The 130341-nt window shown below is 36.2% G+C and overlaps 11 protein-coding genes across 11 annotated transcripts; 6 read left to right on the top strand and 5 right to left on the bottom strand.

Annotated features, from left to right (window-relative positions):
- The first annotated feature begins 4555 nt into the window (after positions 1–4555).
- Positions 4556–8021, top strand: LOC104888670 (protein LPA2). Its single transcript, XM_010673695.4, has 2 exons — positions 4556–5121; positions 7530–8021. The coding sequence occupies exons 1-2, from the start codon at positions 4665–4667 to the stop codon at positions 7673–7675; spliced, it is 603 nt and encodes a 200-aa protein (XP_010671997.2). The 5' UTR covers positions 4556–4664; the 3' UTR covers positions 7676–8021.
- A 410-nt stretch (positions 8022–8431) lies between these two features.
- On the top strand, positions 8432–9853 carry LOC104888668 (probable carboxylesterase 1). The gene has a single exon (XM_048640223.2). The coding sequence runs from the start codon at positions 8626–8628 to the stop codon at positions 9562–9564; it is 939 nt and encodes a 312-aa protein (XP_048496180.1). The 5' UTR covers positions 8432–8625; the 3' UTR covers positions 9565–9853.
- Positions 9854–14755: 4902 nt separating this feature from the next.
- Positions 14756–15879, top strand: LOC125495820 (probable carboxylesterase 1). Its single transcript, XM_048640649.2, has one exon. It carries the CDS (start codon positions 14837–14839, stop codon positions 15773–15775), a length of 939 nt encoding a protein of 312 aa, XP_048496606.1. The 5' UTR covers positions 14756–14836; the 3' UTR covers positions 15776–15879.
- A 30566-nt stretch (positions 15880–46445) lies between these two features.
- LOC104888666 (probable carboxylesterase 5) lies at positions 46446–47688 on the top strand. The gene has a single exon (XM_010673692.4). It carries the CDS (start codon positions 46591–46593, stop codon positions 47527–47529), a length of 939 nt encoding a protein of 312 aa, XP_010671994.2. The 5' UTR covers positions 46446–46590; the 3' UTR covers positions 47530–47688.
- Positions 47689–50316: 2628 nt separating this feature from the next.
- Positions 50317–52257, top strand: LOC125495488 (probable carboxylesterase 2). The gene is made up of 2 exons (XM_048640222.1): positions 50317–50787; positions 51850–52257. The coding sequence occupies exons 1-2, from the start codon at positions 50317–50319 to the stop codon at positions 52255–52257; spliced, it is 879 nt and encodes a 292-aa protein (XP_048496179.1).
- A 22938-nt stretch (positions 52258–75195) lies between these two features.
- Positions 75196–76044, top strand: LOC125495487 (uncharacterized). The gene has a single exon (XM_048640221.1). The coding sequence runs from the start codon at positions 75196–75198 to the stop codon at positions 76042–76044; it is 849 nt and encodes a 282-aa protein (XP_048496178.1).
- A 4177-nt stretch (positions 76045–80221) lies between these two features.
- LOC104888665 (protein EXORDIUM-like 3) lies at positions 80222–81539 on the bottom strand. Its single transcript, XM_010673691.3, has one exon. It carries the CDS (start codon positions 81478–81480, stop codon positions 80452–80454), a length of 1029 nt encoding a protein of 342 aa, XP_010671993.2. The 5' UTR covers positions 81481–81539; the 3' UTR covers positions 80222–80451.
- Positions 81540–98016: 16477 nt separating this feature from the next.
- LOC104888664 (disease resistance protein RGA2) lies at positions 98017–102537 on the bottom strand. The gene is made up of 3 exons (XM_010673690.4): positions 98823–102537; positions 98649–98725; positions 98017–98537 (listed from the first exon to the last, which is right to left on the bottom strand). Exons 1-2 carry the CDS (start codon positions 101900–101902, stop codon positions 98704–98706), a joined length of 3102 nt encoding a protein of 1033 aa, XP_010671992.2. The 5' UTR covers positions 101903–102537; the 3' UTR covers positions 98017–98537; positions 98649–98703.
- A 3212-nt stretch (positions 102538–105749) lies between these two features.
- On the bottom strand, positions 105750–109622 carry LOC104888695 (putative disease resistance protein RGA3). Its single transcript, XM_010673729.4, has 3 exons — positions 106464–109622; positions 106290–106366; positions 105750–106177 (listed from the first exon to the last, which is right to left on the bottom strand). The coding sequence occupies exons 1-2, from the start codon at positions 109334–109336 to the stop codon at positions 106345–106347; spliced, it is 2895 nt and encodes a 964-aa protein (XP_010672031.2). The 5' UTR covers positions 109337–109622; the 3' UTR covers positions 105750–106177; positions 106290–106344.
- An 8356-nt stretch (positions 109623–117978) lies between these two features.
- LOC104888662 (transketolase, chloroplastic) lies at positions 117979–122230 on the bottom strand. Its single transcript, XM_010673689.4, has 7 exons — positions 121700–122230; positions 120373–120463; positions 120130–120235; positions 119759–120041; positions 119521–119669; positions 119290–119443; positions 117979–119212 (listed from the first exon to the last, which is right to left on the bottom strand). Exons 1-7 carry the CDS (start codon positions 122174–122176, stop codon positions 118253–118255), a joined length of 2220 nt encoding a protein of 739 aa, XP_010671991.2. The 5' UTR covers positions 122177–122230; the 3' UTR covers positions 117979–118252.
- A 2032-nt stretch (positions 122231–124262) lies between these two features.
- Positions 124263–126692, bottom strand: LOC104888661 (40S ribosomal protein S20-2). Its single transcript, XM_010673688.4, has 4 exons — positions 126533–126692; positions 126306–126429; positions 125214–125327; positions 124263–124635 (listed from the first exon to the last, which is right to left on the bottom strand). Exons 2-4 carry the CDS (start codon positions 126412–126414, stop codon positions 124493–124495), a joined length of 366 nt encoding a protein of 121 aa, XP_010671990.2. The 5' UTR covers positions 126415–126429; positions 126533–126692; the 3' UTR covers positions 124263–124492.
- Positions 126693–130341: the final 3649 nt, after the last annotated feature.

Here is a 130341-nt window from a genome sequence, read left to right as displayed (position 1 = left end):
GTATTAGTGTGTTTTTTTATTGCCCCCCTTTTCACCAACCTGTGCAATGTAGACCTGTGTATTCCTAGGGCTGCTGCTGTTGCTCTTATAGTAGTCCTCTTTCTTAGAGGAATTGCCATTAACCTTTGAGGATCCAATTGAATTCTTTTTCTTCCTACCCTCCCTGTTTTTCTGTGATTCACATCTATTCTTGCATTTTCTTGAAGTTGTTGTCTTACATTCTTTCATATTCTTCCAATTGTCCACCTTGAAGTATTCAATTCAATTGCAATTCTTTTTATAGCCCCCTGAGGTATAGTGAATCTGCCATTAACTTTGCTGTAAGCTACTTGTTGCAGCCTGTTTGCAACATGACATCTTGAATGGTTGTGCAAAAAATGGGTCTTGTTGACCACTTGTTCTGGCTGTTGTTGTTCTTCATGTTCTTCATCTGATTCACTATCTGTCCAATCATATTCTGAGACGTGAACATCTGAGTCATCATACTCAGCAACAACTTATCTTCACCATTTCCATGTTCCATTGCTGTGAAGAAATTTTCTTCTTCTTCACTTGATGTTGCTGGTGCTCTGTTAAGGTCAAAGGCCTCTTGTTGTGGTTGAACTTGTAATTGTGGTAATGGTTGTGGTACTGGTTCTGGCAGTGGGTCATTGAGATCAAAAGTTGGGTAATTTGGTGATGAATTAAGAGCTGATGGGGATAGTGTTGAAGTGTTATCAGTAGAACTGTCTAGGGGGGCCATATCTAAGCTATGGATGCCAGACATGTTCAAGCTGAGAAAGCTTCCACACTCTCCTCAAGTGAAGCTATGGAATCAGAAATGGCTTCTAAAAAACTCTATGATGATTTATCTGAGAGTTAATCTACCCAACCCCCCCCCCCCAAGGAAATGGCTATTGTTTGGTGTTTTTGATGGTGGTTTAGGCTGCTGGTTGGTGTCTTTGATGGTGATGGTGGCTGGCTGCTGGTTGGTGTCTTTGGTTTGGTTGATGGAAGTGGTGAAAAAATTTAATGCAAGTGCAAAAGTGGTTGTGTATATATAGTCCCCTGTTTGTTAGGATTTTTTTTCAAGTTTTTTGGGGAAAAATTCAATTCCCCCTTAATTTCGAATTTTCGGGGAAAATTTCAAACCCCTGTTATGTAATTTAGCTTAAAAATTTTGGAGGGAAAATTTTAGTTCCCTTTGGTTGTATAATTGTAACTGAAAATTTTAGTTCTCTTTGGTTGTATACAAATTTGGGAGGGAAATGAAATCCCTCCTTCAATATATGTGGCGCCTACTTTTAAAAGTATGTGGGCCAAGTGTTTTTTTTGGAACTTAATCTGCTTTATCACAAGATAATTAAGCACCATTACTTTTCTTTAATTCACCAACTGCACAGCCTCTGCACAGTGATCCCCACCCTTTTCCTTGGTCTTTGTGAAAAAGTGCTTGTAGCAAATAAAAAAAGACGGAGGGAGTAATAACTAATAACTAATAACTAATAACTACGAATTCCGGAGTAGATTATAAGAGAAAACTCTTGTCAATATTGATAGTAACGAAGATTATGTATGCAAAATATGTAATTTTTATAAAAATTTGCATTACCATGAACATAAGAAGTAGAACTGATTGTGTTGAAACTCATTGAAAACCCACTTATGAGTGTCCCACACTGGAAAAAAAGGAGAGAATAAACCACTTTATAAGATTAGGTATTACTCCTATCACCATTTGGTTTTAGGATGGAATCTCCTCGCTTGTAAGTGGGCTAAACTCTCCTCCTTCTTATTGGTGTGTAGGGAATTATCCTTAGGAGCGAACTCATTCCAACTCGTTACTCTAGCTAGATAAGGTTTCTTTATTATTAGAACAATCAAATCACTAAAATTTGAAGGGGATAATGAGTCATTATGTTAAATAGTTAATACTTCATCCATTTCGACCTAAATGCAACAAATCCACTTTCTTTATTATTCACACTTTTCACTTGACTAAGATTTGTGATTTATATACAATGAAAAATATAGTAAGGTAGGATGTTGTTAGATTCGTCTAGTGACGTACTTTCATAAAATGATTTGTAATAATTTTCATTTATATGTAATTAGAGATATTTGTGGTCAAAATAATGTCTCAAAATTCGGTAAAATGGTTTTGTTACATTCGATTTGAAATGGAAGAAGTGTAACATCAAGTCTAACTAGTAATAGTGTATGGATACTACTTTTTTAGGTTGAATTTTGTCCCTGTTAATCTTTAATTAAACATTCGTGAAAATTAGATAAAACTGATAGTGCAAAACAATATTGTCACATAATTAATGAAAATACTAATATGAAGTTCACGACAAGCGTACATTTAAGACACATTTAATATTAGGGATACCAATTCAGTCTTTTTTAATTTAAAGCACAACTGAAGAATTCCCTACGTCGTCATAGAATTAGCCCTTACTAATGTAACACAAAGCTACTAGTATCATGTGAAGTATAGGATTGTCTAAATGTATTTACAGAATATCCAAATTTATCGTTTTTACTAACATGTGCAAAATAATATTCCTATTATCTGAAAGTTGTTACAAAAAATATGCTTAATGGTGCAAAATACTAAAGAAATTGCAGTTAACAGATTATTTTGATAATATAGAATAGGAATACTTTTTTAAAAAAGATTTTTTGAAATATCATAAATTTTAAAATGCTTTGATATTTATGATCCTCTCTTAAGTAGTTTATATTTTAAAGTTTGCGAGCATAATATGCTTAAGATATTATGTTGTCAATAACCCCACATTATTTTTCCACGATTATATGTAAAGTTTACATAATTTGTAGCAAATAGTTCAATTTTTATTATAAAATATTACATATCAATTAAAAGTTATAGTTCATTTTTTTTAGCGATTTTTTTAGAATAAGACACATAAATAATGTAAAAAGTGAAGGTCAACGATTAAAGAATGAAATAAGTGACGATAATAATCCTAAGTATTTGACCCAACCCTTTTTAAAACAGTCCCAAACTCCCAAAAAAATGTACTAACTTGTTAAAAGGGTTAATTTTAAAAAATTTGCTTTTATTTTTCTTTTTTTTTTCTATTACAAAATTTAATTTTGTGTTTACAATAATTAATTTAATATTTTTTTAATCGAAAAAAAGTAATTTTCCCCCCTTTTTGGGTTATGCCTTTGATGCTTCTCAAGGCACATTTTTTGAGACGATCGTAATGACATGGTAAAACTTTTTACCTTCGAAACGATTTTTTTAACACTATGGTATATGACGTTAATTTTGAGAAGTCGAATAAAATAAGTACCAATATGTTAGTTGTAGAACATGTTTTTCAAGGCTTCTTGAACAACACTTTTCATTTTTGAAAATAACTTTTTTAAATAAAAGGGACGCTACCAAGCCCCTATTATCAGATCTGAATTTCGAGAAGCCGGTCAAAATGAGCATCAATATAGGTTTATTTTTTTGGCACGAGTCCCGAGTGATCTCAAACGATAATTTTGAACTTCAAGAAGACATTTTTTGGAGAAATGGACGCCCAAGCATTCTTAAAGGGCACTAATTTGAAGAAGTCGATCGAAATGAGTATCAAATGCCAATTTTTTGGCACACTTTTCAGGTTCTTTTGATTAAATATAAACAGTTTGGTACAATTATATTGCGACATCTGACATGTGATATTTTTAAAAAATTAAAGCGAGACTATTTTGAAAAGGATTGGATAATAGTTGGAATCATGCTCAGATTAATGAAATTTAAGATTATTTTGTAAAAAATGTTCAACAATTGAGATTATTTCTATTAATTTTTCCCAAAAAAAAAGAGGGAGAAATATGATTTCCTAATCCATTATCCTGTGTTTGGATCATCTAGAGTTGTAGAATAACTCTACAGGGTAGAGATTGAGCAATATCAAGTATTAAATAAAAATCAATGACTTATTTATTCTCTTTCCAAAATCTCCCCTATTTTATCTCATCAAAATCTACCCCTAAATCTTTCCTGACCATTTTTTTTGAAGAAGAACGGGTAACGATGTTATATTAAATCAATGCCCGCCAAAGCTGAAATGCTTTGGGGGAAAGAGTCAAACCATACAGTTTCTGAATCCGTCTCAATCTCCCATCTAGCAACTAGATGGGCAACCGTGTTTCCCGCTCTCTTAACATGAGAAATAGAAAAAGCATTAAAATTGTTTCTAGCTTCTCTAACAGCATCATATAGCAAGAAAATCGGAGCATATCCATGGATCCCCTGTTCAATACACCGCACCGCATTCGCAGCATCGCTTTCCATTATCACTCGTCGGAAGCCCAATCGCCCAGCCACCAACACCCCAAACTTTAGCGCACCCGCCTCGGCCATAGCTGCATCCCACCGTTGACTACTTCTACACACCGCACCGCATTCGCAACATCCTGACCCTTAATCCTTGATTTTAAAATATATTAGTAATATGACTGAAATACAACTCTACTTTATAAAGTTTCACTAAAATTCTAGAAGATCTGGACTCTCCCCCTCCATTCCTTCTAACATTGCCTTAGACCGGAAATCGACGGAAATATCAGATTAGTCTGCCATATCCCGTAGGCCATATGGACCAAAAAAGCCCGAAGAGAATGAGAGAAATGCTTAGAGAGCAAAACAAGTAGCTAAAAAAATGGCACTCCTTACCTTTCAATCCTCTTCTCACTTCACCAACAACCCAAATTTCCTTCTTTATAAAACTCTTCCCTATCTTCCCACCAAAACCAGATTCATCACACTCTCTCAAAATTCATCATCATCATCATCATCACAATCCTCAAAACCCACCATTAATAATAACCTTGACTCAATTGAGCAACCTTCCAATAATGATTCAGATAAAAAGCCCATTTCTTCAACTGGGCAAGGGTTCGGGTCTCCTCAATCACCAAAACCATCATCAACAACTGGTAATAAGAAGGGAAAGAGAGAGAGAGCATCTATCATACGCCGTAATCCTGTTGAAAAGCCTGCTTTACTAGATAAGAAAATTGTGGAAGAAGAAAGTGTCAATGAAAAGGCTTTTTTGCTTACTTGGTTAGGCCTTGGTGGTGTTATTTTTGTTCAGGGCATTGCTCTTGCTTCTTCAGGTATTTCTTATCTAATTCATTTACTGCATTTTATTTTCATCTGGGTTAATCCAATTTTAAATCTTTTGCTTAAGTAGTTATGTAAATTAGTAATTTTTGATAACTTGTATGTGGACTGTGGAGAACAGGAGAAGTGTTTCTTTAAGTAAATTATGATCAAGTTTGTAGTATTAGGGTTGATTTCTTACTCAATTGTTAAATCAATGATTTTGAGACTGCATAATTTTTGACGCCATACCCTGCATACTATTAGGAGGAGAAAGGCTTGGTAACCAACTGTTTGAGTCCAAAAAAGACTCAAACACCCAAAAAAATACAATGGTACCATTATAACTTGACATTGGTATCAAATTATTATCAAGACTGGTACCAAGGTATCAATATTTTCGGAGAATGGTACCATTATAACCTAGCATTGGTACCAAGCAAATCCTTGCCACACGCACGTGAAATCTTCCAACGCATAAAATGACCAAATTACCCCCGTTTGAGTCCCCTAAGAGACTCAAACGGTTGGACGCCTAGACAAGCTCCTATTAGGAGGTATCCTTGTCAGAGGAATATGATCAACAGTGTTTTCTGAATTGGGGGTTTTGGGTGTGTTTGCTTCACCTGAATTTCATTTATCAGTAGCAAGGTAACGAACTGGCTTTCGAAACGAAAATGCATCCGAAAGTGGGGACTCCATAGACCATACCCTGCATACTATGAGGAGGTATCCTTGTCAGAGGAATATGATCAACAGTGTTTTCTGAATTGGGGGTTTAGGGTGTGTTTGCTTCACCTGAATTTCATTTATCAGTAGCAAGGTAACGAACTGGCTTTCGGGGACGAAAATGTATCCGAAATTGGGGACTCCTCAGTCCTCAGGTTTCATCCACAAGTTGCATTAGCATAAGTATGGTTGGGATTTGCCCTTTGAGGAATGGAAACATCTCGGTGAGGGGAAACATCATGTCCCGTTTATTTCTATGCTTCAGAGTTTGAATTTGTTAGTCTTTATGAGGACTTAGCTAACTTCATTGGACTTTATTAGAACTTATTCAGCCATTATAGGTATATTTATTTTTAGTAATAGTAATCATACATGTAATGAATTGAATGTGGTAGTCAAGTGTTATAAAAGTTCGGTTGTATGGCTTTCGTATCTTTGTCACCGAGTCAAGAACTTCCTAATAATTAAGTTGAAGATGGAGCCGTTTGCAGGGCCTCGAGGCCTTTATAAGCTTCAGGGGTCGCTCTCTCCACCTGGACTTCAGTGAACCGAACTTATTACATTTGATTGGACTTAAGTAGACTCGAAACCTCCTTATATGTAAACTTTGCTTTTGATTATTCCTGAAACTCAGCAAAGAAAATGCTAAGTACTAGCATATATAATTCCGTTGAATGTTGCCAACTCTATCTCTGTAAATGTTACTTGAAGATAGATTCTTTTAGTTGATCAATGTCATTGTAAATGCAATCATATATGTATATAGTATATCTACAGAGTGGAGAGAGGCACAGAGCACTAGTGCCCTTATTGCAAAGTATAACAACTGATTGAAGGGGGCAAGGGGCTGCATTCTTGAAATCATGATATGCCCCCTGCAAAATTCTGCATATTAAACCAAATCTTATAATTTGTTAATGGACTAAAATACTAATGTATATATGCTGATAATACAGAACGAATCCCAAATGTGTGTACATGCTGATAATACTATCATTGTTAATGGGATTGGTGCTTCAATGCGGAGGCTTCCTCTGCCAATGGATTGTTAGTTATTGTGTTTGCTTCAGGATGACAAGAACTAGTCTTCTTTGAGGTAGAGGAGGGTGGGGGGGGGGGGGGGGGGAGATAAAGATGAATTAAAGCATTATAGCATTGCTCAGAGATCTGAAAGCCACGAGGTTAAAATTCTATGATTCTTCATTATGTGTGATACTTTTGAGTATATTGCTTGATGGTACTATCTTAATAAGTATCCACTGTTCTTAGTGAAAATAGTCTCCATGTCAATATGCATGGTAATGCAGTAATGCTCTTCTCAAATTTTTTTTTTGAAAGATTTGCATGGCAATGCTTGTTCATTCCCAAGTACCTATTCAATTACCACCCCACTTTAGAGGTGGTATTGAGTGGTAATGGAATTTATGCAGAAAAAAAAATACATGTTTGATCGTGAAGTTCCATTAAAATATCATTGACATTGCACTTTATAAATTTTACATATAATTTGATTACCATTAGTCCATTACCAATATTTGCTATCGTTTACCAAATGGGTCGTTAGTGTTATTGCTGGATTTCAAAAATAATCTGAGTCCTCACATAGAACAAGAAGTTCATCCATAATAGTTCTCTTTGGCTGAAAAGTTATTGCTTGTTCAGTTGGTGACTTTTTGTTCTTTTTTCTCAACAGGCTTCCTGCCAGAAGAATGGGATAAGTTCTTTGTAAAGTTTCTGTACCCATCTTTTACACCCACGGTGTTCTTATTTGTTTTTGGAACAGTTATATATGGCGTTCTCAAGTACTTCCAGAATGAAGATGTAACAAACCAAAAATGATGGTTTTCTTTAGCAGAGGCATTTGTGCAATTGATCTTGGCCTCGGCCACTTCTTAGACTCTCACTTTCACCCATACTGGTTTGAATACTTATTAATGTCATCGAATCCAGTTAAGGAGGATCTGGGACTCAAAGCTTGCACTTTTTTGGGTGTAGGATAGATACTTTTGTTATTTGTGCTTCTGCTGTTCAGTGTATGTAATGCTGTTCTGATGTAAATTGAGATGGTGAATTAGATGTACGGTGTGATCTACTTATTAAGTTATTACAAAAAACTTCAGATCTAACATTTCTGATACACAACAACAGCAACAAAATGAAAAAAAAAATGCTCTGTTGCATGAAATTCTTGGATTACGTGCCTTGCCATATTTGCGTTTCGTGAATCGAAGCCGCAAAATTCTTGGTCAATGCCCAAAAAATGGGTTAAGGTCATTCCTCGCAAACAAAATAATTTTAAGGTCTTATTTTGCCAGATTTTTCTAAAAAGATTGTTTCTCGCAAATTTTTTGTTTTTCATATTTTTTTTGGGGGCATATTAGTTGAAATCTTATATCATATCTTAACAATATTTTATCATATCAGTTAGCTATTAAATCATATCAGCCTATCAGGACTATATTTAATCATATCAATTAAATAGTATGGGTGTTATTGGCCCATATCGAATATGGGCAAATACTTTCTCTCCTCCACACAAGCCTTAAAATAAGGTGAAAAACTTTGCTATAAGTCAAGACTCAAGACATTTACTTATCTATCTAGAAATTTCAGTAATCACGTGAAATCAACTGCCAAAATCAGACCCTTATCATTGCCAATATTTAACCACAAAACCAGTAATCTCACCGCCTCATTTACAAAGCCAAATTTTCTTTCCATTTCCAAATCTTTCATTCACTCTCACAGTCTCACTACAAATCTAGATCACAGAATAGCAAACCAAAACCATGTCTTCCACCACAACCAACACATCTGATTCTGAATTCAACTACTCAGAATCAGACATCGCCCAAAAATTCCTCTTCTTCAACGTCCTCAAAGATGGTCGTATCCATGTCTTATCACCTCCTACCACAAATGTCCCTCCTTCCTGCAACTCCACCGCCAACGTCTTAACCAAAGACGTTAACATCTCCGAATCCGTCTCTGCCCGTATCTTCCTCCCTTCCTCCGCATCCACAGCTGACAAACTCCCTGTTCTGCTGTACATCCACGGGGGTGGCTTCTGCATGATGTCCGCCTTCAACGAGGATTACACACGCTTTGTCTCCCACGTTGCGGCTGAAGCCAACGTCATTGGCGTATCAGTTGAGTACGGCCTCTTCCCCACGCGGCCACTCCCCGCATGTTACGACGACTCATGGGCTGCGCTCCAATGGGTAGCGGCTCACAGTAAGGGAGAAGGACCTGATTCTTGGATCAATGATTACGCTGATCTTGGCAGAATCTATGTTGGTGGAGATTCTGCAGGTGCGAATATATCTCATACTTTGTTAGCTAAGGTGGGGTCTATTGGACTTGGTTATGAGGGTGCAAAGGTTGAAGGGATGATCTTAATTCATCCTTATTTTGGGGAGGATGATAAGATGTGGATGTATATGTGTCCTACAAATGAAGGACCTAAGGATCCTAAGATGAAGCCTGCTGTAGAGGATTTGGCTAGGATTGGGTGTGATAGGGTGTTGGTTTTGTTGGCTGAGAATGATGGATTGTATGGTGTAGGGAAGATGTATACTGAAGAATTGATCAAAAGTGGGTGGAAAGGGAAGTTGCAGATTATGGAGAATAAAGGAAAGGATCATTGTTTTCATTATTCTAATTATTTGGATCTTGAAGCTATTGCTATTAGGAAACGGATTGCTTCATTTATCCATAATCAGGGTTAATTGACCAAGACGAGATTGAGGTGTTGTAAAGTGTGAACTATAGGTTACAGGTTCGACCCTCTTCCTTTCTTTGTACTGCCTTCGTGGCTCATATGGATAAAAGAAAAAATTTAAAAAAATAATCAGGGTTAATTAGTATGGATCTGGATGTATGTATGATGATGGTTGTCTAATGATTTCAATTGGCTATATTCAGTGGGCATTGTTTTTTGTTCTTGTTGTGTAATAGAATCAGCTTGGTTCCTGTACCTATGTGGAATGTGGCTATGTAGATGAATATTTTCGTTTAGTTATATTCTTATTATGGTCTACTAGTTTAGCCTTCTCAAAATAAACTTACGTTGTGCTTAAAAGTTCAAATCATAACTCATGTTTAGGATCGCTTGTCTCATCTCATAACCTTATCACGAGCTGAAGTTTTAAATGGTTTAATTGTTCTTAATTTTGTTTTTGCTTTTTTTTTTCTTTAACCTTTTTATCATCTATGCTTTATAGTGAAAAATTTAAACTACATATTTGAAGTTAATTTTTTATATTAAAAGGAATTTTATTATTATTATTATATTTATGAACTCTTTTAGTCAAACATATTTCAAGTTGAATTTGACTAATTTCATGAGACATCCTGATGTTATTACTGTCAAGCTTATGCATATAGGATGCTCATAGACTTGTTCATGGTGAACCTAAAATTTTTGAGAGTTGAGATGTGAACTTGATCTTTCATTCTTTCTACTTGCTTAACAAAGTGAGGGTGTCTACGAAAATATTGTGAGAACAACTAGAGGAGACTCTATATGGCCCAGCCCAAAATGATTGGTCTATGTGAAGTTGTGAACTTGATCTTTCTACTTGGGTAACTAAATGAGGGAGTCAACAAAAACATTGTGAGAACAGTTAGAGGACACTTTCTATGGTCCAGCCCAATGTGATTGGTCGAACCATTTTATTGGACTTGGCAATATTGAATTTGCCCTTTGGATTGACTTCCAATAGCTTTGGGAGGATCTTTCTATTTTTCTAAGTCCATGTTGTGGCCCATGCGGAAGGGGGCAGTTTTTTTTGCGCGCAACATTGCTCAAAATCCATCATACACGACTACACGAGGGTATCATATGAGTATAGTATATTTTTTGGTTTTTTCATCAAGTATCGCCGAATTTTCAGAAAAGTTACCAGGTACCCCTATATTTTCAAAATTCACCAGATACTCTCGAGTTGTCTGATAATACCTAAAAATACCCTTAATGGCGTTAATTACACTTAGTCATTTAGCCTAATTTTTTTTTAAAAAAATACCCTAATTAACCCACCCCACCCCAGGAGCCCCTCTCCCCCTCCCCCACCCCTGTCGCGAGCCTAGAACCCCACCCCACCGCCCCGTCGAATCCCCCTCCCCTCACCCCCGTCGAATCAACACATTATCAACAACACCCAACACCAACCTCAGCCAGGCGGCGGTACCAATCGCACCTCTACACCGAAGATGTAGCAACCAAAAACACTAGCAGCAAAATCACAAGGGGGGGAAGGAAACACGAGCAACAACAACAACGTCCCATTACTATGGTGGCACAACCACCACGAATTGAATTGAGGATGATGCAGCAACACTGCTAAAATAACAACCGCGACAACACACAGAGCCAAGAGAGAGAGGGAACAAGAGCTTGGGAAGAGCGTGCGAGAAAAACCGAATTCAAAGGGGGTAGGGGTGGGGTGGGGAATTCGACGGGTGGTGGGGGAGGGGGTGGGGAATTCGACAACTCAAAATGTGTATAGCGGCAGGGACGAAGAGTGTATCTCTAAAAACGGACTCACAACTTGTGAGTGGCCAGCTCCGAGGGGAATTCGAAGTCAGAGAAGCGAACATACAGAAGTACGTTGAGAAAGTTAAGGAAGTAATTGCTCAGTTAGAACAATTTGATATATAAGCCATTCCAAGGGTTGAGAACATAAAAGCAGACACATTATCAAAACTAGCTAGCTCAGATTCGTTCAACATTGATAGAACTGTCACGATCGACATCTTAAAAGAAAAAAGCATCACAGATAAAATAGTGACCATCAACAACATAAACCAACAAGGGGAATAATTCAGTGAGCTGGTGGAGTACAAGCTAACAGGAACACTTCCTAGGGATCAGATCTCCGCAAAGAAGTTGAAGCGGCAAGCAAGCTGGTACATAATATATCAAGGAGATTTGTACAAAAAGTCATTCAACTTACCGTTGTTAAAATGGGCAACAACAATAGAACTGTGAAAATTATGGAGGAAATACACGAGGGTGTCTGTAGCAATCATATAGGAGGAAAAGCTCTGGCATTGAAGGCACTGAGGGTAGGTTTCTATTGGCCAAGTATGCTGGCGGATGCTCACAGTTACGTAAAAAGTATGACAAGTGCCAGAGGTTCGCTCCTGTGATAAACAGACCCGCTAATGACTTGCAACCTATTATGTGTCCGACACTGTTTTCCCAGTGGGGGATGGACATTTTGAGACCATTCACAACCGCGACTAGAGGCAGGCGATTTCTTATTGTAGGAATTGACTATTTCACAAAGTGGATAAAGGTTGAGACGACAGTAAAAATCAAAGCAAACAGATTCGAAAGTTCATCTAGCAGAACATTCTGACCAGATTTAGAATACCTATGGCGATAGTCTTTGATCACGGCGTCCAATTTGATTGTCGGCCAATACAGGCCTCCCTAACGGGCTTCAGGGTAAAATTTGCCTACTTGGCAGTTTGTCACCCTTAGAGCATTGGGCAAGTTGAGGCAGCTAGCCAACCAGCAAATATTAAACGCTCTGACGAAAAAGCTGGATGAATTCAAGGGCAGATAGGTTGAGATGGTACTGGCAGTGCTATAGGCAAATAGGACAACTGAGAAGGAAGCAACGAGAGAAAATCCTTTCAGATTGGCCTTTGGAGTAGAGCCAGTGTTGCCAGTGGAGGTAGGGTTACCCTCTTATCGGATAAAGCACAAGCATCTGGAGCAAAACGATCACGCACTTAGGGAAAATCTAGACTTCCTCCCAAAAGTAAGGCTGGTGGCAGAATTGAAAGCGACAACATATAGAAATAGGATTAGTAAAGCCTATAATAAAAAGGTGCTAGAAAGGCCGTTAGAAGTGGGCGATTTAGTCCTGCAAAGAATGGCTGCCACGGGAAAAGCGCATTCAGAAGGAAAACTTATGGCTAATTGGGAAGGACCCTATATCATAGCCAAGAAGCTCACTCCAGACTCCTTTATTTTGAAAGGAATGGATGATAAAGAGCTCAAAAATTGCTGGAATGCTAGCATCCTAAAAAAGTATTATGTTTGAAATATAAAATGTAATCGGCCGGGAGCCATGTTTGTCATATAAATAATACGAATGGTCTCAAGTGTTCTATCCATCTTATTTCTTATTTATATGTAAAAATTTATAATGTTGTTAAGTTAGACATCGGCCATATAACAGGCCTAGGCTCAAAGCACATTAACGGCCATATAACAGGCTCAGTGCAAATAATAAGCCACATGACACGCTCAAAGTACGCTAACGACCATATAACAAGTCTAGTACAGGCAATAAGCCAAGTATAATAACGTCCATATGACAGGCCTAACACAAGTAACAACCACATAACAGGCTAAATGCAAAATCTAGTATGTTGCAAGAATTAGAGGTTTTTGACGGCCTAGAATTGCAATGACTACTCACGACCTTACATCTCATCTTGGATAACTTAGTCGCGATAAAAAAAGACAAATATAAAAAGCAACATTGTAATACGAATTACCGGCGTGGTGGCCAACTACAGGCAAAAACGCAGGCAACCATCAAAAAAGACACTTAAAAAATTCGTAAAAAAAGATTGCAATTATAAAGTATCAAGTGACATACCATAATGGGCTGAATTCAAAGAGTATTACAATTAAAACTACAAAATTAAAGACTGTTAGAAGCCACAGAGGAGCCTGGAGATGACCGCCAAAATTTTCAAGAAGGTGCGCGCTTCTTCATTTGCAGTGGCCGGTAGGAGGTTGACAATCACGTCCTCAGAGAATATGAAAGGCCCACCGTTAAGAGGACGAATATGAGTGCCTTCAGCAAAGACGACCTCCATTTGCTCCCAGTCCAGGGTTGGATGGGTGTGGTAGACACACCTGTTCGTGGCCACCCATCCTCCATCATACCTCTCCCCTAAAAGCCCAACAAACTCTTCAGACTTCTTGAAGTCCGCTACGGCAAGGCGACCGACATCAAACTTTGCCTTCTCAATAACAACAGTCGCCTCCTCCTTAGCAGCCTTCAAGGCCAGCTCTAGCTCATCTTTTTTATTCTCGGCGTTCAAGCGCGGATCCACCAAATCTGTGTCAGCTTTGGCTTTGGCCGTCTTCTCACCAGTCAAGTCCGACTGCAGCTTATCAACACGAGCCTCAGCAGCAAGCTTAGACTGGTAGTCGTTGCCGACCTTCTCAAAGCTCTCAGCCACGCGCTGATACTCAATATATTGCTCTATCAGCTCCACAACAGAGTTGTTCGCCTATAAAAAATAAAGAGAAAAAGAAGTGATTAAAAAAAAAGACGACAAGAAACTTACCTTAACCAAGTCATGAACCGCACCTCGTATGCTTCAACTCTGTTTTTCTCCATTTTTCAACATTGACGAAATATTTTTCGACATTGAATTCATCAGTATATGAAGGGTAATGGGGTTGCAAGTTGAAATGTAAGAAATGTGGATTACGTGCCTTGCCATGTTTGATTTTCGTAAATCGAAGCTGCAAAATACTAGGTCAATGTCCAAAAAATGGGTTAAGGTTGTTCCTCCCAAAAAAAAATAATTTTAAAGTCGTATTTTACCAGATTTCTTTTAAAAGGTTGTCTCTCGCAAAAACTTGTATCTAAAAGATTATTTCTTACAAATTTTTTTTTATATTATATAACTTGATTAATATCCTTAAATTTTTTAGTTAAGCTGTCGTGCTCTACCCAATCCTTAAAATTATGTGAACAACTTTGCTACAAGTTAAGACATTTAGTCATTTACTAATCCTGGTCAAAAAAAAAAACCATTTACTAATCTATCTAGCAATAATAGAAACCATGTGAAGTCAACTACCAAGATCAGACCCTCATCATTGCCAAGCTATAAATATTCTACCGCAAAACCAGTAATCTCACCGCCTCATATACATCGCCAAATTCTCTTTCCATTTCCAAATCTCTCATTCACTCTTACTAAAGATCTGGATCACAAAAATAGCAAACCAAAACCATGTCTTTTACAACCATCAACACATCTGATTCTGAAGTCAACTACTCAGAATCAGACATCGCCCAAAAATTCATCTTCTTCAACGTCCTCAAAGATGGTCGTGTTCATGTCTTATTACCTCCAACCACAAATGTCCCTCCTTCCTGCAACTCCACCGCCAACGTCTTAACCAAAGACGTTAACATCTCCGCCTCTGTCTCTGCCCGTATCTTCCTCCCTTCCTCCGCATCCACAGCTCAAAAACTCCCTGTTCTGCTGTACATCCACGGGGGCGGCTTCTGCATGCTGTCTGCCTTCTCCGAGGATTACACACGCTTTGTCTCCCACGTTGCGGCTGAAGCCAACGTCATTGGCGTATCAGTTGAGTACGGCCTCTTCCCCACGCGGCCAATTCCCGCATGTTACGACGACTCATGGGCCGCTCTCCAATGGGTTGCGGCTCACACTAAGGGAGAAGGACCTGATTCTTGGATCAATGATTACGCTGATCTTGGCAGAATCTTTGTTGCTGGAGATTCTACAGGTGGGAATATTTCTCATACCTTGTTAGCTAAGGTGGGGTCCATTGGACTTGGTTATGAGGGTGCAAAGGTTGAAGGGATGATCTTAGTTCATCCTTATTTTGGAGAGGATGATAAGATGTGGATGTATATGTGTCCTACAAATGAAGGACCTAAAGATCCTAGGATGAAGCCTGCTGTAGAGGATTTGGCTAGGATTGGGTGTGATAGGGTGTTAGTTTTTTTGGCTGAGAATGATAGATTGTATGGTGCAGGGAAGATGTATACTGAAGAGTTTATCAAAAGTGGGTGGAAAGGGAAGTTGGAGATTATGGAGAATAAAGGAAAGGATCATTGTTTTCATGTTTTTAATTATTTGGATCTTGAAGCTGTTGCTGTTAGGAAACGGATTGCTTCATTTATCCATAATCAGGGTTAATTAGTATGGATCTTGATGTATGTATGATGATGATTGTCTAATGATTTCAATTGGCTAAATTCTGTTATGTAATAAGATCAGCTTGGTTCATGTACCTATGTGGCTAGTGAACTAAGTAAAGACATTTTTTTTTATCTTAGATTCTCATTATTATTATTTTTTTAAATTGGTAAGAAGAATTCTTCTGGGCTGTTCTCGTATAGGACCCCTATCCAAAGGCTCATTACAAGTCAGACATCTCCAACCCCCTCCCCCTTAAATCTCAAGCAAATACTTGAGGTACAAATTGAACTTTAGATCTTGTGAGGGAAGATGGAAAAACTCAGCACTTGAACCAATCTCAATTTCTTCTTAGATTCTCATTATGTTCTACTGGTTTGGCCTTTTTAATATACTAGCGGACTATGTCCGTGCATACTGTACGGGTTCGTTATGGGTAGTGTATTTGGGAGCATAATGTTGTAAGTGTTTGGAAATGGAAAATATTGAAAAGTAGAGTTATGGGTAGACGAAGGAACATATAGAAGTTTAAATGTATTCATGTTATATACATGTCAAAAATATGTTAGCAAGATAGCGTTTTCTCGCTAATGTTTGCATCTTCAAAGCTAGTTGCACTTGCATTTATTTGTCCAAAACGGAGTTTGTATACTTCATTTTTTTTGGTCGAACTCAATCAACCATAAAATTATTCTAATTGATAATATTAATTTGATTCATGTTTGAAAATTGTATTTTTTTTTTACGTGAAAATGAGTGCGTAGAAGTTTCGATTTGTTTTTTTTTTCATGTGATACGTATCTCTCCGTTTTTTCTTAGTTGTTCTTTATTCTCCACAGGCCATAAAACGTATAGGTGTGACTTATATATTTTTTTTTTCATGTTTTAAGTTAATTGTAATGTTTTATATTGTGTAAGATAACTTAAATATACTACTAAACACAATAATATATAAACATGCAAAGTAAGATTAGTTGTATAAGTGAACATGCAAAGTAAGATGAACTATCACGATATCAACATTTCGAACGAAAACCAAAAAATAGATGTAAGTATCATGAGAACACACCTTTGTTGATAGCCGGACAAATTATGACTTGCAAGTGTAAGCCTTTGTAGTCTCTTTATGTTTTTAAAAATACATATAACAAAAGATGGTGTGGATCACAATATAATTGGAATGTAACAATTTGAACTACTAAAATTTGAAGATCGCATATTTAGTAGAATATGTTTTGATAAATTCATTCAGTTTAAAACTTCATTTTGATAATTAACTAATAAGTTACAAAGTCAAGCTTTGATGTGAGCTAATATCCACTTATACATTCATTGTCAAGTTATTAGGCCAATTCCACGCAAGATATACATTTTTTTTTAAATAGAAGTATCATATTTGTGGTATAAGTACTAAAAGGGAGTATTTTTCTTAGTACTTGATTATGGAGAGAGTTTTAACTATTAACTGGAGATCAATAACTATTAGTACTCCTATCCCTGTCAATTAAGAATGCTAGTAAGTACTAAAAGAGAGTACTAATAGTTTGGCCCTGTCAATTAATAGAGTGCATGTATGTATTGCAAGTGTATGTATTGAGTTGATCACTTGTAGTCCACTATCTCTCTAAAATGGAGAGCCTCTCACTCTAGAAACTAGAGCCTCCCCCCCTTCTTTTTTCTTCACAACACACCTTTCCTCAACTCTCACCTTTCCTCAACTCTCTCAAACCTACTGAACCTTAAACTAGCCACAAATCCAAAAACCAACCACAAAATCCCACCCCTAAACACTTTCCCTATATTTACCCTCACCATCCACCATGCATAACAATTTCGTTGAGTTCAATGAATGCTACTCCTCCGGTATTCTAAAAATGGGGCCGATAGTCCCCTCAGAGATAGGAGATATGCAACCACCAGATGTGGTGTACCCTATGGCTGTAGTTGGACAATTTAAGGACTACAGAAATTTTACAGCCTCCCAAATCCAAATCTGGGTAAACACTTGCTGGATCACAAATGAAGAAATAAAAGTGGAAAAAGCAAATAAAATTTTCTTCTTCTACTGTACGGATATTGATGATCGAGACAACCTCATCTCTAGGAAGAATGCATGCTATCAAGGGGCTCTTCTGGTTTTCCAATGCTGGTTCCCTAGCGCTGCCCTGAGAAGTTTTAACTTCTCCATCTGCTCCATGTGGGTCCGAGTAGAAGGAATCCCTCTAACATCAAATAGAGTGCATGTGGCAGAAAGAGCACTAAAGAAAATAGGAAGAGTCATCTGTTTTGATGAAGCCTCCCATAGAGATGGACCGAAAGAATTCCTACGTGCAAGAGTCCAGATTGATCTTGATAAACCTCTGGTGCCAGGGTACTTTTATGAGTACTTACAAGATCACTTCAAATGGATAGACTTCCGATATGAAGGGGTCTTCGTGTTCTGTAAAAAATGTGGATTGATAGGACACAAAGGCGCCCGCTGCAATATACCAATAGAGGAAGCTCTCAGAAGATTTGGAAAACGAATGGCGGAAGTCTGCATATCTCGCCAGAATTTACTGGTAGGACAACCCCCATCCCCATGCTTCACAAATAAAATAATAGGGCTGCGAAGGATAGATATCCTTAGAACAACTCGTATTGATCTTATCTCTCCGCCGTCGGATGAGATACCTTTTGAAGCCAGCTTTCTCAGTTCGCCATCAAAATCAAGTTCTTCTAATGTACCAGACAGACCAGATGAGGAAGGATGCTCGGGCACCAGAAAGCGGAAAAATCATGAAAGTTCTGACTCCTCAAGTGATGATGGTAATCCACCACACAAGAGGCCACTATGGGCAAGAAGGAACCTCAATCCACTTCCTCCCATCAAAATCACCCCCATCGCAAACAGCCAGGGAAAACAGGCTCCAGCTAATGGGGAAAAACAGGCTCCAGCTAATGGGGAAAAATCCAAGAACCATGATCGTAGTCGGAAAAGGGGAATTTCCGGCAAAAAACGGAAAATTCAGCTTTGTCCATTAAATGTTCCGAAAGGCAAGAAACGCAGGCTCAGTCAATGGGTGGAGAATGATGAAGCCAGCTTGCAGTCCTCGTTCAAAGGTCAGTCTTTAGAACCTGAGGTCTATAACCTGCATTCTGCAGAGGTGAGGGAAAGAAAAATTGACTCTCTTTTTTGTGAACCCTTAAATGCTAAGGAAGGAAATGAACCAAAATTAAGAGAGGATAGCTGTAAACCATGGAATCAATCTCCCCAAACCCACGTGTCAAGACCCTCACAATTTCAAAGTAGGATTAATAATATCCTAGTGGAAAGTAGTAGGATAGTAGAGTTATTGACCTTGAAGAAAGACTACTCCCCCCCCTCAATAATTCCTCCCCAACTACCTGTAGCAATTATGGAACTGCAGTTTTTGGCGGCTGTGAGTTCCATGCAGACCAGAAGTTCACTTAAGTCCCAGTCATTCAATTTCCCACCACAACCCTTCAGCTCCCTCCCATGCAATGAAAGTACAACGTCTCTCCCTCCCCTTTTAAGGAATATTTATGATCTCCTACCCTACTGTCCATTGGCACATCCCTTTCTCCCTTTAAATATTCCTTCCACCATCCCTATCTTCAAATTAGTCAATTCCCTCCTTTTGTCAAAAGTGGAACCTACATATGATGAACTGGCACACCAAAATCTAGCAACTCTTGGGCCAGTTGGTATCATCCCAGGAAGATTCTATTTCCCTTCAAATCCTCTTAACGACCCTTTCATACCTGCTAGAGAAGTCTTTGAACCGAATATGCCTCTTGTAAGCCTACAAGAACTTTTGCAAAGCCCACAATATCCTAGCCCACAAACTTCGGTAACTGAATCAAGTGAAAATTCGGATGATTCTGAGGATTCCTTCACCTTTTCTACTACCACTAAGCCCACTGTCCAACCTACAAGCCCTAAAACCCCCTCTGGACCACTGAATTTTTTAGGTTCCTCCAGCACCCAAAGCCCAGAAACACTAATAAACCATGTTCCCCCATCTGAACCTTCAAAACATAAAAAGGAAAATAAGGGACCAGTTATCAGGTGGTATTCCAAAGCTGAAGCCCAATTCTGTGGGGCAGTTACTTTTAAAGCGCCTTTAATCATATAGGATATGGACTCAGAAAACTCTAAGGGGCCAGGAATGATTATGGAAGAAACAAAAAGCAAAGATCTGCTAGGAAAAGGGAAAGGGATTGCAGGACTGGATGAATCCTTCTATAGTGCGGACTCTGACCTGAGTCCTGTAGAAGGGGAGTGCATGGATATTGATAAGCCAGACGGGCCTGCAGGGTTGGGCCAAACAAGTAAGGAACAACAAACAAGCATCCTGCGAAGTGGGAAGTCAAGACTTAAAAAGTCGACCCAAAAAATTCTATGTGAACGTGCAAAAAGATCAAGAATTCGGGCGAAGAAGCACATAGACTGGGTTGGGAAATTTTGGGCGAAACTGAAAATCACAGATGGAACAAGAAAGAACACTGTTATTCCAAAGGTAGGAGGAAAACTGGAAACTATTGAGGAAGATTCTGAAGACTGGGTTCCAGTGAAGAAAAGATGCAAGTTTCAAAAAATCTACCATGGGAAAGAAAAGCTGAAATTTGGACTGAGTGAGAATGATGATCTCTCTTCAAGCTCTGAGGATTCCAACAAACTGGTGGGTGTGGTGGCTGGCCCAATACAGCCCCCCACAGCAATATGAGAGCAGGAGCTTGGAACTGCCGGGGGCTTAAGTCTACTGACACCCCGACGGTTCCTTTCCTTAGATGGTTTGTCAGTAGCAATGCTTTAAGTCTTTTATTTTTATCTGAAACTAAGAGCTCAGTGAAGGATGTAGAGCCACTCTTTTCTAGTTTAGGTCTTAGTAGTTGGGCTGGGTACGATTCTAAAGACCTCTCTGGGGGTCTAATTTTGGGCTGGGATAAATCTCTAGATGTATCCATCCTTTTCATTTCTGCAAATTATGTATGTTGTGAAATCAAAGATGAATGTAATGTTGCTTACTACGTCGTTTGTGTATATGGTGCTCCATGCTTTGAAAAACGTAAAGAAGTATGGGAAACGATAAAGGCTTTCCTCTGGTCACACCCGGGGAAACATCTCCTTCTAGGAGATTTTAACCAAGTCGAATATGGAAACCAAAAGCTGGGTGGTAACACCCAAATAAAGGGAGCCATTGATTTCTCAATTTGGAAAATGGAATGTAGACTCATGGACCTGGATTTCCATGGAGTTAAGTTTACTTGGACTAACAATAGACAAGGAGACAAAGAAATCCTTGAAAGATTGGATAGAGCCTACTGTAATGATGCATGGAAAACCCAATATCCAAATGCCATAACCATCAATTTTCCCATCTTTATATCTGATCATAGCCCAATCATAGTGGATTGTCAACCCATGCTGGAAAAGAAAAATCGTCCATACAAAATTGAAGCGTGGTGTCTGGAATTTGACGAAATGGATAAAATAATACAAGATGCATGGAAGGAAACAAGAACAGGTTCTGCCATGTTCCAAGTCCAAAGAAAGCTCCAATCAGTCTCAAAAAAATGCAAGAAGTGGTGCTTGGATTTCAAAGTCGAACATAAGATACAATGGGACAAAATGAATAAGGAGCTAACGAAAGAGCAGGAAGATCTTTCCTCTTTGGAAAATCGTGCACAAGGAAGATCAAGCAGGGATAAAATGAGAGCCTCAACAGACATCAAGCTGGAATACTGGAAACAACGAGCAAGAACAAAGTGGGATAAGTTGGGAGACCAGCAGACGAGTTTTTTCTATAAAAGCACAAAGACTCGACAAGGAAGGAATGATATTCGTGCCATCAAAGATGGAGATGGAAATTGGGTCCAAAACCAAGATCAAATAAAAGAAGAATTTGTAAAATTCTTCTCAAAGCTGTTCAAGCCCGATAGTCAGAGGACCACATTTGAGGAATATGAGGATTGGTTCAACAACCTCAATCAACTCTCTGAAACCCAATATGCATACTTGGACAAACCATTCTCACAGGAGGAGATTAGGGATGCTATGTTCAGTATGGCTCCTCTTAAATCCCCAGGACCTGATGGGGTTCCTCCTGTGTTCTTCCAAAAGAAATGGGAACTGGTCAACGATGATCTGAGCAACGCCACAAAGAATTTCCTCGACGGAGGATTCATGCTAAAAGAAACCAATAGCACCTACATCGCGCTGATTCCAAAAACTCATAGACCGGAGCAGGTAAGCCAATTCAGACCTATTAGTCTTTGCAATACCTCCTACAAAATCATTGCCAAATGCCTTGTTAACAGATTACAACCGTTAATGGATTCCCTTATTGGCCAAAGCCAAAATGCTTTTGTAAAGGGGAGATCCATAAACGACAACTGCCTGATAGCACACGAGATGCTCTCTTATGTTAAAAAAGCTAGGAAAGGGGCTAACTATAGTGTAATCCTAAACCTTGACCTGAATAAAGCTTATGATAGAGTGAGTTGGCCTTTTATCAAAGAAGCCCTAGCAGCCTTTGGGTTCCCACCACGTTGGATTCAACTTATTATGGAATGTGTGACAACCGTCACGTATTCGGTGCTTGTAAATGGTGAACCAACGGGTGTAATCAAACCTACTGCTGGCCTTAGGCAGGGAGACCCCCTCTCCCCTTACCTATTCATACTTTGTATGGAAGTGTCTCAAAGAAAATCTCCCAACAACAAAGCCTTGGATTGATCAAAGGGTTGAGAGTCAATCGAAAGGCCCCAGAAATTTCTCACCTTTTCTTTGCAGATGATGCATTATTCTTCTTGAAAGGAAACATTGATAACATCTGGAACTTAAGGAAACTCTTGAATACATTTTGTGATCTATCAGGGGAAATGATAAATGTGGAGAAATCCTACACTGTCTTTAGCAAGAATACACCTAGGAAGTTTATCCGGATCTTAAGCAAAGGACTGAAAGTGGGGAATAAAGAAACTGGGAAAGTACTTGGGGTGCCCTATGGATGTTACAGGCCATTCTCTTCACACATTCAAAGACCTACCAGAGAAGGTCGCTTCCACCATCTCCTCATGGAAATTCTCAACCCTTAACCAAGTAGGGAAAATGCTACTCATTAATAGCATTCTTATTGCGTTTGCTTCCCATATAATGGCTACTTACCTGCTCCCGAAAAAGATACTCAATAAAACTACTTCAATTTTCCTAAAATTCTGGTGGAGCTCAAGTCATGGAAAAAAACCTATCTATTGGAGGAAGCGTAGCCTACTGGAAAAACACAAGTATGAAGGGGGTCTAGGAATGAGAAATCTAATTGCACAAAATAAAGCAATCCTTTTCAAGCAAGCTTGGAGAATCCAAAACAACCCTAACCTCCTAGTTAGCAAACTCTTCAGAGCAAAGTACTCAGAGAACTGGTTTGAAAATAGCTTGCGTGGGAAGATACCTAGGACTAGCTCTTGGGGAGGTAGAAGCATCATGAAAAGTGTGGAAGCCATGGCGTCAGGAGTGGGAAAAATCGTGGGAAATGGAAAGAACACAAAGATCTTAGACTCAATTTGGGTTGGGGAGAAACAGATATTGTTTAAAAGCTGTGATAATACCATGCAAGAAGATCAACCAATTTGGGTGAGTGATCTGATAACGGGAAATAATCACTGGGATGAAGACATTCTGAATAAATGGTTTGAACCACAAACTATAAAAATGATCAAAACCATCCACATCCCAGAGGAAAATTTGGAAGATGAACTCAGATGGACAGGTACAAAACATGGGAATTACATAACCAAGTCGGGGTACTGGTTTGATATTACGAAAAACGTTGTAGAAACCAAAACTGCAATATTCTGGAAGAGATTCTGGAATCAAAAATTCTGGCCAAAATGGAAACTTTTCTATTGGAAGCTAGCAAATGGTGCATTAGCCACCGGAGTAAACCTTAGGAGAAGGAAAATCCTAAGCGAGAGTCCTTGCCCCTTTTGTGGGCGCGAAGAGGAATCGGATACTCATCTTTTTAGAGACTGCGAGATAACGAAAAGGATTTGGCGTTGCTCGAACTTAGGGATCAATGTCTCGCAAGCTAACAACCTATCAATAGCAATATGGACTAGGAACTGGTTGTGGTATTTCATGAAGGAAAATTCAAAGGATGATGAAAGAGCGGCTGAATTCATGGGCATCCTTTGGAGCATATGGTTGATTAGGAACAAAAAAACTTTCAACCCTAATAGCCAGTTCATTCCGGAGGAAGCGCTGAATATTGTGGAAAAATGGAAAGAGAGAGCATGGAAAATTGCGTGGGAGACTAGAAAGATAGGGTCTGAGGCAAGAGTGAAAACCACTGAAGATAGATTAGAACAAATCTGTTGGAGCCCGCACTGGACCAGCCAGATGGATCATGCCACTCTAATTGTAGATGGAGCATGGAAGGCAAATGAAAAGTTGAAGGATGACCCAGGAACTGCAGCTTTTGGATGGGTGATACAGGAAAGAAGTGATGAGATGGCGCGAGGAGGAGAAATCATAAATGCAAGCTCCGCTGCTCAAGCTGAAGCCCTAGGAATGCTACTCAGTATAAAAGAAGGCATGAAAAAGGAAATTAGGAATCTGGAAGTTTGGACGGATTCCAAAATGCTGGTAGAAGGTTTATGTAAAACAAAAGATGCGCTCTCAACGACAAAAACAATCCTAATGGATATCAAAAAACTAGCAAAAAACTTTAATTCCTTTAGAATACTAAATGTTAATAGAGACAAAGTAAAAAAAAGCCCACCTTCTTGCCGTCAAGGCAAGAAAGGAGGGTTCTAGGATGTAATTTTGTTTTTATCTCTATATTATTTTGCTGTTGTCAAAAAAAAAAAAAAAAAAAAAAAAAAAAAAAGAGATAGTTGTAGTTTGTTTTAAAAAATCCCACAATTAAAGGCTCACCGAATACTAACCGGCAAACGTAATACCGCACTCCTGCTCTCCTCCCTCAAAGTGTGGGTTTTTATTTCCCTTTCTTGATCTCTACTCTTTTCAACTTCCTTTTATCAGTTTATTTCTATATTGGATTATCTCATAATCCCATGAAACCACACTCCTGTTGTCCTTTCGTTTTAAAAATTTGTTAATTATTTTATGCAAGTTTTTTTTGTTGATTTTTGTTAATTACTCTATGCTTTAATATGTTTTATTTTTTGTGATGGAAATTATATCCATACTTGCTTTGCTCGAACCACACCCTGTTCTCCTTTCCTTTCAAAATTTAGTTAATTTTTTTATTCAGATACAACCAATTTTAGTTCGATATCATTATTCCTTTTTTTTAAGAATCTTTGTAATTCGGTCAATTGAATTAGACTATGAAGTTTTTGTCCCATCCAAAAAAATGAAGTTATTTGTTGATTACTCTCGGCTTTAACATGTTGATGTTAATTTTATTTTATTTTTTGTGAAAAGAGCCACAACCCAATTTGTTTAATATCTTGAACTCTCAGTTTTGTTAGGAAACGAAAAATGAATCGAAGAAGAATCGAAATGGACATGGGTGAAGCAAATTAGAGGAAACTGGAGAAATAGAGGGAAAATAACTCACCTTCAATATTGTTCTTTCACTCTGAACTTCTCAGTTATTGGATTGGATGAAACCTTAAAATCTGGAGAAATTTTGAAGGTTGTTGATTTATAAGATACATGACAAACACAAATGGAAGGAGGAAGTGATAAGTCTGAACAAATAAGTGGGCCAGTTTATTTAGGTGTCGAAAAACTAAGGGCCTGTTCTCCCCAGCTTATTTTCAGTTCAGTTCAGTTCAGCTCTCTTCAGTTCAGTTCAGCTTTCTTCAGTTCAGTTCAGTTCAGCTCCACTCAGTTCAGTTCAGTTCAGATCAGTTCAGTTCAGCTCCATTCTTTTATAACCATTTTGTTAAATATTATTATTATGTTGGTATAATTTATTTTACTAATTACTCTTACGATTATTATTATTATTATTTAAATATATATCATTACTATTAAGTATTATTATTATTATTATTATTATTATTATTATTATTATTATTATTATTATTATTATTATTATTATTGTTGTTGTTGTTGTTGTTGTTTCTATATATTATTTTGTTAATTATAGCTTTACTCATTATTATTATTAGGAGGAATATGGTTTAGGTCAAAGCACAAATAAACCCACTTTTTTTAGCCCATAAACCAATCAAATCGCGTTAAGACGGTTTATGATGTAATTTTTGCGGTCCAACCCAATCATTATTTTTATATTATTAAATCTAATTATTAAAATAGTAATATTAATTTACTTCTTATATATTATTGTTATTATATATCATCATCAAGTATTAATATATTAATACAAATAATATAAAATAATAATTATTAATTATCATTATTATCATTAATTATTATTATTATTAATTTATGATTATTAATATTATTTATTTATAACTATCATTTAAAATATCCAAAATACTATTATTATTATTCATTATTATTACTTATCATTATAATTATTATTCAATATTCATATTATTATTGTTTAAAATATTATTAATATATTTATTACATTCACTTTATTTCAATTTAATTCAATTCAATTCAATTCAATTCAATTCAGTTCAGTTCAGTTCAGTTCAGTTCAGTTCAGTTCAGATCAGTTCAGTTCAGCTCTGATAAGTTCATTTCAGTTCAGATCAGTTCAGCTCCAATAAGTTCAGTTCAGTTCAGTTCAGCTGTTTTATGCCGAAGAGAACAGGCCCTAAGAAAGCCATGTTGATGGCTTTTGGTTTGGGACCACAGCTATAAAAAATGGAAGTAGTTGGGCCTAATCAAACAGCCTCTATCACAAAGCATAGTTTTGTTTGGTTAGGAACATTCTCTCTTTTTATGATGTTAAGGAAACTTATGTAGTTATGTGTTACTTTTGGAAGTATCAATCATAACTCGTATTTCGGGCAATCGTCTTGTCTCATCTCATAACCCTTGCATGAGCTCGAATTTTTTCGAACTTGCATTCTAAAGTTATAACTGGTCTAAATGTTCTTATTGATGTTTTTACCATGTCTCCATCGTGTTTATCGCAAGCGCAAGTCGGGGAGTTCTATCCTTGTGATGCGTCCCCCCTCTTTAAGAAACTTAGTACTAATGTGGTGTTTGGGAAAGTTCAACGTAGGTGTAGCAGATCGACCCATGTAATGACGAGTTGTCACTCGTCTGAATTCATGGGTTAAATTGTTTGTTATTTGTCCTTTTGTTTATCTGTTGCCAAAAAAAATTATGTTTTTACTTTTTTATAGAAATCTCTACTACTGATTTCAAGTTAAATTTTTACATATAAAATCAAATATTTGATTAATGAGCCTGTTCTGAACTTATTTCAAGTTGAACTTGACCACTTCATGATAGAGCTGTCAGTTTGGTTAATGAACTGCTGGTTGAACTGAAACAACTGAAATTTGAACTGAATTAAACTGAACTGAGAGTAACTGTAACTGAAATCAACTGAAAAATGATGAACTGAAACTGAAATAAACTGTAAATGAAAAACCAAAACTGAACTGCAACTGAACTGAAATAAACTGTAACTGAAAATAACTGTGAATAACTGAAAAGTTGATCGATCAACTGAACTGAATTGAACTGAATATTTAACTGAATTAACTGAACTGATTCAAACTGAAACTGAAACTGAACTGAAACCGATATATACTGAAACTGTTGTAAACTTATTTTTCTATGATCTATCTGGATTTCAAATACAATTCATATTAACTAGATAAAATAAGATCGCCTTTTTTGATCCAATTTTTCAAACCAAAAGATTTGGACGACTAAACACCATAAAATAATTAAATTTCAATTATTGTAAATTATTTGTACTAAAACTACATGAACAAAAATTAAGTTGAAGTTGACAAATTTTAATTAAAAACCGAGCTTAACTCAACCAAAATTGTTTTGTAACCAAACTAATTTATTATTATCTAGATTAAATTATACTCAAATTCACAAGTCAAATATTTTTACTTTGATTTTTTTTATCAAACTTATTATTGTAGGGTATATAATAACTTTAAAATGCAAGTATTTTACTAAATTTAGAATGAACTTAACATTATGATTAAATTTACAACTTGATATAACCAACTAACTACAAGTCTACAACTTACAAAAAACGAAAAAAACAAAAATCTACAAATTACAAAATATGAAAAAAAAAAAAAAACGAATATCTACAAATTACAAAAAAATGCTAAAAATTGTCCTAGCGGTGATGGTAGATTATTAGGACTATCCAAAAACATAAATTGGGGAAAATAAATTACACAGAATATGTTTAGAGTTATATTTCATCGAGTAATTATCACATCAACTGTTATGTTTTTGTAGGGTGAATGAATTGTTCCTTCACAACGCCCTAAATTACAAATAAATTAAATTACAAAAAACGAAACTGAAAAGATATAAATAGACTAAATTACAAGAAAACAAAAAAGAATTGCAAAAAACAAAAATATTCATGAAATCCTCTGTAGAACATCACTAACATCATCCAACAGTTCTTCCATTGAAAACCCAGCATTCGCTCCCCTTACAATGTCTGAAATCCTCTATACAACACTAACATAATCATCATTTCTAGTTAAATCACCCATTTGTATATCTCTTACAACAACCACCTCTTCATTCTTACTCTCAATCTTCTCCTGGTTTTCAGCAAAATCAAAAGACACCGAATCAGATTCAAAATACCCAGATGTAATTTTACTTAGGAAAAGAGAGAGTTAGTTTGTGAAAATTCAGGAAATGAACAAATGGTGGTTTGCGATTTAGAAATAGATCTAAAAAAGAACAAATGAAGAAAATGAAGTAAATATTTCTTTTGGTAAGAAAACAGAGAGAAAAAGAAAGAAAAATGAATCATAGTGGCGGATGAGAGAGATGGAAGATGGGTTAGTTTAGGGTTTAGAAAAGGGAGTAAGATTTATATATGGGGAAAGGGGATTGTTGATTTGAGTTTGCATCCAGTGGCTTAGAATGTTGATCCGTGTGTGGTGTGTTAGTGAGGTTTTAGCCATAGATTTGATCTGATCAATGGTTAGGAAAGAGTGATTTCTTTTTTGTTGGATTTCACATGTCTATTAATTTGATCTATAGATGAGATGAGAGATTATGCTAAAATTCCCTAAAAAAAAAAAAAGATTATGTTAAAATCTATCATTTTTACTTTTTATGTTTGTTATCAAAATTTCATGGAGATTTCTATTTGTATATTCAATAATAATAAATTTAAAAATGATAATTGATAATTAATATCGTTACTATTATAATCTTTATTGTTATTATTATCAATATTATTGCTACTATTTCATAACAACTTGTTCTGATTCAAGTAGATGTTTTGTGTTTCAAAATGAATATATAGTTTAATGACGATTAACTTAAATGGAGTATTGTTTTCTTGAACAAGCTTGCTGGCCTACATTGATACATTAATCTCTTTCGATAAAAATGTCTTTCCGTCCAATGAGATGTTTGAGTTTCAGAACGACATTAACATAAAGACGGTTAACTTCAAATTATTTTAGGAAACTTAGTAACCAGATTTTACTTTTTAATAAGTTATGGTTAGCTTTTATAGGGGAGAATGATTTGGGGCTATGTTGTTTATGTTTTATTATTATTGTGCAACATATGAACCCTCGTTATAATCATTTAGGTATCATATGAATCGTCGTTGTAAACATTTGAATGTATGATTGTCATTTGTTATAATATTATAACATATCAAGAGTCATTATACTAATTTATATCAATATAGTATTAGAGTGGTTTTACAATTATTTTGATATCAATATACTATTAAAATGATTAAACATATTGATAAGATAGTTTATTTATACTTTATCATATATAATCACAATATAATACATATATACTGCGTTTGTTATTGTTATTGCTATTATTACCATTGTTTCTACTATTATCATTAGTATTTGTATATATTGTTATTGTTATTGTTATTGTTATTGTTAGTATTCTTGTTATTATTTGTAGTACTATTGCTATTGTTAGCATTGTTACTATTAATGTTATTATTTGTATTATTATTATTATTATTATTATTATTATTATTATTATTATTATTATTATTATTATCATCATCATTGCTCTATGTTTATTATTATTACTATTCTTATTATCATCATATTTTACAAACTTGTATCATAGCTATTTGACATGTTAATTGAGTTTAACTTTGGTCAATAATATATATGTATTAGCCAATTATATAAGTTAAGTCTTAGTTTAATTTAGTTACTTTTAGCATTTGTAATATAAGTTTGACATGTTAATTGTTATAACTTACGATTTTGTAACTTAATAAGTAATCTAAGTACTTACGTAGAATACTATTATTATTTTGAAATAAACTTAGGGTACTATTTAAATAGATGTTTTGAGTTTCAATATGAATTTAACGTATATACAATTAACTTAAATGGAGTATTGTTATATTAACCAATCTACTGAGTTACATCATTCTACATTTGTTGCAACTGAATTATATGCTTTCGGTTCCGAAACGAATTCAACTTAAAGATGATTAACTTAAGTAGAGTACTGTTATTATCTTGAATTAGCTTATCGACTTACATTGATATACTCATTCCAATAACAACATGTTTCAATTTAAGTAATGTTTTAAGTTCCAATTACTTTATCGACTTACTTTGATACATTCATCTAAACTAATATCAATTGCAATTTCTTTTAGTTTGGCTAAGATAAATGAGTTTCAAATTGAATATAAATTATTAACGATTAACTTAAATGGAGTATTGTTATCTTGATTTCACTTATCGATTCACTTAGATACCTTGAGCTAATCAGTTATCAACTTATTTCACGTCGATTATAGGCTTTCAATTTTCAAATGCATAGAGCTTAATAACTAGTATAGTTATATAAATCCATTGAACTAATACACTAATAGTAAGACATTAATATAATCAGCTTTTTAAAAATGTCTAACTCGTCTTTTGAGGAAGTTTATAATAGTTTACATTGATATGAGACGGTCTTTTTAGACAAAATATGATATGATTTGCATACAACTAAAAGTTTGAATATCGGCTTATATAAATTTGTCTTATTCCAAATCATATACTCCCTCCGTCATCTATTAGTTTACCTGTATTCCTTTTAAGGGTGTCCCTTATTAGTTTACCCCATTTTTTTTTGCTATATTTGGAATGGGACCACAAACTTTTCATCACACATACATTCAACTTTAATATAAAATAATAGTTTATATTTTTTTTTATGACCCACAACATTATTTCTCCTAAAACTCTGTGCAAAAGAAAGGGGTAAACTAATAGAGGACGGAAGGAGTATATCAGTAATAAAATACACTTTTACCGATGTCTCTTTAATTCACGTTTTTATGAAGTACAACTGTTTTTTTCGAGGCGATTGCGGAAGTGACGACAACACTTATTTGTTGCATTAATTTTTAACCGGACCCGAAAAAACACATGGCCAAAACCGACATGAAGCACAATTTTTCCCGAACAAATACAAGAGCGTGACTAGCTTTTACCCGAACCGATGCGATTATCGTCGAAGTTATGTGGTTTTCGTCAATAACTGAAATAAACCGAAACGAAACTGAAAATAACCGTAACAAATTTTAACTGATATGGATTCAACCGTTGGTTGGTTTAACTGTTTGGTTAAAACTGATTTAAACTGCAACTGAACTGAACTGAAAATGGAAATAACTGAATTAAACTGGACTGAAAAGTTTGTTAACTGAACTGAACTGAACTGTTAATTATTTCAACTGATACAAACTGAACTGATATCAACTGAACTGTTTGGTTATATCCATAACTGAACTGTTGAACTGAATTGACACCTCTACTTCATGAGATACCCTTGTGTTGTCATAGTCGATCCTGGAATGTCCTTGTGTAGTTGTACATGTGGAACCTGAAAATTGCGAAATTTGAGATGTGAACTTGAGAGTTGAGATGTGTGAACTTGATCTTCCTACTTGTCTAACAAAATGAGCTTAATTACTTGAGTCAACGAACATATTGTGAGAGCAACTAGAGGAGACCTATGGCCCGGCCCACAATGATTGGTCTGACCATTGTATTGGATTTACCTGGCCAATATCTAATTTATCTTTAGGGCTGACTTCCAATGACTTTGGTAGAATTTTTCTAAGTCCATATTGTGGCCCAGCCGGAAGGGGCCAGTTTTTTGAGCTCAGCCTTGCTGATAATCATACCGAAATTAAAATCCATCATTATTCCCTAGATTGTATCGCCCTTACATATCTTTATCAAAGAAACTATCTTCTTGCAAACCTCACTTAACTGCTAAATTACCACTCCACATTTTAATTGAGTCTAAGTGGAATTACACGGAAGCAGACATTGCTCAAAAGTTCCTTTTCTTCAACGTCCTCAAAGATGGCCGAGTCCACATATTCACCTCAAGAGATGGCCAACAGTGCGGGTCAATCCAGCCCAGCCCATCCCCTAGGCCGTATGGGTCGGGCCCGTAAAAAGCCCGGTCCAGCCCAACTCGAACCGTAAAATTGATAGATGGGTCATGGGCCAGATTTCTTGGACCCAACCCACAGCCCGCGACTAAAACCGCCCAGCCCGGACCACGAAAACGGTCCAGCCCGGCCCATGAAGCCGACCAGCCCAGTCCAAGTAAATATTAAACCAAATTGTGTATTTTCTCTGTTTCTTAATAAGTGCAACATAGAGAAAGTAGGGGAATACCAAGAAATGTAGAGAGAGAAAGTTGGGACCACAATAAAGTAGAGTAATTCAAGTGATGAGACAAAAAATTGTGGTCCTCTCTTGCTTTTTGGTGGCATATTTGTAATAATATTGAACTTTTTTTACCATTTTGAGCTTGGTTGTACTTATTGTGACTATTCCAAATAAGGGAAATGTTGCACCTATTAAGAAACGAAAGTAGTATATTTTAATCAAATTGTATATATTTTAATCAAATTGCATAATAATTTAATCAAATTTTAAAATAATGAAATTATTCATTAATATTAATAATAGTATATATTTTAATTCATTTTAAAGATTTTATGTAACAATAATAAATAATTTCAATGATTAAGTAATTTTGAATAAATAATTCTTATGCGAGCCCGCCAGCCTAGTCTAGCCCACTAGACCCACGAACCGCTTACCGTGAAAACCGGTAACAGACTGGTGTGAGCCAAGATTTTCTAGCCCGCGGACCAGCCCGCCCTATTCATGAATTTCACGGTCTGGTCCTGGGCCGTGAAATCTCAGCCCAGCCCGCTATGGCCCACGGTCCAGCCCGTCCAGCCCGCACCGGTGGCCATCACTATAATCACCTCATTATTCGAAAAATCTCCTCCCTCCAACAACCCCATCTCCATCCCCAACCATATCTCCACCAATGTCTCCGCCAGACTCTTCCGAGCAACCATTGACGACGATGTATCCATAGCAAAAAAAAAACAAACTTCCACTCTTTTTCTACGTCCATGGCGGTGGCTTTTGCATGTATTCCTCCTTCTCCACGGAGTGTTAAGAAACGGGGGGTTGTAGTTTGATTTAATGCGGAACAAAATCAATGGAATAATAAAGATGAGAAAACAATAAAGATGAGCAAACAAAGAACACAAGGATTTACATGTACGCCCACAGATGGTGGATTAGAGCTTCTTCACTATAATAGAGAAAAGCAAGACAGAATAATACAAGGAGTCCTAAAATAATAGAGACTAACAGTGTTTCTAAAGTTGTGTGTTTAATAATGAACACCAGGAAGCCTTTTATAACATAAGGAACCTGTACAAAACCCTAAAAGATAACTCAAAAACGAAAATTTGAAAACCGCGTAGCCGCTAAGTCGGGCAGTCGATTTTGCCCAAAATGCTAACGTCTCGGGCCTGATCGGGCGACGTCCGCCAACCATAGTTCGCGATGGATGCCCGATCGGGCGTCTGCAAAAAGAACATCTGACGAATTTGCAAGGCACAAAAGTTAACATGGAGTACTCTCGCTTCATTTTGCTCGTGGCAGCTGAAGCAAACATCATGGCTATCTCTGTCGAGTATAACCTCTTCCCTAAATGACACATCCTTGCATGTTACGACTACTTCTGGGCTGCGCTTCAGTGGGTGGCGTCGCATTGTAAAGTAATGGGCCTGAATCTTGGATCAATAATTATGTTGATTTAACGAGAATCTTCATAGGAGGATATTCTGCAGGAGGTAATATTTCTCATAAGTTGTTGACTAAGGTAGGGTACTTGTGACCTTCTGAGGGTGCAAAGATAGAAGGGATGATGTTAATTCATTCTTTTTTTGGGAAGGTGAGAAGATGTGGATGTACATGTTTCCTATAAATGAAGGGCCAAGAGATCGTAGGTGGATACCTGATGTAGAGGATTTGGCTAGGATTGGGTGTGGTAGAGTGTTGGTTTTGGTTGCTGAGAAGGATGTTTTGTACTATGCAAGGAAAAAATACGTTGATGAGTTGATTAAGAGTGGGTGGAAAGGGATGTTGGAGATTATGGAACAAAGATAAGGAACATTTTTTCCATCTTTATGATTATTTGGATCCTGAGGCTTTTGCTATTAATCGAGGAATGTCTTCCTTCAGTAACCATCAAGATCATAATACTGGTCATTACAACAATTAGATCCTACACCAGGTGTTGGATAATTTAGAGTATTTGGTTGATTGAATTCATGTAACGTATAACTTGAACTACTTGGTTATGGTGTCGTTGTTCAAGTTGCGTTAAGTATGCACGTAAATTGTTTATGGTATAGTAAACAATAAGAGTTGAAAGGAGTGATATCTCGCTCGCGACTCGAAGAAAACAAACGAACACACAAAGCTGGACAGAGACGTCATCGCGACTCGCGATCTCTGCAGTAGCTCGCGACAGGCTCAAAGAAGCACGAGGCTGACAGACTCATGGTCGTGACTCGTGACCACTGTTGCGACTCGCGACAGGCTCCATCGCGACTCGCGAGCTCTGTCGCGGCTCGCGACAGCCTTCTGTTGTTGCTCGGTTTTGTGCGTGATGAGTGGTTGTTTGACGGTTTGTTTGTGTGCGTGTAGAAAATGGTGTTTACCACAGATGAAAGGAAATTTTTCTGATTTGAATTTTTCTCAAAAGCACTCTCTCTAAAGTATATCTTTTCATTGTTCATCAAAGACAAAATCATAAAAAACTTATTCTCATTTTAACAAGATTCATACGAGCGTGACTCTTGTTGTTCTTCTTTGTATCTCGAAATTGAATTCCGTGCAACCCGTGCTTCGTATAGGGTCGGAATATCACTTTTGGGAAAGTGTCTACACACGCCTAGAAGATTCGTCATTCATAGTATTCATCTTCTTCACCCTTTCTCTAGTTCTAACAATCCAAAAGTGATATATCTTGAAGATGGCTACGGTACGTGAAATGACTTCGAATTTTCAGAAACTTGACAAGTTTGAGGGTGTGGGATTCCGTAGATGGCAAAAGAAGATGCATTTTCTTCTCACTTCTCTTTCGGTGGCATATGTTTTGAGTACTCCAAAACCCGAGTTTGTGGAAGATGAAACTTTGGAGGCCTCAAGGAGAAGGAACAAGTGGGAGAATGACGATTATATATGTCGTGGTCACATTTTAAACGGTATGTCTGAACTTTATTTGATGTTTATCAATTTATGAATCCGCTAAAATGCTTTGGGATGACCTTGAGTCAAAATACATGGCCGAAGATGCATCTAGTAAGAAGTTCTTAGTTAGTAATTTAATAACTTTAAGATGAATGAAACAAGGCCTGTGATGGAACAATTCCATGAAATTCAAAGGATTTTAGGAAGTTTTAAACAACACAATATTAGTATGGATGAAACTTTTATTGTATCTTCAATAATTGACAAATTACCACCAAGTTGGAAGGATGTTAGAAATACTCTTAAACATAGGAAAGATGATATAAATGTGGAACAATTGGGTGCTCATCTTCGGATTGAAGAGGGCATTCGGGTTCAAGATGGACAAAAGGAGGTAAATCCTAATTCTTCTACCATTAACATGGTGGAGGATGGAAAGTTCAAAGACTCAAATCCTAAGAAGAGGGCTAATAATTTCACCAAAGGCAACAACTTTAAGAAGCCTAAGAATGGTGGAGGTGTTCAACAACGTGGTTGTTGGGAGTGTGGCAAGCCCGGACACTTCAAAAAGGATTGCTTCCTATGGAAGAGGAAAATGAACAAAAAGAATGAGCAAGGTGGAGGGAAAGGCGAGTCTAGCCAATCCCAAGCCAAACAAGGTACTTGTACACAACTTTCATGTAATTCGAGTTTGAATTATATGTGTATGATTTCTGAAATCTTTTGTGTACAGGATGATTGTTCATGGTATATCGATTCAGGAGCTTCAAGGCATGTGTGCAAGGAGCGGTCTTCATTCAAAACCTTCAAGGAGGTGGACAATGGAGAAGTTCTATACATGGGAAATGACTCTACAGCTCAAGTTCTCGGTGTAGGACAAGTAGAGTTGGTCTTTAGTTCCGGCAAATCTCTAGTGTTAAGAGATGTTGTATTTGCTCCGGAACTTAGGCGTAATCTAGTGTCAGGAGCTATCTTGAATCGAATAGGTTTTAAAATGGTCTTTGAGTCGGACAAATTTATAATCTAAGGGTGGTTTGTTTGTTGGACTTGGTTATTTTGTAATGGTATGTTTAAACTTGCATTTCAAATGCTTTAGTAACAATGTGTGTGTTATTAATGATAATTCTTCTCTTTGGCATTTAAGACTTGGTCATGTTAATTATAGAAAATTATATTCTATGGCTAAGGATGATTTAATTCCTTCTTTTGATCCAAGTATTGAGAAGTGTAGAACATGCATGCTTACCAAAATAACTAGGTGTTCTTTCCCTAATAATGTGGAAAGAGATACTAAATTGCTTGATTTGGTACATAGTGATCTTTGTGATTTTCATAGTACACCTTCTTTAGGAAACAAAAAATATATAGTAACATTTATTGATGATCATTCACGATTTTGTTATGTATATCTATTGTCTACTAAAGATGAAGCCCTAGAAAAATTTGAGATCTATAAAAAGAAGTAGAATTGCAACTAAGTGACAAGGTTAAACGGTTTAGAACCGATAGAGGTGGTGAATTTCATAATCCTAGTTATTTCCAAGCTTTAGGAATAATACATGAAACAACCGCGGCTTATACACCACAACAAAATGGTGTAGCGGAAAGAAAAATAGAACTTTACAAGAGATGGTAAATTCTATTTTATCCTACTCGGGTTTGAGTGATGGTTTTTGGGGTGAAGCGGTTTTAACCGCTTGTTACATCTTAATCGTGTTCCTATGAAAAAGAACAAAGTAACCCCTTATGAATTATGGTACAAAAGAAAACCAAATCTAAGTTACATTAGAGTTTGGGGATGTAGGGCAATAGTGAAAGTGCCGAACCTAAACGTAAAAAGTTAGGTGAAAGAGGAGTTGAATGCATCTTTATAGGATATGCTGCTCATAGCAAATCCTATAGGTTCTATGTTATAGAACAAAACGACTTTTGGTCGGTTCACACTATTGTGGAGTCAAGGGATGCAATTTTTGATGAAAATAGATATTCATCGGTTCCTAGACCAAAGGATATAACTCCAAGTACCGAAATTCAAGAGATTGATCAAAATGATGATCATGAGTTAGATGAACAAATTCTAGATGAAAATGTTGCATCTACATCAACTCAACCAAGGAGAAGTAAACGGGTTAGGAAAGAGAAATCTTTTGGCCCGGATTTTCATGTATATTTGGTTGAAGGATCAAGAGATAGTGTTTTGACTAAATTTCCATATGTCTATAATGTGGAAGGGGATCCTTTAACATATGATGAGGCCATGCAATCTCAAGATGCTTCATTTTGGAAAGAACTATTGATGATGAAATGGACTCAATCATGGGGAATAACACATGGGTTTTAGCGGACCTACCTCCTAAATGTAAACCAATAGGGTGCAAATGGATTTTCAAGAAGAAAATGAAAATCGATGGAACTATTGACAAGTTCAAAGCCCGGTTAGTGGCACAAGGCTTTTCTCAAAAGCCGGGTATCGATTATTTCGATACATATGCACCTGTAGCTCGAATCTCCACTATAAGATTATTGATTGCCTTGCAGCAATTCATAATCTTGTGATCCATCAAATGGATGTCAAGACTGCGTTCTTGTATGGAGAATTAGATGAGGAGGTTTACATGAGACAACCGGTTGGATTTGTTGTCAAAGGTCAAGAACAAAAGTTTGCAACTAATTAGATCTTTGTATGGGCTAAAACAAGCACCTAAGCAATGGCATCAAAAATTTGATGAGGTAGTGTTGTCTAATGGATTCAAATTGAACAATTCAGACAAGTGTGTATATAGCAAATTTGATGACAATGGTCATGGTGTGATGATTTGCTTATATGTAGATGACATGCTAATTTTTGGAACTGATTTATCCCAAGTTGAATGGACTAAATCTTTTCTATCGTCTAAGTTCTCAATGAAAGATTTGGGGGAGGCGGATGTCATTCTAGGAATTAGAATTAAAAAGCAAAGGTAAATTGAGTTTGTCTCAATCTCACTACATCGAAAAGGTTCTTAAGAAATTCGATGTTAGTGGTTGCTCTTTTGTGTCAACTCCAATGGACCCTAGTGAGAAATTACTACCTAATGTAGGTAGTGCTGTATCTCAACTTGAGTATTCAAGGGTGATTGGATGTTTGATGTATGCATGACGAGTACTAGGCCGGATATCGCATTTGCGGTAGGCAAACTTAGTAGGTATACTAGTAATCCTAGTGTACAACATTGGCAAGCTATTCGTCGTGTGTTAAGGTATTTAGGAAAAACCAAGGACTATGGTTTATCCTACAGTGGATATCCTTCGGTTTTAGAAGGGTATTCGATGCAAGTTGGATCTCTAATAAAGAGGATCACTCTTCACAAGTGGATGGGTATTTCTACTTGGGGAGGTGCTATATCTTGGGCTTCCAAGAAACAAACTTGCATAGCGGATTCCTCCATGACTTCGGAATTCATTGCTTTATCTTCCGCAAGCAAAGAGGCGGAGTGGTTGAAGAATCTCATGATTGAGATTCCTTTGTTGCCAAAACCGATATCGCCATAGCGATTCATTGTGATAACGATGCTGCTTTGGCAAGAGCATATAGTCAAGTCTATAATGGTAAGTCAAGACACATTGGTGTGCGGCATAGCTACATCCAAGGACTTATCAAGGATAGTGTAATCACTGTTGACTATGTACGTACAACGTATAATCTAGCGGATTGTTTTACAAAGGCCTTGGCTAGAGATAATGTAAAGAGGATGGCAATCGGTTTAGGATTGGAGCCCCTCGAGAATCACGAATGAGGGAATCTTAACTTAACGCCCAATATGACGTTGGGTCTTAAGTTCAATAAGATTAATTTCTTCATTTAGATGATTGTAGAACTTTATTCATCCTAAGTTTATAGTTCTATAACTGTGTTGTATAAGGAGGTTGTATAACTTAATAGGTCTCTTGTTTATGCTTTTCACAGTAGCATGTATTTTAGAGATCTACCTATGTAAGTGTGAAGTTTAGCCGCTTCAAGGAGCTATGGGGCATAGCTTTGATGCACTTATGAATAGATATGGACACAATTATAATGAGTTTAAGTAAATTTATCTTGTGTGTATAGTATCTTCGGGTTTCCATTATGTATTGAAATTGGTTCAATCGTTATCGACACCAATTGGATACGGATACTTGGAATGTGTACTTTACTATATGAAAGTTCAAGTTTTATACACTTTCATTTACGCATAAGATGTTTGTTTTTGATGGTGTTTAGTGCTTATTATCTTATAGAATACTCTAAATGGGGGAGGATTGTTGGATAATTTAGAGTATTTGGTTGATTGAATTCATGTAACGTATAACTTGAACTACTTGGTTATGGTGTCGTTGTTCAAGTTGCGTTAAGTATGCACGTAAATTGTTTATGGTATAGTAAACAATAAGAGTTGAAAGGAGTGATATCTCGCTCGCGACTCGAAGAAAACAAACGAACACACAAAGCTGGGCAGAGACGTCATCGCGACTCGGGATCTCTGCAGTAGCTCGCGACAGGCTCAAAGAAGCACGAGGCTGACAGACTCATGGTCGTGACTCGTGACCACTGTCGCGACTCGCGACAGGCTCCATCGCGACTCGCGAGCTCTGTCGCGGCTCGCGACAGCCTTCTGTTGTTGCTCGGTTTTGTGCGTGATGAGCGGTTGTTTGACGGTTTGTTTGTGTGCGTGTATAAAAGTGGTGTTTACCACAGATGAAAGGAAATTTTTCTGATTTGATTATTTTCTCAAAAGCACTCTCTTTAAAGTATATCTTTTCATTGTTCATCAAAGACAAAATCATAAAAAACTTATTCTCATTTTTAACAAGATTCATACGAGCGTGACTCTTGTTGTTCTTCTTTGTATCTCGAATTTGAATTCCGTGCAACCCGTGCTTCGTATAGGGTCGGAATATCACTTTTGGGAAAGTGTCTACACACGCCTAGAAGATTCGTCATTCATAGTATTCATCTTCTTCACCCTTTCTCTAGTTCTAACACCAGGGAGTATGATGAGTGTAATAAGCTCCCGACTTTAATCAGTTTTTTTTTTAATTGTATTTGCATGTTTTTTCATCACGGTGGAGTAAGTGTTGGGTTAAGCGTGCCAAATTGTTGTTAGGTTTTTAATTGTTTAGGAATTGTGAGTTAGTAGTCAAGTGCATAAGATGCTGCGATTAACAGAGTTAGTTGATGAATTAGTTGGAATATTGTTCCTTAATTTTAGCAAAGTAGTTATTTGTCTTTTTCTATTTGAGCGTTGGTTGTATTTGTTGATTTCATTTTATAGAATGAAATTAGTATTTTGCCTCGAGCGATGCTCCGGGTTAGTTGCAATTATCAAATCTATTATTATTTATAGATTCCATAATTGATTATATTAGCTTTTCATAGTATTCTATGTAGTGCGAAATTGGAAAATGGACGTTATGACATATAAAAAATTTCTAAGGAATTAAGGATGATAATAAAAATTTTAATGGAATAAGGGTAAAAGAGTATTTTTTTGGGCCCATTTCTTGGACCAACCCATGTCCGACAAAAATACTAAAATACCCCTATTTCTAGGACCATCAATCCATCACCAGTAGGAGTTGACCTAAATACCCTAATTTATTGCAATTCACAACCCAACTATAAGTAGTGGTTGTCCCATCAGTCACAAGGTGTTCAATTCTCATCTTTAAAGTTAGAGCATCTCTCTCTACAATTATTGCTTTCTCTCTCTACCTCAATTACTGATTTGAGCGTCGGAGGGGCGTTTTCAGAAAAACCCCAGAATATTTTTTCAGTGTGCTTTGCCAGTTTACCGGCGTCAAGACCCATCAGAGCTCTCGCACCCTCTCAGCATTAAGTTGACATCCCCTTCATCATTACTTAAAGTTTCTCGACGAAACAATTTTGCGCCGTTTGTGAGGATACAACAATCTCAAGCCACGACCGAGAGTTGAAATCACACCAATTCGCCGAAATCGAAAAGCTCCCCAGTCATAACCTAATCCACCTTCTCATCGCACACCTACCGTTGAGACACTTGACCTTCATGAGCATGAGAGCCCTCACTAGTAGAAAAAGGTCAATTTGCGTCGCCCCATTTGCGTCGCACAAACACGAAAACGACGCACAAATACTATTTGCGTCGCATGCAACATTGAATCGACGCACAAGACGAACGATGTGCGTCGTATGTAACTAACGTGCGATGCAAATCATCTATGTGTGTCGCATGAAGCCCTCAGTGCGACGCACATAACAAAGTAATCTGCATCGCACTTTATTCAAGTGCGTTGCATAAAGTAATCTGCGTCGGACCCCTTGGCCCATCCGACGCAGATCAGCCCAAAAGCCCCAACCCCTTGCGCGCGATTCTTAAACCCTTCTCTCACCAGTTCAGGGGCTCATTCTCTCAAACCCTAAAACACTTCTCCCTCTCGCGTCTCTCTCCTCACACCAGAATGGGGGCTTCATTTTCTCAAACCCTAAAACACTTCTCCCTCTCGCGTCTCTCTCCTCACACCAGAATGGGGGCTTCATTCTCTCAAACCCTAAAACTCTATCTCCCTCTTGCGTCTCTCTCCTCACCCTCAAACTATCTCTCCTCACCCTCAAACTCTCTCTCTCCGGCGACTTCTGAACATCGACGAACTCAATCGACAACGACGAACTCAATCGACGAACTCTTTCTCTCACCGGCGAACAGGTTCGTTTTTTTTTCAAACTTTCAATCTACAATTTCGGTTTTTCGTTTTTTCATTCTTTCATAGTTTAGATCTACAATTTCGTTTTTTCATGTTTTCAGATCTACAATTTTTTCCTTCGTTTTTTCATTTTTACATTGTTTAGATCTAATTTTTTCATTGTCTTTCGAGTTTTATCTTTCTGAAATTATTTTCTTCTGTTTTTTTTACTTTTTAGATCTGATTTTTTATTGACTTTTTTTTCTTACTTTCATTTGCAGATCTGTTTTTTGGTTTCTCTGGAAGTTTTCTTCATCAGAAATGGAAGGAAATTGATAGAATTTTGCGTCTCTCTACTCTAGATCTCTGATTTTTTATATTATTTTGTGTTCGAGTTGTAAATTATAGAATTTTGGTAGTTTAGTGTTTTGTGTTGGAGTTGTAAATTATAAAATTATTGAATTTTGTTGGTATATATTTTGTTGTGTTCAATCCTACTTCGATTTCAGTTGGTAATTTTTCTCTCAATCTTCTACTCTTCTACTGTTCGAGAATCATCTTTGCAGTATATTCTAGGTCTAAAAATAATTTTTTTTATTAAAATACTAATTTGCGTCGCACATAGCCCGAGGTGCGACGCAAATCACTAATGTGCGTCGCACCCTAGGCAATGTGCGACGCACATTACCCTCTGAATTGGGCTGGGATAGCCATCTGTGTCGCACCGTATACGAGTGCGACGCAAATAGCTGAACCATCTGCGTCGTTTCCGCATACGACGCAGATCGTTTCTGAGTCATTTGCGTCGAGGGCTTTGGCGTCGCACCAGAGTCCGACGCAAATAGGCGCCTCACATTCGACGCAAATCGCCTATTCTGTACTAGTGCCTACACCTCCGCTAGAGCATGGGCCTCAGCCTCAGTCAGCTGGACCCCCTCATCCACAACCTCCTCTGCTTGCTGAACTCCAGAGGATAGCTGATCAGCTGAATCAAAACATTGAATGGAACTTAAGGGCCATGTTAACCACTCTTCAAAGTGGGGGACAACCCCAACTCCAGCCTCAGCCTGAGGTGGAGGTGAGGGAAGGAGCCTCTCGGATGCAAAGATCAAACGTCGCTGGACCCTCTAAGCCCTCGACGCGGAGGCATGAACAACCGATAGAGCAGTTAGCTCAGAGACCCCCTTAGCCAGCTCATAGACCCCATCGGTCAGACCAAAGACCGCCTCAGACATAAAGTGGGTAGAGGCCCGTCAGACAATCTAAGACAACCGACTTCGTAAGGGGCAGATGGATGCCCGGGAAATCCTAAATAGGAAGGAAGCGTCACGGACGGCCTCATCAAGACGCGTACGTGAGCTTGATCAGCCCCACTCTCCTTGCCGAGAGTGAGAGAGATCCCCTCCTCGCTCGTCCAGACGCCGAGATGACGAATGGGACTCGGCTTCATCTCAACTACGCAAGCGTGGGGATCCCCAGATTGTCAATAAAGGTCTCCTGAACTTCATGACCCCCTTCAGTAAAGAAATCATGGACATCCCTAATGCAGGCAAAGTAAAAGTGCCTCTCATCGAGCAATATGCAGGTTCGACGGACCCAACTAACCATATGGCCTCATAAAAAGCGAAATGACGATTGTGCAAACGGGTTGCGAAGTTGCATGGTGTCGCTACATCCCAACCACGCTCAAAAGTTTTAGCTGGTTCTTAGAATTATCTCCCGGATTTATCACTAACTTCCCGGAATTAGCTCATAAGTAGTGAAACACTCTCTATGAGGACTCATATGATACAACGCTCCAAAATCAAGAGCCCACACATCATTACAATACGTTTGTTCACCTAAAGCAAGATCATCCTCAAAATTCGAATTTTCTGCTGCAACAACAGTAGAACCAAACCCAGATTTATTTTCTTGATGTTTCTTTTTAGGACATTCTTTTTTCTAATGCCCCTTCTCCTTACAGTAATTACAGATATCGTTAGGTTTAGGTCCCCTTTTAGAATTTTTAAATTTCTTAAAATTATTTTTACCATGTCCCTTACTACAACTAGCTACTAATCCAAAAGCTTGATTACCTGTCCCTGTACTACCAGATGCCTTATGGTGCAATTTCCTAGTATGCAGAGATGATCTCACCTTTTCTAAGGACACATAATCTCTACCAACAACGAAAGATTGTACAAAATTTTCATATGATAACGGTAAAGAAACAAGCAGAATCAAAACGACATCTTCATCCTCCACCTTAACATCAATATTACGCAATTCTAACAATATTGTATTTAATTGATCTAGGTGATCTCTAAGATCGTGTACCTTCATTCATGCGCAGGTTGAACAGACGTTGCTTCAAAAGCAACTTGTTGGTTCGAGATTTTGTCTTATACAAACTCTCTAATTTCAACCACATGCCAGATGTGGTTTCCTCTGCGACTTTAGTGATTATGTCATCAGTCAGACACAACATAATCGTTGAATGACCCTTCTCCTCCAGAGTGGTCATCTCAGCGGTAACTGAATCTGTTGACTTTTTTGTCAACGGTGCCCACAACCCTTGTTGCTTCAGCAAAGCCCGCATCTTGATTTTCCACAGACCGAAACTGTTTCTCCCAGTTATCAATTTTCACATTTATCCTAGACATCTTTCTCACCCAGATCGAACACGAAGCTCGGATCCAATTTGTTATTACAGATATGAGAAAGAACAAATAATCGAATGCAAAACAAAGGAAAAACGCATAACAAATTTACGTGGTTCACCAACAAAGTATTGACTACGTCCATGGGAAGAGAGAGATAATATATTTTATTGATAGGAGGAAAACCATATTACAGAGTAATTAAGACTTAACATGTGGTATAAAGAAACTAAGTTTAAAACCTATTTATGCACCACTTAGGAAAACATGTTTCCGCGTCAAAACTGACCACCGCCCAATCGGGCGACATCGACCTATTTCCCAAACCAAGACTTGCTCTCGGGCCCGATCGTTGTTCGCTACTATGCTCGATACCATCGGGTGTCCTGCAAAGTAGCCTGCTGGATATCTTCGACTCGGGCCTGATTGGGCGGCACTCGCCCGATCGGGCGGCCCTATGAACATTCCGTCGAATAGATTCAAAACATATAATTCCTACAATAGCATTGAGATTGCAGTTTCTTTATAAATTTTACATATAATTTGATTATCATTACCAAAATTATCTATCGCTTTCCAAATGGGTCGTTTGTGTTATTGCTGGATTCAAAAAATAATCTGATTCTTCACATATAACAAGAAGTTCATCCATAATAGTTCTCTTTGGCTGAAAAGTTATTGCTTGTTCAGTTGGTGAATTTTTGTTCTTTTTTCTCAACAGGCTTCCTGCCAGATGAATGGGATAAGTTCTTTGAAAAGTTTATGTACCCATCTTTTACAACCACGGTGTTCTTATTTGTTTTTGGAACAGTTATATATGGCGTTCTCAAGTACTTCCAGAATGAAGATGTAACAAATCAAAAATGACGGTTTTCTTTAGCAGAGGCATATTTGCAATTGATCTTGGCCTCGGCCACCTCTTAGCACTCTCACTTTCACCGATACTGGCCGGTTTGAATACTTATTAATGCCAGCGAATCCAGTCAAGGAGATTTTCTGGGACTTGAAGCTTGCACTTCATTGGGTGTAGGATAGAGACTTTTGCTATTTGTGCTTCTGCTGTTTAAGTGTATGTAATGCTGTTCTAATGTAAATTGAGATGGTGAATTAGATGTACGGTGTGATCTACTTATTAAGTTATTACAAAAAACCTTCAGATCTAACATTTCTGATACACAACAACAGCAACATAAAAAAAAAAAAATGATGTGTTGCATGAAATGAATATTTCTTCATTTTCCGAACATGATTTTCCAGCTTATAATAGAGTATTTGCTTAACTTGTTTGTTGCATAAGTGATGCCTGTAGTTACTAATTCTCTGTAACAGGTACGATTTCATGAAGGAAGTAGCTGTACTGTTTGATAGAACAGTTTAAAGATGGTGAGAAATATGCAGCTGTACTAATGAAGATGGCATTGTGATTTGTGAAGATAAATGTGTTGATGTATACTGATCTAATGAGTATTTTGACATCATCACATTTATAAATAATCTGTGATATATATTATATTACCTGATTAATATCCTAAAAATTCACTAATTAAGCAGTCGTGCTTCACACAAGCCTTAAACTAAATTGAACAACTTTGCTACACGTTAAGAAATTTCAGCAACCATGTGAAGTTAACTACCATGAGCACACCCTCATCATTGCCAAGATAAGATTCTACCGCAAAACCAGTAATCTCACCTCCTCATATACATCGCCAAATTCTCTTTCCATTTCCAAATCTCTCATTCACTCTTACTAAAAATCTAGATCACAAAAAATAGCAAACCAAAACCATGTCTTCCACAACCACAAACACATCTGATTCTGAAGTCAACTACTCAGAATCAGACATCGCCCAAAAATTCCTCTTCTTCAACGTCCTCAAAGATGGTCGTATCCATATCTTATTACCTCCTACTATCAAAGCTCCTCCTTCCTGCAACCCCATATCCAATGTCTTAACCAAAGACGTTAACATCTCCGCCTCCGTCTCTGCCCGTATCTTCCTCCCTTCCTCCGCATCCACAGCTGACAAACTCCCTGTTCTGCTGTACATCCACGGGGGCGGCTTCTGCATTAGCTCCGCCTTCGCCGAGAATTACACACGCCTTGTCGCCCACGTCGCAGCTGAAGCCAACATCATTGGCGTATCAGTTGAGTACGGCCTCTTCCCCACTCGGCCGCTCCCCGCATGTTACGACGACTCATGGGCCGCGCTCCAATGGGTTGCAGCTCACAGTAAGGGAGAAGGACCTGATTCTTGGATCAATGATTATGCTGATCTTAGCAGAATCTTTGTTGGTGGAAATTCTGCAGGTGGGAATATATCTCATACTTTGTTAGCTAAGGTAGGGTCCATTGGACTTGGTTCTGAGGGTGCAAAAGTTGAAGGGATGATCTTAGTTCATCCTTATTTTGGGGAGGATGATAAGATGTGGATGTATATGTGTCCTACAAATGAAGGACCTAAGGATCCTAGGATGAAACCTGCTGTAGAGGATTTGGCTAGGATTGGGTGTGATAGAGTGTTGGTTTTTTTGGCTGAGATAGATGGATTGTGTGGTGTAGGAAAGATGTATACTGAAGAATTGATCAAAAGTGGGTGGAAAGGGAAGTTGGAGATTATGGAGAATAAAGGAAAGGATCATTGTTTTCATGTTTCTAATTATTTGGATCTTGAAGCTGTTGCTATTAGGAAACGGATTGTTTCATTTATCCATAATCAGGGTTAATTAGTATGGATATCTTGATGTATGATGATGATTATCTAATGATTTCAATTGGCTAAATTCTGTTATGTAATAAGATCAGCTTGATTCCTGTACCTATGTGGCCAGTGACTATGTAGAACACATTTTTTATCTTAGTTAGATTCTCATTATGTTCTACTACTGGTTTGGCCTTTTCAAAAATAAACTCATGTAGTTACTAGTTATGTGCAACTTTTGGAAGTTTAAATCATAACTCATGTTTCGGGCGATCGTCTCATGTCATAACTCTTGCATGAGCTGAGAGTTTTTTCGAACTTGCATTCTAAAGTTATAATTGGTCTAAATGTCCTTAATTTTGTTTTTACCATGTCTCCATCGTGTGTTTATTGCAAGAGCAAGCCAGTGAGTTCTATCCTTGTGATGTGTGCCCTCTCTCTTGGCCCCTTTTAAGAAACTTAGTACTAATGTGGTGTTTGGTAAAGTTCGGTAAAGTTCGGTGTAGGTGTATCGACCCATGTAATGACGAGTTCTTGCTCATTTGAATTCATGGGTTAACTTATTGGTTGTTTGTCCTTTTGTTTATATGTTGCCAAAAAAATTATGTTTTTACTTTTTTATAAAAATTTCTATTATAAAAACATGTCATCCCTCTCTCTCATCAACTTTCTCTCTTATCTTACAAAAGTTTGTAATGGATTATGACCCATTTTCATAAATGCACCCCACTCATGACCCCAAAAAAAAAGAACATTATCCTTCTTTATTCCATTTCGTACTATACTCCATCCCATTTTCTCTCCCTGATATCAATATATATTTATACCTTTTGATATTTATAATATCATACAAAATTATAAATAAATTATTTTATATATTAACAATCCTAAATAAATTATTTTTAGTAATTAAGTTTGATTAAAAACTTCTTCAATAATAAAAAACTTCCAGAAATAATTATTCATGTGCATACAATGTAGAGAGAAAACAATTAATTTCATAAGCGTGTCAAAATATAGCAAAAAGGATGTCTATTTATAGGTCTCAAAAAGATAGGACCATTAGTGAAATTTTTATTTTTTTAATTTGTATTTTTTATGTTATTCATATTACAAAACTTGAATTATAAAAAATAACTTTTATGACAGATTGCCACATGTCCACAAATGGTTGGCTTAGGTCATAAGATGACCAACCATGGTTTGGGTCATAGGATGACCAACCATGGATCGAGTCATAGCATGACCGAAATACAAACATCAAAAAACCATGAATGCAATCCCATATTTTTTTAAGCAAGGTTAATGACACAAATTGATGCCCAAAAAATCATAAGTGGGAATGCTCTTAATTACTCGAGTCAACGAACATATTGTGAGAACAACTAGAGGAGACCTATGGCACGGCCCAGAGTGATTGGTCTGACCATTATGTTGGATTTCACCTAGCCAATATCTAATTTATCCTTAAGGCTGACTTCCAATGACTTTGGTAGAATCTTTCTAAGTCCATATTGTGGCCCAGCCGGAAGGGGCCAGTTTTTTGAGCTTAACCTTGCTCATAATCACATACTGAAATTAAATACCATCATACACGCGGGTAATATTTTTTTCTTAAGGTAAGATGAAGTCCAAAAGAGGAGAAAAATTGGAGATCCTTCCTTATAAGGGGTGAGACTCCATCTCAGAATCTCTGAAATCGAAAGTGATACATGTGGGTAATATGAGCATATAGTACTTTATTTTTGTTCATTCAAATAAGTAAAATAGCCTTAATATACTATTTCTATGTTATTACTTAGATCAAATCATATGAATCAAGATTAAATAAAGTGTACGTTTATTAGAGCCACTAACAGTATCTAAAAGTTTGTTGGGTGTCATATCAATAGTACTCAAAACTCACAAGTACTGAAATTTTAAGTCCTATTAAAAAAATTTCCCCAAGAGGACAGAGTACACAATAGCATGCTACCACTACAAGATAAATCCTAATTAGACACCAAAAATTGAGTCTTTAAGTACGCACAATCCATCTCGAATTTGCAATTAGAGACGTATTTGAGACAGGAACTGGGATGTCCTGTAAAAGGCGTTTCAAAAAAATTTGAGACAAAATTTTATTTTGAAACTCCATCTCAAATTTAAGATAGAAAAACTCGTATCTAATAAGGTATATTCGTCTCAAACTAGTGACGGAATCATAGTCCTCTAAATTAGTAGATTGAGACGAAATGTATTGAATCCATCTCTATTTTTGTTTAGAGACAATACACTAATAATTTGTCTTAAAATTGAGGCATATATTTTTTAATCTTTGTAATTATATACTATGCTAATGTATTGATCATCTATCCAAAATAAATGAATAGGAAAACAACGACGACTTAAGTGTACAATAATAAAATCTGTAATAGCATGCACGAATCCAAAACAACACTCATTATCCCTTCATAACATCAACATCATCTCAGTTAAATCATCTAAAACCCTCAACTTCCCTACTTTAAACTTTAAAGTGAGCAATCTTTAGTAATTATTCACTTGAACATGATCTTCAACCGAACATATTAATTACTTTCCTCCTCAAATTTACAGTCTCATACTGCTAGTAGCTTAATAAGTCGATAACATACAGTAAAAATAAAGAATCATATACTGCAATTGCTCATAATTCTCCCCCCACCTGGCATCTCTATCAAATTGTTCCCTAAATTGTAACGCCCTTACATATCTTTATCAAAGAAACTATCTTCTTGCAAACCTCACTTCATTGTCACTTAAACTGTCAAATTACTACTACACGTTTGTAATGGAGTCTGAGTGGAATTACACAGAATCAGACATTGCTCAAAAGTTCCTTTTCTTCAACGTCCTCAAAGATGGTCGTGTCCACATATTCACCTCATTATTCGAAAAATCTCCTCCTTCCAACAATCCCATCTCCATCCCCAACGTCGAAACCAAAGATGTTCAAATCTCCACCAATGTCTCCGCAAGACTCTTCCGCGCAACCTCCACTGATGACGACATATCCACAACCGAAAAACACAAACTTCCACTCCTTTTCTACGTCCATGGCGGCGGCTTCTGCATGCAGTCTGCCTTCTCTATGGAGTATACTCGTTTCGTCTCGCTCGTCGTAGCTGAAGCAAACATCATGGCTATCTCCGTCGAGTATAGTCTCTTCCCAAAACGACACATCCCTGCATGTTACGACGACTGCTGGGCTGCACTCCAGTGGGTTGCGTCGCACTGTAAGGACATGGTATCAGAGCATCAGGTTAGATCCAAAAAAAAAAAAAAAGAAAAAAAAAAGGTAGAGAGAAATAAAGAAGAAAACGACGAAGAAAAAAAGGGGAGAGAAAGAGTGTTAAAAAAAATTAAAATAATAAAACAATAGAAGAAAATTTATGAGTGTTTTATGTGTGTAACCATGGCAATTAATGGTTATACTTAGATATGTGGATGGGTTCCCTTTTAGCCCATGAAAATGGATTTGAATCCTATGAAAAAGAGAGCATCAAAAGCATTAAAAAAAATTGTTGAGGTGAAGATCGAGTAATCTTTACGAGTGTGTGGAAGTCGTAGTCAATGTAGAAACGGTTTCCGAAATTAAAGTCGTGGACTTAGTCAATTTGCAAGGCAACGTCAAAATGAGTTTATGGAGAGAAGTGCTTCATTGAGTGAAGGTTGGTGATAATGTGCATCAACAAATTAAAATATGGTGTTGGTAATAATGTGTATCAACAAAAGATGGTGTTAGTGAGAAGTGCATCAATAAATATTTGGTGATGAGAAGTGCATCACATTAGGAAGAGAAGTGCTTCCATGTTAATGGATAGAAATGCTCCATGAAATAAAAAAAAATGAAGGTTCATCATGTGGGAAGAATTACCAAGAATCAAGATTGTGACATAATGTTTAATGTTGGCTCCTACAAATTTTGGAGCAAGGGGGTGTGTTGGATTATGCTCCAAAATTAGTCAAATAGTTTTCCTAATAGTTAGGATTAGTTGCTAGTAATTAGTTAGTGGGTTAACAAGTATTAGTCTAAATAATGGTCTAGTTAGTGGGATAGCAAGTAGTGGGCTACATAGTGGACATGTTATTAGTAGTGCTTTATATGCCTATTTAAAGATTATTTTGTTTATTCATTAAGTGAGTACATGAAAAATATATTAAAATGTAGTCTTTCTAATTCTCTCCAAGTTTCTCTTTTTCTCCTCGAAAAATTCTACAAAATGGGCCTGAATCTTGGATCAATAATTACGCTGATTTAACGAGAATATTCGTAGGAGGTGATTCTGCAGGAGGTAATATTTCTCATAACTTGTTGACTAAGGTAGGGTACATGGGACTTTCTGAGGGTGCAAAGATAGAAGGGATGATTTTAATTCATCCGTTTTTTTGGGAAGGAGAGAAGATGTGGATGTACATGTGTCCTACAAATGAAGGACCTAGAGATCGTAGGTTGATACCTGATGTAGAAGATTTGGCTAGGATTGGGTGTGGTAGAGTGTTGGTTTTTGTTGCTGAGAAGGATGTTTTGTACGATGCGGGGAACAATTACGTTGATGAGTTGATTAAGAGTGGGTGGAAAGGGAAGATGGTGGAGATTATGGTGAACAAAGATAAGGAACATTGTTTCCATCTTTATGATTATTTGGATCCTGAGGCTTTTGCTATTCGTCGAGGAATGTCTTCCTTCATTAACCATCAAGATCATAATACTGGTCATCGCAATAATTAGATTCTACACTAACGGCCCGTTTGGTAATCGTTAATAAATTTCGATAATGGGAATAATTAGATCCTACACGAATCGCCAGTGTAGTATATATGATGTGTGTAATATGCTACCGATTTTAATGTCACTTCTTTTGTATTGTATTTGCATGTTTTTTCATCATGGTGAAGTAAGTGTTGGGTTAAGTGTGCCAAATTGTTGTTAGGTTTTTATTGTTTAGGAATTGTGAGTTAATAGTCAAGTGCATAGTATTCTGCGATTAACAAAGTTAATTGATGAATTAGTTGAAATATTGCTCCTTAATTTTAGCAAAGTAGTTATTTGTCTTTTTCTATTTAATTTGAGCGTTGGTTGGATCTGTTGATTTCATTCTAAAAATGAAATTAGTATTTTGCCTCGGGCGATGCTTCGGATTAGTTGCAATTATCAAATCTATTATTATTTATAGATTTCATAATTGATTTTATTAGCTTTTCATAATATTCTATTTAATATAAAATTGGAAAATGAACTTTATCACATATAAAAAAAACTTCTAAGGAATTAGGGATAATAACAATTTAGATGGAATAAGGGTATAAAAGAGTATTATTACTTAATAAAAGTGTTAGAGATCAAAAAGATTGTCTATGTCTTTATAATTAAATAAAATTATAAAGACTTTATTATGTTTTACTTTGAAATATTAAGCATTGAATAGTAGTAGTGGTTAAACTCTCACATTTTATTTCAAAGGTCATATGTTCAAATCCTAGTAACTACACGTTGTCAATATATTAGAAGCTTGAGAAGAGTGTCACGTGGCACCATTCCTTTAATAAGAACGTCTTTTGATATATTTATGCATAGATCACTTTTCTTTCCCTTCTCTTTTTTTTTTTTTTTTTTTTTTTTTTTTTTTTTTTTTTATCTTATAAGTTCAACAGTACTCGGGGAAAGTAAGATAAAGGTTCATTTTATTATTATTGTTTTCATATCTATATAATCTAGAGGATCTAGAGATCGTATAATAAGCCATTTTCAAATCCATATTTGAAAAAATGTCGGGGAAGAAAATCAGGCGCAAAATTATAAATTACTAGCTTGTTGTAACTAGCTTGTTGAGAACTTATTTTGTTCTAAAGAAAATGCAATCACACAATTAGCCGAATAATAATGTATCTCACTAGGGCTCTGTTTAGCATTACATTTAAGGCACCTTAAATGTGTGGGTTCTAAAAGTTTAAGTCGTCTAAAATAAATTGTCTTTGGGAGTAAAACTTTAAGCAAATTTAGGGCCTATTTTCCCCAGTTAATTTTCAGTTCAGTTCAATTCAGTTCAGTTCAGTTCAATTCAGTTCAGTTCAGATCAGTTCAGCTCAATTCAGCTCTTGACAATACTTTTACTCTCACATATCACTATTCATTTCAGTTCAGCTCAGTTCAATTTAGTTCAGTTCAACTCAGTTCAGTTCAGTTCAGCTGTTTTATGCCGAAGAGAACAAGCCCTTAAGCTCAAACATTGACTAAAACTGAGTTGCTATCAAATATAACAACTAACTTTAAGGTGCTGAAATTTTCAGCTAAAATATCAATTCAGCTTCTTTCAACTACCTTATCAGTTTCAATTCCATTTCAACTTATATTTCCGAACATAGTCTAAGTATTGGCATAATAACAAAGCAAACTGGCAGAGGTTACGGCTCTGTTTGGCAACACATTTAAGTCACCTTAAATGAGTAGGTGCTAAAAATTTAAGTCACCTAAAATAAAGAGTCGTGTTTGGGGGTAATAGCTTAAATAAAATTTTAGCTCAAAAATTGACTGAATAGCATCTCAATTTAAGGTGCTGAAATTTTCAGCTACCTTATCACTTCAGCTTGTTTCAGTTACCTTATCAGTTTCAGCTCTATTTCAGCTTATATTCTCAAACATCATGTTAAATTAGGCAAACGGACTTGGATAATGTTTAAAGACGACACTTGAGATTTTATTGAGGTTATAGTATCAAGCTCCACTATAACATGTTAGAAGTGAACTGTTGGCTTGTCATAACATAAAGATCATAGATTTTGTATAATTTAGTCTTTTTTTTCATTATTTTACATTCTTTAAAACAAATAATTAGTTTTTAGGTTCGAACGATTCCTTAGGTTATTATAATTTTTATTTATTACCATTTTACTTTAAAATTAAAATATCAAACATTACTTGATTTAGTGGTTAAAAATTTAATATATTAATTTGAAATCATCGGATCAAATCTTATACCATGCTTTGATGTTTAATATATTAGTGGCTATGTTCTTTCTTTTCTTAATCGAATTTTCGATTTGCATTCTCTTTGAACCCGGCCTAAAACTCATACACTCTCTCTTTTCATATGGGCCTGGACTTTACTCTCTTATTGGGCCAAAAGGCCCAGAGCTACCTCACTATCAAGTATCAATGAACAATGACTACGAGGATAATTTAGCAAACTTTATAAGCTTCTCTCTATTTTTAGACAATATATGCTGGTGAAAATTATTAATCAGAAGGGTTCAACAAGTTCATAAAAAGTACAACATCGAGACACGCATTAGTGAAAAAATTATATTGCATCGGTCGAACTTTAAACCAAAAATATATTACAACATAATCATATTGATGTTGATATTTAACAAAATATAGCACAATGGGGGTTTAGAAAATATTGGGATGCATGATTTATCTTGAGTTATGACACCTAAACCATCCAAAGGATTAAATCTGAAAAATTTCTGTGCATTTCTTGTTCATTCATTGCTAAATATTGATTTAGAATATGGATCATCCGTTTCCTTAAAAATATCATCTTTCGTTTAAGACAACATAATAGAGCGATTATCAGATGTCTCTAAAGAGACATAATAGAGTGATTATATGTTGTAGATAATCATGTACACTCGGACCAACATAAAAGTGTCTACGATGCATGGGACGATGAGAAAGCTAGAGTCTATGTTAACAATTAAGTTTAAGAAAAAGTCAAGATGAGTAATGTAGGAAAAATTTCAAAGTCTAAAACATTTAGGTCCTATTCTTTTACACTGAAAGAAATTATATTGAACTGAATTAAATTAAACTGAAATTAATTGAATTGGACTGAATTGAGAGAAATTAAATTACAAAGAGAAATTAAATTGAGAGAAACTGAACTGAAGTGAAATTAAGTAAAAAAAAAAAACACAATCTTAATCATCTGGTAGCTGATGAAAATAAGAAATGATATATCACGATTGAGTGGGGCTGGGGGCCCGGGGCCCGGGGAAGGCTCAGGTAAATAAAACCTACCCACTCCTTGCCAAAATCCATATCATTGAGGTAGATGTGGTCCCAATTCCTAAATCATAGTAGAACTTTAAATAATGTATGGGGGTTTCATGAGTCAGTCAACATGAACAGATTCCCATCTTTCAATACAAACATTTACAAATACTCATATAGAAGTTGTATATCCATAATGCATTACGACTTTCTCACGCTTGAAACATACTTTTACGTGGTTTTTTCTTTTTCTCCTTTCTAATGTTATGTTTATATCGATTTTTTGGTCACATTTTGGGTTCATGAATCTTAAATATGTTGAATATAGTGGCCATCTTAGCGTATCACTGTTTTAGTACTTAGCTACATTTTCTGTGAAAATAATGATACGGCTTAACCATGATGAGGGTGCCTAGACTCATATATATAACATATACAATAGTATAATTACAAGGATGTCCTTAGTATCCTCTATTACACCCCCTTCAAATTGTACATGGGGAACAACGTATAGTTTAGACCTTAAAAACTTAAAAAAATTGACCAGACAATCCTTTGGTGAAAATATCAGCAAATTGTAACTCAATAGGAACATAGCGTACAACTAAATCACCATCCTGAACAAAATGATATCAATCTTTATGTGCTTACTACGATCATGCTGAACTGGATTCATAGCAAGATAGGAAACAGAAACAGTATCACAAAACAGTTGGGCACGAATGATGAGTCCAAACTCAGCTAACAAGGAATGAATCGACAGGGTGTCCTATATGGTGTAAGCAACAACACGATACTCGACTTCAGTGGAAAACTTAGAGACAGTGGGTTGCTTCTTTGAGCGTTAGGAGATGAGATTGCCACCTAAGAAGATGACATAACCAGTGGTGGAAGAATAACTATCCGGACAACCATCCCAATCAGCATCCGAGTATGCAATCATGATAGACATAGTCATGGAGAGGTGAAGCCATAGACCATAGTTAGAAGTAGCCTGCAAGTACTTGTAAATACGCTTAACAACCAACAAGTGAGATGTGCGGGGGGAATGCATAAATTGGAAAACTAAATGCACAGCATACGTAATGTCATGTCTTCTCATAGTCAAGTACTATAAAGCCCCAACCATATTGCGATACTCAGTAGGATCATATAAAAGATCACCATCGGTAAGAGATAGAGTAGTACTACTGGGAAGGGGTGGGGAAACAGGCTTAACAGCGTGCAGGTGAAATTTTAGAAGAAGATCATGAACATACTTTTTCTGACACGAGAATAAGCCATGAGAGGTGCGAATAGCCTGCACACAAAGGAAATAATGCAGAGGACCTAAATCTCATAGCAAACTCAGCAGATAGAAGAGAAATAAATTTCATGATAAAAAAGGAGTTAAGCTGCCGATGAAAATAATATCATCAACATAGAGAAGAAGATAGAGAATATATTTGGCACGATGAAAGATGAACATGGAAGTATCTGATTGACAACAAAAGAAACCCTGTTGTAGCAAGAAACTACTAAAGTGAAGATACCAAGCTCGAGGAGTTTGTTTTAACCCATAGATTGCTTTTCGAAGACGACAAATATGATGAGGAAAATCACACTAGTGGAAAAAAACGGAAGGGCTACGGTTAAAACAGCCCTAAGGGCCGCGTTTTTGCCTAGCAACCCTTCACTAAAAGGGAAGGGCTGCGTTTTTTAACCGCAGTCCTTCACAAAGAAGGGCTGCGGTTGAGGCCCAAAAACGCAGCCCTTCCATATTGGAAGGGTTGCGGTTTTGTGCCTAAAACGCAACCCTTCTTTGTACAAAGGGCTGCGATTTTGGCACAAAATCGCAGCCCTTTCGACCCATAAAAAAATAAAAAAATGTTTTCCTTGATATTAAAGAAAGCATGAGCAATCTTTCAGTATCTTCTGTATTTATGACGTCAAATTCAATAGTTATTCTAGGATAGCAAGCACATACAACTAGTAAAGCATCGGATAATCACTCATGAAATATATCAAGAAATTTACAAGAACAATCGAAATTTGTATATCTAAAAATGAAAAAAAAATAACGAAAATGAAAAATGAAAAAAAAAGAACGAAATGAAATACAAGAACAGAAATGAAAGAATGAACCAAAACGAAAAAAAAACGGAACGAAAATGAAAATTAAACGAAACTCAAACTCAAACTCAAACCTAGATCTGAAAAAAAAACTCAAAAATTACAATCTACTTCGTGAGGGTGTGCTGTCATTGAAGGCAAATCAGCTTACGATTTTTCGCCCAATCAGCTATGGTGGTGCAACCATCACCGTCAGATTTGATGTCTGGCAAATCAAGAATAATCTCAACCTTCAAAATTCGGTCGGAGAAATTGCTGTCATTGAAGGCGAATCAAAAGTCGGATTCAGAGCTTGAAGGTCGAAGATCATCGTTACTAGTTGAAGCCGAATTAATCGGAATTTTGGACTTGGTTAACTCCATATTCGATTGTTTCATCTAAGTCTGAGATGAAATTGACGCAAACCCTAACCCCCAAATTATGCTTTTATTTTCGAGTTCACATCGGAATACTACATACAAGTTAAAGGAGAGTACTCTGAAAGTAAGCAACCGAATGAAATCGGAGATTCGCTAGCATTTGTACCGGAGATTCGCCGAAAAAGGAGAGTGAAAGGTCGGGATTCGATGGTGAGACTTTCGTGAAGGTTACAAACTTTTGTGGTTAGTATGATGACAAGGGAGGGTGAGAGAGAAGGGAGGAGGGTGAGAGAGAATGGAGGAGGGTGAAGAGGCATGCGTGAGAGAGAAGGGAGAAGGGTGAGAGAGTTAATAACAAACCCTAGAGCCCTTGTAATTAAAGTCATTCTAAAAAAAGAAAGCCATAAAGGGCTGGTTTTTTTAAAAACGCAACCCTTTATTATTTAAAGGGCTGCGTTTTTAAAAAACCGCAGCCCTTTATTACTTAAAGGACTGCGATTTTCGGCTAACCGCAGCCCTTCGTTTACGAAGGGCTGCGGATTTTCGGCTAACTGCAGCCCTTCACTATTAAGGACTGCGATATTAGAAAAACGCAGCCCTTGCATCGCAGCCCTTCCGTTTTTCCCCTAGTGTCAAAATGAATAAAATCGACATGTTATTTCATATAAACTTCCTCAAAAAGATCACCATCCAAGAAGGCGTTTTTCACATATAATTGCCAAATGCCCAAATGACCCAATTATAGGAAATAACTAATAACAAGACCAATCGAACAGTAATGAAGCGAATAACATGGCTAAAAGTTTCAGAGTAATCAATATCTTCCAACTGACCGAACCCCCGAGCAACCAGACAAGCCTTAGGCCTAATCACATGACCTTCCTCATAAGTTTTTATCGATAAATCCATTTTGTACCAACCAAATTCTTTGACGCGTCATACGGTACCAAATCCCAAGTTTTGTTGGCAAGCATGGCATTAATCTCATACTCCATGGCTTGCCGTCATTTCAAAATTTATTAGCCTTAGAAAAACAAGTTGGTCCTTATTCTTTTTCCAGTGTTGCGAGAATTAAAATGGTTTTTGGTTTGAAAATACCGTATTCAACACGAGTTTGCATTGTATGGACTTTATACGAAGACGGTATCTCAAAAATACCCAACGAATATTCAGCACGAGTTTGCATTGTATGGACTTTATATGAAGACGGTATCGTAAAAATACCCAACGAAGGAGGTGCAGTTAAAGGAACAGAAGGAGGGGACACATGACAAGAAGAGGTGAGGGTCGACGCGGACACGGGGGAAGGGGATCAGTGGCGTGGTTTTGCTGGGTAGCAACATGAGAGAAAGGGGCGGGTTGACCCAGCTGGCGCTGGAAATCCAACAGGTTGGGCAGTAGCAACATGGTTGGAGGGTGCTGACCCAGCGGGAGCTGGAATTCCAGCAGGCTGGGCAGTAGTGAATGGGGGGTGGGGTGGGCATCCCATCGAGCACTGGAAATCCAGCGAGCTGGACAATAGCTTGATGGAGGGGGGAAGCCGAGCCATTGGGCGCTGGGGAATCAGCGTGCGGAGCAGACCGAGCACAAGGGGAGGGGAAGTCCAAGCCATGCAGCAGATGGCAGTACAAGGGGAGGGGTAGCAGTACTTAAGGAGGGGAGGGCTTGCCTATGATGTGCGGGAAAGAGCTCGTGCAAGGCGGGTGACAGGCTAAAGTCGTATCACTAGATCAAAAATAACCTAAAGTCCAATAACTCGTAGTGAGGGTAGTCAGGATCAAATCCACATGGAGAAAGTTATACTATTGTATCTGAATTCTAATATTATACTAATTAGATCAGATGAAAATAGTTGATTTACCGAACTAAACGAATAACATAATTAAATACGAGGGAATGAATCAATTAATAAAGAACTAGGATTATGGATCAATGTGTATACAATTTGGGAAATCAAGGACGAATGACAACTACTGATAAGTCAATTCATCTAGGGCACATGTAATTTTTCTCGAACATTACCTCCATCAAAGATCACCTAGCCGCTCTTGCATGGTCAAGGATCACTTTGCCTAGTGATTAAGAGCTTGTACGAAATCTCTCCTCTCGAAGCAGATTCAGTATTGCGATAGTAGAAATACAAATCAGGCCTAATTCATAAATCTAGCATGAACGATTCAACCACAGGAAACAAATGAAATATAAAGTAATTAGACTAATCTATCAATCCCTCATTGTGTCCTCTGCAAGTTTTGTGTCAAGTCTTCCCCTTCCCCCTTTTGAATTTTTAATCGAGGTTTCCCCCTTCACGTGGTGGTTTGCGTCTCGTCTTTTGATGTCCCCGACCCTGTCCTTGCGTCGGGTATTTGAGTCGGTCTCGTCTTGGGCCTCCCCTTCCCTAGTTTCTGTTTGGGCCTTCCGCCTCCCCTGTTTAGTGTTGTGGTAATTTTAGGCTTCGCTTTCCCCTCCCCCAGTTAGTGTCGGGCTTCCCCTCCCCCTCCCCCTGGTTGTTAGGATCTCCAACTAGTTATGTCAGGTTTTTTCTTAAAATGCATGTTAAATCTCTGAATAATAGGAGTGTGTTGTTTTAGATTTGGTAAAGATGTGTATGTGGTTCATTGTGGCCATTTATAGGTGTTTCTCAGTTCGGTCAGGATTGGTGGTTCAAGGTTGTAACAGTAGCATATGTCGGTTTTTGGGAATATGTGACCAGGGACAAGGTGACTCAAGAAGCTCGTAAGCATGGACGAGGCGATGATAGCTTTTCATGGTTGGGACGTATGTTTTCTGGTTTTGCAAACCGGATGTGTGGTCGAGAGCTCCACTTCTTTGGCTCTCTTACTAGTTTGGCATTGATCTTAATGGTCCTTGTCTTGACAACTTCAAATATGCAAGCGGCACCCTAGTTGCATCTGGGGGTTTTTAGCACGCCCACTCATTAGCGTTTCTCCTACCTCATGAAGACACCTGACATACTCTCGAGCGAGAGTAATGAGTCACCACAGAACGTGACTCTTCAAAAGATCATGAACCCAGATTCACAAGGGATAACAGATTGTAGGGATTGCTCATGTGGCGAGAAGCGACGCTCGTCGTTGGTTGTTCGTTGTCCGGATCGTGAACATCATTGGCTTGTTCTACCACTTCCATCAGCCATCCGGGGTTCGAATCCATCATCGTAAGCATTGACCAGCGACGCCCCCCTCCCCCTTCCTATGCGCCTTTTCATTAGTTTTACTTATTTTTGTTTTAGATAGAATATACGAGCTCATCAAGCTCATTTAGGTTTGTTTGTTTGGTTTAGGTTTGTTTGGTTGGTTGGTTTAGGTTTGGTTGTATTAGCATTATGTTGTACTTTCGATTATAATTAACATACATTTTCTCGTTGTAAAAAAAATTACTATTGATGTGTAAGTTTCACATGCCAGGGCATAAAACACAAAACTCGACATGACATTGTACGTATAAAAAAACTTTGATTAGCATACATATATTGATTATTGATACCTCTAAACTCTAAAGTACTACGTTGATTGAATCTTGTGAGAACATATATACTTCTATATGTTTAAATTACTAGCATAGAAAAGAGACCACTCATTTTATATTTATTAGTCCCACGCGTGCAACCAACTTAACCTTTTTGGTAAATTTTAGTATACTAGCAGTAAGCTATAGAAACTACAAGACACAAACAAATGAACAAAAGCATCAAATTATATGGACTATTGTAATATGATTATAAATTATGTACAAAGCGTAGCACTTATGTCAACGACAATTTTCTGAAGCGCCGATTCCAACACTTGAGCTTTTGCGTATAGATTATAGATGGTGGCAACAAATTTCAATGATAGCGGTTTGTTTCTCCCTCTTCCAAAGCATCATTGGGTTGCTCCCTTAATGGGGCGCCCACTTGAACTCATGCACACGCTTATATATACTAAACATCTTCTATTAAGTAGTACTCTGCTATGGATCAATATAAAAGTAGTACTCTACTCATAAGTATGAATATATATGGAAAAACTTTATCTACCTAGTGGGTCAACAACCCATTACTAATAGAAATAAATAAATAGTGAGATCCAACTTATCAGTTATAATAGTTTTTTAATGCTCTAATTCTAGTGGGTTAACTACCCACCGGGTAGATGTAGTATTGTCCAATATATATGATGAGGACGTAGATACAATCATACAATACGAAAGCTTTGACTCTAACGGTCTGTTTAGTAGTTGGTTATAGAGGGTGGTAATGAGAATGAATTTGTGTGTAAATTTGTGCAGAATATCATTGTTCATTCCCATAGTAATGCTAATTTATCCTAAAATGTCTACTTTTCTTCTTGAATTTTCATTCCCATCCAATCCCATCTTGTAGGTGGTAATGATGGGTAATTAAAATTGCTTCCCCTTGAAGACAAAAACACAAGTTTACGGGTGAGATTGCTTGCCCATAGAGACAAAATATCTCCTCGTGGAGATTTAAAGGGTGCTTCCCTAATAACATTACACTTAAAATTCATTTTCTATTATCACAATTTATTATCGACTACCAAATGAGCCGTAGGAGACTTAATAATCTTATATTTTAAAGGTTTCGAGTTCGAAATGTACTACCTAAGTGGAGATGATTGAGGGTGGAAATACTTTTGTCTTTCCCCTACTCCCAAGTATCTATGCAAATATTAGACTAATAAATCACAAGGCTTGAGTTTTGGTCATGATCATTCTTCCTACCATTTAGGGGGGGGGGGGATTGTGTTAATTAGATCATAATATCATAATCATTTGGTTTAGAAAAAATACTCTGCAGCTTGCTGTCTTGTTATGTTAGGTCATAAAATCATAAAATCACAAGTTTTTCTCATATCATTTCAAGATAAGTGGTAAGATTTTCCCACTGAATGTCTTGTTATGTTAGATTGTCTAATTGCTCTTATTAGACCTTAATTCTCTAGCTACCTTCTTGGGAATTTGATAGATTATTGTTGTGCTTTAGTGTGTGTGTGTGTTGCTAGTTTAGAAATGGATTATTGTCTCAAAGAATCTGATTTGGAAGATGAGATGTCAAAAGTTGGGTATGACTTTGAATTGTTGAATCTGGGGAATTCACATGTATCTTCTCCTCAAATGTTAGTACAGTGGACATGTGAATTGAAGGTAATGGGTAATCGTTGCTTCAAGAAAGAGGAATACACCTCTGCAACTTTGATATATGAAACATTTTTGGACTTTGTTATGACAGAACTCACAAAAGAGGTTTTGGAAGAACCCAAAACCTCCGAATTGGTTATTAGTTGTTTTTTAAACCTATCAATGTGCGAGTTTAAGCTTAAAAACTATGATAAAGTCATTCTCTATGTTCTAGTATCTTGATTATGGACCGCAATAACATCAAGAGCCTCCACAGGAGAAGCCAAGCTTATGCTAGGACAGAAAAGAGTTGGGGAAGCTTTGTTAGATTTAGAAAAGGCATTAGGGATGACAGTAGAATCGGTCAAAGTAGGAGACACGCCCCATTCCCGCCCAAGTGGATGAGGGGATTGATCTAGATTTGGCGGGGATGGGAATTAAAATCATACCTGCAATGGGTGGTGGAGCGGGTGTGGATTTTATGCTATACTAGCCCTATCTTCGCCCGCCCCGCATTTATTATGTACTTGGTGAGGCGGGGATGGGTTTGGAATTTTCCCCCACAATGGGGGGTGGTGCGGGGATGGGGATGTGAATTTTATGCGGGTGCGGGTGTGGAGGTACCATCCTCCGCACCCGTTCCACCCAATTGTCATCCCTAAAAAGCATCAACATTGGAACCTCTAGACAAAGCTATGAATTTGGAACTTTTCAATAACCTTTATCACTTCAAGGAAGCCATCTTGAGCAATTGGTTTCTGCTGAAGGCGTTTATGATGAACTCGCCAAACCAATTAGCTCTTTGACTACTCAGAGTAAACCAACAGGGACTGTTGATCCCTCTCTTTCGCTTAATAAGGTTGTTCCTTTAAGAGAAAAAAGAACTTTGGATGACGAATGTTTGATAGCCAAGAATAGGAAAGCACTAACGCCTTTTCAACTGTTTCATGTATGTCTAACCATACCAGAAAGGGGATGGAAGGAAGACAATTCAAATTGCTCGCGAAGCAATGAAGGTACTTTCTCACAGGTTGATGACACTATTTTTTAGACTATAAATATGAAAATTTCTTAAGCGGTCCATAAGGAGTCAAACTCGAGCTCCGTTACAAGCACAAACTCAATCAAATTTCACATTGCACGAAAGAAAGAGAACAATGCACCAAAGAGGGAAACCTAAGGACAATTTCACCAACTACTAATATGAGTGTGGATAATTCAATGGATATGGATCAACAAGTCGAACTTATTACCAACATAAAAGAGTGTGTAGGTGTTCTCGAAGAACATTATAATCAAGGAATAACAATGGTTGTTGATGTCACACTTTCCTACAGTCGCCTGGTACACAATTTATGGAAGCAACTACCCCCTTTATTTTCTTAACAAAATCAAACATTCTTATGACACTAGTAGAATAGTTGTTAATTGCGGCGGTTCTACCCATACGCAGTAATAAATTGCGAAAAAATAAATAAAAATTCGAAAATTAATCTATTGTTGCGGTTTTGGGTGGAAACCGCAGCAATATACCTCAACAGTAACATTTCAAATTGTCTTTAACCAGGTCTGACGAAATCTATTGTTGTGGTTTCTTCCAATAACTGCAACAATATATAATAGATTAAATATTACTTTTCTATTAATATTTGAACCTATTGTTGCGGTTCCTACAAAAAACTGCAGCAATAGACTGTTTTAAATAATAATAATATTTGTAGCAGTTGAGATCTGCTCGATCTCCCACGTCGCCGTCGCCCAGCAGACCTCTCTTTTCTCCTAAAAAAATTCAAACATCATGCATCGAGATCTACTTCTATTGTGGTGGTCATTAAAATTCGATTGTGGTAATTTGTTGCAAGTCGTGCGTCGAGATCAGTCTGTAGCGGTTCGTGCATGGTTCATTGTCGGCGCCTTTTCCGGTGGTTCGAGAATCGTGGTTCACTTCATGGTTGACAACAATGGTTCGTGATTTTAAATTATTTTTTCGGCTTTTTTTTCCAAATTAACATGATGTAACGTAAAATCTGATGTTATGTATTTGTGGCTAGGTTTTATTTTTTTTATTTTTCCTTTTGCTTATTATTTTTTTATATTTAGGATTTATTAAAATTATATTTTTATTAAATGTATGAAATCAATATGCAACAAATAATTTGTTTGTGGTAGTTATTTTTGTGTTGTAATTTTTAGTAGAGAATCATTAGAAAGTTTAAATTTTTAAAAAAGAAATTTTTACTTTACCTGCACCATCTATTTATGCGGGTTTGTGGGACAACCGCAACAATAGGCTTCATTTTTTTTCAATAGAAAAAGGCATGTTGTTGTGGCTTTGGGTAGGGACCGCAATAATAGGTTGCTCTATTGTTGTGGTTAAAAACTGCAAAACCCTTAATTGCTCGCGGCAAAAACCGCAGCAATATGCCACTTAATGACCGCCATAATTCAATTTTTTCCACTAGTGTAACTACTACAATTCGGGTTCCAACTGCATATCGAGCTACTTCATCCATGTTGTGAAGGAAAGGAAATATATACCTTAAGTCTATTTCGAATTCCTTCCTCAAGGTAGGTACTGGTGAGAAAAGGTAGAGGTGATCATTTTGGCCCGGCCCGTTTTTGGGCCGGGTTTTGGGCAGAATTTTTCAGCCCGCGGGCCCGGCCCGGCCTTTTTTTTTTTTTTTGGGCGTGCTTTGGGCAAGCTAAAAACGACTTTTTAGTCTATTTTTTGGCCTGGCCCGTTTTGGCCCGCAAAAGCCCGCTAAGCCCGCCCGAAATAGCGGGCTTTGGACACAAAAATTCGGCCCGAATTTAGGCCCGGCCCGGCCAATGGGCAAATTTTTTTGGTCGCGGCCCGGCCCGAACCCGGCCCGGCCCATGATCACCTCTAAGAAAAGGACATGGTCACTCGTTTCTTCTACTTTACTAGGCAGTCATGTAATAGTCAAAAGAGCAATGGCGGATTTACAGTGGGTACAATTGTATCCCCATTTTCAAAAACAAAAAGTTGAAGGAAACAAAAGCAAAAAGAAAACAAAATACGTTGCCCAAGACTGAAGATTGGCAGACGCTCCTCATTACTCATGCATCCCCTACTCCCCTTCTTTCTCACTCCTTTGGTCACTATAACGTTTCTTTTTTACTCCCTCTCCTCATACTTTTTCTTTTCTCTTTCTTTCTTTTTCGCCTCTGCCGATTGCTGGAGTTTCTTTTTGTCACCACTTTGCCGGAATTCGGAGGCCATAATGCAAAACGCCAACGCTGGTCACTACTTTGCCGGAGCCCGGAGGCGAGAACAGCAGTCGCGGATCACCAGTTGCCACTCGCCAGTTCGGCAGTTTGCCACCACCCACCAGCCACGCTCGCCAGAAGGCCTGAACTCAGGTCGCCGCTTTCCTTCTTTTCTGCTAGTTTATAAATTATAGGCTTCTCATTTTGATGTGAATTGATATTTTGAATAGAAATAAGAAATTATTAAAATGAAATTTAAATGTTGTGCAATTATGAAACATGGAATTGAGATTACTTTTGAAATTAGAGATTACTTGAATTGAAATTGAGATTACTTGAACTAAAATTAGAGATTAGAAATTGTAAAATTGAAATAGAGGTTGTGAATTGAAATTTGTTGATCGAATTTGGAATTAGATGTTGTGAAATATAATTTGGTCACTCTTCATTTTGAACTTGAACTTTTTATTGATGACGTGCGAAAGGATGAAAACTTTCGCGAATTGAAAGATCTTGATGAGCTTTCTATGATGCTTGTTGAAATTGAGAAGCATACTACATATAAGCTAGTCTACTTGCTATAAAGACTAGTATTGATTCTTCCCGTGGCAACTGCAAGTGTGGAAAGAGTATTTTCTTCAATGAATACCGTGAAAAGCAAATTGCGAAATGGTATGGGGTATCAATTTTTGAATGATTGTTTAGTCACTTGCATTGAGAGAGATCTTTTTTTGCAAGTTAGTGATGATGTGTAATTAACCGCTTTCAATCTATGAAAGGTCGTCGGATGCACTTGTAATTTTTATTTATTTGAAACTTATGTATTTTTGTCGTTTTAAATTAATTGTAATTTGAATCATTAATTGATATTGGCATTGTATTTTGATTTGAGTTTTTAATCGTAAATCAACTCAAGTATTGTATTTTGTTTTATTTGATTTTTTCTAATTCGTACCCCCATCTCATAATTTCTGGATACGTCACTGCAAAAGAGATCGTTTTAGTTATTTACTTATTTAAGCTTCTATCATGTAGCCTCTTTTATTTATTCCCCGTTGTAAAAAAAGAAAAAGAAAAAAGGTGCAAAGGATCTTTAGCTTTTTAAACTCCCACATATATATAAAAGTGAAATCGATGGGAAAAATAGAATGAGAGAAAGAACCAAAATTGGTACAAATAGTAATAAACCATACCCGATTTCCTAAAATAAAGGTTATGTTCAGTTCACCTTATTTTTGCTTATTTCAGATCAGATCAAATCAGAAAAAATAAGTTCAGATCAGATCAGATTTGAAAATCATTAATACTATTAAATATCTTTCATTACATATTAGTAAAAATTATAATAATTGAATATCAAGAAAGTATTCATTGAGACGAATCAAACAAGACCCCACATGACTATATTTTTTCTTATATATTGAGAAAAATCTAAAAGATAAGATCTTGTAATCAGATCAGATCAAATCAAATCAGATCAGAAAAAATAAGTTCAGATCAAATTAGATTAAATAAGTTCAGATCAGAAAATTTCAGGTCAACTAAACATATATAGCCTTAAAACAACAGGGTCTGAACCTCGTATTATTCTTATGTACCTTTGTTATACATGCATCGATGATCGACCAACCAACCGAAAAATCGAAAATCAAAGACAATAGCATTTGCATGCATTGTAATGTGTGAAGGAATTCAAATTGGAGCCACTTTATCGATATAAAGATCTCCTAAAAGATGATTCGGTATTTTGTTTCTCAAAGAATAAAGGTATGAACATGATTAAACTAAAATAAGAAAAAGCGAAAGTTAAATTAGTACAACCATCATACTAGCTTACAAGCCCAAATCCCAATAAAGTTTTTTTTCTTACGTAAAAGTTATAGTGTCACCTAATGAGAGCGAAATCAGAAAACAACGACCTTGAGATTAACGTTAAGCCAAACATAAGCCAGTACTATTTGATCGAAACGACGTAACTTTCGTCACCTAATTCTGATTATTTGAATGCATCAATTACTTTAGACAACCTGTTTACAAATTACAAGAACATACTCCTTGCTACTAGTGCGAGAAATATTTTAGGTGTGTGGAGTGTGGTAAGTTTGATCCGGTAAGATTTTTATATTTATCTCGGTTTTTTTTACCAAATATCCCCGACAAATCAAGAAATTCACCATATATCCTCAATGTTTCAGAAATGCACCGTATACCCTTGAGTTTCGAAGACTATGCACCAGATACCCTTTTCCTAACTGCCGTTAACCCACCGTTAGATTTATTTACAATTTTACCATCATTAAGCCCTAATCCTAATTTAACCTAATCCTAATCCTAATCTAACCCTAATCCTACCCCTAAACCATCCCCCTTACCATAACCCTACTTCTTGGCAGCCCCCACCCCCTCCACCCCAGCCCCTCCACCCCATCCCAGCCCCTACCCCACCCCTCCCCCTCCCCCACTGCCGATGTGTGTGCCGGCCTCCCCCACCCCCACTGCTGCTGCTTTTGCCGGCCTCCCCCACCCCCACCGACGTTGTGCATGTCGGCCTCCCCACCCCCTACGCGTCCGTTCACCCGCCGACCACCCCTCACCCCTTCCCTGTCGATTTTCCAGCCCCTTTCGAATTCCCCACCCCACCCCTCCCCCTCGAACGCCAAACCCCCCACCTCTCCCCGTCGAACACCGACTACCATGAAGCTCGAGAATTAATGGCCACACCATCGGTCTCCCCCACCCTTCCCCCACCCTCGAATCGTCTTCCTCTTCCCTCCCTCGAATGATTTCGTCAGATTTGGGTCGATTTCTGGGCTCGATTTTGCACATTAACCCGCGAAAATGGCAAATGGTGGTTTAATTGGTGGAGATTATGGTTTGGGCTAGCAGGTGGAGGGGTTCCGCGACGAAAACAGAGAGGGGAGTGCGTGATGATCTTCGCGGGCTGCGGGAGGGAGCGAGGGAGGGTGGGTTGCGGCAGAGGGAGGGGAAGGGGGGTTGCGGCAGAGGGAGGGGAGGGTGTGGAGTTGCGACGGAGGAAGGGGGAGGGGTTGGGGGCTGCGACGGAGGGAGGGGGAAGGCTTGGGGGCTGCAGCGGGGGAGGGGAGGGAGAGGGGTGGGGGGATGGTGGTGGGGGAGGGGGAAGAGGGGGCTTGGCTGGGCTGGGCTTAAGGTTAAGGATTAGGGTTTAGATGTTAGGATTAGTATTTAGATTAGGGTTAGGGATTAGGGTTTAGATTTTAGGGTTAGGAGTTAATTGTGGCAAAATGATAAATAAAGTTAACGGTGAGTTAACGGCAGTTAAAAAAAGGCCATTTGGTGCACAAAACTGAAAAGTCAGGGGTATATGGTGAATTGTTGAAACATTGAGGGTATATTGTGAATTTGTTGATTTGTCAGGGGTATTTGGTGAAAAAACCGTATTTATCTCTATTTTAATTTACTTTTACTTCTATAAGATACTCCCTTTATTCATATATAAAGATATGGTTAAAATAAAATAAGAATATGCAAATGAGTCCGTTTTTTAGCAGACCGTCTCACGACTTACATTAGTGTTAATATGAGACCAGTTGATGTCATGCAAACATCACGTGCGTGCATCAAACCAACATCGAAATTAGTTAAGCAATTGGACCTATTAGTTATGCTAACCTTAAATTGTTTCTGGATAAATTAGTTAAGTGGTGAAGTATATTAGTTAAGCATTGAATTATATTAATTAAACATTGAAGTATAGTAGTTATATCATAGAAACCAGATTATAACGCATTTTAATAATAACTACAAACCATAACTATTAACCTTGTAAGCATAACCAATAATCCAGAACCATAACTATAACTAATAATATGAAAATTATAACTAATAACGTGTAAATAATATTGATAACTAAAAATCATAACTATTAAACTTACAAATATAACAATTTATCCAGAACCATAACTATGACTAATAACATGCAAGCTATAACTAATAACCTATAAACAATTACTAATAACTAAAAACCATAATTATTAACCTTACAAATATAACTATTTACCTAGTTGCATAACTATGTACCTTGAAGCGATGACTAATCACCAGAAAACCATAAATAATACTGACCTGAAAAATATGTAACTTTCTACCTAAAAGCTGTAACTCATAATAAGAGATTCATTAGAGTTTAGACCCGTTGATAGAGGGGAACAAAGAGATTTGAGAATTTTCATCATCAAGATTGAAGAAGTCTCGAAAAAGGACGTTATATAGTTAAAAGTTTAAAATGTTCAAAAAAGAAAAGAAAGAAAAAAAAATAGATGTAGGCTTCAGAAAGAAATGTAAGTTGGGTGGAGGAGAGGAAAATGGTTGTGCAAAGGAGAGAGAATGGGTAGAGGAGAGAGAAACGCGAGTTGGTAAAAGAGAGGGACATATGAGATAGAAATTAGAGTTGGCAGAGGAGAGAAAAAATATGAAATAAGGAGGAAATGAGATGGTTTTACTAGCATAACTAATAGATCCAAGCGCTTAACTAATATAATTCAACGCTTAACTAATATATTTGAGCGCTTAATTCATTAATCCAAAAGTAATTTAAGGTCAATATAACTAATTGGTTCAAACGCTTAACTAATACCACTGCTGTTATGATGTACGCGCGTAATATCAGCATGACATCAGTTGGTCTCATGTTAATTAACACTAATGTGAGACCATCTTTTCTAAAAACTTGTGTATGTAAGTGTAGAAGTGAAATTATATCAAGTATTTTGAAATGAACGAATTATTTAAATAAAATTTTGAGCTACTTCAGATAGTTTGGTGTATACCTTGTACATAGTCTAATTGTACAACTTCCCCTAATTATTTACGAGACAAAACTAGAAATCTAGCCAAATAGTCTTACTATTTATAAATAGTTGTTTCATTTTGTTTTGCAATTCTAAATAAACAACTTTTACTATTAATAGCTACAATTATATGTGTAACAAATACAGACACATAAAGTGTGTTCTCTTTACCTAGAAAAAATATAGAAATTTTATCATACAATCGCTGTACCATTTCAATATATATAATTTTCAAAATCATATACATTGAAATGTTATTTAATGCATACAATAATAAAATGATACTACTCTCTCTACAAATTTTATCATACAGTCGATGTACCATTATATTAGTAGCGGATCTAAAAATAATACTAAATGGGTTCAAAACCCTTAAAAAAACAAAAGTGGCTTCAAAAATATTTAATAATTTCTAATTAGGGTCAAGTGGTCAAATTTTTTAAGAAAAAAAATTGATTAATCTAAAATTTCATAACAAATAATTACAATTTTCTTTATTCAAAGTGGGGTCAAAGGACTCAACTTGGCCTAATGTGGCTTCGTCACTGTGTACGTGAACATGGTACTTTCAAGATTATTTTCTTTTGTTGTTTGCTCATTTGAAATAATCCAAATGAATAAATGTATTAGAAAAGAGAGTTTTAAATGAGGAAACGAGCAAAAAATAGTCTTGAGTGTACCATGCATATGGTACATCCGATGGTACATCCGAGTGTACGATGAACTAACTCCTACAATCCTAGCTACTCCCACAGTATATCGGTGTTTAGACAATTAATAATTAAGTATGAATTACATAGTCTTTTTTCTGAATATATAAATCTGATCATTGTAAAGACTTCAATAAGACGGAAAGATTAGTCCCCCACAGGCGCACATACAGACTTAGGGGTCGTTTGGTTGGAAATATTTTAGGCTTGAAAACGGATTGAGGTAACGCACTCCCTTATTTTATGTTTGGTTGGGTTATCTATTTTTTTCACTCCCTTACTAGCCCAATTTTGATTCCCCCATCTTGAAACCCTCCTCACACCATAGGAAACAAAAAGTAAGGGAGTCATTAGGCCAATGATTCCATTCCTACATCAAAACAAACAAGTGTCTAAAGTAACACATTCCATTTCCATTCCATCCTTTCATCCCATTCCATTCCCTTTCCATTCCTTATTTTGAACCAAACGACCCCTTAAATCATTGAAGTCATTGAACTAATAGGAGTACTAGGTACTGCTAATTAATTTCTCGTCTCTCAATACAATTAGGTTAGGCAGTCCATTCCATATCTAGCTCGTCAATAATCCTCAAGATTTCCCCTAAACTGTGAATCATGAGATTCTATAGTAATCATTTAATTGCAGTGCGATGGATTAGAATGTCAAAGTAAATAACTAAATAAGTAATCATAATCTCATCTTTTAGCAAACAACTTTTACTTTTCAAGAAAAAGAAAACCCATAGCAGCCATAAATAGAATATCGAGTAGAGAAAGCTATAATTATACTCCATATTATAAGCATTTTACAAGAAAAGGTGTAAATTGCTAAATGTAGATTATGAGGAATACGTAAATATGTAAAATTTGAATGTGTAAAGATTTAAACAAGGCATGAATACCTAAATGAAATTTACATATGAGGAATATGTTAGACTCCTTTTATTTCAGAACGTGATATAGGCTGTAAATCTGAATTAATATCTCATATCTCACGATTAATTTTTGTACCTTTTGTATGTCATTTAATATTTTGAGAAATTCATATTAAAAAGTAGTAAGTATGAGTAATAATTACTAACCACTATTAAAAACGAGTGGCATGTAAGCGTCACATAAAATTTTTTCTTTTATTCGTCTAGGCTGCCTCGCACAAGACTCTCATCCAAAGGCCCAATACAAGTCAGACACTTCCCAAGGACCCCAACTTCCCCTCCCTCCTTAAATCCCAAGCATTGAAATTAAACTCTAGACGTTACCAGGAAAGATGGAAAAGTTCACCACTTGAGCCAACCCCAATTCTTTGTAGGACAAAATATTTGAACCATTCTTGTTCTAAGAGATGAAGACAACTTCTTAATCAACTTTTAATTAGCTTTCGAGGATTGATCGATTAATCAAAGTTTTACAAGGTGAAAAGTGGTGCTCATGATATGGAGTATTTTTTTAAAATAATATTATGATTGAGATATATTTTGAATACAACTTTTAAATGTTATATATAATTCATTTCTTGTCACTAATCTTACGCACAGTTCTACAAATGAAAATACAACTTGTTTACAAAGCTATTTTGGTAGCTAACTTTTAAGTTTTAAGTACTGATTCTAACAGCGTAAGTGTTACAGATAACAAGCTTTCTTTACCGAACAAATGCTCTTCTTCTGTAACTTAACACTCATAAACGATCTTTTAATCTCATTCAAATCTTTTTTCCAAACATTTTAATCTAATATGTTAGAGATATATTAGGATACTAAAGATATGATAAATATCTTTAGGATATATTAGTAGTTAGGATATTAATTATCTTAGGGAAATATTATCGTATGATATATTTCCAATAAGTGTTAGATAAATGTTAGATAAATATTAAGAATACTATATCTTCTAGATATTGTTTCCGGGTAGGAGTTTCTATGTACTCCTATATATATTATAGTCATCGTTCATTATTGAACACACCTTAATAAAATCATATTATTTCTCTCTTCTCATAAACTTGTCATGGTATCAAGAGCCAATTGAGATCTTGGGTCAAAACTCTAATATTGTTCTCTCCTGCCGGTGGGTTAGAATTTTAAGCCCACCGACCGGATATATTCTCCTAAAGTTGAGATTTTTTTTCCTACGGATGGATAGGGTTTCATGAGGTTTTATTTAGCCCACCACCGTTGCGATCAAATATAAAATTGAAAAACAGACGATTCAAAGAGAGGTCTTGAATCGCGGGAGGGAAACAGAAGAAAAGTGATAGAAAGAGAACGATGTTTTCCATGGATTGATATATATGTGATAAGAGGTTCGAAAAGAATGACGTCCCTCGTATACTTAACGGGTTCGAAAAGAATGGCGTTCCTGTTTTGCTGAAATATTTGGTGAGATCGAAAAGAATGGCGTTCTCATCAAGAAAAAAAAAATTATTTGCAGGTTCGAAAAGAATGGCGTCCTTGGTTGACTAACGATTGATGGATTCGAAAAGATTGACGTTTTCATCTTCAAGAAAAAGAAAATTACGGGTTCGAGAAGAATGACGTTCCCGATTTATTGAAATATTTGGTGCGTTCGAAAAGAATTGGCGTTCTCATCAAGAAGAAGAAAAATTTGGCGGGTTCGAAAAGAATGACGTTCCAACAATATAACTATTTAATTTGATTTGACTTAATTTTTTTTGTTTCTCCAATCGCAACGTTCGTATTACTGCCGTTGCGATTGCGGGAGGGTGTTAGAGATATATTAGGATACTAAAGATATGATAAATATCTTTAGGATATATTAATAGTTAGGATATTAAATATCTTAGGGAAATATTATCTTATGATATATTTCCAATAAGTGTTAGATAAATATTAAGAATAATATATCTTCTCGATATTGTTTCCGGGTAGGAGTTTCTATGTACTCCTATATATATTGTATTTATCGTTCATTATTGAACACACCTTAACAAAATCATATTATTTCTCTCTTCTCATCATATCTTTAGTATCCTAATATATCTCTAACATAATCCCATTATTGCGTCACAAATTTGCATTTTAATTTTTTGATTCATATGAGTCACGAAGGCAGTACAAAGTACAAATAAAGGCGATTCAAACCTGTGACCTATCTATCGTTAAAAAATGCGTACTTGGCCTTGTTTGACTATTCCACAACCGAGCATATGAATGTTTGGAGGAACCCATCCCCACCAAAGCTGAGATTCTTTCTATGGCTTTTGTGGAAAGATAGGTTGCCAACAAATAAGATGTTGTGGAGTAGAAAGATTGTTCCCTCCCCGGTTTGTCCCATGTGTAATAGGCAAGAGGAGTCCTCGTATCATGCCATCAAGGATTGTGACCATGCTCAGTGTGTCTGGGAGTGTGCTGCACCCCCAATTGTGTGGAAAGACAATGATCATGCATGGGTAAGAGAGAATGTATTGTGCTATAAAGAAAGTCAGAACATTGAGTGGGCAACCTTATTCCCCTTCATTTGTTATGAGATTTGGAAAAACCGTAATTTGTTCATTTTCGAAAAACAAAATGTGCCGCAACCGCTCTGTACTCTTAGAAAAGCTATCTATGCAGCTCGAGATTTCCTTACATCTTATAAAATTGTTAACTTGGAACCAACACAACCTGGAAACATTATCTTTAATGATCCTACTTGTTTCTACATACATGTTGACGCCTCTTTTCTTGCCAAGAGTTATTTAACGGGTATTGCAGGTGTGTTGCGTAATCATAAGGGAGAATGGCTAGGGGGATTTCAAAAATCTATATATGCTAAAGATGTACTAATGGCTGAGCTCTTAGCTATCCTGGAGGGGTTACGGTTTGCGCATAAGGAGTACCTCAACAATATCACCATTATCTCTGATAATAAGCAGGCAATTACGTTGATGAATATGGACTATACTAGTCGAGATTTTTATTGTCATGTTGTAAATGAATGCAGGGAGTGGCAAAAGAGGTTTCAAACTTCCCAGTTCGTATTCGTGAGGCGGGAGCATAATGGGGTGGCAGATGAAATGGCTAAAGATTGTAGGAAGAATGCTTGTATGATTAATGAAACTAGAGACATTCCTATCATGCCTAGTTTTTGTGAAACACTTGTGGAACTTGATTGTATGAGGCTATTTCATAGCCAGGACTGATTTTTAAGCTTTATTAATGCAATACCCTTTTCACCAAAAAAAAAAAACCTGTGACCTATCGTTCACAGCACCTCAATCTTAATCACTTGGCCAATATATCTTTGGTACAAATTTGCATGATAATTGTGGTGGATGAATTGTTGTTGCACTATAAATTATTGCAGAATAAATCTACATGTTTAATCAATTCATAGTAGTGAAGTAGGATCGGAGTAATCAATTACCACATAATTATAATGTATGTGCAACATAATTAATCCATGTACACTTGCTAGAAAGCATAGAAAGATAAGAAACTAATTAAAAATAATAAAACAGACAATGAAAGTGGAGTTGGTAGTGGTACACAAACTGCAGAAACTATAAGAAAGCAAGGGTGTTTAATATCAGGGAGTCAATAATCTGCAAGAAGAGCAGAGGGGTGTGATTTTCTGTGAGTCTTCCACAAGGACCATGTAAATAGTGTGCAGTATTTGAAAAGGAAAGAACTTGTCTTTCGCCTCGTCTTCATGCATGTTTAGTTTCTATTGCCCTAAAACACAATAGATTACCCTGCTACATAAGTCTAAACAATAAGGCCATTCTATCAGATACTTTTTTATCCGGATGATGTGGGATAGAAAAAGATTGTTGGATAAAATGACGACAATGTATATGCTATTGTGCTTCGGCCTTCGAGTGACCCATTTAGACCAAAGATGGCAATAGGCCGGCTCGAAGTACGAAACGATTCAACACGATGTAACGATATGATATTGTAAATATTGAACTATGGATTGTGCCTAACTGTCTGGAGTGCCGAGTGTTATAACACGGCCACTATCAAACACGCACAAGATACCCATTAGAATAGACAATTAAAAAGTTATTTGTTACGTCTTACCTAAATTCTACTAATCATTAATATTTATATATAGGTGGATTACCCTGTGAGTATATGTTTTTCCTCTTAGTAGTTGAAATAGCTTTATATATACTTTTATATAGGTATCTTGACTAAAATGAAACAAAATATTTTATTTTTTCAAAAAGAAAAATTACAGCTAGCTACTATCATTTAATTGCAGTAGTCACAATCCCAATAAAATCTATACAAGCAGAGAAAAGTATTGAATTCGAGAACAACCCCCCATTACTCCATTAGTAGAAGTTAATGGTCGAATCATTGGACATAGGCACGCAATACATTTACACCATCATGGAGGAGAGCCAGTATAGTTTTGCTTTCATCATATCATATATTCATATGTTCTTTTGCAACTCCAAATTTTCCACCTTATTTGATTGCTTGGTAGACTGGTAGTGGTAGTAGACTGGTAATTCTAGTATGGAGTAATATGTGCTTGAACAAGGCTAACGGAAATTGCCTCTTATGTTAGAAAATTGTTTATCTTTTATATAAACTCATAATGTGTGCCTTCAATCTCACGAATCACGAGAAACAAATATTATTGGATGTTGAAGAAGTAAGCAATTCAAGACCAACTTCAGACGACTCTAGATTCTAGAATCAGTGTTTTGGCCTTTTCGTACTCGTTTTTAAACTAATGATCTGTTCTCCCCAATTTATTTTTATTTCAGTTAAATTCAATTTATTTTAGTTTAATTTAGTTTAGTTTAATTTAGTTCATTTGCAATCAGTTCAGTTTTTAAGTTATTTATTATTATTATTACTATTACTATTAGTTATAATATAATTCAATTCACTTCAGTTCAGTTGCAATCAATTCAGTTGTTTTATACTGAATAGAATAGACCCTCAAAGAAACTAGACTGAATTGAAGTAAGCTGAACTGCATAGGGTAATTGAAGTTAATTATACTGAAAATAAGTCCGAAAGAATCATGACCTAATTATGTGGTAACTATTGCCTATATCCTTAGGAGATAATTAGAGTTTGGAAAATTTCGTCAAGTATCCCTAAAGTTTGACATAATTTTCAAATTACCTCTCACATTGACCTCTTGCAATTATATATGACGCAATTACCAACTCAACCAATTTTTAGTCATGTTCAAAATGTCCACATTATTATACTTGTACCTTTTAAATGTTGAGTTTTCCTAACTCGTATATTTTGATGAAAATGGAAAAAAATACATATCAAATTTGTAAAACAATACCAACCCGAAGTAACGCTCGGGCTTAAATAGTAGTTTATAGTAAAATCATGTGAAAGACCACTTTAGACAGGAAATCGTATATTATATGCATCATTATTTGTGACTTCCTAGCCAACAAATAGATATATCTGCTCAATGTTAAGTTTAAGACCCTATTCTACATCAATTGTCATTTATCAATTTTACTATTTTAGTTTCATAATATATATCCATTTACAACATCACTCCCATTTATTTCCTCAAACTAAAATAGAACAGTTAAAAGTAGTTTACCTTTTTATTTATCAACTGACAAACAATTCTACCGGTTCTATTTTTTTTTTTTTTAAAAAAACTACCTTTATTCAATAAGTTGATCCAACATATATAGTTTACGGACTCGGTGTTGTTTGGTTGATATTGTTTAGCATAGAATGTTGGAATTTCTTGGTGTTATTTGGTTGACAAATTCATGGGAAGAAAAATTTTCTAGGAAGTTCCCCTTCCTACAAAATGGAAGAAATCTCTATTACATAAGGGAAGGGGGAGCAATGGTGTCCTCTTTTGAAATATCTATTTTACCCCCCTTCCCTTTCTAAATTACAAAAGGAATGTCAATACTAAAATGTGGGTTCTAACAAAGCCACCGGAAATTATTCAACATCACTCAGAAATCACTTATATCGGGAAACTTTACAAATTACTCATAGAATTGAGAAAATCACTCAAATGATCGGGAAACTTTACAAAAACAAAAAATTTAGTTACAAACTAAAACTAATATACTAGGACGTCAATACATACAAAAACATTCACAAATTTCACTTACAAATCATTGTTCTCAAAAATCATAATCTCTATTATCTTTATTATATAAGCCAAGAGAGGAGGTGTGGTGTCATCTTTTGAAGTGACTAAAATACCCTCTAATAATTTAAAATAATGTTTTTCTTTTTATAAAAAATTGAATTATGAGAATCAATGAAACTTGCCATATTAGCAGGTCAAAAAATGGAATATGCAATACCATTAATAACTTGACATACTAGATTGACAAAATCAATTCACGAAATCAATCAGAATCTTCAACCAAAAAAATTTAGCAACATATCGTGATAACATAATATTTCATATTTACAAAGTTCAAACAATTTGGGCCGGGTTTTGGGCAGAATTTTTCGGCCCGCGGGCCGGGCCCGGCCCGGCCCGGTCATTTTTTTTGTTTTTGGGCGGGCTTTGGGCAAGCTAAAAACGACTTTTTAGTCTATTTTTTGGCCCGGCCCGTTTTGGCCCGCAAAAGCCCGCTAAGCCCGGCCCGAAATAGCGGGCTTTGGACACAAAAATTCGGCCCGAATTTAGGCCCGGCCCGGCCCGGCCAATGGGCAAATTTTTTTGGCCGCGACCCGGCCCGAACCCGGCCCGGCCCATGATCACCTCTAGTTTATTAACATCTATAATTGTTAAAGAACTATATTAAAGTCGTTGAAAAGAAAATTATTAACTCATTGGCCAAATTTTACAGTGACGGTATTGAATAGGTTAAAATCATTCACCTTTAATTTAAAAAGATAATAATATCTATAAAAGGACTTTAATAATTTACATCACTATCAAAATAATTTTAGATAGAAAAATACATATCCATTTATATATAACCACATAAGATGGTCGACGCACGCATCGCGTGCATATGCAACTAGTTACTTATGTAGGAGGACCTAGGTAAGTGCAAATTCCTATAGGAACTTTCACTTTCCATAAATCACCAAATAACATTTAGCAATTCTTAGTAAATATAATTACATGAAAAAATAAATTTTTAAGGAATTTGCACTCCTTACCTTCACACAAACGAACTAATAGTAAGGTGTCTCACAACTTTAAGAGCGCAAATTAAGATTCATTACGCCTCTAGAGATTTTGCTAGTTAAACTGAATCAAGTTATTTGTTAGTTAAATTATATTAAGTTCAGTTCCATTCATCTCAAAAAGAAAAGACATTAATTTATACAAACTTCAAGCCAAGACTTCTTCATTCCATACTTAAAGTTAAATACAGTACTCTGAAATCCGAATTTACTAAATTACCACTATCTTATTTTTTAAATTTTTTTATTTTTGGTATACGAAGATAGTATACATACAAATACAATACCATACCATACAGTACACTTTCTTTAATCAAACTTTCCCAAGTGAAAAATAAAAATCTACCCAAACTAACATAACCCCACAAACCTCAAACCCCAAAATTCTAACCTTACCCACACACACCAAAAAAAAAAACCTCCATACTTTATAACAATCACTGATCAAGAGCATTAGGTCCAGTACAATAATTAACAACATGATTCCAAACCCACTGAATCAAAAACCGCCGTCTGATCCCATTCACATTAAACGTGGCACCATCACGACCCTCCAACATTTGTCCGGTATACGACCCACCACCTCCAGTCCCATAAATCCCTTCACAAAGATCCGCAATCTCAACCGGTGCAATCGGATCTTTACCCGCATACCAAGCATTCACTAACGGGTTAGTAACCAATTCCGCTATTTCATGCGCAATCACACTTATCATTCCTTCAACCCCAATATCTCCATTCGGAGCTTTCACGGGTTTTAACCCGGGTATGTATGTGGGTACTGCAAATGGGTATCCGCATACACCAGGACACAACTTAGCACTGTTTCCCACCCAAGCGTAGGGTAGCGTGTACCCTACGATTGATGGGAAGGTAAAGTAATGAAATCCACATACTTGTTGACAGAAATCTTGTACGTACACTTCAGGTGACGTCAGCAAGAGGTAAATTCCGTTTTTAGGAGTTATTGGGAGTGGTTTTGTTTTCGCGGTAATAAATGATTTTATTACTGATTGTACAGAGAGTCTAGTGAGGGATTTACCGTGGGAGTAAAACCTGTCGTTTTTCTCTGAACCGATTTTAACGGTTCGAGAGATATTTGAACCGGTTTGATCAGTGTAGAGCTGAACCGTTTTCCACCACCCTGATACTGAAGGTGGTGGGACGGAATCGTCTGAGATTGAGTTTATGAACTCACGGATGATCCGCTTCTGGGATGAGTGCCACGTGCCGTACCAGATTATATGGACGGTGATGTTGGTGGTCATTACTGGACCCATGTGGTATTTGAGGTCTACAAAATCAGATGAACCCTCGAATTTTTTTGAGGGGCCGAATTGTAAATCTGTGGGAGTGTGTGTGAGGTTTGTTTGGGTGGTTGGCCATGGACGCCAACATGTGACTGGTTGAGGAGTGAGGTGAAGGATGAGGAAGAGAGAGAGGAGGAAGTGAATGAGAGAGAACATTGTGAGGTGAGAGGATATGGAGGTGTGAGTATGGGAGTGTGAGTGTGAGTGGGAGTGAGACAAAGAGATTCATATTTATATTGGGAGCTTTTTTTTATATTCAAATATGGAAATTTCTTTTTTTTTTTTAAAAAAAAATGATATAAACTTGATTTTTGACTTTTCTTTCCAAAATATTTCCAATATCATAAATCTGAAATAAATTAATACATGTAAGAAATAATATTTTCATGAAAGACAATTAGTTTTAGTTTTTTTTGATCCATATGAGTCACGAAGGCGGTACAAAGTATAAAGAAGGGGAAGGGGAATCGAACCTGTGACCTATCGTTCAGACGTTCACAACACCTCAATCTTAACCACTAGGTCAAGACATCTTTGGTACAATTAGTTTTAGTTGATTAAAGTATTAAGAGGTGATACTCAAAAGGTTATCTCAAAAGGTTAGGACCTGTGTTAAATCTTGTCGACATTATAAGCTTTTGTGGCTGGTTAAGAGTGTTAAGTCTTGATTTTTTAGATTTAGAGAAACTAAAAGATATTAAAATTGAATTCGGAGAAAGCTAAATTTAGAAAAGTGTTAATTGAAATTGAATTAAACTAAACTAAAAATAGGATATTGCTACATCTATTCGGTGGGTAATCTATTTACTACTAATATAAGCATTAAAATATTATTAATTATGTGAGTTGGATTCCAATATCATCACTTACTATTACTCTCTATTAATTGTGGGTGTATAACTCGATGGGTAGACTAATTATTTTTTCAAAAAATAAGTCTAAAGAACAGGGTCTTATTTTGAATTAATGCCATCGGTTAAGGAAGAATAAACTTACATGCTGGTTGAGTGATAAGATATCTATACAAAATATATAAAAAGGCATGTGTGACAATGTATACACATCACGTGACACATTTGTTTACTCCACTAGAATTGTCCAATGTATATATAAGTCATGTCAATTGACAAAAGTAAAATTACCTTGCAACAAGATTTGAACCCGTGACCTCTTGCTATTATACATGATACAATTACATCTCAATCAACTTTTAATCACGTTTTATGTGCCCCCATTATTATAATTATACCTTTTAAATGTTGATTTTTCTTTAATATATTTTAATAAAAATGGAAAAAAAAATACATATCAAGTTTGAAAAATAATACTAACCCGAGGCGACGTCCAAGTCCAACTACTAGTTTATAATAAAACGTAAACTAGTCACATTAATGTTTATTATGTTTATTTGGAAACAGATAACAAAAATTAACCCGTAGTTGAAATTAGCGGTATTTTTTGTTTACTTTATTTTTTGGGAGGTTTGAATATTTGAAAAAATGAAAGGTAGAGTCAAGACTGTAGAGGATGTTTAATGGATGACAGATGGGGTGTATAAAGTGAGAGGCGTGAAGTGGGGCCCTGCAAAAGGATGAATCATCATAGCCGTTGTCGTTATTTGGGGAAATTTGATCATAGAATGTAAATTGTAAATATAGGGTTTTTTTAAAAGTTTTTGTTTGGGGTTTGTTTTTGCTGGTTTTAAGCGGGAAACAAGGATCAAATAGATAAGGGTAGTTTTGGAACGTCAACTTTTGTGTCTTTTAGCTGCGCGCTACAGCAGTAAAGCCTATGAAATGGAGTACTGGTGATTTTTTAGTAGGTAACGAGAAACTTTTGGATTGTCCTCATACTCCTCAACCCCTATTCAAAAGTTCATAATAGGCATGTCGTGCACATAATAAAAATAAACTAGTTATTAAATTGGGTAAGAAATTTTTTTATTTATTAATATAATATTTTATACTAATAACACTAAATACAATTTAGCTTAGTGATTAAAACTTTAGTATATGTACTTGAGGTCTCGGAATCAAACCCTATACTCCCTCTGTTTTTTTTTATCTTTCTCACTTAGAATCTTGACACTATTCATGTATAGAGAGAATCTTCTCAAATGTTCTCAATTTATAAGAAAAAACATAGTCATGTGGGGTCTTGTTTGATTCGTCTCAATTAGTACTTTATTAAAATTCAATCGTTATAATTTTTACTAATATATAATGAAAGATATTTAAGTTTTAAAACGTGCATTGGCAAACGTGCAAAGTCAAAGTAGGAATGATAAAAAAAAACAGAGGGAGTACTATGCAATTTTTTAGTTTTTTTATTGTACATGGATTACATGAACTAAAACTCCCTAGGGAGTGCGCCACGTGGCTCAGTTTCTTGTTTTCGCACTCCTTTTAATATATTTACTAGTTTTTTTGCCCGAGCGATGCCTCGGGTCAGCTATAATAAACAAATATATTATTATTTTTTATTTCACAATTTATTTTGCTAGTTTTTTCGTATTTTTTATCCATACAGAAATTGAAAAATTCATGTCACGACGCGATAAGTAAAAAAAAATTGAAAGCTTCGAGTTTGAAAACAATACCTTAGAAGGAATTGTGATAAAAGAATATGACATCAATATTATCTTGTGAGTTACGTAATAAGAGTGTTAAAGATGTACTCCCTCCATTTTTTTAATTGATACATTTTTCTTAAATGGTTGTTTCTTTTTAATTGATACATTTTCCTTATTTGGGATACTTGGTCCACCATGAAGTAATGCTTTTATATTTGTTCTTCTCTTTTTACACCCAATAATACTACTTTTTCACTTTTTCTCATTATTTTACATTAAGTGGATCAAAAAGTATACTCCAAAAACCTTGAAAGTGATATTGCAAGAATGGTTGTGCTTACAATAACGTAGTAATGTAAAAACGGATGGAGTATATACTTGTTAAGTCTTTTTAGTCAACTACAATTATTAAAAGACTTTATCAAAGTTTATTAGAAATATTAAACAACAAAGTCATAGTGTATTATTGATGGTTAAGTTCTTACTTTTCATTTCAAAGGTCACGTGTTCGATACCTTGCACTTACACATTTTTTTAAAAGTGTAAAATACACATGAACATAAAACATTTGCATTAGAAATTCGAGGAGAGTGCCACGTGGCACATAAACTTTCTTCCGCACGCCTTTTAATATATTTGTATAGATATAGATAATCTAACTAAACCTTCTAATCATGTAGTAGAGTAAGTCAGGGTCGATTTCATAGAGAAAAAATTATTTTGTTAGCCCTTATTAATGGTAAAACTAAAGGAGTTTAATATCGATGATGATTAAAATAAAAGACTACACAGTTAAGAATCTCCACTAGCATGAACTAATACAAAATACTCACAAGGAAAAGTACACCCTATATAATGCGATAAAGCTCTTCCGAGTATCTATGGCTTCCCTAATATGCACTCAAGCCTACTTCCGTGAAATCATGCAAATTAAAGACATTAAACGCAGCACTCACAAGTGAGGGGGTGTGTTGAAACCCATTGAAAGTCCACTTGTGAATGTCTGACATTGGAGAAAGAGGAGAGAATAAACCACTTTATAAGATTAGGAGTTACTCTTTCTATCACCAATTGGTTTTAGGATGGAACCTCCTAGCTTGTAAGTGGGCTAAACTCTCCTCCTCCTTATTGGGTTACCCAGACCCATTTTTATATAATCTGAAAAATTAACATGGTATTGGAGCCCGGGTTGCGGGTCTCGTTTAAACTGGGTATTTGATCGCTACTGGATAAGGATTTTCCTCGATAAGATTACCAACCCCTAAGAGGATTATTGCTCTAATACCATGTCAAAGGACCAACTCAACCAAAAGCTTAAGCTAATGGTTGAGTCCCTAGGAATAGATTTACACTCTATCAATAACTTTTGATACGGAGCTCCATTTGGGCATATAATATATCTTTGGAAAGCTCTTTAAGTCTAGCTTCCAACCCAATTAGAATAACCTCATTATCATTTTTGTGTCCAAAGTTATGGGTATAATGGTGCAGAGGTGTCATATTTTGCACAAATACACAAAGTCACATCTTCAATTTCAATCCGTTTTGAGCACATGATATATTATTTTGAAGGTAATACAAGTACCTTAATCATCACATCCTTAAAAAGGAGTCTAAAGTACTCGAAATTAACTCAAAATACCAAACAACCCGTGAAAGCATTGTAGCTTATAAAAAGGGACCTAAATATGCATAAATGGAATGTAGATACTCTAATGCTACATGAAAATGCATCCTAATATGCAACTAAATTATGTTAGAATATGTACTTATCCGTCCATTACAATCATACACCCATATTCCCTCAAATGGATAATCTTATAATTGAGTATGACTCCCTCAATGCTGTCAAGTACTGTTTATCATCTCAAGGTGGTCCATGGAACTTGAATTTCCACCTAAATTTCATCAAAAATGCTCTTCATCAAAACACCTCAATCTCATTAGTTCATCAGCCTCGTAGCTCCAACCACGTAGCTAATACCTTGGCGAAGCAGGGTCTCCATAGGCAATCGAAATTTTTGGCTTGGATCTAAGCATAGATATCTTAAAAAGGCCTGAATCATTTCCCCCGTCAGTCTTAGTTTGATCTTGCAAGGCTATGATGTAATACTGTGTTAATACGATTTTGTTTCTTTGAACCTCAATAAACTATATGATTTTTTTGGGCTGGCCCAACTATTGATAATAAAATGCCAGATTATCAAAAATAAAAAATGACGCAACTTTATTACCGTTGTAGTCATTCTCCTCCACCAAACGTGTTCAATATGGAACAACTTACGTGCTTTTTGTATGAGATCCCAAAGTTTCGCTTTACATGTAAGTTGCTCATAATTCATACTTGATTTTTTGTGATCCACCTTGCCTCCTATAATTGTTAACTTTAGTCAATTGTCATATATGCTTGAATATTTGATTCATGATCCGGTCTGAAATATTTTGAGCTGAAATATTTAATTTTATTTCTCTTGTTTTTAATTTAATTTAGTCCGTTAAGTTCGGACTAGCTTAGCCTCTAATAAATTTATATTATTCCAATTATACTAGTGGTCAGAGATTATGAAAGTTTGAATTCTAGGTTTGATACCTTTACTATATTGGGGGTTTTCTCAATTTGTCTAGTTTCTTTTTAGACCTTTTTTTATAATTTCTTTTTATACCTTTTGTAGTACTTTTGGGCTTTTCGCTCACACCATTCTACCGCTCAAACAATGGAGAATAAAACATTAAATGCAGATCAATGGGACATTGGTAGGTTAGCATTGTTAAAATACTAATTTACACTACTATATAGGTGCAAAGTTACTCAATACAGGACCACTCCTTAGGATTAACGGATTACCGATGATCTATGTGTGCTAAAGAACTTATGTGATTAATCATAAAAAATTCAAACCTAAAGAGAAAATTAAATGTGTAAATGGCCTATAGCAACATGTAGTTTCCCTTTCTACAAGCCCGATCACGCACCTTCTTGTGATTTTACGTTTACTTTCTAACTCTTACCAAACAAGGGGGAATATATACTGTACACCTAAGGCTAACTTTTGCTCATTGTTCATTTTCTTAGTTTCTACTCAGAACTCAAAAATGGGTAATGAGCAAAAGTTATCCTTAGATGTATGATATTGTTGAATCTCATGTTTGTGTGCACATGTGAGTTGTCTAACATTGGAGAAATATTAGAGAAAGTACCATATAAACTAGAATAATTACTCCTATTGTCAATTAATTTTAGTATGAAACCTTCTTTTTACTTGTAAGTGAATCGAACTCTCCTCTTTCCTAATCTTTTGAATTGTTAGGAAAAATGTATCCACATAAGTGAAATAGGCCGCTAGTTCACTTATTTTTTCACGTGAAACAAGGAAAAATTCCTTTTTACCAAAATTTTCCTTCTAGCCTTTCAATATCTGAGATGATCCTTATCTTGAGCAATTATACAACGAGTAAAATTGGACCATTCTACTTCGATAATCGTAAAGATGAAATTACTTTCCATCACTGAACTGGCCAATTAGAATCCTTTGGTACATCCAATAATACTCATTTTGAGAGAGGTATGGACCAATGAGTGAAATGACAATGTTGGACATACTTATGTTAGTCTTTGAAGTTTGATAATCAATAGATAGTTCCAAGCAAGCAACAAAATAGGACCCTCTTTCTGAGGATATTTTGCTATATAATGGCAGGACATTCCTTATTTTAAGGGTAGCCTTTAAAGTACTTACGTTCAAATTTTCAAAGATTCCTCTGAACTTATGTAGAAAAATAAGGGTCCATTACCATTAATCCAAGGCCATGCAAAATACTACTCTACATAGTTTTGAATGCCTACAAACCCCACTTTGTGTCCACACCCTCCGCCCTTCACTACTCCTGTTTCCCCTGCATGCCTCCCGCCAATAGCATATGAGAACTTCACTAATTATCATGAAATTAGATACAATTTCCACCGTGTAATGAAAATTCTAAGGTCTATAAAAGTTCATCCATTTTCTTCTTTACATTAAATGATTATTGACTTTATCTTACATTATTTTTCTTTACGGTAGATGAAAAAACATGCTTCTTTTATTTAACTAGATTCTATACCGAGTATATATTATTTTAATTGTATGACATTTCGATGTATGATTTTCATATATAAAAGTATATTTATTTTTATAAATATATAATTATAAATGTTAATTATTAAAGTATTACATTGTAGATAATAGAAATGATGTTTTTTTTTGTAGATGAGGAAGTACTAGTTAAACCTTGAACATTATATATCATAATTTATCGAGGCTACATATAAAAAAAAGTTCGGTTCATTTGTAGTCTGATCAATGTCTCAATATACAACTAATAATTGATACGAAAAAAGTAATTACAATTTAAATATATACTCCATCCATTTACTAATGATCTTCCTTATTACTGTTACTACAGATACCAATGAGAATCAATTTGTGTGGGGTGTAGGGTGGGTAAAGTAGGAGAGAGAAAGGGGTTAAGATATATAAATAAACAAATAAAAATGGGTTAAAGTAGGAGAGAAAAAGGGAGTAAAATTGAATTAATAATATAATGGTGGACCATATGATAGGGACATGAAAGGGTAAAAAGGGAAAAAAATTTCAAATAAGAAATAAAGTAAAAGAGGGAAGATCTTTTAGAAACGCACTTAAACGGAAAGAGGGAAGATCTTTAGGAAACGGAGGGAGTAGGTCATTATTACTTATATAGTTATATACTCATCTTTTTTTTTTTTTATTCCATATGAGCCACGAAGGCATTACAAAGTACAAAGTACAAAGAAGGGGAGGGGGATTCGAACCTGTGACCTATCGTTCACAGCACCTCAATCTTAACCACCACTAGGCCAAGACATCCTTGGTATACCTCATCTTCTTTAATATATGATATCACTTATGATGTTTAAGTAGTTCTCGATCTATATTTATCCCACAAGTAAGTTACATGACAGGCCAGAAGTAATGTTTATGTGAATTTTGACTTTGAGCATTCTAAACTTGTTGACTTGCTGTGCATCAGTGCATGGCCTGTAGGCTGTTCAAAGCTCAGGGTTTATAGCATTACATGCATAGTCAATAACTATGATGTGGACTTGTGGAGTTGTGGGGGTGTGAAAGGCTCTTGGTCTGGGTGAAATGGAGGAAAGAAGAGCGCAATATACTCTAGGCTGAAATCATATATGTCCCCATTTTATACCTCATTTCTTTCTAATCTTGTTTATTGTTTACATAGTCAAGTAAGTGGGTGAAGACGTGAAGTAGCAAGATGATTATTAACAAATATATATCTGACACTAATCTCTATTGTTTTAGTGCATCCATATAGATAAATTTATGTTAACCACTTTTACATATTGTATTGATAATCATAAGGCTTCTTTCAGCGTAATCAACCTTAATTTTTTTAAAGTTGTTTTGCTTTATATAAACTTTTATCTTATTTTATACGGTATTAAGTTGTTTATTAAACTTATTAGCTCTATTTAAATTTTCTTAAGTACATTTACAGAATTTTATGTTATTTAAGTAAATTACTAGTCATTATTGAAATCAAGTTAAATATAAAGTTATCCATCTTTAATATCAGTATCACAAATAAAATAATGGTTTGAACTAATTACACACATAGTAGGAAAAATTGGTGCGAACAACATCAACTATTGATTTAGTGCACAAAATAGCACGAACTAAACAAGGTTTGACGCACAGCACAAACTTTATGACATAGGTGCGTGATCGACATACTGACAATTTTGGCCTGAGATTCATTTACCCAAGCCTTAAAGTTTGTTGATTCATGTATTCATGCGATAAAGTTCATGTTGTGCATCATATCTTGTTTAGTTCATGCTGTTTTACGCACCAAACTAATAATTGGTGCTATTCACGCCAATATTTATCTTGTTTTGTGATAAAATAAATACAGGGCCTAAAATTGTGACATTCTATAGAGTACAATCTACCATAACCCACTAACCCTATACTCCATATTTAATATCACTACCGAGAAAAACTAATTGTCTTTAATATGTATGTGACAAAGCCTATGAAATAAGTTGTTTAAATTATTTATATGAAATGTTGTTCCTACTAATAAAAAAACAAAGGGGCTAGGTTGAAATAAATTTCTCTAACTACAAGTCTACACTAATCTCTTTCCAACATTTGATATATCAATAGATGCCAACACAATTAGTTTATTTGATGAAGTCTTGTATAGATGATATCTAAAACTTGGGAACAAATAACATATTGTACATCCATATTTTGTATGACTCTCTAGACACCCAAATAATTAATATGATTATTCAAAAAAATATTATTAATTACCATACAGAAAACCTATGAAAGAATAATTATTGTTTAATCCAATTTTTTTTGGGGATATTTGCATTTCCAAATTCTAACTACAAGTAATTGTTTTTCCTATTTATTCTTAGATGGTTGGCCTATGGCCAAAATTATACTTCTAGATGATATAAATCATAAAGAATTAAGAGTGCGTGGTAACGATTTACGCAATCACGCAGTGGATTGCGCAGTTTTGGGCTGATGTTCCAGGAAACACATCTTTGACATCTGAGGATGAGAGTGACTTCGTCAGATAGGCCCACCAAAAATACACCCCAAACGGTCCACATGACGAACAATATATATATGGGGCTCACTTCTTTTACTCCTTTGGCCTTTTATGAGCAAGCGCTTCTTTTCTCTATTTATTTCTATTTATTTTTGGCTATGAGTAAAAAGTGTAAAACCACTTGATAAAGTTTTGCTATGAATAAGGTGACAAGCTCGCAAAAGCTTTGGTTCTATTGCTATTATTAGGAGGTAGATAACAACTTAACCTTAAATGTGCTTAGGTTTTTAAAGTTAATGAGGAAAAGTTATAAAAGAAATAAAAGTTTTCAATGTATATTTTGGTGTAGTAATGTAATAAGTACTTATTGTATAAGAAATGTTCATTACAAAACTATCTATTTATTGAACTACGATTTATCAAGTTAAATTTGGTACAAAAAATGATACATTTTAATCTCATGCAAGGAATTCAGCTCTCACTAAAGATACTTTAGGGGCCAGAGAGGATATCCTTACATTTCTCATACTCATAAAATGTTTAGCTCGCTAACTCGGAGCGGATTAACCTGCGAGAGGCTCTGATTTGGTAGGATCATTTATCTTATCTACCAAAAATAAAATACTGAATTTCTATTCATCACGTATTTCATGATTTCCTAAATTTATACTATTCTAGTAAATGTAATTAATGCTTTTTATTAGCCCATAAAGTTAACTATATATCAAAGCCTTACCAACAAACATATACTCTATCATTTATCAAGCTTGTTTGGTGTAATTAATCTTCAAATCACACCATCTACAAGTTTCTAGTTGCACTACTACATTAAAGGGCAAAGACAATACGTGAAAACCGTTGCAATAAGCCCATAAGTCGTTGATGTAGACCTATTGCAACGATCTTGAAACGTTGTAATTGGTGGCGTTGCAATAGGCCTACTGCAACGACTTTGGGGACGTAGTGCAACAACATGATGAACCGTTGCTATAGACCAATCTTTTATGCAACGGTTGTGTGAGTCATTGGCTTCATGTAGATTATGCGACGGCTAGGCTATGACAACGCCCATTACTCCAAGCTATTATACTCCAGCCTGACACATTAATTGGGGTCAGATCTCCTTGTTTGATTCTTTTTCCTCAGTTGGAAGGGCTTGTTGGATCTTTATACTGCCTCCGTATTTTTTTAGTTGCATCATTTGATTTAGTTTTGTGGTACTATTCATCAACCAACTTTGTTAAACTATCTTGCATTATTATGTAATTACGAAAAAAATAGTCAAGTGGGGTCTTGTTAGATTTGTCTCAATGCGATGATTCCAAATATCAAATTTTTATAATTTTTACTTATACGGTTATACCCAATATTTAACGTTCAAAAAATCATCTCGACAAATGTGAAAAAGCAAATGTTGCAACTAAAAAAATACAGAGGTAGTATTAGACTTAAAAGCATAGGGAATGGGATCTAGTTGACTTATTTACCCATATATTCTCCATCAATAATAAAACAAAAACCAGGCCCCTAATTGAGATTTCACAAAATTCAAGAGGTTTCCCTGCGGTTTTAAAAATTCATTATGTACCCCTTATAAGTTGCATATAATATAACAGACGCTGTCAATAACTTACCGGTGTTGATTTTGTTAACTTAAATGACCTAAAATCAATTAAACCCAAACTTAATTCGTTTATTAACCCACACTATGCCAAAAATGTCCTTTTATTGTGATATAAATCGTCTTTTTTGTAGTCATAATTGTTTTAATAGTGGTCCAAGTACTTATAAGACATTTTTTTCTGCTTTTAAAAGACTTTATCGAGCACAATGTGCGTGGAATTCTAGGGAAATTACGATAATGGTCGATTGATTTTGGGTAATTTAAGTTAATAGAATCAACACCAATATAATATGGAGGAATCTGGTAAATTTTATATAAACCTCAGAGGTACCTGATAAATTTTTGAAATTGAAGTGGTACCTCATGCATTTTCTAAAAACCTCAGGGGTACCTGATGAAAAATCAGTAATTTAATAAATATTATGACGTAAGCAATAAAGCAACGAAAAATTAAAGAACAATCGACACATGCATGAATTTAACTTGGTTCACTAATAGGTAGAAGAGAATCGATTTTATCATCTTGAGCAGAAAGAGTACAAATTAATTATAAGGTTTATATAGCACCCTTCTAACTAACCTAAAGAAACTGCAATTAAAGTCGAAACCAAAACAAAAACAGTTTACTAAACGCCGTACACATAAAACTTTTGAGGGTGTTGCCCCCACGCTCCACTAACGTGTTTCACTTTGGATCTCGACTCGCTGTTCGGCAATGAAATTCCCGTGCGTGGTTAAACCTAGCATCACATAATTCAAGTCATATTTCAACAAAAGGAATAATATATAATTATCTGTGAAAATTATAGAGATTCTTGAGACACGAAGATACTTTGTTGATTGTGGAGTTGGCTAGCTTAATTAGCTAAAAAAAATTTCTATTATTTTTATTATAAAATTTCATATAAGACCTTTTATCAAAAATTATGGTAAGAAAAAATAACTTTTAACTCTAAAGGAATAACTTATAGTACGTAGAAGTGATCCCTCTATGATTTAAATGTGACTCATTGTTACAAGTTTCAAAATGTACTTTTTAACTTATAAAAAAAGACCATTTTAACGTTATGAATTTTTGACATAGAAAAAGTGACATTTTTAGAATAAAAGATAAGATAATTTTACAATAATTTATTTTAAGACGTTTTTATAGATGATGTATTACTTCCTTTGTCCCATAGTACAATGCTTTTTTTTCACGGAAATTAAGGAGAATGGAGGGAGTAGTAAGATTCTCCAAAAAATATTTAATGAGGTACTTTTGTCTTTGGAACTACTGCTTTGTTTCCTTTTCCCTTTAAAAATAAAATCAAAAAATAATATTTTTTTCTGGAAATGGTGCAAAGTAATAAATAGGAACACACATTTTGAAAGGAAAATAGGAATATTTTGGAAAGTTTGTGTAAAAATTAAGGAAAATTTAGTCCAAAATGTGAAAAAAATGACAGCTCACCCTTCTAAGTAGCCATGACAATATATTTATTTAAAAAATATATGTTTACACATATTACATTAATACCGTTATGTATCCATTATTACACTCCCTCATCTATGCAGGGGGAACCACATGCAGATTGGACGTAAGAAGTTCAAAATGTTGACCGGACAAGCTCTTAGTAAAAATATCGGCAACCTGTAACTGAGTGGGAACATAGCAAATATTGAGGTATCAGATTGGGAACAAAGGAAGCCCAATTGTAATAAAAAGCTGCTAAAGCGGTGAAACCATACCGGGGGCGGGGCTTATTTCACACCATAGATAGCCTTACGAACATATGAGTGGGAACTTAGGATGAACAAATCAAGAGGTTGTTTCATATAAACTTCTTTAGTGAGAATAACATGAAGAAATACATTTCTGACATCAAGTTGTCGAATTGACCAATAACAGAAAACAACTAGAGATAAGACAAGACGAACAGTAGTAGAGCGAACAACAGGGCTAGAAGTCTCAGAAAAATCCTCACCAGCTTGCTGGTTAACCCCTTGAGCAACCAAGAGAGCCTTGCAACGTTCCACAGACCTGTCACTATTATATTTTGTCTTATAAATCCACTTACATCCAATAATGTCCTTGGAGTTGTCAAATGGCACCATATCTTATGTATGATTAGCAATTAATTGAACTCTTCTGTCATAGCTTGACGCCACTTTGGATACTTCTTCCGTTTTTTTAAGATGTTACACTTTTGAAAAGTCCGCTTACCTAGGCAAAAATTGAAGGAGTGATTAAGAGAACATTAGGGTGGGGATTAAAGGAAGTGGGGAACACCATGAGCCACCACCGTACCAGTGGGCCACACCAGTGCGCCACCGCCGCGACCACCAACGCCAGCAAATCGACCACCGACACCCTCTCCCTCCCCTTCCCCTGCTGAACGCGCAACCCCCTCCCCTTCTCCTTCCCTTGTAGTCGCGCGACTGGGTTTCCCGCAGGTGGGGTTTTCAAGGGGTGGTGGGGTTTTCGGCGGTAGGGGTGGTGTTTTCGAGGCTGGGTTGGGTTTTCGGCGCGTGGGGTAAGGTTTTCGGCGGGTGGGGTTTTCGGTGGGTGGGTGGGGTTTTCGGGTGGGTTGGAATTTCGATGGGTGGGTGGGGTTTTCGGTGGCTGGGTGGGGTTTTCGGTGGCTGGGTGGGTGGGGATTTCCGGGGATGGGGTTTTCGGTAGCTGAGTGGGGCATCCGGCGAGTATGTGGTGTTTCGACGGGTTGGGTGTGGTGGACTGGTGGGGAGGGGGGCTGCTGCATTGGTGGAAAGGTGGTTGGATTGCTAGGGTGGGTGAAAGAGGGATTGTGGTTAATTGTTAATTGTTAATTTAGGTTAAATTTGGGTAAATTAAATAGGTTTAATTTTGATTAATTGTTATAAGTAAGGGTAAGTTGGTCATTTTACAGGGAAAAACTTACTAATTTAGGAAAGAAAAAAAGTGTAACATTTATTTTGTAATATGTTGTTTTAGAAAAGTGTAACATCTAAAAGAAACAGAGGAAGTATTTATTTGCATGAGAAAAGTAAGAAGGATCTAGAGTAGTTTGAACTACATTGAGTTTAACATAATTTGGGTTTGGAAATGTCGGATTTTGCAGGAGTTTGCATGTGATGAACATTTGTTGGACAGGAAATATGAGGATCGTGAAGGGAAGACATGATAGGCCGGAGACATGGGAGAGGTATGTATCACTAGAGGAGGGAATGCTGGCAGCATAGAAGAGCAGCTTGGTAGGGTGGGAGTGTTGTTTGGCAGTGAGGTGAGGTTGTTGGGAATCATGGGGGAGCAGTGTGGCTGCGTAGGGGATGTGCTGGAAGTTTCCTCATGCCATGACGGAAACGTTCTGGCCGGATATTAATTTCCGTGTTGGAGGAGGGCAATTTTTTTTTTGGTTTTTTCAGCTTGCTCGTGGTGGTTGCAGGGGTTGGGGTGGGGGCTGCTGGTGGGGGTGGAGGGAGGGTGGGATGAGGGTCTGCTGGTAGGTCGTGGAGGGGGTGGCTGTGGGGATGGAGGTGGTGGTTTGGGAAAAGAAAAGAAAAAAAAGGAAAGGGTAAAATTGAAAATGTTTAGTATGACCGGGACAATTTTAAGAAATTTTGATGCAATGTTTAGTATTCCAGCGGCCAGTTGTAAAATTAGGCTTGGATAACTAATTATTGGAACAGAGCAAAAATCACCTCGATTTGGACCTCCAAATCAAATTTGGGAGTAATCATCCCAAGATAAATTGAGTATTATTGCCAAAGTATTGAACCTTTTAACTCAGTAAGTGAAAGATAATATAAGCACAATTCCAAGAGGAAGATGCAAACTATGACTCATAATTTATTGATATGGATAGCAAAAGACTATTAAAAACATAGTGAAATTAGTACTGAACTTAAAATAGACCTCATCTATATATTGACCATGATCTACACTTATTAAACTCTCATCTTTATGATCATGTAATCAAGATAAAATCTACTAATTAGTTGAAAACGTTCCCTAATTAGTCATGACGTTCATCACAAAACTCTCCAAGGTTCTCCCATGCATGAAAATGTCGGTCTCGACGATAAACACCAGTACTATTAGCAACAATAGTGAAGCATTTTTCTGGAGTACACTTTTTTGCATCATCATCTTCAACATATAAGACTGATTCACAGTTTCCATTGTTGCGCCTACCCCAACAAACTGTGGTAACTCCAGGAGGTGGTGTTTGTAATGGTACCGGAATTCTCTCCCATTTTCTTGGAAGAACTTCTATATAATTACCTGAATCATGTGTACATTCTACCTTAATAGGTTTTGTATCGTAATTAGTTACCACAATGAAGGTGAATCTTATGGGAATATTATTGATAATCTTTTTATCACCTTGTGCAAAAGTAAAACTCAAACTCATGTTGCATAGTTCAGAGAATAAGAGTATTATGGTTGCTGTTGTGAGAAGTTGGTGAAGATTTGCCATGTTTTTAGCTTGTTGATGGTTGAGATGTATAGGATTAATTTAGATTCTGAGAGTTTTTCATCTTTATATACTGTAGCTTGTTAGTAACCTCAACAGTATGTTTTAATATGATCAAGTAGTAACATGTTGGGTTTTAGGTGTAACATTCCTTCTATATAAATGTTTTAAGGATGGTGGAGTTTAATTTAGATTGGGGTTTGTAACTTAAGAGTTCCATAAATTAACATTTAACCCATTACATGAGCCCCCTCATTCTCTCAATAAACTCCCTCGATCTATCTTACATTTTGATAGTAATGTTTACTTTCTGATTGTTAGGAAATAGGGTGTTGTAGTTTGATCAATGCTGAACAAAATTAATGAAATAATAAGGATGAGAAAACAATAAAGAAGAACAAACAAAGAACATAATGATTTACGTGGTTCAGTCAAAATAGACCTACATCTATAGGTGGGAGATTCAAGCTTCTTCACTGTAATGGAGAAAAACCAGAGAGAATAATACAAGGAGTCCTAAATTCTAGAGGTTAAAAGTGTTTCATAAGTTGTATCAAGAAATGAACACTAAGGAACCCTTTTATAACATAAGGAACCTCGAACAAAACCCTGAAAAATAAACAAATTCGAAAATTGTCAAAACACGTAAAAGCCAAGCCGCCCGATCAGGTGGTCAATTTCAAAATAATTTTTCATAAATATTCGACCATACATTTCTGTTGTTCAAGCTTTGATTATATTGGAGATTTCTCTAACCTAATTTCTCAAAATCGAGATTCATTTCTTGTCCTCAATTTGTTGGGTTCTTCAACTTCAGCTTATTTTTTCTACTTAAAACATATCTTAAGAGGAGAGAGAAATTAAACTAGGGGAAAAGAGAGAGCGTGAAGAGGAGGCGGAATACCAGTGAGTTTCAAGTTAAAAGTCAACGAAAATAATATCAATTATCTTAAAAATGATTTTAATTTGTGTAAAGAGATAACAAAAGTTGAAAAATAATAATGAAATAAAAGCAAATGATATAGATTAGTTAAGAATGATGTAAAAGTGAGTTATAATAATGATATCATATCTCTTGTAAATGATATCAGATTGTGTATAGTAATAAAGGTATACAAATAGTTGACAAATGATAAAATAGGGGGAAATGATACAAGTTTGCTGAAAAATGATATGGAAATCAGTAATAACGATATGAAACATACCAATAATGACATGAAAGATTTTATTGATGATACGAAACAACTCTAAAATTATTTGAAACGCACCAATAATGACATAAAAGAGTTTTATAGTAACATGCACCAATAATGACATAAAAGAGTTTTATAGTAACATGAAACAATCATATTAATTCGGACATGTAAAATGTTGTTACACATGCAATAAGTTATGCTTTAACATGCTACACCCAAAATGCACTCTTTTTCTTATTTGTTACTTCGTCCGCTTTTGTTTACTTATATTGTTCACATGAAATTTGTTTATTTATCTCTCTCCTCTTCTTGGTCCTGCCAACACAAATGATGCAAGTAACAAAAACAGAGGAAGTTACTTTGTTTCATCAATAAAAGGAGATTTCAGTACTTGTCAAACCAAACACCTTACATCACTATCTATTACAAAACCCAATGGGAGATCTAGGAAGGTACTCCACCAAGCCAAAAGGCCCAAAAACAAAGACAGCCTATTTACAATTCAGTAAGCCACTTTCTATCTTTCTCATTATTGGTATGTTTCATAAAGGCTAAAATTCTCCATAAAACATCATGCTTAATATTTATTTGTCATTTGTAAAACTCAGAACTCAGAAGCAGAAACATCCATCTCATTGACGACTTGTAATTATCGAGATAACCTGCTGCATTGCTAGTGCATTCTTTGCAAGCATGGGAAGTTTGGAACTACCATTTTTGACATTTAAAATAGGAAGCTGGAAGCAGATTCACCAACTTCTTGTCTCCATATGCTGCAAAAATGTTCAACAATGTTCCTTTTTAGAACATAATTATAAAGGAAACGAAAGAAAATATTCATCAAAAGTAAACAGTGGTAAATAGAAAGATATGGGGGAGTTTACCTTCTTTTAGTTGTCATTTATTTCCACAATCTAACCGTGTAACACCTCTGTAGTTTCAGTATCGACCGTCAATAGACCTGAAGTTGATTTTTGAATAAATCAAAACACAAAACGATTAATTTGGAAACAGAAGCATGCAAGCTAAATTAATCTGATGTTTTGGTGACTACTTACAATGATATGCTAGGAATGTGTTGAACTTTATGGTAGTCTTCTCCGTTGGGTTTTTTGCATCTTTCTTCTAGATCTCGGCATCTTCCTATGTAAAGTCTCTGAAGGGTGGTGAGGTTTCGCATTGCTTCTGGAAGTGTTTTGAGGGCGAGACAACGATATATGGACAAGGATTGAAGAGATGATAAGCAGCTTATCCATTCTGGTAAGGCTTTTATTCTATCACACCTAAATAGTTCGAGGCTTTGAAGGGAGCTCAAGTACTGAATTCCCTCCGGAAGACTAGTCATATTTGATAGGTACTTGAATTTTAGAATGCGGAGGTTTTGAGGAAAGGAACTCCACAACATCTTGTTGTCATACAATTCCAATTCTTCAAGACTTGGACAGGCAGGAAATGTTGTCAAATTCGGGCATCTTCCAATCGTTAATTGACATAGAAAGGGAAATCCGAAACTCTGACGATGACCATCAATCCCTGGTTGGTCCTCTTTCCACCATCCTTTCAACTTTTCCATACCATATAATCCAAGAGTTAGAAGTGAGGGGAAGAACGTTCTTGTGTCTGCATTGCTTGTGTCGGTGTTGTTGTTCGTCTCCATGTACTCCAACTTATCCATAGAATGAAGAGCAAGTGCTTTTAAATTTGGCAGTTTACTCAGTATAGGCATCTCTTGTAGATTTGAACAACCTTGAAGAGATATATCGACAAGCCTAAAGAGGGAGACCGCCCAGTTATCGACTGCTCTTCCCCAACTTGGAATTGTTGTGCCTTTGTAGTTGTAGATGGTTAATCGCTTCAGATTTGAAGGCGGATCCAAGGCTTCCATTGCAGCTTCATCATGGTCTACACATCTACCGGGTTTATTCTCAAATGAGATCTCAACTCTCGTCAGATGTTTCATGCTCTTCAAATACCCGCCGCTACTCTCAATCATGCCTTCTGGTCTTCTATAATGTTCACCAATTTTGATGCTAAGCTCTCCTCTTATCTCGGTGAGACATTTCAGGGCTTTGAGCTCATCGTGATCAGTTTGTGCCTCAGTTGAATTTTTCCTTCCCACCATGAAGTTTGGTAGCACTTTAAGACTAGTTAGCTTATCCATGCCCCAAGGCATACAAATGAACTTATCACAACCACTTAAATCCAAGTGACGAAGTTTAACCAATTGGCTAAAATCTTTTGGCAACTCACTCAAACTTTTGCAGCCACGTAAAATTAAAGTCTGCAAATTATGTAGTTTTTTGATCGCATCCGGGATTCCCACAAGGTCTTCATTATAAGACATATTAAGATATCTTATATGCAACAACTTACCTATTGAACCTGGCAAACTTCTGATACCTAAACTAGACAAGTCTAACACCCTTAGGAACATCCACTTTTCTACATACGTATCCACCGCAAAAGGTGTCTCCTTACACAAACAAAAGAACGAACGAATCTTACTACTACCGATAAAGCTATTTTGTGGACATTTTTCACCAATATAATGCACATGTCGAACTTTATCTTTCAAGTTATTCGTAATAGAGTTCACCACACAAATTTCCCCACTCACCACTTCTTGAGCAACATCGTGCAACAGGTCATGGATTTTAATAGGTGCACCTAGATCATCACTCACTCCTTCGAAAAAACATCTGCGCAACAAAATTAAAAAATGTTCCTCCGCAGCATCTTCTAAACTTTGGCCTTTGTCCAATGAGACAATAAATCCTTGGGCTATCCAAAGGCTTATCAAAATCTCCCTCTCTATTTTAGAATCCTTTGGAAACACCGAACAATAACTAAAGCAAGTCTTCAATGAAGGTGCAAGATTATGGTAACTAACCTTTAAGACAGACATTATAGCATTATCGCCCTTCTTAATTTCCGCTAATCCAATGTCTAAAAATGATCGCCACTTACTAATGTCTTGACCAAACAACATACTCCCTACTACCCTTATAGCAAGAGGACTTCCATGACATTTTTTAACAATAGTTTTCCCGATCTCAACTAATTCATGGTAGTTTTTTGTTTCATGCCCTTCGTTAAATGCCATCAACTCGAAAAGCTGCCATGAATACTCATAGGACAAACCTTTTAACTCGTGTGTGTGTTTGCTTCGTATGATATTTGCTGTTGTTTTTGAACGTGTTGTTACAACAATTCTACTTCCTCCATGACCTAACGTCAAGAATATTTCCAACTTAAGCCACATCTCACGGTCCTCATTCCATATATCATCAAGAACAAGTAAGTACTTCTTTCCTTTTAATTCCTCTTGAAATTTCTCTTGAATCACTTGCATCGATGAGGTCCGATCAAAATTCTTCCCAGTAATCGAATCTAGAATCTTACAAAGGATTTCGCTAACATCAAATTTCCCACCAACTTCATCAGAGACACAAACCCAAATCCTAGTTCCAAACTCCTCTTTAACACTGTCATGATCATACACAAGTTGCGCGACAGTAGTTTTTCCCAACCCTCCTACTCCCACTATAGATACAACAAAAATATCATGATCTTCCTTTTTATTACTATGATCTAACAACATATTCAAAATGACCTCCTTATCCTTCTCCCTCCCAATAACTTGCTTCTCTATGACATAAGAATGTGATTCTTCCCTTCTCATTCTAATAGGTTTGTGATCAACATTCAACCTATATTTTTTATGGGTATGGACAATAACATCTAACCTCTTCATAATTTTCTTAACCTCACGAGATATCCTGTAAGCTTGACCCACTTGGTTCTTAGAAGAGAATAAGCACCGTACCTTTTCATACAACTTACCGCGCTTGCTCAACGGACCTTTAAGTTGCTGAAGCTCCGCAAGTGTGAGAAGCTCATCAAATAGATCATCAGCATCATAAACAGCATCTTTGAGCCTCTCGACGAAGTCTTGTTCTTCGTTGGACAGCTCTTGTTTGGCCTCCGCATCAAGGAGCACAGTCTGAATGGTTGAGACATTTTGTTTGAGCTCTTCAAGCTGAGATTTGAAGTCCCATATGTCGCAAATGGTTTGGATGGTCTTACCCCCAATCACTTCTATGAGTTTTGCAGCAACCGCAGTTCCGAGATCAACCATTGTTTTTGTACTCTTTTTTCGGAAAGTGATGGAAAATAAGAAAGGATACCAAGCAAAACAAAGGTTTCGTTAGTTGTATTATTGACTATTGAATTGTGGTGAATGGTGATGAGGTATTGTAAGTTGTAACTTGTAAGGAAGTATTATCTCTATATTATAAATTGTGAAGATTCCACAAAAAACGTGGACAAAAAATGTCAACGAAAAATCAAGGAAAAAAAAACCAAATGTAAGTTGCTCGCGCCTCATTCAACATGTTTGGCTAAGGCTATATTTGGCAACACTGACTGAAATGGAGCTGAAACTGATAAGGTGGCTGAAATTGATTAGGTAACAGCTGAAATTGTTAAGGTGCTGAAACTGATAAGCGAGCTGATTACATAACCTGTTTGGTAAAATTATTTATGACTATAGATGAAATATCTTTTTAGGCTTAAAAAAATAAAAGAAAATATCGTATTAGGCTTAAAAAGATAAAAAGAAAATAAAACAAATAAAAAAATTTCAGCACCTGATCTCAGACGCTATATTTTACTCCAACTCAATTTCAGTCAAGTTTTGGACTTAAATTTTATTTAAGTTCCTCCGCCAAACACCACTAATCAGATAAGGTGACTTAAATTTGTAACACCTTATCATTTGACATTTAAGTCACCTGAAATATTTTTCCCAAACAGAGCCTAAGTAGTTGCAACTTGCCAGGCTGCGACAGCCGACAAGTATCTTTGTCTTTTCACGATTGACGCCGGTTCGTTCTTGTATGTAATTTTTTTGCAATTTCTATACAACTTTACTTTAATTTTGATTTCTTTTCTTTCATTTTAGGTTTTATGGAGTATATTATGACAGTCTGTTCATCTGATTATTAGAAAAACATACATCATGATCCAAACTTTCACTTATTTTTCCTAAAAATTCACGTGCAGATTATTTCGGAAAAATCCTAAATATGATGATATCTTCTAAAAAAAAAATTGAACTCTTTGTTTTCTTGTGCCAATAGACCCAAAATGGATTAACAAATTTTAAAAAAATATGAGTTCAGATTATTTGTGCTACTTACTAAAGATTTAAGAACACTTATAAATGATAATATATCTTTTTTTAAAAGGAAAGGTAACGCAAGGGGTTCAATTATTAGTTAAGTAGCTCTTAGTTGTCTTTGAAATTTAGACCAACACATTGGAATTGCTAATCATATCTGAGTTTTTTTCCGAATCCATGTGCTTTAATTTCTGGATCTGTCACTAATATAAGTATCCTATTTTCTGGGTTCAGAAAGAGTAGCACACAATCTCATTGTTCATCAAACTTGATATCACATCGTTTCTAGGGTTTTAGAAAAGAGAGTTTGTGAGAGATTTGTATGTTCATCATCAATCATTGTCCGTCTAAAATGTCATTTATTTTCCCTCCTTTTCTTCCTCTCTGTCCTCCAATAGTTGCGGGTTGTCTTTGAAATTTCATTATACATTGAATTACAATGTCGATATATGAATTTTCTCTTTTTATTGTAGATCTAGTTAGAATAATTTTGACAATTGAGAGAGATTTGATATTATATATAGGCAAGATTTGAGGAGGAATAATGGAAGAATTGTGGAGTTATAGGGTAAAATTGAGAGAAATCTAATAGGTAGAGTCACGTAAGATGGAAAAATATACGGAAGACGTTAAATTGTAAAAATTAAGAAATTAGTAAAGTTAAGGTGGTAAAATAAATAAAAGTATAAGGTGGTTATTTTCAAAGTGGATAAAACATAAAGTGGTTATTATAAAAAATAATAACCAAATTAAAAAAATCATAAACTTATTGTTTCCAAAGATTGATATTGAATAGGTATTTTTATATCGAATCTGAATCGCTGAACGAACAACGAGACCTTGCCTTGGGTCATTTGAAGGGTTGATTCACTATTAATGTCCTAACTCTTTTATGAGTCAATATTCCTATCCTTGGGATTGATTGTTGTGAGATATAAAAGTCGCGAAGTTTTTTTTATTTGGTAAAAATAGGAAAGGGTTCAATTATCATTTTTCAATACCTATTTTGGCTATAAGATAAGAGAAGGTGAAATCTCTTATAGATAGGGGAAGAATTGATAATTCTTCTTTACATGGGGTGAGATTTGATCCCATAATTACTATGATCGAAAGTGATACCAATACCAGTATGCTATCACCAACTACTTCCCTTATGGCTAATTACTAGTTGATCTTATCTTTGATCGACTTAGTCAATAGGCTCAATACATACTCTCAAAATATTTAACAATATTCACATGCATTAAAAAAGGTAATGGCTAATTACGACTCTCAAAATATTTAACAATATTCACATGCATTAAAAAAGGTAATGGCTAATTACTAGTTAATCTTATCTTTGATCGACTTAGTCAATAGGCTCAATACATACTCTCAAGATATTTATTAATATTCACATGCATTAAAAAGGTAATAATAGATGTGTTGATCTTGTCAAATTGATTGTAAATTTATAGAAGTAACCAGCAGAGGTGTTAAGTCCTTGTCTTCTTGACTAAAAAAATCGTGAAAGTAAGCAGCATAGAGGTGCGTGGTAGGTCCTTGTCTTATTGACTGATTGTTTCCAGTCATTGCTCGAACTTTTGTACAATCACACATTCACAGATAGCACCCCGAGACCCGAGTCCCCGACTATAATAAGACACACCTCCCAAGTCACAGCTCACAAGCAAGCTTAGGGTGAGTTTACACATTCACACCGGCGAGCCTAATTGATATTTCCCCTTTTTTTAAGTTACAACATTACTCTTTGCCACATTATTTAAATCACTATATTATATGAACGGATGTGGTCCACGCAAGACTAATTCAAGATTATTTATTCATTATCATATATTAATATGAAAGTGTCTTGGTTGAGATGAAATTTTGTAATTTCAATAATGTATTATTTTATTAATTTATACATAAATGTTTAGTTTCTGCATATTTCTTATCAATTTAAGACGTTTTTTTTATCGTATTAATAGTAGTAGCAATTACCTGATTTTCAATATGATAAAATTATATTTTCCATCCTTTGACTTAAGGTTACACTAAATATATATTAGGCCGGTTCCAAATTCAGGTGTACTGAACAACCTTATGCCATAAGATAAAACGACATCATCCAACTTATCTATTAGTTAATCATAAAAGTTGCCTATATTATACAGAATAAGTGACTTTTGTCTTACCGTAAAATCATCTCATACAGGAACTACCAAAGTCAATTCATCATTTTGAACGCTAAACATCGTCCCAAAACTTCTTAGAATCGCCTGTTCCCAACCAAACATTTCCAACTTTACCCTTCCCTTTTTTTCTTTTCTTTTCCGAGACCACCACCTCCATCCCCACATGCAACCACCTCCTCCACCAACCACCAGCAGGCCTTCACCCCACCTCCCTCCACCCCCACCAGCAGCCTATATCCCAATCCCTGCAACCACCAGAAGCAAGCGGCAGAAACCAAAAAAAATTACCTTTTCCACCACGAAAACGTGACATTTCCACCATGGCGGAAACGTTCTGGGAAGACGTTTTCGTGGTGGAAAGGGTAATTTTTTTTGGCGGAAACGTTATGGAAACACACCAATAATGACATAAAAGAGTTTTATAGTAACATGAAACAATTATATTAATTCGGACATGTAAAATGTTATTACACATGCAATAAGTTATGCTTTAACATACTACACCCAAAATGCACTCGTTTTTTTATTTGTTACTTCGTCCGCTTTTGTTTACTTATATCGTTCACATGAATATTGTTTATTTATCTCTCTCCTCTTTTTGGTCCTGCCAACACAAATGATGCAAGTAACAAAAACAGAGGAAGTTACTTTGTTTCATCAATAAAAGGAGATTTCACTACTTGTCAAACCAAACACCTTACATCAATATCTATTACAAAACCCAATGGGAGATGTAGGAAGGTACTCCACCAAGCCAAAAGGCCCAAAAACATAGACAACCTATTTACAATTCAGTAAGCCACTTTCTATCTTTCTCACTTACTCTTTTTGGAATAAAGGCTCAAATTCTACTTAAAACATCATGCTTAATATTTAGTTGTTATTTGTAAAACTCAGAAGCAGAAACATCCATCTCATTGACGAGTTGTAATTATCGAGATAACCTGCTGTATTGCTAGTGCATTCTTTGCAAGCATGGGAAGTTGGAACTACCATTTTTGGCATTTAAAATAGGAAGCTAGAAGCAGATTCACCAACTTCTTGTCTCCATATGCTGCAAAAATGTTCAACAGTGTTCCTTTAGAACATAATTATAAAGGAAAACGAAAGAAAATATTCATCAAAAGTAAACAGTGGTAAATAGAAAGATATGGGGGAGAGTTTACCTTGTTTTAGTTGTCATTTATTTCCAGAATCTAACTGTGTAACACCTCTGTAGTTTCAGTATCGACCGTCAATAGACCTGAATTGAAGTTGATTTTTAAGTAAATCAAAACACAAACGAATAATGTGGAAACAGAAGCAAGCTAAATTAATTTGATGTTTACGTGACTACTTACAATGATATGCTAGGAATGTGTTGAACTTTAGGGTAGTCTTCTCCGTTGGGTTTTTTGCATCTTTCTTCTAGATCTCGGCATCTTCCTATGTAAAGTCTCTGAAGGGTGGTGAGGTTTCGCATTGCTTCTGGAAGTGTTTTGAGGGCAAGACAACGATATATGGACAACGATTGAAGAGATGATAAGCAGCTTATCCATTCTGGTAAGGCTTTTATTCTATCACACCTAAATAGTTCGAGGCTTTGAAGGGAGCTCAAGTACTGAATTCCCTCCGGAAGACTAGTCATATTTGATAGGTATTTGAATTTTAGAATGCGGAGGTTTTGAGGAAAGGAACTCCACAGCATCTTGTTGTCATACAATTCCAATTCTTCAAGACTTGGACAGGCAGGAAATGTCGTCAAATTCGGGCATCTCCCAATCGTTAATTGACGTAGAAAGGGAAATCCGAAACTCTGACGATGATCATCGACCCCTGGTTGGTCCTCTTTCCACCATCCTTTCAACTTTTGCATTCCATATAATCCAAGAGTTAGAAGTGAGGGGAAGAACGTTGTTGTGTCTGCATTGCTTGTGTCGGTGTTGTTGTTCGTCTCCATGTACTCCAACTTATCCATAGAATGAAGAGCAAGTGCTTTTAAATTTGGCAGTTTACTCAGTATAGGCATCTCTTGTAGATTTGAACAACCTTGAAGAGATATATCGACAAGCCTAAAGAGGGAAATGGCCCAGTTATCTACTGCTCTTCCCCACCTTGGAATTGTTGTGCCTTTGTAGTTGTAGATGGTTAATCGCTTCAGATTTGAAGGCGGCTCCAAGGCTTCCATTGCAGCTTCATCATGGTCTACACATCTACCCGGTTTATTCTCAAATGAGATCCCAACTCTCGTCAGATGTTTCATGCTCTTCAAATACCCTCCGCTCTTCTCAATCATGGCTTCTGGTCTTCTATAATGTTCACCAATTTTGATGCTAAGCTCTCCTCTTATCTCGGTGAGACATTTGAGGGCTTTAAGCTCATCATGATCACTGTGAGCAGTTGAATTTTCACCACCCACCACGAAATTCGGTAGCACTTTAAGACTAGTCAGCTTATCCATGCCCGAAGGCATACAAATCAACTTATCACAACCACTTAAATCCAAGTGACGAAGTTTAACCAATTGGCAAAAATCTTTTGGCAACGCACTCAAACTTTTGCAGCAACGTAGAAGTAATGTCTGCAAATTATGTAATTTTTTAATCTCATCTGGGAGTCCCACAAGATCTTCATTATAAGACATATTAAGATACCTTAAATGCAACAACTTACCTATCGAACCTGACAGACTTCTAATACCTAAACTAGACAAGTCTAACACCCTTAGAAATATCCATTTTTCTACATATGTATCCACGGCAAAAGATGTTTCCTTAGACGAACAAAAAAAAGAACGAAGCTTACTACTACCTATAGCGCTAATTTGTGGACATTTATCACCGATATAACGTATATGTCGAACTTTATCTTCCAAGTTATCGCTAATGGAGTGCGTCACGTGAATTTCCCCTTTCGTCACATTTTGAGCAACATCGTGCAACAAGTCATGGATTTTAATAGGATTGACATCACTATCTTTATATGTCGTCACTTTCTTTTCAAAGAAACATCTGTGCAACAAAATCATAAAATGTTCCATGGCAGCATCTTCTATACTTTGGCCTTCGTCTAACGGCACAACGAATCCATGGGCTATCCAAAGACTAATCAGCATCTCCTTCTCTATTTTAAAATCCTTGGGAAACACTGCACAATAACTAAAACAAGCCTTCATTGAGGGTTCAAGATTGTGGTAACTAAGTTCTAATACAGACATGATATCATTATCACCCTTCCTAATTTCTGCTAATCCAATGTTTTCAAACAATTGCCACTTACTAATTTCTTGACCATATAGTAGACTTCCTACGACCCTTATAGCAAGAGGACTTCCATAACATTTTTCAACAATATTTTTCCCAATCTCAACGAATTCGTGAGAGTATTCATCAGTTTCTGATCGTTGTTTAAATGCCATCAATTCAAAGAGTTGCCATGAATGTTCCTTAGACAAACCTTTTAACTCGAACGTATGCTTGCTTCCTATGATTTCTGCCGTCCTTTTAGAACGTGTGGTAACAACAATCTTACTACTCCGATGACCCAACATTAAGAAACTTTCCAACTTAAGCCACTTCTCACGATCCTCATTCCATACATCATCAAGGACAAGTAAGTACTTCTTTCCTCTTAATTCCTGTTGAAATTGATATTGAATCAATTCCATCGAGGTGCGATCAATTTTTTGCCGAGTAGTTGATTCTAAAATCTTACAAAGGACTTCGTTCTCATCAAAGCTCTCCTCAATGTGATCAGAGACACAAACCCAAATCCTAGTAGGAAACTCCTTTATAACATTTTCATCATCATACAAAAGTTGCGCGACAACAGTTTTTCCCATCCCTCCAACACCTACTATAGTCAAGGAACAAAAATCTTCATTCACATTGGGATTTAGTAACAAATCTATGATGGCCTCCTTATCATTCTCCCTCCCAACAATCTTATGTGGATCTACATAAGAACAAGTTCCGAGATCTGTTCTCCTACTGATAGGTTTGTAGTCAACATGAAACCTATATCGGTTATGGATATGGGCAACATCATCTAACCTCTTCATAATGTTCTTAACCTCACGAGATATCCTGTAAGCTTGACCTACCTGGTTCTTAGAAGAGAAGAAGCAACGTACCTTTTCAAAGAACTTACCGCGCTTGCTTAATGGTTTAAGTTGTTTGTAGCTCAGCCAGTGTATGAAGCTCATCAAATAGATCATCAGCATCATAAACAGCATCCTTGAGCTTCTCGGTGAAGTCTTGTTCTTCGTTTGATAGCTCTCGCTTAGCTTCAGCTACATCAAGGAGCACTTTCTTGATGGTCGACACATTGTCTTTGAGCTCTTCAAGTTGAGATTTGTAGCCCCACAAGTCGCAAATCTCTTTGATCATCTCACTCCCAATCGCTTCCATAAGTTTTTCAGCAATCGAAATTCCGAACTCAGCCATTGAGAGATTTTTCAAGGAGTGAGGGAAAGCAAGAAATGGAATTAGCAACACAAAGGATTGCTATTTATGGTTGAATACTTGGATGGGTGGTGATGAGTTATATATGAGGCTATTTATAAATTATAAAGAGTGATATTTCAGTTTCACACTGGAATCTTTGCGTCACTATTTTTCTGAGAGATTCTTTGCTTTACTCAGGAACGTAGAAATCACAATCCAGCTAGTGTCCTGTGTTCCTAAGATGATTAACATATTGCTTAACCGATACAACAACGTATAGCTTTCTGCACTTTCTAAATGAGTTTCCTATGCTATTTTCTCCATTGCGTATTTGCATCATATGGTAAAAAAAATTTCATCCAATGTGTAATCTACCACTAGAGATACAATAAACAGCGCGTTTTGTGTGTGACCAGCCACACGCGAAATTACAAGTGTGGCCGCACGCAATACCCTGTCAACCCGTCGGCTCATTTTCAAATGGTCATATCTCACTCGGATCTCATCGGAATCGAGCTTTTGACCAGGCTTGGATAGCTATCGAACCGAATTTTCATCTCCAACTTGAATCTTCCCAAAATATTAAGTGTTCTGTGAGATATGGCCTTTTGAAGTTGACTCTTATGCACAAACTCTTATGAACAAATGGAGTTAATTTTATGAGTATGTAGTTACTTTTAACAATAAAAGGATGTCACTCCTATAAAGAAATTTGGTTACTCTTAGAAGTAAAATGGAATTACCTATGTGAACAAATTACAAATATGGCTGCTCATATGATTAAATGAGTTTACTAGTATATAACTCTTTATGAACGAATGAGTTTACTGTTATTAATAAGTGAGGGTTACTTGTATGAACATTTTTTTACTAATACGAATAAAATGGGGTTACTGATATAAACAAAATGAGGTACGGTTACGCATATGATTAAATGGGGTTACTAGTATGAATAAGTGGCTTACTCTTGTTGAACGAATGGGGTTACTCGTATTAATAAGTAGGGGTTTACTTATATGAACAATTGGGGGTACCGATGCAAATAAAATAGGTTTACTTATGTGAACAAAATGAGGTTATCGGTATGAATATATAGGATTACTCTTTATAAACGAATGAGGTTACTAGCTCGTATTAATAAAAAGGGGGTTACTTGTGTGAACAATTGGGGTTACTTGTATGATTAAATGAGGTTACTCGTACAAATAAATGTGGTTAATAGTATGATTAAACGAGGTTACTTATAAGATCAAACAAGGTTACTCATAAAATTAAATGAGGTTACTCATAGTATTAAACGAGGTTACTTCAACAATATTTTAAGGATACTCTATAATATTTTAAGGTTACTCATATGAACAAATGAGAATACTGGTATATGATATGGTATGAATAAATAAGGTTACTGATATGAACAAAGGAGGTTACTCAGATGAAATCCCCAAATCGAAGCAAACGTTAAACTAACTTTCATTTAAAATCCCCAAGTTAACTTATCCAATTCAATCTTAAAACTCTTTTCCTCTCAAAGATAACAATTTAGAAAATAGAGAGAGAAAATACAAGATAGATATCAAATGCAAGAGTTTTTCAGAGATTGAAAAGAAAGAGAAGAAGAAGAGAGAAAACGAGTGAAGCCTCCTTCAATGGAGGAGAGAGAAAATGTTAAAAAGTATTGAAGAGGTCCAGGGGAAGTAATGCCGTCGTCGGCTTCAACCCTGAGAGAGAAGAGTTTGGTATGTAATTCAGGGATAATCACGCAGGAGAAGAAGCGCTAATTTCCACCTGAGCTTATATATGTGTCGGCCACATGCGAAATTTCTAATGTGGCCGGCCGTATATAAGAATTTTTGTAAAAGTAGTGGAGTCCAACTCAACCGTATTAATAATTTTTAAAATCTTCTACTACCTCTGGTTTATACTATTTGCAACGATATGACATAAAGTGTGAGTTGAAAATGTTTAATCGTTGCAAATAATATGAAATGAAGGTAGTATTTCTTTTATACTACTTACCAAATAGGTAAATATACTACCTCTGTATTTCTTTAGTTGCACCATTTGCGAGACGCTTCTTTAAACGTTAATATCTCTTATTTGGTGTAAGTAAAAATTAAAAAAATTTGATATTTGGAATCTTTGCATCGAGACGAATCTAACAAGATCCCACTTGACATGTTTTTCTTATATAATGATGCGAGATAGTTTAACAAAGTTGGTTGATGAATAATGACACAAAAGCAAATGGTTAAAAAATACGGAGGTAGTATCAATCTCCCACCATACAAGGTTTTACGCTTGTCAATGTCTCTAATTATATGGAGTTTTAGTAAATATATATAAAATTTGGTGTTTTTTGATATCTATTTTTTTTTAAAAATGGTATCTTTAAGGTACATAACGAGAAATTTAACAAGACCCTACATGACTTGACTATATTTTTTATGTTTCAATAACAAAAGATAATCAAAGGAGCGTAAATTGTGTCAATAGTGTAAAAGTACAAATGATGTAATAAAAGAAAAAGAAGAAAAGATTAGTCTTGCCTTTTAGTGTGTAGCTATGGGTTTTGTTATACTTCATGTTGTAGAGTCGACAATCAACACAATATTTTAATTTTTAAGAAAATTTGCCAAAAGAAACCTTTTATATATATCACATTTTGTGAGAGACAACCTTTTAAAATTTTTTTGGCAAATTAAGACCTTAAATGTAATTTTTTTTGTGAGGAACAACCTTGATCCTTTTTTGACATTGACCAGCCGGTTACCGACGTTGACTTGTACTTTGCTTAATTTCAGCCATTTTCCCTTCATTTCCCCCTAATTGTTACCCATAATACCCTGCATCATCTTCAACCCTCACACCGCCAGCAAAACTAACTGCTAGTCATGCCCCGCGATGCTCCCACCGACAACCACCATTCATCCCAAAAAAAACATCAAAACCTAGAAAAATACTACACCACAACCAACATTTGAACCCAAAAAACACCATCACCACAAAAAGCACATACACTACCATTTGAACCCAAAAACAAACCACCACACCACCTTCAAAATTCAAACCCACTATTCAAACCACATCCGCCATCAAATTCGAACCCCAATTCGATTCGACATCACAATCAAATTTGAACCAAATCACTCAAAATGCACCACCACCACCAAGTGAAATGATTTAAATAAGGAGAGACATATATATATATATATATATATATATATATATATATATATATATATATATATATATATATATAATATATATATATATAATATATATATATATATAATATATATATATATATATATATATATATATATTGGGTTTGGTTTTCGATGTTGGTGGTGGTGGTGATGTGGTTGACATTGGTGGGTTTAGGGTTTGGTGAATAGAGAAACAAATTATGGGTCTGGTGGTTCAAGTGAGGTGAGTGGGGGTCGGGTGGTTCAGGTGGGTGGCGGTGAGGTCAGGTGTGGTTCAGGTGGGTAGGGATGGGAAAGGGTTCAAATGAAGCAAAACCCGAGTCACAAGCAACTCACGTGACTCACTTATGTGAAAACTGAAAACAAGGGTAACTTTTACCATTTTTAGGGTAACTTTATATACTTTAGGGGTAACTTTTGCCTGTTTTAGGGTAACTTCATTATATTAAGGATAACTTTATATATTTCAAGGCCAACTTTATATATTATAAGGGTGACTTTTAGTACGTTTAGGATAACTTTATTATGTCATAATTAATTTTCATCTTTCTAGGGCAACTTTGAGTATTGTAAGGATAACTTTGAATATTATAAGGGGAACTTTAACTAATAGTATTACAGTAACTTTTAAGTCTTGATATCCCCCTACCTTCTTCTTCAACCTTCATCTTCTTGAACCTTCTTTTTCTCCCTCAACTCTCATAATAAAAAATCAGGATACCAAAAATCCAGCGATACACAGAGAGAAATCGAGTTCATCGAATCAAGGCATCATATAATACTGTTCTTTTGGTGCTTCATATACGATTGAGTGGATTAGTGCATTCAATTAAAGCTTAGATTTAATTGCAATGTCGATTTTCTGTAATTCGATTCAGGAATGAAGGTTTAATTGAAGAACAAAACAATGGTGGCGCCGAGGATTCTGATTGGAGGTGGAGGAGATGAAGCGAGGTTCCGAGACGAGGAGAGCGTGAAACTCGAGGATTCTCCGTCAAGTAAGAAGCCTCGATTAGAAGATAGGTTTCCATTGACGAGATGGGAGCTCGTTGTTGCTATGGCGGTGTTCTTTGTTTTCGCCATTGGTTTGTTCAATCCACAACCCACAAGTTTTCTAGGGTTCGAATTCAAGCATTATTAGAATATATTAATTCATCTGAAATGGCAGATTTTGCCTTTGAATTATGCATACCTACCATGAATTTGCTTAAGTTTCTAGAAATCAAATGGTGAGAGGAAAGAGAAAATGGAGATTCTCCAATGTTGTATGATGAATTTGTGGTCCGGAGAGAGAAAGGGAATTGCAAAAGTTGGGTCGTGGTCTTGTGCATGACAGTAATGGCACACAATAATTCCCAGCCGCAGGATCATCTAATTAAGTTATTCAATGGCCTAGATCTTCTGTTTTCAGTTTTCAACTTTATGAGTGTTTTCACTATATTGACCATTTTTTCATAAATTAATTGTATAAGCGTTAGGTCGACATTAATTTAGTATAGACCCAAGTTCATATAAGTTTTTAACCATCTGCGTACGTACGTGCATAATGACCATTGCCCATTAATTAAAGTTGCGACATATCTTATGAAAAGGTTGCCTTGAAACAACTTTTCCATGAATATGAAAAAGCTATTATTCCGTTTTTGTTTGCTGAAATTCGATTAGACATTGAAATCCGCGGTGATTGTTACATAATCAATACAAGTTTCTCAATGAAAAATTCTATCTGATATTCCATTTTTGAAAACAACTTTTTCAGGAATATGAAAAAGCAATTATTCCATTTTATTTGCTAAAAATTCTATCCGATATTGAAAACCATAGTAAATGGTACATATTCTATAGTAATTACAAAAATTATTAAAAGAGATGGTCTAATTTTAATATAAAAGTAGACCTAGTTACTAAATGGATTAAACTAGTCATCGGAACAAACTAACCTAGTTACTATTGGGCTAATTTTCCTTTTAATATTGGGCTTACCATTGCCTATAAAAGTAGACGGTCTTTTACAAGACAAACTCTAGTAATTAATACCAAATTCCTCAATAAAAGGATATGTTGACAATACTAGTTTTACTAGATTTACCTAGCCTTTTGTTATTAAGCACTACAATAAAGTTGCCTTAAAACAGATGCCCTTCTTAAACATCGTCACCTCATTGAAGATGCTTATGTCCATGGGGTTGTGGAGAAACGGAAACAGATGCCCATGTCATAACTCTATTGAGTGGCCACATGAAACAGTGTTGTGGAGGAATTGTGATTGCGAGACTATGGGTGTTATTGCTCCAAACATTACAATGTGCAACCTGGTTGCTAGTTGGAAGTGTTAGATATTGTGAAACCCCATAAAGATATAACAATAAATATTGAGAATATACGGTATCCTAAAGATATGATAATATCTTTAGGATATGTTATTATCTATGGAAAATATTATGTGAAGAATATTTCTAGTAAGTATTAGAAATAATATATCTTTTAGAGATAATTACCTAGTACGAGGAGTCCTTTATACTCCTAATATATATAATGTCTTGCATAATAAATTATGAGTACATTATATATAGAAGTATAAAGGACTCCTCTTACCAGGTAATTATCTCTAAAAGATATCTTATTTTTAATATTTACTAGAAATGTTCTTCACATAATATTTTCCATAGATAATAACATATCCTAAAGATATTATCATATCTTTAGGATACCGTATATTCTCAATAATAAATCTATGCAAAATATATCCTAGATCAGTGAGAAAAGTTGTCCTAAATATTATCTAGCATGAGGAAACTTGACAATAAGATGATTATGAAGGGGGGCTTTCTGGCTTGGTGTATATGGGGTCAAAGAAACCGATGGGTTTCTCAAAGCAAATGGACTTCAAACCAAGTCCTCATTGATCGTGTGATAGGACTGGTGGCGGAGTATGGCACTTATACAGCTTATAGTAGTGAAAGTTCGGTGTATTGTTTGGATTTAGAGGGTGTTTGGTATGGAAAATCTTGATGTAGGAAACGGATTCAATTAAGCATTTCCATTTCTAATTGTTTGGTATGAGTGCTAAGTAACAAATACCGTTTCCGGAGGGAAACAAAATTCCCCCATTTGTTACCCTTATCAAACTAGTGGAAACAAATCACGCACGTTTCCTTCCTCAATCATAAACCTCTCAATTGTTTCCATTCCACTAGGATACCAAACAACTATCAAAGGTAACGGTTATTATTTCCATTTCCCCTCCTTATCCAAATCCTCTTAAGCCTAATCCAATCTGATTCGAATAAAATTTGAATCTTAATTTTTCAATCCAAATCCAAATCAATTAGAGTTTGAGTCTAACCAATCCAATTTGAATTTTCAACAACTAGATTAGATCCGATCCGAATTATTTAATTTTTTTAAAATCTATCTTTTCGATAAAATAAATTTGACGCGAGCATCAAATAAAGTGTTCGATAATAGAAGTAAATTATACAATCCCATAATAAACTATAACAACTAATAAGTCATTAGTAACTCATAATTAATTACAAACTCATATCTTAATACAATAGAAGGTTCAATAATAGCATAACAATAGGTTCAACTACACAACAGGTTAAACTTTACAGCACCAAGTTATGGTTTAACTTTTAAGGGAAGGGAAGGGCTAACAGAACATTTAGGCTTTTTCATAAATAAAAAAGTATCACTTAAGCTCAATCACAAATATAAATTATAGAGCCTATTTACTATTCAGTTATTTTGGATTTTTGATCCAATTACCCTCAATCCAATCCAATCCGAAAATTAAAGCCGATTTTTTTTAAAAAAAGAAGCAATCCGAACATAGTCCGAGTCCAATCCGAATTAGTAATTCGCTTTGGATTGTATTGGATTTCGGTTTTTGTTCGAATAACTTTCACCCCTAACTGCTCGTATATATCACCGTCATGGGTCGAAAGCTGCCAGTCCCAAGACATGCATGGGTAGCCCCTCCTGTGGGCATTGTGAAAATCAATGTCGATCCTACCCTAACGATAGAAGGTTGGGTGGGTATTGGTGTTGTTGCCCGTGGCTCTAATGGTGGTGTTTTTTTTGCGGCTTCGAGGCATACGAAAGCCTTTTAGGTTCCGGAAATAGCTGAAGCAAAAGACGTTGTGATGGTTGTTCGGTTAGGTAAACGTTTGGGCTAAAGGATGCCATCCTCGACTCAGATTGTTAAGGTGTTAGCAATTGTCTGTCGAAGAGTGTTACCTTCCTTTCGGATCTAGATTATGTCCTCTGTGATGTTCTCTTCATGTACTTCTTTTTCCTAACTTTATAACTCATCATTTAGCTAAGCTAGTTCCCTTTAGTAATGAGCAAATCTGGGAAAACCACTCCCTATGAAGTAGCACGCTATGTACTCATGGACAATTTGTCTATAAATTGATGGTAGCTTACTTTTCCCCTCAGAAAAAAAGTGGCCTTAATACAACTTTTCCAGGAATATGAAAAAGTTATTATTCCATTTTAATTTGCTAAAAATTCGATCCGACATTGAAAACCATAGTAAATGGTACATATTCATGTTGATAATACTACTTTTACTAGATTTATTTTGATAAGAATAAACCTTGACAAGTTTTGGAGAATAAAGGAGACTCAACTTGCCAAGGTTGAGAATCGTTCCCAAAAACCTCTTGAAAATAGGAAAGTTACTCAAGACTGAGTTATCTCTTACTCTCATACTACTTTTACTAGATGTGCCTAGCTTTTTGTTATTAAGTACTACAATGAAGTCCATACTTGTTCTCTGCAAAACACCTACTTTAATAGGTAATACTAGTATATCTCAATTCGACAAGTATAAGCTCTAAAAGCAATATGGTCCATTCAAGTGAATACTACTCCCACCGTCCCAAAATATAGTTCTTGTTTCTTTTTACATAGTCTTCAAGACGTACATTTGACCTACAATATCTTCTATTTCGTATTAGTAGAAAATATAAAAAGTTTATATTATGAATGTACACATCAAGCCGAATCTAACAAGACTTCACATGAATATGTTTTTTTTATATACATTAGTGAGAGTATGTGATCAAAGTTTTTAAAATTTGACTCTCGAAATAAAAACATAAACTATATTTTGGAACGGAGGGAATATTAAATACAAATATATACTAAGGATGAAGACATGTCTATATAACCCAATAGCACACTTCTATAGAAACAAAAAGGATGAGACAATCTGATAAAATGAAGGGGTGGAAAAACTGCTTAATTCACATAATCACATATCCGCTTCACTGTCATTATTTATCCTTGTACAGAATTGAGTTGGTCCATATTACGAATTGGATGAAATTTTCTTTAATACAAATCAACAAACATTTATACTATAAGAAGGCCTTAGAATTAAGTTTTATCTTGACAAATGGGACTAAAAGTTGGTACAGTACTCACTAGATTCACCAGGAGCCTTGTCTACTTGAGTTAACAAAAATGGAAACAGGAGCCATGAGTGACTTAACAAACTGATTTCGCAGCTTCAATAACTGCCTCAGCTGTGATACCATACTCCTTGTAAATTTTTCCAGCTGGTGCACTCTGTCCAAACTTGTCAATACCGATGGCCTTCCCCTTCGACCCCACAATCTTCTGCCATCCGAAAGTTGATCCAGCTTCAATGCTTACTCTTGCTGTAACTGCAGCAGGAAGGACGCTCTCCTTGTATTCATCGGATTGCTGATCAAACAACTCCCAAGATACAAATGATACAACTCTAACAGATTTTCCTTCTTTTCTTAGCTCATCACCAGCTTTAGCAGCAATTTCCAGTTCCGAACCAGTTCCAATCAGAATAACATCAGGCTTGTTACCTGAAGAGTTGTCTGTGATAGTGTACCCTCCTTTCTCAACTCCTTCAATGGAAGTTCCAGGAAGGTTGGGAAGTTTTTGTCTAGAAAGAGCAAGAATAGATGGTGTCTTTCTGTTTTCAACAGCAACTTTGTATGCACCAGCAGTCTCGTTTCCGTCAGCTGGGCGGAGCATTAGAATGTTGGGCATTGCACGGAAACTTGCCAAGTGCTCAATGGGTTGATGAGTGGGTCCATCTTCTCCGAGCCCAATAGAATCATGGGTCATAACATAGATGACTCCAGCTTCTGACAAGGCTGAGATTCTCATTGCTCCTCTCATGTAGTCAGTGAATACAAAGAAGGTAGCACAGTAAGGGATGAATCCTGGGCTGTGAAGAGCAATGCCGTTGCAAATGGCTCCCATTCCGTGCTCTCTAACACCAAACCGAACATTCCTTTCTTCAGGTGTGTCCTTTTGGAAGTCTCCAAACATCTTCAGTAAGGTCATGTTAGAAGATGCAAGATCTGCACTACCACCAAGGAGTCCTGGAAGAACCTTTGCAAGGGCGTTCAAGCACTGTTGTGATAAGTTTCTGGTTGCATCACCTGGGGTCTCAGGTGTATAAGTCTGCAGAAAGGGGAGTAAACATTAGCAAATCTTGCCATTTTAAGCTAGGAAAGGGAAATTTTTAAGTGGCTGCTCACAGGAAGTGCTTTCTCCCAGCCAGCTGGCAATTCACCAGTAATGATAGACTTCAACTCCGCTGCTTCAGCAGGGTACTTCTTCTCGTACTCTGCGAACTTAGAATTCCACTCAGCTTCCAAGGAGGCACCCTCAGGAGTATGGCGGCTCCAGTGCCTGTGAAATTCGAGGATTATAACACAAATGTCGGCATCAAATAAAAGCGTTCGGAAATGCATTTGAGTGTTGCTTACTTCTTAACTTCCTCTGGAACGTGGAATGGCTCATACGGCCAGCCCAGGTTTTGCCTCGTAGCCTCAACTTCCTTAGCACCCAATGCACTTCCGTGTACACTGTATGAGTTTGACTTGTTAGGAGACCCAAAACCGATGGTGGTGGTAACCTGCATATACAAAATAATTTCATCATCAGGCAAAAAAGAGTAAACAGCAAAAGCCTTACAAAAGATGCAATTAATAGAACGCAAAGGACCTTGATCAGAGTGGGTTTGTCAGTGACTGACTGAGCTTCCTTGACAGCAGCACGAATTTCATCATACCCTGTGTTACCATTCTTGACCCAGATAACATGCCAGCCAAGGGCCTCAAAACGCTGATCAACGCTCTCAGTAAAGGCTATGGCAGTATCACCATCAATAGAAATGTGGTTATCATCATAGAATGCAATCAATTTCCCAAGCCCCCAGTGACCAGCAAGGGAGCAAGCTTCCTGCGCAATTCCTTCCATTTGGCAACCATCACCAAGAATGACATATCTGAAAGTTCACAAAATGCAGGTATAATAATCTTGTAGCTTGCCAACACGAAGAATACAAATGAGAAGATCGAAAATATTAGTCTTACGTGTAATGATCAATGATTTCAGCATCAGGCTTGTTGAATCGAGCAGCCAAATGCTTCTCTGCGAGGGCCAAACCAACTCCATTGGCAATACCCTGACCAAGTGGCCCTGCATAATTTCAAATGCAATGAGATTACCATCCACTGGGGTTTCCTCAATTTATCACTATCATTACTCAATATTTTATTGGAGTTTCTCATTGTCAAGTAAGTTGTCAAGGTTTAATCAATAGAAATGAGGCCAACCAGTTGTAACTTCAACTCCAGGTGTCTCAAAATTCTCTGGGTGACCAGGAATTCTGCTTCCCCATTGGCGGAAAGTCTTCAAATCCTCTTCCTGTTACAGTGGTTCACATAATGTACAAAACCTTAGATGAATGTATAGGATAAACAACGATTATGGGGCTAATTATGAGCATTAATTATAGAATTGGTATCCTAAACTTGTAATAGTAGCACAATAGATAATAATAAGTGACTGAATTTATAATAAAATGGCTGGAATACAACTTTCTTATGGACAGTTTTGAAGTGTGACTCTGCTGAATTCAGAAGTTATAGCTTGCATTATAATGCCTTGCAAAGATTCAAAATAAGTTCCTTGAGATACAATTCAGTTAAATCCGATCCACCTAATTTGAGGACCTCTAACTAGGGCGGGAGATCCTGATACGACCTGATAACACGACACGAACCCGACCTGAAATTACTGAGAGAAATACGAACCTGACACGAAAACGAATGACATGAACTCAACCCGATTAATTACTATGCAACTATTCTACTGTTTATATCAACTATTCTACCGAAATCAACACGAAACCAAACACGAACACGACCTACTGACACGAATTGCCAGCTCTACCTCTAACTACCTCAAACTACATGCGATTTAGTTTTCTAGTTTGAGGTACTTTTTTCGGATTATATCGCATAACCTCATCATACAAATTCAGTAAAAATTACATGAGATAAACAAAAAAAACTAGAAAACTAAATCGCATGTAGTTTGAGATTACAATTTTATTGAAACTATCGTCTTAATCTTTCTTATAGGAAATGAAACTAGGCAGACTCTATAGAATGGCTTCATAATAACACTAGGGATACATTCTCTTCGCCTTAATTTTGCTAACTGAACTTATCCGAACTAATTTAAACTTATCGAAACTTACTAAGAGGGCGTTTGGTATAGAAAAACTTGATGTAGGAAAAGGATTCAAATAAGCATTTCCATTTCTAATTGTTTGGTATGAATGTTATAACAAATATCGTTTCTAAGGGAAGCACCAAATTATGTTTCCTTCCTCAATCATAAACCTCTCAAACCTCTCAATTGTTTCTCTTTCCATTCCACTAGAATACAAACAACTATTAGAGGTAACAATTATTATTTTTATTTCCCCTCTTTATCCAAATCCTGTCCATTCCGTTTCCTTTAATCATACCAAACGCCCCAAAACTTATCGGAACTTATTAGAACTTATCGAAACTAATAAAAAAAGCGATCAAAAAACTTAAGATCTAGTGACAAATAAAAGAGTAAGACGAGCATAAAATTATAAAGACTAACCGTGACACTGTCATAACCAGCAAGGTGAAGAAGAGCATACTGAAGCATACACCCATGACCCGCAGATAAAACAAAACGGTCACGGTTAAACCAATACGGGTTTTTGGGATTATAGCGCATAACCTCATCATACAATATATGACCCATGGGTGCACAACCCATGGGCAAACCCGGGTGCCCCGAATTCGCCTTCTCTACCGCATCAATAGCCAAAAACCTTATAGTATTCACAGACTTCTCAACCACCTGATCCTTCTCCGTCGTCTCCAACGCCTCCACAGCCGCAGCCCTCACCACGATGGCGCGTGACTCCACGCGCCCCACTCCCCCCACGCGCCGCCGTCTTGACTTTAGTAATAGCGCCCCGTTGACTTTGGAGTTTACCGGAACAACAATCGAGGTGGCGGGGGTGGTTTTGGGGTGGGAGAGGATGGTTTGATGAGAGAGAGTGAAGGATGATGAGGCTGAGGCTGCCATTGTTGTTTAGGAGAGAGAAAGTGTTTTTTGGTGGGAGAAGAAAAAAAAATGAAGAAGTGAAGAAATTAGAGTGTGTTGTGTTGTTATGAGAGGATGAAGTGGGGTCTGAACAAATCTTGTTTTTTGAATAATGGATGGCCGTTAAAAGGAGGGAGAAAAGAGGGGGACCCACTGGATGAGGGTAATCGTGACCGTTGGTTGTGGGTAAGAAATGAATGGGTTTTGTGTTTATTTTCGAAAGTGAAAATAATAGAGGAAGCAATGGTAACCACCACTTCTTGATCACTATTTTCAGGATGGTACCATAACATGGAAGATGTAGAAGGAATAAATAATAATGTAGATGAATATACTTGATACCTCTTACTTAAAATCAAATAAAAATCTAGGAGACCAAATATAGTTATGGAAATACAAGATTTGTTATAGGAGGGATTAAGTTATGGATTTTGCTTTGTTTTATCACATTCTGTTTTTAAAGATAATGTACAGATTTAAATTAATGTGTGACTAAGGCTCCGTTTGGTAGGGCGTAAAATATTTTCAGTGTAAAATGATTTTCATGAAAAACAATTTACAATGGAAAACACAATTCCAAAATTAGTTTTCCGTTGTTTGGTTCGATGTAAAAAAAATGATGAATTGAACGGAAAATGAAAGGGAAAGTAAGGAGGTAGTGAGAGGAGTGTACAAGAGAGAGAAGGAAAATAGTTTTCCCTTCATTTTGAAAGGAAAATGGTTTTCCATCCTTGGGAGAGTAATTTTACCCCAAGGGAAAATGATTTTACACTCTTTTGCCAACCAAACAATGTAAAACTGAAAATAGAGGAAAACAGTTTTCCGAGAAAACGTTTTACGCCCTACCAAACGGAGCCTAAGTGTGAAAGTTAAAAATGTTTACATCAAAAAAATTAGAGGAAGCATATTAATTGCATACTGATTTGTTCATAGATGAGACAATTCAAATAGTTCATATCAGAATAACAGTGAAATAAAGGATAAACATAAATAATGATTTTGTGCGATTAGCATTTGTTTAAAGAATTGAATTAACTCACGTCGAACCATGTAGGTTGTTACTCGAGAAGCATCTCAAAAAGACTCGTATATGGTTACCTACTAACACGATGTACTACGGCATTATTGGGACTATGATGTAGTATGGTATTATTGGAACTATGGAAGCAACAAGCAACTATCTTTACTAACCATCTAGATCCCACAGCTTTATCAAGATGTTGTAAAACATACAATTATAATGAACAATAGTGAATTAGTGATGGTCCTTCCTATTATTCAAAGTCTCATTTCCAATTCATGCTTCTCTTTACTGGTGTTAATTTCTGGCAATAAAATTCATGAGTTACTCTTCCAGGTTCTGGAGTAAATACTCTGAAGGACTCAGCTACAAATTGAGCAATGAAATAAAGGGTATCTTCTCCCGTTTACTTCATGAAGGAACATTTAAATTGACAGGATATGTCCCTTGAGGATTTCCTATCTTTATGCATATAAAAAATTGACAGAATATGTATATAATCAAGGTAAAATAGCAAAAATGAGAGACTTTGTAATGAAGAAAGTTGGGAAGGCATATAAAATAAAGTTGTACGGGCATTATCAAAATGAAGATACTTTTTTTTTAGGGAAGAAATACATTATTTGAAGTTCGAAACGAAAGGCCACATGTTCAAGAATCAAGACTTGATACTACAATGCCATACTCTTGTCATGAGAGTGTCACCTTCATTGATAGTTAAAATCTGAAATTTCTTCATATAATCAATAATAAACTTGATATCTATTCAAATAACCTAACACATTTATGGGCTATAATTCATATTCTAAGGATATGTGAAACAATTTTGATCACTTGGTACACCTGCAGTCAGCAGAAACAGATTGATGCATGCCTCAGGCTCTGTTACTGTGACTAAATTTCGACACTACATTCAATCTCAATGAGCAAGTTCTGCCGCATCATCAACTATCAGAAAACAAGTTTTAACTTTGAGATCAAATTGGAACAAGCAATCTTCGGAGTTGGACACAATTTTTGTACTTATCCAAACAAAGAACCCGACAATTGAACAAAATTTCTCGTAAACATTACTCAAATTGGGGAGTTCTATAGATAAAGCATTAAGAAGTACCGCATGTCTATTGCCTTCAAAAACATCATGACATTAATAACTAAATGAAAACACCTCTCCAAACAAACAATTCAGTTATCTTCAAAATTCATAGTAAGATAGCACCACTATATATGGAGGCACCTACAAAAGCCCTACAGCATGATAACCATGGCGGGATCGTCTAAGAGTCGGCGATTGTAACTTCAACCTCAACCCCAGGCTCAATGGTGATAGATGTGATCTGCTTGACAACATCTGGGGAGCTGAAGAGGTCGATGACTCTCTTGTGGACACGCAACTCAAATCTGTCCCATGTGTTGGTTCCTGAAACATAATTTTAGAAACAGTTATACATATGATAAACATATGAATATAAGATCCCCAAAACGGTAACAATGCTCAATGCATAACAACCACTAACGCTTTTTCTCCTCCCCACAACATATCACTACATTTGAGTAAAAAGTTCACATAAGTTATAAAAATTGAGATGTTCCATTAAGGGTGAACAAGAACCAACAGAGACAAAGGTTATAAGAGCATATAAGATAGCAAAAAGGTCGCCAAGTGCTGATAAATTCTGATATGGTAATAGGTCCAATAAGATCATAAGAACAAAATACAGGTGAAGAGGGTACACTCTGAATCCAAATGTGCAGATTCTGCTATGCATTTATAGAGTTACAACATATAAACACTCTGTGGAACCATATTTCAAGTGAAAGGGGCTCAAAGTAGATGGAGGGTAAATGAAATTCAACAATGCAACCAATAACCGTCCAATTCAAGAGGCATTCTTCCTGAATCCCTCATGAATTAAAACTGTTACAGAGCTCGTGTCTGGAACTCATCGAAACTCTGAGAACTCCTAATTTGACAATTATGAACTAAATATCACATACCTTCTCCACAGGGAGACTTCCTTGTTGTGATCTTCAGAACCTTGGTTGGCATCCTTACTGGTCCCTTGACTCTAAGATGCTTGTCCTTTGCACCACGTACAAGATCAGCACACACTATTCCATAGATAGAACCAAAACAAATATTAATACATTAGATTCCTCAACCAGCAGTTTAAGTTTTTTACAAATAGCAAAAATAGAACCACTATTATAGCAAGCAATGACGCAGACAACTAGAGCTGTAAACAATTCCCGTTGATTAATGATAATACATAGCAATAACTAAAACAAAGAGAGCTGTAAGCAATTGACTGCTTCATTAATTAGCAATTGTAGCTCGGAGAACAATATCATACAAAATCAAAAGATAAGATGCCCAATTGAATTAGCAGATTAATAAAAGATGCCACATTTAGAGTTTTTTCAGTTCCCTCAACATCTTTTTTCAAATCCTTAAGACATCAACCACCACACTAACAATCACGATACACACCGATAGAGAAAGAAAAGAACAGTACACATGATACCCCCCAAGAGACTCATCTGCGACAACCAACATATACACCAATTTCTGTGGCAAAGATGCATAGCCTAGTTAATCAATTCATAGATACTTAATTTATAATCCTTGGCAGCCATTCTTTTTGGGACACAGATAATCTATGCAAAATCCAACATTCATTACTCGATAGGTTAATCGAGACGAATCCAATTGGAATAGCACAAACACTTACATACACCTTAAAACCCAATCTTACGCACCTCATCTTAAAACTTTGAACTCCAGAAAATGCAATCACACATCCAAATAACTAAACTTGCAACCACTTCATCATCCCAATAAACCATCGAATTAACATTTAATTCAGTAACAATCAACAAAAAAGTACAACATCATCAACAACTACCCAGATTACAAATTTGACATACAGATCTTTCAATCATAGTATTATACCAATAATTGAAGCAATAAAATCAACCCCACAATTAATGTATCAAAAAAAGCACCAAACTTTATAGCTTCAAATCAATATGAAGTAATAAATACAACAAATTTATAAAACCCTCAACAATATAAATAAAAAGAAATACCTTTCTCAAGATTCTTAACATTCTTAGAAGAAAGAGTGATTCTGATCTTGTGGGTGGTCTCTTGGGCTTCCTCCATACCCGGCTTTGTGGGCTTCATTGGGTACGCCATATTTCCTGCTACCTTCTGTTGTTTACAGAGAAATAAATTGCAAAAAATTAGAAAAAAAAAAAGTGGGTGTTGAAATTCGATTATGAAATCAAGAGAAGATAGAGATGAGAAAGTGCACCTAAGGTCGAGAGGAGAGAGAAACTGCGTGTGAGACGAAAGAAAGTGAAGGTTCGGCGGCCACAAGCTCTAGCAAAATGGAGGGAGAAGAGTCATAAACTGGAGTTTTATATCGTGCAATTTTTTTTAGGGTTAGGGTTTTAGCTCTTTTTATAATTTAGGGTTTCTTTTTTCTTTTATTTTTATTCTTTTTTTTTTTCTTCAGTTTTTTTTTTTCCTTATCATTTCGGATGTGATAAACAAAAACTGAAGTGCTTGCCATCAATAAGAAATTAGAAAAGAAAATAACAACCAAGTTTAATTTTGCTCACTTGGTAAGATTTTAACCCCTCATTTTGGTACGACTTTTTTAACCATTCATCTTCCTTCTACGTGTTTGGCCTTCTAAATTAGGAAATGTGTGGGGCAGCCCATAAGTTATTTATATTACCAAATAAAAAAATATTAATTACTTCAATTAATACATGATTATATCAAATATTCTAAATTAATGTTATTCTAAGAAATATATTAAATAATTATTTGTAAGTATATCAAAACCTTTTTTATACTATGAATTTTTATATTGTACTATGTCTTATATAGCTTATGTTTTTGTGTTTTTGCTCTTCAAAGGTTGTATTGAAATTCCTTAATTACTAAGCTTACTTTTTTTTGAAAGAGTAATTGTGCAGTTGATTATCTATGTAATACAAGTCGTGTAGTTAAAATATTTATATGATATTTTATTTGTCCTTTGTCAAAATTTTCTTTCATCTTAAAGTTCTAGATGATAATCAATTCGGTCTAAGAATTCTGAAAAGGTTCTCCTAATTTAGGATTTTATAAACTTTGTTAAATACAATATAATTTTTATAAGATATATTATAAATATTAAAGAATTCCTCTTTTGTTATGATATCTGATGACACCATTAATTAACAATGATTAGATTTATTTTAGCTCGGTCCAAGAATGAGAAGAGTCGAGGAAAGTCATGTTAAGTTAGGCACATGCCAATTTTTTGAAAAGGGGCTCATGTGCAACTCGACTTACGTGTAGTGTAATACTCCGTATTTTTAGTAGCATTTTCGTACTAATTATGAAAATATAAAGAATTAATAAAAAAGGTATTTTAATTTATTTACAAATTAATAGGAATAAATTATTGTTAATAGGAAATTGTTAGGCATTTTCGGAGTTTTAAAAGAGTAACCTAATCTTCACTTGACCTAGGGTTACTACCTTTTGAAGGGAGTATAAAAAGAAAAGGAGAGGGAATTTCAAAAACCTCAAACCTTTCCTTCTCCCTCTCCTCAGCCGACCTTCATCTCTCTCCTTCTCTCTCTCTCGAATTTTTCTCTCTCTCTCAGATCTCTCTCTCGGATTCTCTCAAACTCTCGCTGACTTTCCTCTCGCCTCCTCCCTCTCGTCGCCGGTGGTTGTGTGAGTGCAGACGAGGGCTTCGTGCGAATTGTCGAGAGTTTTCGGTGCAAATTCTGACGAAGGTGTTCGAGGGTTTGGTGTGAAAGGTGTGCGAGGGGTGCACTGTTCGGGGTTCGAGTGTTGCGACGAGAGTCGCGGTGTTTGAGGGCTGTGCGCAAGGCTGCGGTGAGGGTGCGCGAAGAGTCGGGGTCGTGCGAGTGTAGCCGCGCGACAAATCTGAGGTTGTGCGAGTGCTGGGCGGTGTTCGAGTGGTGCGGAAAAGTCGAGGGTGCTGTGCGAACCAGCGAGGCTGGTGTGTGGGTTTGGGCGACGAAACGAAGAGGGGTGCGAAGGGGTTCGTCGTGTGTGCGCGAAGGTGGTACGAGCGTCGGTCGAGTGTCGTGGCCGCGCGTAGGAGACGGGAAGTGTGCGCCGTCGCCGGAATTCTTGTGCCGGCGAAAGTCAGTGGTATAATCTTTGTACTTTAACTTAGTATGACAGTTTAGTTGTTGGGTTTATATTTACAGTTTTCATAATTTCGTAAGGTTTGTAATTAATAATTAATAATTGGAATGGTTAGTAAAGTAGCAGATTGTTTAACTAGTTAAGTTACTATTCTGTTGTTAAGTTAAAACTATGGTTAGGTTTGTAATTGGAATAAGATAAAAGTAGGAGACGTGTGTATTATTATTAGTTACAATTATTATCGTTTCATGGGTGACTTGTTTCACGGAACCTAACTTTGGAACTTACTTTTGGACATGGAACTTACTTTTGGACATGGAACTTACCTTTTGGACATATGACTTACCTTTTGGACATATGACTTACTTTTGGACATATGACTTACTTTTGGACATATGACTTAACTTCTGGACATAAGACAGGTTGGATTTATGACCCTTTCGGATTGGTAAAATAGTGGACTAATGTTACTAACTAACTTAGTTACTCACTAACTCTGACTTCTAAAAGACGTTAAATCCACTAGATCAGAATTATAACGAAAGCTCTGGAATAAGGTTTTAACTATTGCGTAATTCGAATCGTTAGATCGTTATGGTCTTAGTACGTAGTAGTTGTTAGTGTTATCAAGGACGTAACACTAAAGCTTTGTTTTAACGATTTAGGTCCCAATTTCATAAGCGGCTCGTTCTATTAAGTCAGCGAAAATTCTCCGCTACAAGGTACGTACGCGTACCAGTTTACTTTCAAAGCTTAGTATCATGATTAGGTTGCAGTTCATGTTATTGGAACCTAGTACCATGATAGGGAACATTTGATTGTGATTGTTTGGTTAGACGTTTATAACGTGAAATCAATATGATGCATTGAAATATGTTGCATTGAAATGCGAAGTTCTATCGTAGTGTAACATCAGCATTATTAATCTGATCTATAGAGTAACAAGAGTGTTACCAGAGATAAGATTGAGTTTGGTAATTAAGAGAGCATGTAAATGACTCCTTAAAGTTATAAAAAGAATGTTGTAGTAAAAGAAGATTATGGCGATACTTGTAGTTGGATTCCCTACAAGTATAGAACAATGGGGGGAGTGTGGGACTTGTCCTACACTCCTACGCAGGCCTACTGTGACGACAGTAGTGTCCTTATATTTTGATAACTCAAGTAGGCGGAAGGTTCCGTTCGATCTTGGGGGTATGCATACTAAGGTGATGGGTGTGAGACGGAACAAAACCGTATTTGCATTTCATCTAATAGACCAAGTTGTCTATTAAGGATTCAGTAGCCCGTATGATTCTAGTAAGATGACGGTGCCCGTTCGATGCCAAATAATGAAAGATTAAAGGATGTGAGATAACGTAGGTTCATATAGCAGTTGTAATGTATGCATCATTTATGTTCATATAGTTTCAATGGTTCATTACGTACTCAGCATAGCTGACTCTGTGTGTTATTATGTGTTTGTTGTCCTGTGATGAACTATTGACACTTCAATGGGGAGCAGACTAGGTGAGCTGGTGCTGCTGCATGATATCAAGCATAAGGGGGCTAGACTGTAGTTTGAAGTTAACTTTTGGTTTGAGTATTACTGAATTTTATAGAACATTGTTACATGGTTTGAGTTTGAATAAAGAGGGGTCAACTATGATTCCCGAGTTGTATTTACATTTTCTATTCCGCTGCAATTTGGTTTTGAGACAATGAATTTGAGTTACCGTATTTCTAATTATGCCTTGCGTTCCATCGCGGCGGTAACACTCCCAAAGTCGATGCGACGTAGCATTAGACGTGTATGGATTTTGGGGGTGTTACATGTAGTCCCAGTAAGTCAATGATCCTTTTAAATTATTTTTCATTTTTGGTTAAAAATGAGTGAACTAACAAGCAATCCATCTCGTTGTGCTTGGAAATGATTTCCATACCAGATCCATGACTTGCCAT

This window comes from Beta vulgaris, chromosome 3 (assembly GCF_026745355.1).
Source record: "Beta vulgaris subsp. vulgaris cultivar EL10 chromosome 3, EL10.2, whole genome shotgun sequence".
NCBI lineage: Eukaryota > Viridiplantae > Streptophyta > Magnoliopsida > Caryophyllales > Amaranthaceae > Beta > Beta vulgaris.
The sequence above is the reverse complement of the archived record's forward strand: the minus strand, read 5'-3'. Positions and strand labels throughout refer to the sequence as shown.

What these genes read in the sequence shown, in the direction of transcription:
- LOC104888670 (XM_010673695.4), top strand. Translation starts at nt 4,665, where the DNA reads ATGGCACTCCTTACCTTTCAATCCTCTTCTCACTTCACCAACAACCCA. An exon ending in CATTGCTCTTGCTTCTTCAG is followed by an intron (nt 5,122 to 7,529) that starts GTATTTCTTATC and finishes TTTTCTCAACAG; the next exon opens with GCTTCCTGCCAGAAGAATGG.
- LOC104888668 (XM_048640223.2), top strand. Translation starts at nt 8,626, where the DNA reads ATGTCTTCCACCACAACCAACACATCTGATTCTGAATTCAACTACTCA.
- LOC125495820 (XM_048640649.2), top strand. Translation starts at nt 14,837, where the DNA reads ATGTCTTTTACAACCATCAACACATCTGATTCTGAAGTCAACTACTCA.
- LOC104888666 (XM_010673692.4), top strand. Translation starts at nt 46,591, where the DNA reads ATGTCTTCCACAACCACAAACACATCTGATTCTGAAGTCAACTACTCA.
- LOC125495488 (XM_048640222.1), top strand. Translation starts at nt 50,317, where the DNA reads ATGGAGTCTGAGTGGAATTACACAGAATCAGACATTGCTCAAAAGTTC. An exon ending in ACATGGTATCAGAGCATCAG is followed by an intron (nt 50,788 to 51,849) that starts GTTAGATCCAAA and finishes TTGTTGACTAAG; the next exon opens with GTAGGGTACATGGGACTTTC.
- LOC125495487 (XM_048640221.1), top strand. Translation starts at nt 75,196, where the DNA reads ATGTGTAATAGGCAAGAGGAGTCCTCGTATCATGCCATCAAGGATTGT.
- LOC104888665 (XM_010673691.3), bottom strand. Translation starts at nt 81,480, where the DNA reads ATGTTCTCTCTCATTCACTTCCTCCTCTCTCTCTTCCTCATCCTTCAC.
- LOC104888664 (XM_010673690.4), bottom strand. Translation starts at nt 101,902, where the DNA reads ATGGTTGATCTCGGAACTGCGGTTGCTGCAAAACTCATAGAAGTGATT. An exon ending in CACATTCCTAGCATATCATT is followed by an intron (nt 98,726 to 98,822) that starts GTAAGTAGTCAC and finishes AATCAACTTCAG; the next exon opens with GTCTATTGACGGTCGATACT.
- LOC104888695 (XM_010673729.4), bottom strand. Translation starts at nt 109,336, where the DNA reads ATGCTGTTTATGATGCTGATGATCTATTTGATGAGCTTCATACACTGG. An exon ending in CACATTCCTAGCATATCATT is followed by an intron (nt 106,367 to 106,463) that starts GTAAGTAGTCAC and finishes ACTTCAATTCAG; the next exon opens with GTCTATTGACGGTCGATACT.
- LOC104888662 (XM_010673689.4), bottom strand. Translation starts at nt 122,176, where the DNA reads ATGGCAGCCTCAGCCTCATCATCCTTCACTCTCTCTCATCAAACCATC. An exon ending in TGGAGTTGAAGTTACAACTG is followed by an intron (nt 120,236 to 120,372) that starts GTTGGCCTCATT and finishes GAAATTATGCAG; the next exon opens with GGCCACTTGGTCAGGGTATT. An exon ending in GAAATCATTGATCATTACAC is followed by an intron (nt 120,042 to 120,129) that starts GTAAGACTAATA and finishes GTGAACTTTCAG; the next exon opens with ATATGTCATTCTTGGTGATG.
- LOC104888661 (XM_010673688.4), bottom strand. Translation starts at nt 126,414, where the DNA reads ATGGCGTACCCAATGAAGCCCACAAAGCCGGGTATGGAGGAAGCCCAA. An exon ending in TGTTAAGAATCTTGAGAAAG is followed by an intron (nt 125,328 to 126,305) that starts GTATTTCTTTTT and finishes TCTATGGAATAG; the next exon opens with TGTGTGCTGATCTTGTACGT. An exon ending in GAAGTCTCCCTGTGGAGAAG is followed by an intron (nt 124,636 to 125,213) that starts GTATGTGATATT and finishes ATTATGTTTCAG; the next exon opens with GAACCAACACATGGGACAGA.